We start from the raw sequence: 144,179 nt of genomic DNA on the forward strand, positions 1-144,179 counted from the left end.
ATTATGAACATGATGGGATGCACAGCCGACAACCGTGCTGATGTTCAAAGGAAGACCGCCAGTGGCAGCGACAGGCACCCTGCCATATAATGACGCCTGGAGCCTCACTGCCATTGATGGCGGTGAGGGCCGCAATGCGCCCTGCTGACGGTCGGTGGTGGGGGTGGATGCTGCTGCACCCTCACTGCCACGTCAGCCAGACACCGCAACACCTATAATGATGCAGTTATAGGTGTGGCGGTGTATGGAGATGCGTCAATGCCAGCGGAACAGCATCCTAAGAGCCCGTTCCCTCTTGGAGCAGCGCCATGGAACAGGTAAGTGCTGCCCGAGAGGGAAGGGGGAGTGTGTGTTTGTGAAGGGGGGATGTGTGTCTGCGTGTATGAATGTGTTTGTGTCTGTATACATATGCGTGCATGTGTATTTGGGTGGTTGGGGGTCCTAAATGGAGGTGGGGGATGGTGACTCGGGGTTGGGGAGGGACCTACAGGGACATCGGGGAGGAGGGATAGGATTTAGGATTTCAGGGTTCTGAGGTGGGGGTGGAGGGGTGTCCAGGGGCTTGGGGGTATTTGGAGGTTGTGACAGTGGGGGGAGAGCTTACATCCTGGGAACAGGAATGAGTATTCCTGTCACCAGTATGCTTTCTGCCAGGGATTACCTGATGAGGTATCCCACCAGGAAATCCCTGGTGGAAATGGGAACATTATCCCACCGGCGGTCTAGGCTCCACCGCCGGGTCGACGGTGGCTACCTTCAGCCCGATGGTCGATTCAGGCCTGTTAGTGAGTGGTACTGAAGTGCCTGCTTTGCAGCTAGTTCACTGCTGTCATCTTTGTATGGCAGTCGTGCACCGCCATGTCGTCGGCGGTAATTACCGCCACCAAGTGGGCTTTCCCGCCTTGTTCAAAATGACCCCCACAATCGTCATGTTGTATTGACCATCAGTGTCCCATCTGCATCCTGCAATACCCTTGATACCATTGGCATCAGCCAAAGTAAGTTGACCAAGGACTTCAAGTCACATGTATTGTGCCACAACATTGGGTGCCTGACATATTAAGGACACATTGCTACATAGGAGCTAAATGTGCTAGGTATCATATGTGACAATGGGGGGAGGGGCAGCACACACACATCACACAGAGCTGCATGGAACAACTCCTAGATTAACTCCTGTTGGTACATGGTGTGCCTTGCCATGACTTCTTGCATACTCCCCAAGTAACTACATGTGTCCCAATATGCAGACTATTGTCTGCACATACGCGTCAGATATGCATATAACCTTGCTGAACACCAGCACTCCACACAACCATTTATTGTTTGTGCATGCATGCCCAAAATATCATCTGCACAGAGATCTTAAGATGGCAATGGCTTATGATGTTCCCAGTATGATCCTGTTTGCAGTACATTTCGCAGGCTACAATGGCTATAATGGCAAGCACTATCGGAGGATGGATTGGTCATTGGCATCTTGCATGACAATGATGTGCAGACATTCCTCTGCTCATTGCTATGTCTGTGCGGATGACAGGGGATAGCAATGTTGATCCATCCAACATAGAGTATGGGGTATCACACCACATGAGTGTGCCCTTCAACTGCAGTGCCAAGTGTGGAAGGTTGACCTCTGTCCTGCTACACTTAAGGACTTATTCAGAAGCCCATCAGTCCTGGAAGAGCATACTTTTCGGTGATGCTTCTGTGGCACCCACAGCAGGAACATGATGTATAAACTACATGATGCCAGCATGCATCACTTGTTGAGACTCTGTAGTCAAGCTGGTCCTGTTCCCTGCTAATGACAGTTGCTGGGGGTGTTTGATCTGGTGTGTTGTCCGCTCAACCTGGAAGATCCGCTGTATGTGGTAGTGGAATTTCTCCCACCAAAGATTGCGTGCCTTTACCCTGTGTCCCTGGATCACACGTCTTCCCATGGCCACCAGGTTTGGCAGGTAGTGTGTTACCAGCCAAAGGAACACCCCCAGTTCCTGGGCACTCATGCCTTTCTCCCTTCTCTTCCCCGACATGTCACACCCCAAACAATCTCCCCCAAAAAACGAAACTACTCTTAAGAACTATAAAACCCCAATTAAACCCCCAAATACAAACACCCAACAATACACAGTATAATACAACACAAAAAATACCAAAAAAAAACTATTTCAAAGAACAATTGTGGCAAAAGGGGCAGAACAGGGACAGCAGAACACATAACAGACTCCTCAAACAGCAAAACTCTCTCCACCAACAACACAACCACTCCCATCACAGGACACAAGGACTGTGAGTTGAAGAGAAAGTGAAAGTAACTTCACAGTTCCTGGTTTGGAGCATGGTTGATCCATTGAATCACTTCCTGTGTGTATGTGAACGTTTTCTGCCGATGCCTCATTTTTTTTATGTTTCAAGCCAAAGCGTGGATTTTACAGAAGACAGGTCAAACCAAAGTGAGGAAATTGTGATGCGCTGTATATGAAGCATCATTTTTGTCTGACGCAATGGCTAAAAAACATGCACTTGCCTACGGCGACAATTTTTGTACGCAAGGAGGAAAAGTGTATTTATGTATAGTGTGATGTGGAATGCATATGAGACGTAATAGGGATTGCTGTGTTGTCTGTCTAGTGCGTGTGTTGGCAGTGTATATATATGACAGTGCATGCTTAACTATGAGCAGACTACAAATAGGGATCAATCGCTATGTTTGTGTAATAGCACACCTTGTAATGGTTGTCCCATGTGCCAATGTATTGGTACCTTATTTAATTGCTTAGAGTACCCCTAGGGATGCCCTAAACTGCTCTTGAATAGGGGCAGAACATTCACATCAAGGCCAGCGCAGATGTCTACAAATCTGTTCTAGGTCCCAAGGTGCAGACAGCAGGCTGTCACTCAACTTGGGGCAGTGGTACAGTCTCCCATGCAGGCAAGTGTGATAGCCTGGACACATGTGAATTGATGTTTGGATGGTGCCATATGCCCACGTTTCCCACTCCAGGGAGCTACCACCAGGGGACACTGCCAGTGCACCTTTAGAGAATTACTTTGCCTCTGACCCCACATCTTTCTTACAGCTTACAGTCCAAATCGGAGTGGGGTCCTTATAGGCAGATGCCCCACCCCCCTGCACAAGGGACTGCACCCTTTGTTGATGCCAAAACCACTGTGAGTCACCCTACGGCACAGCCCGGTCATGAAGGTCAGCGGATACATGTAAAGTCCCTTCAGCCATTGGCATGGACCCCAGGGGGGCACACAGTGTTTGCAAAGGGCCATTGTGCACCTGCAGAACTTGCTGCTATTATTTTTGCACTTCAGGTGCCATTTCTAACTGGAGAAGCATGTGAAGGTGCTCTGACTAGCCTATTTCACATGATTTGTGGTATCCATGATTGTCACTCATGCTGCACTGTCCCCACACCATGCATGACTTTGCATGGCCTCCGACATACTAACGACAGCAAGGCAGCATACATCACACCGTTACTGAACTGTGCATTAGGATGGTGTTGCCTGTGCAATATCCATGTAGTGTAACACTGTGATAGGTAACAGGACTTATGTGGGCCGGGCGTAGTCCAGACCTTGTCAGACATACCCAGTAGAGCATAAACATGGATATAGCAATTGATGTGTCCTTGGCTCAAATGTTTCAATATATCCTGCATTACGTGGCTAACATTGGCCATGTTACACTGAGACATGGGTGTTACTTGTTCATGTAGGTGTTGAGAGGACTGAAATACATAATGCTAGCAGGTTGTGTGAATATGTGAGTCTTTTCTATAGCCTGATGTTGACAACAGCCTGTTTACATTGGCCATGTAGGTGTTGAGTGGACTGAAATACATAATGCTAGCAGGTTGTGTAAATATGTGAGTCTTCTCTATAGCCGGATGTTGACAACACACTGTTTACATTGGCTATCCAGATCATCAATGTGGGTTGTCCAGCACTGATGCCCCAACAATGTCCCTGCAATACACCCATTACAATGAATGACACTTGTGAGCATCTTGGGGTGCATTCAGTTACTCCATAGCTGAGAGTCGGTCAATGATGGGCCACACAGCTGGATTTTGCTTGGCCTCATGGATATTTTTGAGAGGCTTGTGCCACCAGATGGTCCATGTGAGAGGTGACACCAGTGTCATCAGCCTGTGGCATCTAGGGCCAGATGTAGGAAACTCCCAAATTGCGACTTGCAATTTGCGAGTCATTGCGACTCGCAAATTGCAAGTTGCAATTTGGGAAACAGAAAGGTGTCTCAGACACCTTCTGCGAGTCGCTATGGGGTCGCAAAGACCCACCTCATTATTATTAATGAGGTGGGTCGCAATTTGCGACCCCATAGCGACTCAGGGCACTCACGGGAATGGAGGCCTGCTGGGAACAGCAGACCTCCATGTCCGTGACTGCTTTTAAATAAAGCAGTTTTTTTTTCAAAGTGCAACCCGATTTCCTTAAAGGAAAACGGGCTGCACTTTGAAAAATAAACCGAAACCTTTTGTTTCGGTATTTTTCAGGGCAGGTAGTGGTCCATTGGACCACTGCCTGCTCTGAAAAAATATTTTTGGGTCCAGTCACAAAGGGGAAGGGGTCCCATAGGGACCCCTTCCCATTTGCGAGTGGGTTACCATCCACTTCAAGTGGATGGTAACTGTGAGTCAATTTGCGACCACTTACGCGGTCGCAAATGGAATTGCATACCACTGCGACTCGCAAATAGGAAGGGAACACCCCTTCCTATTTGCGACTCGGAAATGCATTTTGCGAGTCGGTTCCGACTCGCAAAATGTATTTCTACATAGCAAAGACGCAGTTGCGACTCGCAAACAGTGATTTTCGCCGTTTGCGAGTCGCAAATTTGTTGCTACATCTGGCCCTTAGTCTCATATCTGTCTGACTTGCCATCCTAGGTGAGGCCACTAGCAGTCTGTGATTTGGATTACAGGAAAGGGAGTCTTACCTCTTCTTTCCATTATTGTTTATGATGCCTACTACAGTGACAGGTTGTTTCATATCTCATTACCAATTTTTGGAGTCCTTTCAAGACTCACTGAGCTCCTTCATAGCAGTATTGTTGCTTATATCAGTGATTCCCATGTTAGTCTGTGGAGCTACGTTTCCACACTGAGAAAATATTTTGATGTGCAGTTTTTTCCCTCACCAGAGCCTCCCAAACATCTTTTGAATTGTCCCTTCTCATAGTTACATGGCACCCCATCCCTGGGGCACCTACGGGAGACCTTGGGGGTGAATGTTATGTTGTAAATGAGGCCCTTAGTCTTTTGTAAGGTCATGTGTGACAAAGACGAACAATCCATACACCCCAGCTCTTACAATATTAAGGGTCCTATGATGGATTGGAAATATCACTTGAGGTGAACAATAAGAGATGTTTGAGACAGGAGTTAGAGGGGGGTAAGAGAGGGAACAGTGCTACTGGCCACCATAATATGGATATCCTGGGATACATGTATGGTAAACTCTCCTATCTCGTTTACGGATTGCTATTCTTGTTCTGAGTTTCTCACCTGAAGGCTGTGTGTGGCATGAGGTTGGGCGCATGGCCTGGCCAGCAGCCAAGCCCTGCACCCATCTCCCACTGGTGCTCTACCCCACCCCGGTGCTTATCACTTTTTGCCATGTGCAGCATGGTGTTGGGTGCACAACCCCTTTGCAGGCATTAATCACAGAAACCGTGTGCAGCATAGATTGGGTGCCCAACCCCCCTCAGCACATGGCCTTTAGCCATGAGCAGCATGAAGTAGGGTGCAGGGGCTGGCCAACCCCCCACAGTACCAGGACTTCAGCTGTGAGCCTCAGGGCCCTGCCAACCCCACGCAGGCACGTATGGCTGACATTGTGATGTAACAATTTAAAGGGTGTCCTTTTAAGTAAGGCAGATCTATTGACTTTGTCAAAGGGCCAGAACACCAAAATATAAACATATTGGCCCTCATTACGACCTTGGCGGGCGGTCAAGGTCGGACTGCCGGGCAGCCGCCATTGCGGCCGCACCCCCGCGTGGCCATTTGGAGATCCCTGCTGGGCCGCAACACAGGAGCGGACTCAAAATGGAGCCAGCGGTGTTGCGGCCGTGAGACGGGTGCAGTTGCACCCTTTGTGCTTTTCACTGTCTGCAATGCAGACAGTGAAAAGCAGCACGGGGCCCTGTCAGGGGGCCCCTGCACTGCCCATGTCAGTGGTACGCAGGTTGTGGCACTGGCCCTGGGGCTTAAGCTGTGGTGTTGGTGTACGCCAGCCTGTTGGCGGTGCTTCCGTCATAACAGCCCTGGCGGTCTTGTACCGCCAGGGTTGTAATGACCCCCATTATCTTTGTCAAACTCACCAATAATCAAATGTATATTTTATATATTTACACACAACGATGTTTAATAAAAGTGATTGTCAAAAATATCTTCAATAAAACATTATTCCAGAAAACATGTATTTGAGTCTTTTTTAATTTCTTTCATGCCACAAAATGCAGCCATATAACCATTCACAAGAGGTGGGTGCATTAATTCTAAAGAAACTGAAAAATTCCATTGGCCTTAGGGGACCAGCAATTTTGTGCTACAGTACTCCTATATAAACATGGGTTTGAACTGAGTCCGATCAGCCATATTCTTTTCTTTTTTTTGGGGATCATCTAGCTGTACTTGCAGGAGCACATGCTTCATGGACCCACTCACTGAAGGAGAAAGTCACTCAGCTGTGCCTCCAAAAAATGAATATATACAACACAAATGTTGTGTCAGAAATTACCGGCAGAAGGAACACCAGCCAAAAAAATGAGGAAAGACACTGAGTACTACACCTGTACCTGGATTTCAGATTGGATTACCTACACTGCACACAATGAAGTTTTACACTTCCCTTTAGAAGGTACTGTTATCATTAGAAAGCTGGATCTTTTAAACAAACCAGGTATGACATGAAGCCAATGCCTAGACCTACACAGTTTGAAGGGCATAAAGAATAGAATCTGCAAGAAAAGAGATGGAGGAAGGATATGATTGAATGTTAAAAAACATTCCCTGCTGTCATTTATGAGAAAGTTGACAAAGATTAAACAAATGAAAGGAAAGAGTAAACAGATGATTCAGAAGATGATGATACATTTATTAATGAGCTATTAAATACTAGACCTCCTACATTAACAGAAAGATCAGAGAGGACAAGTAGGACTAGCTCAGGTCTTGATGCAGGTGTTGGGGCAGATAGAAGTACAGTTGTGTAGAGTTGTACTATTACCATAGTGGTATCGAGTACACTGACAGAGGTAGTGGTGTTGTGAGGCATAAAAGAAGAGGTACAAACATGAACATAGATTCAAGCTGGCATAACTGTAAGATCAGTGATAGTTGAAGAGGGTCCTAAAGAAATTTAAAGTGGTATTTTAAAAAATGAATTGGGTGAACTGTTGCAGGAAATGTTGACTTAAGTAGGCTGTTAACTTACAATGCTGATGAAATGAGATATTGGGTTATAGAAGCAACCAGATGTGCAAACAAAAGACACAAAAAATTGAAAGAATAAGCTAAAGAATGGAGGTTGTCATCAGCAGGATAAAGTATGTGAAACAAAATTACAAAATGAATTTGAAGCATAAATAAATTAAAGAGATAGGTTTGATTACACAGAAAGCCCGTATTAAAGATTTCATTGATAAAATAAAAGATTGGAGTGACATAAATACATATTAAGGAGTTGGAAGAAAGGGACAGCAAATAAAAAGAGATTGAAAGGGACTAAAGATAGTTTGGAAGTAATTCAAAAGTTGGAAGAGGAGCAGTTTTAGAATTTCACTTGAGAAAAGCTCATGGAGGGAAACATATGCATGTGCCATAGACTGATTTGTATGCATGTATTAATAATTTTCCAAAACTGCAAGTAGTATGAGGTGCACACATTGACACTCATATCCCAGGTGGTGTAGACAGTTTTGAATTCATTGTTTGGTTGTAGTTCCTTGTGATTTTCTGGTTGGATGTGCAGAGCTATATTTGGATGGCCTGCACAAGAACCAGCTCGAATCGGCACCAGTTGCTGAGATAAGTATAAGGCTGTGATTGAGTATTTGAAAAAAAGATTTCCTGAAAAGGATATACATTCACAAAATATTTTAACAGTTGGCAACTCAGAACACCTATTTACAAGAAATAACTCAAGTGGATTTTATCTAGATGCCAAATTGAAATAGTTTAAAGTACACACCCCACCATGAGATCAGACACCCTTACATTTGCCAAATTGTTGTTGAGGGAGTTAATGCCTAGATTTGGCCTTCTTTGATCTATTGAGACTGATTGTTAAACTCATTTTAAAAACTAGATTCTGCAAGTAATCAGTAAGGCATTTGTGATCAACTTAAAGTTTCATTGTAATTATCGACCTTAATCTTCAGGAACTGTGGAGAGAGCGATTGGCATTCTCAAGAATAAACTGGCAAACGTCTGTGTTTCAACTGGATTATAGTAGCCTGAATACCTTTCCTTGTTCTGATGAGCGTGAGTAGAACTCCTCACAGAACAAATGGTGTATCTCTCCATGAGATTATCATGGGAAGAGCAATGGGGCTTGCATATGTTCCTTCAACTGCACTAGTTTACCATCATGCTAGATTACTGCAAAGGTCCGACTGATATGGTGAAACATGCCTCTCATCAGAGACATTGTTTGTCATGACTTAGGTTAGTAAATGCTCTGATGAATAACCTTAAATTCCTGAAGTGCAGTTTCAAGACAGCAATCAGAATGAAGATTTGGTACAGTGCAAAACACAAAGACATTAATGCAGCAAGCAGAAGTAGTTTCTGATCCAATCAATAAAAAGTTACATTGAAGATCAAAGTTATAAAGACCCCCTAAAGGAAAGAAAAACTTCACAGTGGACAGAGCAGACAAAGACAAAGCTGATCAAAGTTCAAATATAAGTTCAGGTTTGAGTTTGAGCTCAAGCCAAAGTTTGTTGGAGATTAAAGACACTCTGACAAAACTGTTTCCGAACAATTAAGAGCTAAGCAAGTTATCCCATGGAAGACAACTTGTAAAAGAAACCTCTTTAAAACAGAAGAAACACCTGAGAGACAAGTTGATTCTGAAACTAGTGGAAGTGAATCTCCAGTTGCAAGGAGATCTTTAAGGAAGAGAGATCCATAACAAAAAAATATGCCTCACCTGAATGGGTGTATTTAGCTACAGTCTCTGAAGAAGAAGATGAAACCATGTTGGGTGAGTATAAGCTGATGAATCAATGCCAGTACAAGTTTGAATCAGAAACTGAGGGCCTGATTTGGATGTTGGTAGTGAATGTCCATCTGTCACTTTTTTGTCGTATTTCCCATCTGTTGGCTTGGTGGTCCACTCACCCTATTTAGATGTTAGCAGGACCGTCAACGAAAAAACGCTTAATTGCCACTGACTCCACCAGGCTTGGATTCCAGCTTCGACAGAGTAATGGGAAACAGTGGCAGAACTAAAGCCACTGTTCCTGCCTAGCAGATTGCGATCTGCCTTCCCACCAAGCCGACTATGGTGAGAAAACCTCCAACCCAAGGCTGGTGGTTTGGGGAAGAAAGGGAGTAAAAACCCTCCTTTACCCCCATTTTCTTTACCTTTTCCACAGGAACACAACTGGAGGACCCCTGCCAATGCTGCTGACACCTGAGCATGAAGGACACTGACGCCATCCTTGCCAAACACGAATGTGACCAGTACATGGGACATCTACACAAAGAAGTTACGCTTTACCATCAAACACAATCCAGCCGGCAACATACATGTAAGTATGGTTTTATTTTTTTTCTTGGGGTTGGAATATGTGTTGACATGAGTTGTCACATGCATTGTATGCAACACACCTATATCAACACATATATCCAATGAACACTACCCCTCTGTCTCCAGGCCGCCGCTGTCATACCGCCAGACCCACAGGGAAACAAACTGCTGCTGCGTGGTTTCCTATTGCTGGCAGATTGGACTCAGCCACCATCAGGCTGGTGATGTACAGCTGACCTGATTTAACCTTTGGTTTGGGATGTGAGCCAGAGACTTTCCCTTTTTACTAGATATGCTTTTTATTTTCCTTGTTAACCTGACAGTTAGAATTGAGAAACTTTTATTTTTCCTTACAGGACCCTATCTTATAATTTTGATGACTTTCTTCTTCCTTCTGGAACTATACGTATGTGTGTGTGTATATCTAGATATATAGATAGATAAATATAGATATAGATATATGTAATATGTTAGGGATTTTCTGCATACACTATGTAATTGTGGGCCACGCATGCCGGCAGGGAGAGTATAAGACTGGAGGAACTGGAGAGGAGTGGATTGAAAGAAAGTGAAAATGAACCACACTGCCCAGATTCTGTGAGCAAAGTATGGTTAGACTGATCTATGGGATGTCAGGAGTATAGTCTCACCTCACTAATGTTGTCATTGACTTTGCCTATATCCTTAAGAGTGACAATAGCAGAAATGTATCATTTATAGGTAATAATATCATTTATAGGAGGAGCAATATAATTTATAGGTAATAATAATATGTACAGTTTGGAACTAATTTTAGGGTGGAGTTTAAAGTGAGGAAAAGGATTGGTTAATTAGGCAGCAGATTTGCTTGCCTGTGAAATGCCCATTGCAGAGCTCTACAAATCTGTCTTCATTATCTTCCGTCCTTTTTAAATATCAAAACAAGAGAGGAGAACCAAGGGGGCCTAAGAAGCCCACCAACACCACAGCTTAAGCCCCAGGGCCAGTGCCACAACCTACGTACCAGCTAGTATTGCTGGTAAGCCATGTTTATCATTTCTTAATTTTAGCAACTATCACCTGCTATGCATTAAGGCCTTCTGTATGTTCCATTATTCCTAACTGTCCCTTATCTACTTTAATTTCCATTAACCCCCATATGTCCTTGTGTTTTCTTTTATATTCCCTCTGTTTCTGCACCTGACTTCCTCGTCTGTAGCTTTCTTTCCCCCATTTTTGTTACTGTGGCCTCTGCCTCACTTTCTTTTTACATATGTACTTTTCATTCCCTTCCCCTTCTTTAATCATTGCTTATCTGATGCTTTCCTAGCCATTTAACTCCATTACTAAAGAAAAGTTTGATTTGAAGTTGAGTTGTTGACTACTTGGTTTATAAAAAGTCAAAACATTCTTTAGGTATTGTTTTATCAACTTATACAGACACTGTGGATGGTACTGATATTATAAATAATTGTGTTGCATTTTTGTCTGACTAGAACCTCAACCACTCCCAGCTGCAGAGGAGGACAAGGAGCATCATCCTATGGAGGAGGACCAGAACGCTGCTAGAATGAGTAGTGAGTCACTTAACTCTCTCAATGGCAACTACTGCATTTGGTAAATTATTCCCTCCTTGCTTTCAAGCCTGGATACAAATCCTTTGAAATTATCCACTTGCCTCTGTTCCTGTTTCAACCTCTCTTCCATCAAAAGTAATAGAAATAAGAAAAAGTGTGATGTTCATTACCCACTCATACTTACCACCTCCCAATTCTGTCCTAGCCAACCTAAAATCCCATCTCACCACATGCCACCTTTCACTCCACAATTTCTACCTCTTTGTCTTCTTTTCATGGCTTCCAATATACTGTTCTGTATTCAACCTTCCATTAGCCATGAGACTAAGCCTACTACATATGATATATCCTGGCCTGCCCATAGCCAAATGTAAACTTAGGCCTGATGCTTTGTTGGACATTACCTTACCCAACCCTCACTGGCTCCATAGCCTAGGAATAACATTGTTTTCTATTTAATGAATTTGGAGTGATGTGTGTAGTGTGGGACTCAGTCTAGAGACTAAGGGCAGGACTCAAGGGGGGTAGGATAAGAGCATGGCCATTGGAATTATTATGACCCGCCTTCAGTTGTTCAAAAAACAAAACATGCAGCCCCACCCAGTTGGCTCAATTAATGAAGCAAAATATATATATTTGGTGATGCACAAATGTAATGTGCTGTATTTTTCTTTGGCAATACATATATGGCACATTTTGCCACTCAGTCATTATTTAATAACTCATGAAATTAGTAAGTTTGTGATGAAAGTATCACCTCCATAATTTCCTTTAAACATGTCACCTATTTTAGCAAAAAAATCTGTTTTTGAGTATGGTCATGGTGGTGGACGAATTTATCTACACCACAAAATAAAATGATGGACGGAGTGTTGAAACTTGTGAAATACTCACCCCTAGTCACAGATCTGGGTTTAATCCATTGTTATTTTGCTCAGCACATCACCCCAGTTTGGACCCAGTCATATGCTGATCAGTCTTAACCCTGCTCCTCATGGGAGCAATCCAGTCTTAGCTGCCAAGCCAGGTCCTCCATGGACCAGAAACAAGCAACCCGTGTCCAGTTTTGGGGCATCGCCCTTAATAAGCCAGGCTAGCTTGAATCCAAGTGGCGCAGTGAGCAAGGGACCAAAGTCTGGGCATACTCCAGCCACTTAGGGTGCACATAGCAAACTAGCAAAACAAAATGATGGACAGAGTGTTAAAACTTTTCAAACACTCACCCCCATTAACAGATTTGGGTGTAATCCATCCCTATTTTACACTCCACATCACCCAAGTTTGGACTATGCAAATCAGTCTTGACACTGCTCCTCATGGGAGCAGTCCAGCCCAAACTGCCAATCCAGAGTGCAAATAGCAACACTACAAAATAAAATGATGGACAGAGTGTTAAAACATTTCAAACTCTCACCCCCAGTCACAGATCTGGGCTTATTCTATCATTATTTTGCTTCCACATCACCCCAGTTTGTTTCTAGTCATATGCAAATCAGTCTTGATCATGCTTCTCATTTGAGAAGTAAAACCCGAACTGCCAAGCCAGGTCCTCCCTGGAATAATTTATACCACATACTGCATTATGTGAATTATATGTGAGAAAAAAGCCCTGAGACATATAGTATCACATAAAATATTATGATGGGAAATGCAACGGTGTGTGACTGTCTGACTGTATGAACAAGTATTTTTGGTAAGTACAACAATGCATGTTCTTTTGTTCTTGTGTCATTCAGATGCTACTGCTTGAAGTCAGAAGTCCCTGTGGGAGACGGCCATTGGGCTATACCTTCAAAAAGTGGAGGCCCTTGCAGTGGAGTATCACCAGATGATGATCATAGAAAGGAGGAGGAGGAGGAGCTGAAGGAAGACACTGCTGCCACTGTGGCTTCCACAGTTCCCTAGCTGGAGGCATTCCAGCCACTCCATCGCTGCCACCGTAGGCAGATGAAGTCCTCCAGAGCAGCCACTCCTCCCCAAACCACAAAGGCACTCCTGCAGCAAGTGCTGAAAAGCCTGTAGATGATCAAGTTTGTGTAGCTGGGTATTCAAAGCACACAGCAGGGCATTTCAAAGAGGCACGAGGCCTTGGAGGATTTTTTTTAGGAAGGGTTTAGGCCTGTTGCTGGAGGTGAGGGTAGTAAAAACACTTGGGGACAGAGCAACTGTGGGTTTTTGAGGGTTGTGGAAGGGGTAGAGGGCCTGTTGCTCAAGCGAGGGTGGGAGATATTTATGTTAATAAATGAGTTTGTTTTGATCTTCAATATGTGTATTTATTATTTACCACTAGGAACTTTTGGTTAGTGTAGCATCCCACTTATTTGCACCCAATGATGCCCAATGATGTCCATTCTCATTGTTCTCTCTATAGTCTCTCTCAACCTAGGCTCCCTTGCCGGGTTAGGTGGCTACCTTACCTTACCTCCTCCAGTCCACCCCAACCAATCACTGTATTAATATAAACCATGATTATGCCCAACCCTTTCCCCATTAACGTCTTGATCAGACTAGGCTGCACCCACCTCCCATTATTAATAACAGTAAACTTAATGCCCTTGTCTTACCATCTGTAACTATTGACCACTAATGGTGTCTGTCACTGCAGAGTCAAATATAATCCCTCCTTCTCATTCTTAGAACTCCTTTTCCTACTTGAGCATAAAAGGTGATTTCTGCTACCTCCCCTAATCACCCCAATACAAGGCAGGTTCTATTTCCAAAGGGCCTTAAGGCTCGTGGTGGACTTCCAATGATAGGGGAGAAATCACAGAAAAAAACAATGTTCTTATTATGAATTATGCTGGTCAACCAATCAAAGGATTCTCATTCTACATCATGGGCAGCTAGACTAAAAGAAACCACAGAGTGAATGGAAAATCCAAGATATAGGCCATCATGATGAAACTGTAAAAACACAGTGTTATTCACTGAAGTCTCACAACTCAAGAGAAGGTTACATCATAAGAATCCATGAGGCTTAGATTGGGGAACAAAATGCACACTAGCAATCACTGGCCAACCACTGTTGTAATTTATTCTCAACACTATGATACCCCTTGCTTGCCTGGGTAGGAGGGTGGTGTGGGCAAATTTTTCATTTTTGATAATCTCTTCCTCTAACTCTTGGTGTGGCTTTAACCACATCCACCAAGTGTGCGATTTGATGAGGACAGTTATTAACAGCGCAACTCATCACACAACTTGAGGGAAGGTGGTTACAGTTTTCATAAGTGGATGAATAAGGGGAATTAGGGAATGTGAAAGGCAGACAAACACAACTTTCATCAAGTCCATGAGCACATTCCATCTGTTGAGGAAGGAAGAGGACAGTTGAGTTACAAATTTCATACCTTCTTTCTCCTTATCAGCTACCAGACTCCCAAGTTGGCTATTTGTTACCTATGGTGGAAAAATGTAAAATAGGGACGACCCATAAAAATATATTTATACCAAAAAAAATGATAGTGCGTAGAAATGGACAGTGCAACTGCATTCCTCTGGCATTGTTCATCTTGGGTGCATGGCTGACCCATGGAGCAGGTGAGCCATGGAGATTCCTTGCAGAAGAGGAGACCTGCAAAATTCAAAAGCATAATGACAATATCAGAGTCAAGGTAAACATTATTGAATTAATTAATTAATAAGAGGTTCTTTCTTAATGCATAGCTACTCAAAAGAGTGCCCCAGTGCTTTAGGCAACTATAGCAGAAAAGAAACAAGGAACAGGAGGAGTCTTACAATCACTAAAGTTTGAATAAAAATGTTTTCAGTTTTTTCTTAAATTTTATCTCCTCCATAATGGATCTCAGATACCCAGACATCTGATTCCACATACTGACCACATGAGCTGTAAAAGAGGAGCCTCCTCTGTGTTGTTTTTTAATTTGGGGAACCATGATAAAACCAGCACTACTGAAAAGCAGAGATCTTCTTAGTCTATATTCCTTGATCCTCTCATTTGGGTACGTGGGCCCTTTGTTATGAAGATCTTGACGTGTCAGTGTCTTGTACATTATGCATTGTCAGACTGGCAATCAGTGCAGTCTTTCCCATAATAAAGATATTGATAGGTACTTTTTATAAAGTTGGTGGACCGCCATGTTCTGAATTACTTGTAAACGCTGAACCAGATATTCAGGAAGACCCAAGTACAGGACATTGGCACAGACTATAGAAAATCAAAGCCCTGAGCACCGTGACTTGTGCATCATACAAAAAGATCTTAAGAAACTTCTTCAGCATGCAACTTCACAACTGCTGGCACCTGCGCACTGAATGATAGTTGAGATTGAAACATAATGCCCAGATTTCTGGCCACTGCCATTGGAGGAGACGGTGGGGGAAGGCTGTTGGGCCATGTGTCTGCCCATCCTAGAAGGAAATTCAACCCAAACAGTAAGATTTCCATTTTGTCTGGATTGCACTGCAATTTATTGGCTCACAGACATTCAAGTAGCGCTTTCATGCAATGTGCAAATGCACTTTTTGCATTTTCAGAATCCCCATAATACGAGAGTAGGAGCTGCGTATCTTTCACATCTGAAATGCCCCTGGTGTCAAAGGATTAAACCAACTTTGTCAAAGGGAGCCATATAAAGGTTGAAGAATGTGGGACTTAGGGTGGAGCCCTGTGGCATGCCTCATTTCAACATTTTTTACTCCAGGTGCATACTGTTTCATCCAAACTACCTGCTCTCGTCTCTCAAGAAAAGAACCCAGCCAGCTCAAGGTTGAGTCCATCACCCCCAGATGTTCTAACCTGCGCTACAAAATGTTGGTTGTCTACCATATCAAATGTTGCTGACAGGTCATCAGCACCATAGCAACATTAAGGAAAGAATCCAAACTGGTCTTAATACACCTCCAATAGTTTGTCTCAGTGCTTTGGAGGGCCCTAAGCCCTGATTGGGCCAGGTGTAACAAACTGTTCTCAGGCAGGAAGGAGATTAGTTGTTGGTTCACCTACTTTCCCAAGACTTTTAAGACTGCTGGGAGAAGTTAGACTTGTCTAAAGTTTGACAATATTTCATGGTCAGCGTTAGCCTTTTTTAACAAAGGTGCATATACAAGGTCCATATTGAGTCAGAGGGTGCAGCACTGGCTGGTACAGTGGCATGCCATTACTAAGTTACACCAATCCTAGACATCCAGACAGCTAGCTGATTGTACTCGGCTGATGACCTAAACAATAAAACATGTAACTGCACATCATATGATATGTTCAGGCAGCAACCATGTGATCTTACGGCCGTTGGCCCGAGACATCCAAAATGGTTGACACCTTTCTCTCTAAAATGAACTGCTGCACTGTTCTAAATGCCCGTGTCAATGTCACTGTGTCTCTGGAAGGCACCCGGAGCATATAAGATGGGCTCAGTCCTTTGGTTGTTGCCGGCAATTGGGAGACAAGACGGGATGATGGTTAACAAGACAGGGTGGAGAACAGAGAAGCCAAGGATGAGAGTACCACAACCAGCACAGAGAAGGAGACAACACAAAGTGAAGACACCGACCACAGAGAAGAGCAAAACCACTTGTCGAACATTACCCAAGAGTCTAGTAATCCTAGAGAGGAGGGAGATGCTGTGACCCCCAACGCCAGGACCCTGGAGGGCCGTGACCTCAGGCAAGTCCATGAAATACATTGTATTACTGTACGGAGATGGTGGGCATGGGTAGGGGGTTCAAAAAAGGGATCACCTGAGAACTGGGAATCACCTCTGAGCGGTTGGATGCACCACTTGATTTACCAGTATAGTGATGGGTACAGTAAGGAAAGTACATTAGCATTTTACGTAGTAACACTGATCTTGTGTTTCATAATTTCTTTGAGGGTTATCCCATACCTAATATCTGCACTTGAAAAGAAGTCAGAGAAGACAGTAGGAATTGGAAAGGGAGCCAGGAGAGGTATGCACAGGAAGGGGAAAACCCTCTGTTGATTGCCAAGATAAATGGTGACAGTCCGAAATATACTCGTAGAACTGCTGCTGTTGGAAATAAAAGACCGTCATAGAAAACCATACCAATGACTCGGCTTATCCTTCTGGGCGTTAGGGCAGGAGAGGACGAAGCAAGTGTAACCATAATGGTGTCAGAAGTACAATATTGTGTCTGGGACAATGATACAACCCATAACCATAGAAGCAATTGTTAGACAGTTAGCAGTGGGTCAGCGCTACTTGCAGCTGATTTTCAGCAGCAGACCCAAGCAGCCCAAAAAGAACAAGAAGCATTCCAGAAAGCCTTAAAGGAACAGGCCGCCCTGTTAACCTCTACCAACGGGTACAGAAGACATCCGTATTACGACTTAAGGTCGCTATATCAAGCACAATTGTACATCCCAATCTACCAGGGACTGTCATCCAGAAATAACAGGAAGGGGATGACCCTGATTATTTCTTTGTTAATTTTGAAAGTGTTGCTACTACGGCAACTTGGCCCCAGGAGAGATGGGGTCCGTACATAGCACCCTTACTGGCTGGTGAACTGCAGGCAGCCTATCAAGCAGCCAACCCAGTCTGTGTAACACCTTATGCAGCTATCAATAAAGCAATCCTAGAAAGGCTTGGGTGTGACTGGGAATACTACAGAAACCTGATTTGAAAAGAGAACTGGACTGCAGGCAACAACTCTCTGTCTTTATGCTATGGAATAAGAGATCTGGGAAACTGATGTCTTTAACCTTCTATTGCTCCTGTGGATGAAATAATGGAGAGAGTAAATCTCGAACCATATCTCAAAGCTAATTACTTGCTAATACCAGGTCTGGGATGAAGCAACACTCCAATCTTACATTCTTGTCAGCAGTTGACTTTGCCTGTGCATACCATTGCGCCCCTGAGTTTAGGGTGCATCTATTCCGATCCCCAATGGGTCCGCCTAAAATTCCAATATGAGAAGGAACACAGTTAGTGAAAAATAGGGCACCAACCCCATCGAGAATACAGTCAAAGACACACATTCACATTAGTGGAACCAGACCGCTACAAAGCCCACAGTGTTTCCACTACGCTGGGTGGGTAGATATTGCCACACATTACCCCTTACCAGCCACCACTAGAGAGCCCATGAAAGTTGGGTATCCCAAAGGGCAGGTTTTTGCCACAGGGGGTGCCTCTGAAGGCTATAAGAAAAAGATCCATCTAAATGGTACACCATTGATCGCCTTGTTAGACACAGGTTGACATCATACTATAGTTAGCAGGGAGCTGGTTGGGATTACCAAAACACGGGAAGAGGAATATGTACGAGTGACACACAGACATGGTGACAAAAAGACATAGCCCCCTGTAGAAGTATTGCTCGAGATATACAGTGATCCCTAACTATGTAAAGAGAAGATATTACTAGGTACTGAGCTGCCTAGGTTCCATGAGTATTTATCTAACTTAGCAATCCAGAACCTCCTAATTGGATGGTTTCAGAGAGGCTCCCTTCCATGAGGAAGAGATAGAGACCACAATGGGGGAAAGAAAATACCTGAAGCAAAAAAAAGAGAATGGATCCATTATTGTTTGCCTTCCTGTCCAACAACTACTTGTGTCTTTTCATCCTCAGAAGGGATCCAGTCTCCCATCAGGAGTTTTAAGATGGCCCAGAGGGATGTCAGTACCTTGGTACATGCATGGGATTAAGTACAGGATCAGGAACCAGCCCAGGTGGGCCCATACCTTTGTATTAAAATGGTTTGCTGTATAGAACTATACATGGTGGGGAACAACCAACAGAACAGCTATTAGTACCTGTTGCGTTCCATGAACAAGTGTTGCATTTGACTCATAGACAGCCAGGGGAGGGCATTATGGGCATGAACACACCCTAAACTACCTACTGGAGAAGTTCTATTGGCCGGAGGTATGCCGAACGGTAGCTAGGTATTGTGCTCCCTGTCCCAGATGTCAGTTAGTTGACCCTCCTGCAGTGTTGCATGCTCCCTTATAACCCCTTCTCATAATAGAGGGGCCTTTTTGGTGAATGGGAATGGACCTGGTTGGCCCTCTAACTCCCTCAGCACAAGGACACCAATATAGCCTGGTCTTGGTAGATTACATGACCTAGTATCCAGAAGCAATCCCCTTAACCAGGAGACCCACCATATCAGTCACCCAGGCCACTTTACCTTTTTTTCTCCCAGGTGTGGTTGTCCTAAGAAATACTGACAGATCAAGGTACCCCCATTTTGTCACATCTGATGAGTCAAATCTGCAAGCTATTGGGCATTAGTCAGACCTGTACAGCAGTTTATCATCCCACACAGATAGGCTCGTAGAAAAGCACAACAAACTTATCAAGACCATGCTGAGGAAAATCATCCATGAGGCAGGGAGGGACTCGGATAGGAAAAAAACCCTAGTGTGATTTGCCATAAGGAATACGGACACATGAACAAAAATTGACTGGGATTTCCCCTTCAAGCATATGACCAGAGGACTAAACTAAAGGGGTTTACAGTGGGGGATAAAGTATTGATTTTGTTACCCACTTCTGAGAAGAAACTTCTAGCTATATGGCAAGACGCCTACCTGATAACAGACAAGGTAACTCCTGTCACCAGGGGACGGGTGGGACAATCTTATTACGTGAACGTATTAAAAACATGGGAAGAATCCCTACCCGATTAAGTAGACACAGAAGTCAGAGTAAACCATGCTAACTTAAATATACCTCTAGACACACCCCTTCAACCATTAGTGAAAAAAACATAGGCATCAGTTAAGCTGGGGGATAATCTGACAGTTGAGCAAAAGCAACAGATAGACACTATATTGAATAAATATTTTAGCCTTATGTCTAGTATTTCCATACACACATCCCTTGTGTCCTATAATATCATCAAAGAAGAATCATGTGTACTTAAGTTGAAACCTTAACGCATCCCTGCCACCAGAAGAGAAACAGTGTAAAAGGAATTAGAGACTATGCTGAAGGCTGATATTATAAATCCCTCCCACAGTACCTGGTACTCTCCTGTAGTGCTAGTGCCAAAACCGGATGGAAGCCTTTGGTTTTGCATTGACTTCTGATTTTACACTTACCATGCCCAAGTGGATGAACCGGTGGAAAGATTAGGTGGATCGAGGGTTATGTCTACCATTGATCTCTTGAAGGAGTACTGGCAGATTCCCCTTTCCCCTAAAGAGTGGCAGAAAACATCCTTCTCAACTACGACAGGACTCTATCACTTTAAGGTTCTTCCCTTCGGCCTTCATGGGGCCCCTGCCAGCATCCAAGGCTCATGAACATCCTATTATGGGCACATCAGACGTACGCAGTGGTGTAACCAGACAACATAGTTGTATATAGTCCTGACTGGGACCGGGAGTCACACCTACATCACCTAGGTCAGGTCTTACATACATTGAACCATGCAGGACTTATCATAAATCCAAAGAAAACCACTTTTGCCACTGAACTCATTAAATATATGGGTTTGAACATACTTGCAGGGGTCATTTTACGCCAACTAAACAAACTGGAAGCTATTCATAAAAACTCACCACAACCCACAACAAATAAGATACATTCCTTTTTGGAACCTGTGGGATACCATCCGAAAATCATCCCTCAGTTCTCTGATATCGCAAGCCCCTTTGTGGCTTTCCTTACACATATATTCACAGGTAAAGTAGTACCTTGGACTGATTTTCATAAACGGAGCTTTAGGCACTTGAAAGAACTACTGTGTCAGGCACTTGTTTGCATGTGTCTTGATTTTGATAAAATCTTTGTGCTACAAACCAACACCTCTAGTTGAGGCTTAAGGGATGTTCTAACGCAGCCAGATCATTTAGGTGAGTTACACCCTGTCTTATTCCTCAGCCGAAAGCTGTTTTCTAGGGAATTGCACTATGCCACTATCAAAAAGGAATGCCTTGGCATCTAGTGGGCTATGTAGGCCTTACAATATTACCTTTTGGGGCGTTCTTCATTCTATTGATTGACCATGCTCCTCTTACGTGGCTGGCTTTGCTTCGGTGGTTCCTTGACTTACAGCCTTTTCTTTTCAGGACTTATTGTTTTTTTTTTATTATCATATAGCATTTGTAAAGTGCACTGTGACCAAAACTGATATCCTCGATCTGAGAGAAGTTGTTTGTATAGAGGGATGGGATTACCTGGATGCAACAGGTGAAGGCAGATTACTATTTTGGGAATAGCCATGTCTTCAGGGATTTCCTGAATTTCAACAGCTCTTTATGCACTTTCAGGGTGGCTGGGGGCACATTCCACAGCTGAGCAGTTTTAATCGAAAAGGCTCGGCCCCCAGTCAAGCTCTTTGAAATCTGGGTACCTGCACAAACTTTGCAGTGATAGAATGCAAAGTTCTCCTTGGAAAATATCTTTTCAGTCTGTGCTGCGGCAAGGCCCTACACACAATCCACATTGTTCTAAAAAAAGATTCTCTGTTTCACTGGAAGCCAATGCAATTCCCCGGGGGTGTTAGAGGCAAAGGATCTACGAGGCTTGCTCAGCAACAGTTTTGCAGAGGTTGACTGGATTCTTTGAAGTCTCTTAATTAGAAAATCAGGAGCTCCTAAGAGGATGGCATTAGATAGTTGAGCCAGCTAAGTATGATACCCCATGTAACAATGACTTAGCATCCATCAGTAATACTTGGAATAACTTTCTAAGGCCACAGAGTAATGCAAAACAAACACCAGCCACTTTGTTTACCTGCCTCTCAAGTAAAAGAAATGCATAAAATGTGACACCAAGGTTGCGGATGGCCTCAGAGGAGCACATCAATTCAGCTGGTAGTGGCCAATCATTATGGGGTGAAGGTGACAGGACCTTATTCAGAGAGCAGCAGAGAAACTTAGTTTTATCCCCATTTAATTTAAGGTAATTGATGTTGATCCACTTTACAATGTCAGTCAGGCAGGTCTGGAAATAAGTCGCTGCGTCCAGCTGATTAATTGACAAAATAGCTGTGTGTCATTAGTATAGTTAATAACAGAGATGTTATGCCTTTTTATTAAGCAGATCAGTGGCTTCATGGAAATATTAAAAAGAACCGAACTGAGTGTAGACCCTTGAGGTCCTCCATGTTGAATGCATCTGAAGTCCGAATGAAAAAGAGACAGTGCCACCACTTGGCAGCAATCCTGCAAATAGGATTGCATCCAGTTTAACACAGTACAATGAACACCCATGAATGCTAGCCGAGTCAGCAGGGTGTTGTGGTTAACCATGTCAAATGCTGGTGACAAATTGAGCAGAACTAATACAACAGTCTGGTCACCATCTTGTCGCGCCGCTGCGCGTGGCACGAGCCGAACATTCGGCTCGGGCCGCAGCACGCGGTCATAAGACGCGACCCGCCCCCAGCCTGCTCTGTACCTTACGAGGCCCCAAATTGGGCATGGGGCCTCGTTCTTTTTTAGTGCACCGTGTGTCTCAGCAGGTCTGACCCCTCACTCCCCTATTGTTTTCTTTTCTTCTTTTTTCTGGACATCTGGTTGTGCCTTCTTTTATGTTTTTCCCCCTTTCCCATAGTACCCTTCTCTTCCCAGCATTCCTTGTTCCCTACTCTCTATGGTTCCTAGTCCATTCTGTTCTATGTGCTTTCCCCGATCTAAGATGGTGTCCTTTTACTTCCTGTTGGTCGTTTCCTGTTTGTTGGTATTTAAGGGCTGTGTTTCTTTCTCTCCTTGCGCTGCAACACTTTCTGTTTGGATGGTGTCTTTGCTGCTGTTTCCTTGTATTCCTGTGCTGGTTCTCGTCGGTTCCAGTGTATTTTCCTGTATTTTGTTCCTGCTGTTACCTATTCTTTTTGTTCCTGTTGCAGGATTCTATCTTTTTGGAGGTTTTTTCCCCCTTTCAGGGGTTTTTTCCCTCTGGCACTACTTCTGAGGGACACGGCCTGCTCTTGGCGTACCCATTGCCTGCAGCACCGTGGCTACCAGAAAGAGTCGCCCCTACTTGGGTCAGGGCCAAACATTCCAGAACAGGATCCACGCCACTCGCTCTGCGGCCTCCAGGGTAAAGCAGCACGTAAGTCGTAACAGATTGCAGCGCCCAATACTTCCGACATCGTCTAACATCATGGATGATACAGTGGCGGCTGCTGCAGATCCTGACCAATCTTTTCTGGCAACCATTCAGCAACAAGCTCAGGAACTGCAACAATTACGCCATGAGAATGCTGCTTTACGACAAGCTTTGGCCTTTCGCAGTGCAGATGTTCCGGCCGTCTCCACCTCTACTCCTCGTTTCTCCGGTGAACCAACTAAGCTGCGAGAGTTCCTCGATGCATTGACGGTGTATTTCGCCTTCCGACCTACCCAATTCTCCCACGACAAGACAAAGGTGGGATCTCTTATCAGTGTGTTATCCGGTCCTGCCTTGGCCTGGGCAACCCTGATGGTATCCTCCAATGACCCAGTATTATCGGACTATTCCGCTTTCGTGAATCGGTTTAAACAGATGTTCAGTTGTCCAGGATTGGAGGCCTTTGCGGAAGAAGCCTTATGTGACATCCAACAATGCTCACAAGATGTCCTCCAATATATTACCCGCTTCCGACAGCTAGCAGCTGAGACCACTTGGGTGGAACGAACTCTGATGACTTTGTTCCATAGAGGACTGAAAGAGGCAATTAAAGATGAGTTAGTATACTCCACCCGAGTTGAAGATCTTCTTGGTCTGATGGATCAGGCTCTTTCCATTGAATACCGTCTCCAAGAATGACATATGGAGAAGAGAAAGAGTAGAGGATCTTCTCAGCCAAGCACTTCACGTGTCTTTTTGCATCATCCCGAGGAACCTCGTCCTCCCACCAGAGACACAGAAGGCGAACCTATGCAAGTGGATACCACTTGAGGCCCACTTTCTGTTAGCGAGCGGGAAGACAGACGCTGGAAAGGATTGTGCCTGTATTGTGGTGCTGCCGGCCACATGCTTCGTACCTGCCCCGTTCGCCCTCAAAGGCCATCGGGAAACGCCACTTTCCGTCCTCTGTAAGAAGGGAGGGGATGGGATCATCGGCTATACCTTCCATCAGTTCATTCAAGGACAATGCCACGACTTTGTTTATGTTACCTGTGACGCTACATTTACCAGACGTCCGTCAAGAGAGAACAATGGCTTTACTTGACTGTGGTGCTAGTGGCATATATATGGATAAGACTTGGGCCACGACTCAACAAATACCAACACAACCCAAAGAAACCCCAGAACAAGTTCTCACAGTGGATGGGTCCTTAATATCCTCTGTTCCAGTTGATACCACCACCACAACACTGAGTTTACAATTCGGAAACCACCAAGAACACATCTCATTTGATTTAATATCATCCCCCAATCATACTATTAATTTGGGAATTCCATGGTTCATAACACATAACCCTTATGTAAAATGGGAAACCCAGACTATTTCCTTGTCCTCACAGTTTTGTCATGAGAACTGCTTTGCTTCAGACACTTATTGGTCACCCAAGAGGTTGATGCCTACTGAAATTATTACCAGATGTTCAATCAATACAGTTCAAGGTGTCCCCGGTCACTATCTAGAATTTCAAAATGTGTTCCAAAAACCAACCAGACCTGTGTTACCTCCACATCGAGATTACGATTGTGCTATTCCCTTTGAACCCGGAGCTATCGTTCCCTTTGGGAGGATGTATTCACTCATGGAACCTGAAAGGGAAGTTCTAAAGGAATATCTGCAAGAAAACCTACATAGCGGTCTTACTGTACCATTGTTCTCTCTGGCAGGGGCTCCCCTCTTTTTTGTACCCAAGAAGATGAAGGATCTTCGTCCCTGACTGGATTTTCGAGGTCTAAATAAAATAACTATAAAAGACCGTCATCCTTTGCCCCTCATCAAGGACATACTAGAGGCAGTCAGAGGGGCTCAACGATTTACCAAATTGGATCTTCGTTGAGCCTACCACCTTTTGCGTATTAAAGAAGGTGACGAGTGGAAGACTGCCTTCCGGACCCCTTTTGGTCATTATGAGTACATAGTTATGCCTTTTGGTCTCACTAATGCCCCCTCCATTTTGCAAAAATGTATGGACTCTGTGTTCTCTGATCTCTTGAACCATACGGTCGTCATCTATTTAGACGATATCCTTATTTATTCTAGACGTCCTGAACTTCATTCCTCTCACGTGAAACAACTCCTCCAAAGACTCCGGGAACATCAACTGTCCTGTAAACCGGAAAAGTGTGAGTTTGACAAGACCGAAGTCAAATATTTGGGATTTCATCTTAGTCCCACTGGAATAGCAATGGACCAGGAAAAGGTACAAGCCATCCTAGACTGGCCATCTCCTTCCTCTATTAAGGGAATGCAATGTTTTCTAGGATTGGCTAACTTTTATCGGCAGTTCATCTTAGACTTTGCAGAACAAACCAGCCATATAACTCAAACATTAAAAAAGGAAAATTTAAAGAAAGGCTTTGTCTGGACGATGGCGGCTGAAAAGGCTTTTCAGAGTCTAAAAAAGGCCTTCACTCAAGCACCGATATTGAGACACCCAGATACTAACAAACAATTTATTTTTGTAACTGATGCTTCCGAAAGAGCCATCGGAGCTGCCTTACTCCAACAACAAGAAGATGACGGTCTTGAACATCCTGTGTTCTATTTGTCCCATGTACTCTCTGCATCGGAACAACATTACTCAGTACTTGAAAGGGAGTTGTTAGCTCTGAAAACAGCCTGCCTAGAGTGGAGACAGTTTCTTATGGGTTCCAAAGATCCGTTCGAGGTGAGAACAGACCATCGTAATCTACAATGTTTACGTAATTTTTTATGCCAGAACAGTCGTCAGGCTCGTTGGGCCTTTTTCTTCAGTCAGTATGACTTTTATGTCACCTATATTCCTGGATCCCAAAACATTCTGGCTGATGCTCTGCCTCGCCGTTATCCAGATTGTACTTCTACCCCATCTCAGTATCTACTTGAGCCCAGTAAAATCATCAGAGTAGCTCAGTCTTTCCTGGATGAGGTACAACTGGAATATTCTAACCTGACTGATCAAAAATTAAAGAAACTGAACATATGTAAAATGCAAGGGTATTATTATTATTATAAGAACTTGTTGTTTCTCCCTACTAATGGAGTAAAAGAAAAGGCACTACAAATGTGCCATGATTCGCCGGTCGCTGGTCATAGAGGCATTAAGGCCACACAAGAATTACTCTTGCGATCTTTCTGGTGGCCTACCTGGAAATCGGATGTCGAAAAATACGTGCAGGCTTGTCCCATATGTGCTCAAATAAAGATCCCCGTACCAGACCTGCAGGATTACTACAACCATTACCTGTTCCCCCGGCTCCCTGGCACACCATTTCTACTGATTTTATGTGTTCATTACCTCCATCAGCAGGAAACCGGGTAATCATGGTCACCATAGATTCCTTTACTAAGATGGCTCACTTCACTGCCCTGATAAAACTACCTACGTCCCAAGAACTAAGTCAGATATTTATCCATCATATTTTCCATTCACATGGACTTCCACACAGCATTGCATCTGACAGGGGACCTCAGTACATCTCCCGGTTTTGGAAACATTTTTGGAGGACACTGAATATCAACATAGCACTATCATTGGGTTTCCATCCTCAAACCAATGGACATACTGAGCGTCTCAACCAAGGATTGAAGCAGTACCTTCGCTGCTTTTGTAATTCTACCCAGAGCAACTGGAACACTTACTTTCCTATCGCTGAATTCTCTTACAATAACACTGTCCATAGTGCCTCCAAGGTCAATCCTTTTTTTCTGTTGTTATGGCTATCATCCTACCTCTTTTCCTACTACTCCTCAGTCTGCCTCTTCTCTTCCTGCTGTTACTTCATTCTCCAGACAACCTTTACAGATCCATAATTGATTCGAGCTAACTTGTTGAACACCAAGAGATACATGAAGAGAATAGCAGACAAGAAGCGTAGGGATGCTCCAGAATATCACCTTCAGGATAAAGTCTGGCTTTCGTTAACATTTTTACCTTTACGCCTTTCTCAAAATAAGTTCACACCTCGTTACTATGGTCTTTTCTGTATCCTTCAGCTGATTAATCCTGTCACTGTCCGTCTTCACCTGACTCGTATCTGGAGGATTCACCCGGTCTTTCATGTTTCTCAGCTCAAACCATTTTGTGCCTGATCCTTACTCTCATCAGTTTCCTTGTCCTCCTCCTGTGTTAGTGGATGATGTAACTGAATATGAGGTACAAGAGATTCGTGACTCTCGTATCTTTCACAAACGTCTTCAGTATTTGATTCATTGGAAGGGTTACCCTCTCAGTGAATGCTCTTGAGAAGATGCATCTTCTGTTCACGCACCTCTTCTGATTCACCATTTTCACTGCTTGTTTCCACACAAACCTGGGCCTTCGGGGGGGGAACCTACTGTTGCACCGCTGCGCGTGGCACGAGCCGAACATTTGGCTCGAGCCGCAGCACACAGTCATAAGATACGCCGCACCCCCAGCCTGCTCTGTACCTTACGAGGTCCCAAATTGGGCATGGGGCCTCATTCTTTTTTAGCGCACCGTCTAGGCAGGTCTGACCCCCCACTCACCTGTTCTTTTCTTTTATTTTCTTCTTTTCTTCTTTTTTCTGGACATCTGGTTGTGCCTTCTTTTATGTTTTTCCCCCTTTCCCATAGTACCCTTCTCTTCCCAGCATTCCTTGTTCCATACTCTCTATGGTTCCTAGTCCATTCTGTTCTATGTGCTTTTCCCTATCAGAGATGGTGTCCTTTTACTTCCTGTTGGTCGTTTCCTGTTTGTTGGTATTTAATGGCTGTGTTTCTTTCTCTCCTTGCACTGCAACACTTTCTGTTTGGATGGTGTCTTCGCTGCTGTTTCCTTGTATTCCTGTAATAGTTCTCGTCGGTTCCAGTGTATTTTCCTGTATTTTGTTCCTGCTGTTACCTATTCTTTTTGTTCCTGTTGCAGGATTCTATCTTTTTTATCTTTTTGGAGGTTTTTTCCCCCTTTCAGGGTTTTTTTCCCTCTGGCACTACTTCTGAGGGACACGGCCTGCTCTTGGCGTACCCATTGCCTGCAGCACCGTGGCTACCAGAAAGAGTCGCCCCTACTTGGGCCAAGGCCGAACATTCCAGAACAGGATCCACGCCACTCGCTCTGCGGCCTCCAGGGTAAAGCAGCACGTAAGTCGTGACACATCTACCCTCCTATGCAACTCCTTCATCACGCTCACTAGGGCTGTCCCGGTGCCCTGCCCAGGCCTAAAACCAAATTGTTCTTCCTCAAGCAGAAAATTATGATCCAGATATTGGGATAGGATTCTACTAACATAACATTCCAGGATCTTCATTAGAAAAGGGAGAAGGGAAATGGGCCTATAGTTGCCCAGTACTGGCAGTTTAGTTGGCGTTTTTTTCAGCAAGGGTATGACAACAGCATGGTACTGTCCCTGAACTCAGAGACTGATTACAAAGAAATCTCAAGGGCGGCAAAAGCTCAACAGCCCATTTTTTCCACTGTCTGCAAGGAGTGGGTTTAGCAGAGATCCAGACATAGAGGCTAATGCGATACTGATGAAATATTTCTCCGAGATTGGGTCAAAGCAGTCAGTCTGACAGTTGGGACTCACTGCCAGATCCTGTAGCCGCTCTGAACCATCATAATCAGTTTAGGAGGCAACGACCAATGTCGTTTCTCCATCTGCAAGTGACTGCTCCTCATCAGATAAGCCATCAATGTCCTCTAAAATGTTAACACTCTTATTTTCCAAAAAGATCACCAAGTTATCACATAGTTTCTGTGAGAGGACTATATTGTGTTTCAGACACTAGGGGTTGGACAAGTTGCAGAGAATTTTAAACACCTTCCGTGTACCAGGGAGATTGCAGGATAACGTGGACTTTCTGTCATGCTGCCCTGTGTCAAAATGTCCATTCTTGTTGGGGAGGCAGTGTGATCAGGCGGCAGGCGACACCAGGACATCCATGATGTCCAAGACCTTTCTTCCCAGTGTGAACTGCTGCACTGTTCTAGATGCCTTAGCCTACTTCACGGTGTCTCCGGACAGCACCTGGAACAAAAAAGTCGGGCTTAGCCCTTTGGGTGTCATCGGCGATTTAACAGTGGAAGGAGATCCTTGCTGGGAGGTTGATCAGGATACAATACGGGTCAATGGTTTCCAAGAGGGGGTGGAGAGGAGTGACACCTAGGACGGGAGAACCACAACCAACAAAGAGGAGAAGCTAACGCGAAGTGAAGACAGCAGCCTCAGAGAAGAGGAAAGACACTTGTTGAGCATTACCCAAGAGTCCAGTAATCCCAGAGAGGAGGTAGTTACTGTGATTCCTGATGCCACAACCCTGTGGGCCGTGGCCTCAGGCAAGTCCCTGAAATACATTGTTTTACTGTATGGGGGTGGTAGGTGCAGGTACAAGGTTCACAGAGGGATCTCCTGGGAGCTGGGAATCACCTCTGAGCAGTTGTACACAACACTTGATTCACGGGCATGGTGAGGGGCACAGTACGGAAAGTGCATTACCATTGTACATAGCAACACTGATCTTATGTTTTATAATTTCTTTGCGTGTCATCCTATGCCTAATCTCTGCACCCGAAGAGAAGTCCGAGAAGTTGGGACGAAGTTGGAAAGGGAACCAGGCGTTATATTCACAGGAAAAAGAAAATCATCTATTGATTTCCAGGATATATGGTGATGGTCAGAAAAATACTCATTGTTGAACAGATTAAATTAAAAGACCAATCAAAAGAAAAGCACACCAGTGACTAGGCATATCATTCTGGGAGGCGAGAACAGAATGACGCAAGGGTAACCACAAACTACTTAACTAGAGTTTACCACTTGAGTCACTAGTCCACATTAGCTTAATAACTGTACCTTTCTCCAGTTGTCAGTTGTAGACCTCTTTGAGCCCTCTTGCTTAGACACAGATGGGCATTTGTCCTTCTTCTGGCTGTTTTCAATAGTATTTTATTTTTCATCCAAAAAGAGGCCGACCGGTTGTCTTAGTGTAGCCTAAGTCAACTGAGTGGTATTAAATTTGCACAAGACGTTGGCTGCTGTATGACATTTCCTTGTGGTGAACATCACAACTGATGCATGCCACTGATGCTTTGAACAGCATCAGTGGAGTAAGACTAGCAGCTAGCCTTTACTTTATTCCCTTAAAGGCTACTCAGTGTGCAGTGTTGCACATGTAACCTGTTGCATGACAAGTGATCCACAGGTCTGCCATGTGGTGGATGGATTGAACAGTGCTTTTATTCATATCTTCACCAACAAGTTGTAGCACATTATGGTGCAGTGTCGTAACAGTAACAATGGAAATAATTGATTCAGCTTGAAGCATTCTATTTTGGATGGGGGGAGCTCCATAAAATCCAGAAACCTTTCTTCTTCCATAAAAGAAAAAGGGAGGAGAAACAGAGGTATGTTGATTCCTTGGTGAACATACCCTTGAAAGATGGTTGTTCTGAATGTTTTCTTTGTGATACTATTTCCAGTGACTTACCACTAGCAGGTAGGCTGCTTGGGTACTTTGGAGTGGCTGCATCCTTCTGTCCTTTGTGCCATTCAGAGGTTGCTGCTGGTGATGATTGCACTTTACAAGTGACAATCACAGGGCTGCTTTGCATAATAAGACACCTTCTTCTATCAATTCAACCTCTTCTCTCTCATCTGCAGGTAACTTTCTGAGATGATCTTCCCTCATTATTGCATGTTGATTTTTTCAGATGGGCAACTTGGTCTCCGGTATTTTAATGTCCACCTGGTTATCAGGGTACAGTGCCATATACCAGGGATCTGGGTCTTGTATGCTATCCACTAATACTTCCCAATCCCTGGCAGGGTCTAAAGAACCTCACACCTATCTTGCCTCTCTGATCAGCACAGCTCTCTCATATACCCATCCATCTCTTGAGCTCTCTGCACCATGTGCCTATATGTGGTCCCCCAGTGGTTTTCCAATTTCTCACAATTTTCCTTTTTACTAGGATGAAGCTAAGACCTGGAATCTACTTATGATCGTAATCCTGGCTATATGCAGGAACCAGTTTAATGGGCAGTGCCCCGGTGTACAAGGGACTTCCTTTGATGTGATATCTCCTACTGTATTCATAACCCTTCCCTAATACTCTGTGATCGACGGGCAACACTACATCATATGGAGGAACCTCGCTCCCTCTTCCCTGCACCTTCGGCAAGCTGCTCCTGCCATGTGGAAGTATTTGTTGAGTTTCTCTGGTGTGAGGTATGCCCTCTGTAGCACATAGAAGTTTATTAGTTTAAAATGGGCATTCCATGAGCCTTTAGGGGCTTTGTCTAGTATAGTCACCCAATCGCTCCCTGGTACTGGGATTCCTAAGTCTTCCTTCCATCTGGCCTCAGGATATCAACAGGCTTGCATATGTCGCCCTGTATAGATAGGTAACTGCCTTGTAGGTGCCCAGTGCTGTAGCTATGTACTGACAGCTCCTAAACTTAGGGCGTTTAGTGAAGCCCGCTTCCCAGTGGCAGATTACTGCAGTGGTTATCACTCCATGTAGTAAATAGTGACCCTGTTGTATGTCGAAAACCCCTCTGAATTTGTCAAATGAGAGGATACCCCTTTCCTGATACAGGTCCCCCACTGTAGTGACCCCAGGGTCTGTCCACTTTGTGAGGCCCCTCCAGTTCCCCCATTTTGAAGTACCTCCAACATAAGTAAGGGCATGTTGGGCAAGTATGGGTGTCTCACTCTGGTCCTTTCCAAACATCTGGCCCACCTGCATTATAGGACTTGAAATTCAATGCTGTTGTGCCCCCAGGGACACAGCAGTCACAGCAGATCTCTAGTCAAGGCACAGGAGTGAGGTACTATAGTTATCAGGTCGTGTCTTGGTCAGTGTCTGCCCACCATCCACTGCATTAGCCATTGCAGCTGTGCAACGAGGACATAGGATTCAAAGTCATGGACCTTTAGGCACCCCTCTGTTATGAGTCTCTGCAGTGTGGTTAAGAAAACCTTTCTGAGACTCACTCCCCAAAGAAAGGGGATAAGAAGGGAGTCAAGTTATTTAAATAATGTTCAGGGTATCCACACCGGCAATGTCACAAAAAGGTAGAGCAATCTGGGGAGTGCTATCATCTTAATCAAGGCCACTCTGCCTGCCACCGAGAGAGGACGTGTTTTCCAGAAGTCCACAGAAGTCTATGCTCTTTCTAAGGGTTCTTATCACCTTCCCCACGTTCCCATCCAGCACGTCCTCTGGAGCATGGTAAATGTTTACTCCTAGATGCAATAAGCATCTAGGTTCCCATCGTAGTGAGTCTAATGTCATTGGAGGTTACCGATTAGCATTAGTTGGGAATAGACCTGACTTCTGCCTGTTTACTTTGAGTCTAGAGAAGGATCAGAATGTTTCCAGTAGACCTCTCACTCCCTCCAGGTCTATCATCATAGTCCTTAAAAATATGAGAAGGTCGTCTGCTTAGAGGGCGATCTAGTGGGTGTGCCCTGAGATCTTAATCCCCTGATAGTAATCTTGCCAAGCAGACTAATGGCTCCATGGCCAGGGTGAAAAGTAATAGGGAAAGAGGGCAGCCCTGCCAAGTCGCCCGGCCCACTCTGTAGTTCTCTGAGATATAACAGCCAGTATGAAGCCTAGCCATGGTGTCTGTGTATAGTAAACAAGTCCAGGCTACGAATCCCTGTTCAAGGTGGAAGCACTCCATTATGCCCCATTGAAAGCCACCTCTAGGCTGTCAAAAGTTTTGTCGATATCTACCGAGAAAATCACAGCAGTATTTCAATCGTAATTATAGGTCTATAGAAGCATTAGGAGCCTCCTAATATTGAGGGCAGTGTTGCGTCCAGGAATTAATCCTGCCTGGTCAGGGTGCATAAGACGCATCATGTGCGGGAGGAGTCTGATGACTTGTATACAGCTAAGTATTTTGTAATTGATATTGAGCATTGACAATAGTCCATAAGCTTTCACATGATATGGTGGTCGTCCAGGCTTCAAGAGCAGATCTACCACTGCCTCCTTAATGGTGTTTGGTCACCTTGTTTAAGTCTACTACTCTGAGAGCCAGCTCGTCCATATCTGCAATATGGAGTTCAGCCAGGAATCCATCCGTTCCTGGTGATTTACGTCTGGCTAGAAACAGGAAAGATAAGGGTGTCAAAACCTTCCTGATATTGTTATCTGTGTGTGCAGAGGTGCTAATGTGTAGATTTGAGTCATTATCATAGAATTGTTGGTTTACTTCCACCTGCCTATAAAGTCATGTATCTTGTTCCATTGCTATTTCTACTATGACGATCCCTGTTTCACGGGTTAGTGAGTCAGGATAATATTGAGCCAGTGTGGTCACGCTCTGTGTGGTCTATGTCATATATGCTTTGTAGTGGAAGCAATGCAATTGTTCAACATGATTTGCCACCTCCTATTTGGCCCCCAGAACTGACTGTTGTAGTTCTGGATGTCCTGGTCTACATCTCTCTAAAGACCTCAGCTAATCTTCTGCCCTTGTAATCTCAGTCAGCAGAGTGCAGCGCACTCCTACTGACTCAGAGAGGCACCTAACTCTGAGCATGGTCTTAAATGCATCCCATTCAACCATGAGAGTGGAGGCAGTATCAGCATTGTCCTCAAAGTACTATTTTATACATTCCCCAATTGAACTGCAGGATAGCGTGTCCTCTAAAGACTAGGATTTCAGTTACCATGTTGGTTTGCTAGACCTAGCCCATTCCCACCTCAGGTGTAGAAGAACCGGGTAATGGTCTGTTATGGTTCTAGTGAGGTACTCAACTTCATGCAGGCTGGGGTTCAGAGAAACTTGTCCAGGCACACGTGGAGTTCATGCAAAGCTGAAAAAAAGAGAAGTCTCTCATTAAAGGGTGTGTCTAATGCCACATGTTGAACAGTCCCCATTGCACCTTCCAATCTGAAAACAAGCATCACATTTTAGTAGTCTGAGAGTCCCACAGGGGAGGATGAGAGCGATCTAATTCAGGATCAGCTACACAGATGTAATCCTCTCCCAAAAAGACTGTGTGGAGTAAGTAATGGCTAAGGACCAGAACAACTCTGCAAAGAAAGTCCCCTGGGCAGCATTCAGGGCATCTATATTTATGAGTGGAACATAATGTCCCTCTAGGCAGTCTGTCGCCACTACGTATCGACCAGCTGGGTCAATAAGATCATCCATGTGTTGGAAGAGCACTCCTACTCCTATCCATGTTAACCCACCCTTGCATAGACCGAGTAGGTAGTATAATAGGCCTGGCATTTCCATCTCCTTTAAGCGCTATCTCTTCTTTGGCTGTGAGGTGTGTTTTTTTAAAGAATGCTATTTTGAACCTCTCGACTGTTCAGGCGTGACCACACTTTGTATCGTTTTGGTCATTTTGTAAATCCCTCTCATATTCCAGGAGAGGATTCTGTAATTTATGGGGCCTGCTTTTTCTTTGGTGTACAAACGGTCAGTGTTGACCACCATTGGGGCCCTACACAATATAACAAAAAAACAATAATAAACCAAACTCCCATTCCCCAAGACAAGTTGGTACCGACCACCCATCCAACCTTTCCGGCAAACCATAAACTCTCACAGGACAACCCATGTAAACATTAGTTAGAGGAAGTGTGGTGAGCCGTGATATCCCACCATATTCATCTCCCGCGGTATAATTGAAGAGGATGTAGGCTCTGGAGGGCGTTATGTCTTCACTATTAGCCCCTTCTGCCCCCCTTACCATCACCACCACCATCAGGTTCAAATCCAACATTTACGTATAGCTGTCAGATGATTACGTTTGCAGTCCCAGGTGTTATTTCTGGGAGCTCGTCATCAGAGATCATAGAGGAGCTGGATCTGGGTTGGAGTCCAAGTCTTTGGGCTCCAGCATCGCCCACCAAAGATTTGTGGCTCCCTCCACTGTTGCTCATCATTGCTACCACCTCCACTGCTCTCTGCTGCTGGTGCAATCCACCCTAGATGGGACCACCCTGGTGCCACTGGTGGCTCCACATTTGACCTTTTTCTTTTTGAGTGTCTGCGTGCAAGCCTTCCACCAGGGTGCGGTTGCTGATTTTGTGCAAGTAAGTTCAAACCCTAGCTATAACGTCCCTGCAATAATTTTTTTTAAGTGAATATATATATATATATACAGAACTATCACGCTTTTCTCAACCTGTAATATGCCAGTGTGCCGCTACATTTAATCAATCATGTGATATCCATGTCACAAATCACCCAAACATAACATAAAACAAAATGTGTTTTTCAAATACTAAAAACATTTTCTCTCTGCAATTTTCTTAAAACCTGAGTATTTCAAATTTATACATTCCCCTTACCAAGCAGAGTTCATGTTATTAAGTAAATACACAGACAATGTTGTCTATTTCTATCTCTTGTGCGTTATAACCGAAATTCCACATAGCAATGGTGATCTATTGCACAAAATGTATCCCTTGTGAGCAGTTCCTTATTCTTGTTTCGGCTGCCTCGCTCCTCCTTGTCTTTTTCCTGTCCTAGTGGGCTAAGAAATGTTTCAAAATGTATACAATATTTTATCATAATATCAAATCATATTTCACTGGATTATAGCCATTATGTTTCTCCATTCAAATATACACTCTTTTTTTTGCTATAATATCCACTAAAAGTGACATTCCAACAGTGCAAAGGGGCATGTAACTAAGCCCCAAACTCTTTTGCCATTTGCACGGGAAAGACGTTAAGCATAGGATTAACATCGTACTATCCACACTGAGCTTTAATAATGCAAAAGCCTTTTATCAATCCAGGTACAGCATTACCAGTTTGGATTGGTAAAATACGATCCATGCCAACCTGGAATTAATAAAAGCAACCCCTAACACGTGTTTCTCTACCATTACAGCACTTTGAATAGGTTTAGCTGTGTCCAGACACAAGAGAACGCCCAGTATAAGTCAAAACAAAACTCTTTCAGGCTTAGTTTTCCACATAAATTATCCAAAAAAGAATCAGAGAAGTCTGGGCAGTTTCCAAGTTCAGGGGGAGAGAAGCTCCTGTATAGAGCACCCTACAACACCAATGACATTTGGAGTCTGCTCACCTCAAATGCCTGTTTTTCTAACAAAGTTTTTAAACATTTGATTATCACAGTGCCATCCACCCCAAGCTAGAAAGGGACTGAGGGACATATTTATGAGCCCCTTTGCATCACTCTTGCACCACGCAAACGTGATGCAAGAGCGACGCAAATGAAAAGTGAGATTTATGAAGCCACACAAGGCCACCCACAGTGGCCTTGTGTGGCTTCATAAATATCGAGTAATGTAATGTTGTGCAAATTGCTTTATTGCATTACTCTGCGCCAAGGAGGCAATTTCATGGAGGTTGCATGGGTGTTTTCATGTAGTATCCATGTTTTTTGATGCACTCTTAGATTTACAAGAACAGGGACGGAGCCAAAAGGATATGTCTCCCCCAGAGAGGCATAACGAGGCAGAATATCTTTATTTCTCTTCTTTTGTTCCATTCTGCAGCACACAAAGAAAGAAAAAAAGGCTCTCAGGAGCCCCTTCCTGCACAAAAACAATCCTGTTTACAATGCACGTACCCTTGCATCATGATGCCAGGATGCCTGCATTGGTGCTAGGCAGCCTATTGTGCACCAGCACAGTTAAAAGGACAGGGACACACCGTATTCTCTTAAATATGGTGCTTTCCTGCCCTTTACACGTCATGCAGTGCAGTGCAGTAAGGTGACTTGCTGCACTTCACCACTTTGTCATAAAAATGCCCCAAAGTACTTTGCCATTTCTACAGTAAAGTCTTTAACCATAGCATACCTTTGAATTTGCAACTGCAGATGACAGCTTTTCACTTATTGTAGCTTTTACCAGTTTATATTCATTTTTCGGTACTCTTTTACTATTTGAGGGAAGAATACTGATTTTACAAACCATGGTCCGTGTTCACAGGCCGATGGTGTTTTAAATTTAAGGAACAGTGTTTTTATTCATTTTTACTCTGTTGGGATTTCAACGTTCACAACTAGACTTACCAGCGCTTTAAACGAGGCCCTTTATACTCTGAGGAAGGATTGTCCCTGCTGGTCTCAGTGTACTGAGATGGCAGCCATTTTCCGACCTCTCTAGAAGCACAATTATGGATGCCATCTTTAGGAAGCCAGGGGTCCAGACGTCTGATCCTCCTGTTTGAGAGGACTTAAAAAACTTCAATGCTGCAGCCGCGCAGCGGAATGCCTTTGAATTTGCAGCTGTAGGTGACAGCTTTTCAATTATTGTAGCTTTTAACAGTTTATATTTGTTTTTCGGCACTCGTTTTACTATTTGGGGAGGGTTACTGATTTTACAAACCATGGTCCGTGTTCAGAGGCCGATGGTGTTTTAAATTTAAGGAACAGTGTTTTTGTTTGTTTCTACTCTGTTGGGATTAAAACTTTCACAAATAGACTTACCAGCCCTTTAAACGAAGCCCTTTTACACTCTGAGTAAGGATTGTGCCTGCCCGTCGCGGTGTACTGAGACTGCAGCCATTTTACAACCTCTCCAGAAGCACAATTACGGACTTCAGGAGGTCAGTGGTCTAGCCATCTGATCCTCCTGTTATCTAAGGACTTAAAAATCTTCAGCCCATCTGTGCCTGTCTGTGCCCAGCCGTGCCAGACCGGGCCCAGGGGCCCGCAAGTATGGTCCTCTTAATATAGGTAGGTTAACATATGATGCTGAATTTCTCTATTCACTTAGATTTAATATAGGAGCCAAAGGTGATGGACAAATGGATGCCAGGGAAGTTACCTGGCCCCATAGTAGAGGTGACAGACCCCCCCAACCTTTGATACAGAACACACTTGTATCACATAAAGCTCCACATAACTTGTTTCTCTTGGCAAATTGTAGATCTTTAGCTGCCCACAAACTGGATATTAATATTTTACTGAGTGAATTAACACCTACAGCCCTGTTCCGGAAACATAGCTCCATGGGTGCTCAGCTCCTGATATTTCCCTGGCTCTACCTAATAAGTACTCAATCAAAAGGCATGACAGAGTCTCTGGGAAAGGGGGGTATTGCCATTATTGTTAAGGATTCAGTTAAGGTCACCACCTATCCACTTAAGCTATTAGATTGTGAGAGTATGTATTTTTCCTTCTCTTTAAATCCTCAAAATAGCTTCTCCATTGCCTTAGCATATCGCAGTCCGGCTCATTAATACATTTTCTTCAAGCCTTTCCAGAGCAAGTGGCAGATTTATTTTTTAATAAGCCAAATTTCACAATTCTTGGAGATTTTAATATTCATGCAGAGAATTTAGAGAATGCAGCTGCTAATAGACTTCTGTTAGATATGGAGGCCTTAGATCTCACACAACTGATCTGGGGCCCTACACACATCAAGGGTCATACCACTGACTTAGTTTTCAGCAATACAGCCAATTTAACTGCCCTGCCCCCCACCCCTTTGGCCTGGTCTGATCATTATCTAATCTCTCTCTCCCTTCCCCTTCCAGTATTAGAAACCCCTTACCAAAGCACTATCCAACCTTTTAGGCGCTGGCATATGCTTAAGACTAAAGAATGGATTGACATCCTGGAGAGCTCAGAACCCACATTGAATAGGAATATGGCTAAATTTTTAGACTCATTTAATAATTGGATTAGCAAAAGCTTAGACACAATCCTTCCATATACGTTAAGGCCAAGTGGACATAAGAAAAAAAGTGGCGCCTGGTTTTCCAAACAAATTAGCCCAATAAAGAGGGAATGTAGGTGGCTGGAGCGACAATTGAGAGAATCCTATGATACTTCCTCTAAAGATTAATACAGGAAGGCTATCAGAAGGTTTCATGCTGAAATTAATGCAGCCCAAAGCGCATACTATGCAGATAAAATTGAACAAGGTTCTAATTCCCCAAAGGAAATCTTTCTCCCCAGGCACACACAGACACTGTAGAAGCTTCTCATAAACATAGTAATGACTTAGCTGGGTTTTTTCAGGAACAAATTGCAGAGATCTATTCAACCTTTCCAATAGATACCCATAGTCGCCAAGCGGTAGATGAGGAGTGTCACAAAGGTGCAGCAAGGTTTACATATAGTCCTCCCCTCTCTCCCGAAGCGGTCTCTATACTATTGACCACTTTTAAATCAGGGTCTCCCCAGGATCGGGCCCTGCCTTCAATCTTAGGACAAAGGGGCTTAAATAATAGTCCCTGTGGTAACTGATCTGCTGAACATGTCACTATCAGTCAGCACCGTTCCTCCACAATGGAAACATGCAATTGTGAAGCCGCTGCTTAAGAAGCCCAGCATGGATCCCCTCATCCCTGGCAACTATAGACCAATTTCTATGCTGCTAGCCCTTGCTAAAGTACTTGAAAAACATGTTAATACTCATCTTTCGAGTTTTTTGGAGGAAAATAACATTCTCCATCTGTCTCAGATGGGCTTCAGACCATTACATAGTATGGAATCTGCATTAATCGCAGTCACTGAAGAAGGTAGAAAATGTGCAGCTCAGGGCTTAATCTCGGCAATCGTGCTTCTCAATCTTAGTGCCGCCTTTGACACATTGGAGTACAATATTTTGCTCCAGAGAATGAGGGAAAGTGGAGTCTCATTCTTGGAAGCAAGATCATTTCAAGTTTTGGACCGTTCCTTTTATTCGAGCTGTTTTAAGAGTAAGTGGGAGGTGCCTCAGGTCTCTTCTTTGAGCCCTATGTTATTTAGGCCCTCATTAGGACCTTGGCAGTCATTTTACAAGACCGCTGAGGTACCGCCATGCTGTGCAGGCGGTTTTCCGCACAGCGTATTATGACTGCTGGCAGCCCTCTGCCCTTTCCAGACAGAGAGCCGCCATGCTGGCGGTCGGCGGTGAAGTGGAGGCTGCTCCACCTCCACCGCCTCGTCATCAGAACACCGCCCACCGAATCACAACCCATGATTCAGTGTGGCGGTGTTCTGGTGACAGGGAGCTAGCGGTGGAGCAGCCCCCATGGATCCCGTTCCCTCCCAGAGGATCACCGGACCAGGTAAGGTGATCGTCCGTTAGGGGAGGGGGCAGGGGGGTGTTGTGTGTTGTGTGCGTGCATGGGGGTGTGCATGTGAGTGTGTAGAGTGGGTGTGTGAGTGCGTGTATGCATGCGGGGGTGTTGTGTATATGGGAAATGTGTGCACATTTGTCTGTGTGTATGTCTGTGTGTATGTCTGTGTGTATGTGTGCGTGTATTTGTGCGTTTATGTCAGCGTATTTGTGTAGTTGGTGTGAGTGTGCGTGTAGGGGGTTGGGGTGTGTGTGTCAATGGGGGGGTTGGGGAGGGGGGTCCTGCCACCTTTGAAGGGTGGTAGGGGGGTGTGGGGGGAGGACTCTGGGGAGGGGTAAGGAGGTGGGGGAGACCCCTATCTGTGCCAGGGACAGAATTCCCTGGCACTGATAGTGCCTACCGCCATGGATTTCGTGGCGGTACAGAACCCCCCGAAATCCATGGTGGTATGCGGGGTCGTGATATCGCCGGCAGTTTAGGGACGGCCGCCGGGCTGGAGACTGAAGTCTCCAGCCCAGCGGTCGTTACCACCCTGGCGGTCGGAGTGGAGAAGTGGCGGTTTAGCATGGCAGTCATTTTTTTATCGCCGGCCTGTCGGCGGTATTACCGCCACTTCTCCACCGACCGCCAGGGTTGTAATGAGGGCCTTAATATCTATATGGCCCCTCTGCCAAATGTAGTGGAGCCTCATGGACTCTCTGTAGTGTCATATGCACATAACACCCAGCTTGTGGTATCCTTTTCTACCGATCAGAACTCAACCAATTCTCCGCTTATTCCTTGTTTACAGGCAGTCCCCAAATGGATGTCCAGCTGTAGACTTAAGTTGAACCAGACAAGACAGAGGTTATGTTTTTGGGGCACCAGGCAAAACGAAACTTAGGCCATTATTACAACCCTGGCGGTCCGTGTAAAAGCGGCAGTAATACCGCCAACAGACCGGCGGTAAAAAAAATGGGATCACGACCATGGCAGAAACCACCAACATAGACAGCCACTTTAACACTCCGACTGCCACGGCGGTAGAAACAAACACCGCGGTGGCAACTGCCAACCGACAGGCGGAAGACAAGGTTCCGCCCACTGTATTAAAAGAGGCCTATCAGCCACCTTTTCCAGGGCGGTACCAATGCCATCAAAAGCACGGCGGAAATAGTACTTGGAAGGGAAACCACTCACCTTTCAACACCCAACGAGGAACCAGGACACCATAGAGCCCGGGTTACAGGTCCTGCCCATGTTGCTTTACCTCCTCTTGTATCAGGAGCAGCAAAGATGCCGGCGACGACCACGATGAGTACGGCACCTAGCACACTGGGGAGGGGAGGAGGGAAAAGAAAAAGAAAGTGACACCCACACGCAACACCCCCACCCCAACCCTCACCCACAACACCATATACACAAATACATGCAGCAACATTACCTAAACACCACGCCACCCCCTGGAAGAACGGAATGACCAAATGAAATGATTGTAACAAGTGTAATCATAGAAAAATCAGATAGTCCAAATTAAAATATCAGTATATAAAAATATGTACACCAACTACACAAGTCCGGATATTAATGAAATCATTGTCCGTGTACCAGTGGTCCCAAAATGCATGGGCGAAGCCCACACAAGATACCTGACTCGAAACGGAGAGAACACTGCAGGGGCATCAGATCGAAAATAAACAGGCACCTCAGGGGGAGGGGGGCACCTCAGCTGGATGAACGGACGACACCACTGCTCCACGAGGGGGCTCCATTCCCACAGTTTGGTCCTGGGGAGTGCAAAGCCACAGTCTCTAAAGTCTCTCAAGTGGGTGGTTTGCCCACTGAATTATCCTGGGGAGTGCAAAGCCACAGTCTCTCAAGTCTCTCCAGTGGGTGGTTTGCCCACTGCTTTTTACTGGGGAGTGCAAAGCCACAGTCTCTCAAGTCTCTCCAGTGGGTTGTTTACCCACTGCTTTATCCTGGGGAGTGCAAAGTCACAGTCTCTCAAGTCTCTCCAGTGGGTGGTTTGCACACTGCTTTATCCTAGGGAGTGCAAAGCCACAGTCTCTCAAGTGGATGTAATTTTCCACTGGTTCTGGAGGGGGCATTGTGCCCAGAGTGCTTCATCCTGCCACGAACTGAGGTAGTGGATGTGATTCTCCACTGTTTCAGGAGGGGGGCTTTGTGCCTAGAGTGCTTCATCCTGCCAAGGACTGAGGTAGTGGATGTGATTCTCCACCGGTTCTGGAGGGGGCATTGTCCCCAGAGTGCTTCATCCTGCCTAGGACTGAGGTAGTGGATGTGATTCTCCACTGGTTCTGGAGGGGGCTTTGTGCCCTGAGTGCTTCACAAGCAGTGTGGCAGGTCCCATTCCCTCACCTGGGTGTGTGTGCCACGAGATTGCCTGGGAACGGGTACCATGATACTCCATGGAGACAGAGACACACTCCTCTCTGCTGCAACTTCGCCTGCCACCTGCAGGTACAAACAGTGCTGGGTGTCGTGCCTCATGTACACTGTGCAGGGTCCAGGACGTCTCCTGCAGCCTCGGGCGGCTGGCCACTGAGGATGATAGCCATGTCAGCTGTGGTGGCACTGTCAGAGCACATCTCGGGGCTGGTGGCGGTGGTTGTGGCGGTGTCTGTGGCAGAGGTGATGGTGGTGGTGCATGTGTCAGCACCTGTGGAGGGAGACAGCAGGACGTCTCCTGCAGCCTCGGGCAGCTGCCCACTAAGGATGATGCTGGGACTGTTGCTGAGGCAGCAGCCATGCAGGTGGTGGTGCAGGTGGTGATGCAGGTGGCGGTGTTCACCGCCGTAGAGGTTGATGTTCTGTTTGACAGAAGGGGTGACTCTGGTCCCTCAGCCGGAGCCTCCATGCCCTATCCTGACTTGCTCTTCGCCTTGTGTACCTTCCCCACCTTTGATGTCGCTGCTGGTCCCTTGGCACTGTCCCCTTTTGGCTTCGAGGAGCCCTTGCTTGGTGGTTGGTGCAGCACTTTCTTCACCTTGGCAGGTGGCGGAATGGGCTGATCCTTGGCCTCGCTGGGTGGCACACTGGCAGCCCTGATGGGTGCCACCCGCGATGTGACTGGTCTTGCTTAGACCACTATGCTGGATGATTTGGTGGCTCAGGTGCTGGGCTGGGACCTGGACATTCTGGCCCTAGAGGAGGGACAGGGGTGTAGGGAAGAGGTCAATGTTAGCCAGGAAGAGTTTATTAGACACACTAGGATGGGAAGATGGAGGGGGTTTGGAAGTGGAGGAATAGGGAGTGGTTGTAGGAGGTGTACGTCTGCTGAATTTGGGTGAAGGTGCATGGGCCGGAGGCTGTTGTGAGGTGGATGGCTGTTGGGTGGGTGTGTGCCTGGGTTTGTGTACTTTGGGAGGAGGGCTCACTGACACACTGGGAGAGGACACAGGGGATGTGTGCATAGTAGTGGGGTGGTGATTGCACATGAGCAGTGTGTGGTGATAGGCGTGCTGGTGATGGAGGTAGTGGATGAAGATTTAGTGCATGCAGGTGTGAGTGGAGACGGCACTGGGAGGGAGGAGGAGTACGTGGAGGAGGGGAACACAGTGGAGGCAGTGTATGTTGGTGTGTCTGCATGGGGATGGTGCTTGTGTGAGTGCCTGTGGGATGTGTGGTGCTTAAGTTTGCCATTTCCACTCTTGTGTGTTGATGAGTGTGCATGCTGGTCTGATGGTGTGCTTGGGATAGGCTGAGGTACAGGGGATTGGGTCTGGGTAGAGGAAGTTGGAGGGGGAGGCTGGACACAGGGAAATGGCTGCCATCAGTGCTGAGGCCAGAGCCTGAAATGCTCTCTGTTGGGCCACCATGCCAGGATGAATGCCCTCCAGGTATGCATTTGTTTGCTGCAAATGCCTCTCAACACCCTGGATGGCATTCAAAATGGCTGATTGCCCAACAGTGAGGGATATTAGGAGGTCAACAGCCTCCTCACTGAGGGCAGCAGGGCTGACTGGGGCACGGCCTGAGGTGCCTGGGGCAAAGGAGATGCCCACTCTCCTGGGTTAGCGGTCACGGGAAACTTCTGACTCTGTTACTTCACCCTCCAGGACCATGTGGGATGCAGCTCCCTCCTGCTCCGGTGCCACTGCTCCTCCGCCAGATGATGCTAATGCACACAAGGACAGGGTGACAAAACAAAGAGGGGGGGGAGACAGAGGAGACACATGGTCAATGCCTGCAACACCACTACCGTTGGCGGACACAACACACAGTGAGCAGCCCCATGCTCTAAGCCATGCACTAACAGGGCAGGGAAAAAGCACATGCCCATGGGGGTCTCTGTCTAGACCCATTTCGTGCACAGCTGTAACCCATGGGAGCCTAACTAGGTGTAGAGAGCAAATACCATCTTTGGGGTTGGAGTGGGAATGAGCCTGCAAATCAATGGATCTACCTTGGTGCGTCTGCCCTGGCCTAGGGGAACCCACAGCCCACCTCCCCCACCCAGACACCTGGTCAAGAGCGCAGTGTCAGCTGAATGAGAGTGTATTCACCCCCTTGTGGCTGCTGTGATGCCCTCAAGCGCCCATCCACCTCAGGATATGCCACCGCCAGGATCCTGAACATCAGGGGGGGTCACGTTGGGAGGCCATCCCCAGCTGGGCCTCCATTGTCTTCTTTGTCCAGCGGCACAGGTCCTCCCATCTTTTCCGGCAGTGGGTGCTCCGTCCATGGTAGACCCCCAGGGTCCACACTCCCTTGGCGATGGCACGCCAAATACCCTTCTTCTGGTGGGCGCCGACCCAGAGGAATAGTGAAGTTAAAAAGGATGTTACTTTCCCGTACAGTTCTTCGCACACATTGGACACAAACCTCCCACCCTGTCCCATAAAAACATACACTCACCATCCTCACATGCTGGCCTGTCCACCCCGTCTCTTCCATCCACGACACTCCATCCAATCATGTCCCATTCACCATGCAGACGGTTCACTCACCTGTTTGGGGGACCGTAGAGTAGCGTGTACTAGGGGAGGACCCCATCCACCAGTTTGTCCAACTCCTCCGCAGTGAAGGCAGGGGCCCTTCCCCAGACACTGTAGCCATTGTTGCTTCCAGATGCAGGTCACAGCAGCACTTGCAGTGTAGGTCCTCTCCTGTTATAGGTATCAAGTGAGTGAACAGATAGAAAATGGCGGTCACGTCCGTGGCGGTGCGTACCGTCACCGCTGGCATAAATCGTCATTGGCTCATGGAACCCATAGGGCCCAATGATAACCAATGCTGAATTGCGCAGCAGTCTTCGACCGCCTACTGTGACGCTGCACAACACCAGCGCAGTTACCTCATTTCCCCTTGTCCCACCTTACAGGTCAGGCAGCCACCATTTCAGGGGGGCACATGACAGGCCAACTAACTGCGTCACACCTACTTAGGCCAGGAATACGGACAGACAAAGGCACTTAGAGATAATTTAACGATTGTGCTAAACAGCCTTGTGAAACCTATGTGGTGTTTGACCCTCTGCCCACCGTTATCCTCACTATGGCACGTCCGCTAGGGCAGGTGATGAGATGGCGGCATCCTCCGGTGTACAGACCCCTGGTGGACCTGTCGACAATGGAAGAAGGACACATCATTATCACTTACAGACTTGATCGTGCAACAATCCAGGAACTGTGTGCCCAGTTGGAGCCAGACCCGATGTCAGCTATCCGCCATCCCACAGGAATACCCCCTCTAGTGCAGGTCCTGTCAGTGCTCCACTTCCTGGCAAGTGGGTCTTTCCAAACAACAGTAGCCATGGCATCAGGGATGTCACAGCCAATGTTTCAAACATGTTGTCCAGAGTGTTATCTGCCCTGCTGAAACACATGCGCAGCTACATCGTTTTCCCCTCAGGTGGAGGATCTGCCCACAGTGAAAGGTGACTTTTATGCCCTGGGACATATCCCCAACATCACTGGTGCCATTGATGGTACATGTGGCATTTGTCCCCCTCCCGCAGGAATGAACAGGTGTACAGAAACCGGAAAAGCTACCATTCAATGAATGTGCAGATGGTGTGTTTGGCAGACCAGTACATCTCCCATGTGAATGCCAAGTATCCATGCTCTGTGCATGACGCTTACATTTTGAGGAATAGCAGCATCCATTATGTGATGGGGCAACTCCAGAGGCACTGTGTGTGGCTAATAGGTGAGCCCAAGGTCCCCACACAGTTTAAATAGGTGTCTGGGTATGGGAGATTCCCTAATGTTTGGAGGATGTCTAACAGTTGTCCCTCGATATTTGCAGGTTACCCCAACCTGTCATGGCAACTGACCCCAGTGAGGAATCCCAGGACAAGGGCAGAGGAATGCTACAATGAGGCACATGGGCGAACTAGGAGGATAATAGAGCACACCTTAGGCCTCCTGAAGGCCAGATTCCGGTGCCTCCATCTGACAGGTGGATCCCTATACTACTCACCGAAGAAGGTGTGCCAGATCATCGTGGCATGCTGTATGTTGCACAACCTGGCTTTGCGACACCAGGTGCCTTTTCTGCAGGAGGATGGGCTTGATGGTGGTCTTGTGGCAGCTGTAGAGCCTGTGAACAGTGAAGAAGAGGAGGCAGAAGAAGAAGATGCAGACAACCGTAACAACACTGGCGATACCAAAACCTACACCGTCACGCCAACAAGAATACGCCCACCCTATCACAACCCACGAATCAACATGGCGGTCATTCAACTGTGGTAATCCATTGGCGGTACACACTGCCGCGCTCAAAATACACACACATTTACGAAAGACACCCACATTGGAGAATTCGAAATACACACACCTGATACACATACACACCACACCCGTACACTCACAACACTATAAAACACACACCCACAGAAGAGGTCCACAGTGATGACAGCAGTTCTGCATGCCTGGATCAAAGTGACCAGCCCGGCCCATCAGGGACCTCTGGACAGTCGGTTCCCCTGCCACTGTCACACCCACCACAGAAGTTCTCCCCTCAGGAAACACCACCACAGCACCCACCCAGCGGGCCCATCCCTCTGTCACGTCAATCAGCAGCGTGTCCACCACTACAGGGAACCCAGGCTAACCCTCCACCCCAACAACAACAGGGACCTGGGGGCAGTGGTAGTGGGCACACGGTCCAGGGGACGGAGGCCCAGGAACACACGGGAACTGGGAGGGTTGCTGTGCGACAGGGGGCGCACAGGCCCAGGGAACCCACTCTCCACGAGGCCCTCTCCTCCATCATGGAAGCCTACCACCACTCCCAGGAGACAATGGCAACGGTACTGGCCAAGTTTCAGGAGACCCAGCGCCTGCAGGAGGAACAGTATTTGGGCTTCAGGGAGGAACTCAGAACCATCAATCCCACCCTGGGCACCATCGTAGGGGTGCTGAAGGAAGTACTCAACACCAGGAGAGATACTGTGGCACTACAAGGGGGCCCTGACACTAGCATGGACGATGAACTGCCCACCACCTCCGCCCGCGCTAGTGGACAGGAGGCACCGCCACAGGACCACCACACCGGCACCCCACACCCTGCAAAGGGAGAACCACCTCGCAAAGGGTCCCTGAGATCCAGGACAAAGAAGGGGAACAATGCCAAGACCCCCGCCAAGAAATGAGACCACCCTGATTGTCATCCTACTGTCCCACTTTGTCAACCTGTCCATCCTTTAACTGCCCCAGCTCCACTTCCTATGCCCATTTGGGCAATGCACCTGTGAGACTAATAGACTGGACTTTGCCATGGACATTCCTCCGCCATCACCCCTCACCATTTTACAACCCTCTCCAATATTGAGCACTTAAATAAACACCCTTAAAGCACAAAACAATCTGGAGTCTGTCTGTGATTTCGGAATACTGTATTAGCAATAAGTGTGCCAAAAAGCTTTTTCATTGGTAATGGCAACATACCTATGTCACACAGCTCTAGTCCATGAGGAATCAAAGCAGATGTCACACAGTGGGACCCACATCTGTGAAATCGTAAGGGAAAGTGACAACTCAATGACCATACACTGGGTGAAAACGACAGACAGTAGAGAAGTAGTAGTGTTTAAGTACATGTAGTAGGCAGGTTTGTATTCTTACCTGTGTCTCACTGGAAATATTGCTGGATCACTGAGTCCCTGTTGTCCATGTCTTCTTCCTCTGCTTCCTCGTCTTCACTGTCCACAGGCTCCACAGCTGCAACAACACCGCCATCTGGACCATCCTCCTGCAGAAAAGGCACCTGTCGTCGCAAAGCCAAGTTATGAAGAATACAGCAGGCCACGATGATCTGGCACACCTTCTTTGGTGAGTAGAATAGGGAACCACCTGTCATATGGAGGCACCTGAACCTGGCCTTCAGGAGGCCGAAGGTCCGCTTGATCACCCTCCTAGTTCGCCCATGGGTCTCATTGTAGCGTTCCTCTACCCTTCTCCTGGGATTCCTCACATGGGTCAGTAGCCATGACAGGTTGGAGTAACCAGAGTCACCTGCAAATGGCGAGGGACAACTGTTAGACACAAACTAACCTGGAGGGGCATCCCCAGACCCAGACAACCATTCCCACTGACTAGCTTCCAGGTGCTCACGTAATAGCCACACATGGTGCCTCTGGAGTTGACCCATCACATAAGGGATTTTGCTATTCCGCAGGATGTAAGTGTCATGCACTGAGCCAGGGAACATGGCATTCACATGGGAGATGTACTGGTCTGCCAAACATACCATCTGTACATTCATCGAATGATAACTCTTCCAGTTTCTGTACACCTGTTCACTCCTGTGGGGGGGTAACAAAGCCACATGTGTCCCATCAATGGCACCTATGATGTTGAGGATATGTCCCAGGGCATAGAAGTCACCTTTCACTGTAGGCAAATCCTCCACCTGAGGGAAAACGATGTAGCTCCGCATGTGTTTCAGCAGGGCAGACAACACTCTGGACAACACGTTGGAAAACATAGGCTGTGACATCCCTGATGCAATGGCCACTGTTGTTTGAAATTACCCACTTGCAAGGAAATGGAGCACTGACAGCACCTGCACTTGAGGGAGGATTCCTGTGGGATGGCGGATAGCTGACATCAGGTCTGGCTCCAACTGGGTACATAGTTCCTTTATTGTGGCACGGTCAAGCCTGTATGTGATTATCACATGTCTTTCCTCCATTGTGGACAGGTCCACCAACGGTCGGTACACTGGAGGATGCCACCATCTCCTCACATGTCCCAGCGGACGGTGCCTATAAAGGACAACAGCGAGCACAGAGTCAAACAACTCAGAGGTACGTACCCACAGCTTACGCAGAACACCATTCATAACCAAAAAGTGGCCTGTATGTGTGTTGAGTCTAGGCCTAGGTATGTGTGACGCAGTTGAAAATGAAGCCATGTGGGCCCCTGAAATGGCAGCTGCCTGACCTGTTAAGTGAGACAATAGGATGTGAGGTAACTGCGCTGGCGTTGTACACCGTCGTGGTAGGCAGTCGAAGACCACGGCGCAATGCTGCATTGGTTAACATTGGACCCTATGGGTCCCAGCAGCCAATGACGATGTACACCGGCGGTGACGGTACGCACCGCCACGGACGTGACTGCCATTTTCTATCTGATCAATCACTCAATACCTGATCTTCGACAGGAGAGGACCTACACTGCAAGTGCTGCTGTGACCTCGGTCTGGACAATGGCTCGAGTGTCTGGGGAAAGGGTCCCTGCCTTCACATCGGAGGAGTTGGAGAAACTTGTGGACGGGGTCCTTCCCCAGTACACGCTACTCTACGGTCCTCCAGACCAACAGGTAAGTACACTGGGAGCATGATGTATGGGCTATGCCTGTGTGGAGAGGAGTGAATGTAAGAAGGAAGGGGGGAGAGTGCGGCGTGCATGAAACGACAGTGAGTGCATGTGCCACACGGCAAGGGTAGGGATGGGGGCCAATCACTTTGATGGTGCAGTTGGTAATAACTTTCTCTTCCCCCTGTACAAATCATGTTGGTCAGCGCCCACCAGAAAAAAGATATTTGGTGTGCCATCGCCAAGGACGTCCGGACCCTGGGGGTCTACCACAGACGGAGCACCCACTGCTGGAAAAGATGGGAGGACATTCACCGCTGGAGCAAGAAGATGGCGGAGGCTCAGCTGGGGATGGCCTCCCAACGTGGGAGGGGTGCCCGTCGCACCTTGACCCCCCTGATGTTCAGGATCCTGGCGGTGGCGTACCCGGAGTTGGATGGGCGCTTGAGGGCATCACAGCAGCCACAAGGGGGTGAATACACTTGCATTCTGCTGACTTTACATGCAGTGGAGGGGTCTGGGTGGGGGAGGTGGGCTGTGAGTTTCCCTAGGCCAGGGCGAGTTCCGTAGGCAATGTCCCTCCGTAAGACAGGCCATGTGGCACCCCAGCCCACCTCTGTAGAGTGCCAAGTATACCTAGTCATGCCCCTGTGTCATCTATGTGTGCAGATGTCGTCCATAGCCTTGTGGGCCATTTCCCAGGAATTGAACAGTGGAGCCTAAGAGCGCGGCGTAGTGCAGGGGGCTTCTGTGTCTGTCGTGTCCGCCAACGGTAGCGGTAATGCATGCACTCAACATGTCTTTCTTCTGTTGTCCCCCCCTTTTTGTGGTCTCCCTGTTCTTGTGTGCATTAGCATCATCAGGGGGAGGAGCAGTGGCATCGGAGCACCATGGGGCTGCATCCCACATGGCCATGGAGGGCCACACTACGGACTCGGAGTTCACCAGTGGGACGGAGGGCGAGGGGAGCTCCACGGCGGGGACAGGAGCTGAGACCAGTGACACGGACTCTGATGGGAGCTCCCTTGTGGTGGCGGCAACATCTGTGCCCCCCCCCCATCTACAGGTACAGCTGCCAACCCCCATTCCAGCACTGCCCTCCCAGCAGCCCCTCAGCCATCGCCCGTGCTCGCTCACTTGGGAGGGTGGGCATCACCTTCGCCCCAGGCACCTCAGGCCCTGCCCCAGTCACCCCTGCTGCCCTCAGTGAGGAGGCCATTGACCTCCTCAGGCCCCTTACTGTTGGGCTGTCTACCATTTTGAATGCCATCCAGGGTGTAGGAAGGCAGTTGCAACAAACAACTGCATTCCTGGAGGACATTCATTCTGGTCAGGCGGCCCTTCAGCGAGCTGTTCAGACTCAGCACTGATGGCAGCCCTTGTCCCTGTGTCTAGCCTCCCCCCTCCAACTTCCTCCACCCCGACCCAAACCCCTGTACCTCAGCCTATCCCATGCACACCTACAGACCAACATGCACACACGTCAACAGACAAGGGAAGCTCAGGCAAACATAAGCACCACACATCCCACAGGCACTCATGCAAGCATCACACACATGCAGACATAGCAGCATCCACTGCCTCCACTGTGTCCCCCTCCACCTCGTCTCCCTCCTCCCTCAATGTCTCGTCTACACTCACACCTGCATGCACTACCTCTACAGCCACTACGTCCCTCTCCAGCACACCCACCACCACACCCCGCTAACGTGCAGTCACCACCCCCACTACCATTCACACGTCCCCTGTGTCCTCTCCCAGTGTGTCTGTGACGCCCCCTTCGAAGATACACAAACGCAGGCACACACCCACCCAACAGCCATCCACCTCACGACAGCCTCCAGCGCATGCACCTTCACCCAAAGTCAGCAAACGAACACCTCCTACAACCACATCCTCTTCCTCCACTCCCAAACCCCCTCCAGCTACCCATCCCAGCGTGTCCAAAAAACTTTTCCTGTCCAACCTTGACCTCTTTCCCACACCTCCCCCACCCCGTCCGCCTCCTAGGTCCCAAACTAGCACCTCAGCCACAACATCTCCGGGAGCAGTGGTGCCTGTAGTCAGCGGAATCTGGAGTGCACCGGCCACCAGGGCAGCCAGTGTGGCATGGAGCCACAGCACAGACAGTCCCCCACCTGTGAAGCATCAGAAGTTGGCCAGTGCCCGGCAGGAGAGAGGGAAGACTCCAGCTACCAAAGCCGCTCCCAGGGGTACAGGTGAGAGTGTGGAGTCAGCTGCAACACCTTCCAAGGTGGGGAAGGGGCACAAGAAGGTCAGCAAGTCTGGGAAGAGCAGCACGGCGGAGAAGACCGCCATCATCCCAGCTGCCCAGGAGGCCACCGCCAGCACCAGCCCAGCTGCCCAGGAGGCCACCACCAGCACCAGCCCAGCTGCCCAGGAGGCCCCCGCCAGCACCAGGCCAGCTGCCCAGGAGGCCACCGCCAGCACCAGCCCAGCTGCCCAGGAGGCCCCCGCCAGCACCAGGCCAGCTGCCCAGGAGGCCACCTCCAGCACCAGCCCAGCTGCTCAGGAGGCCACCGCCAGCACCAGGCCAGCTGCCCAGGAGGCCACCGCTAGCACCAGTCCAGCTGCCCAGGAGGCCACCGCCAGCACCAGCCCAGCTGCCCAGGAGGCCACCGCCAGCACAAGCCCCGCTGGGCCATGAAGGACCGCCAGCAAAAGCCGACTGGGCCATGAAGGTCCGCCAGCAGCTGAGTCACTGCAATGAAGCACCGCCGCCTCAAGCACCGCTGAACAGGTCACCGCCGCCTCAAGCACCACTGAACAGGGCACCGCCGTCTCAAGCACCGCTGAACAGGGCACCGCCGTCTCAAGCACCGCTGAACAGGGCACCGCCGCCTCAAGCACCGTTGAACAGGGCACCGCCGTCTCAAGCACCGCTGAACAGGGCACCGCCGTCTCAAGCACCGCTGAACAGGGCACCGGCGTCTCAAGCAGCGCTGAAAGGGGCACCTCGGCCTCAAGCACTGCTGAACAGGGCACCGCCGCCTCAAGCACCGCTGAACAGGGCACCGCCGCCTCAAGCACCACTGAACAGGGTGCCGCCTCAAGCACCACTGAACAGGGCACTGCAGCCTCAAGCACCGCTGAACAGGGCACCGCCTCACCGCCGTCTCAAGCACCGCTGGCCCATGAGCGCCAAGGGCACTGACGCTACTTAGTCCGTCATGGGCAGAATGAAGCACTCTGGGCACCATGCCCCCTCCAGAACCAGTGGAGAGATCCATCCACTACCTCTGTCCTTAGCAGGATGAAGCACTCCTGGCACATTGCCCCCTCCAGAACCAGTGGAGAGATCCATCCACTACCTCTGTACTTAGCAGGATGAAGCACTCTGGGCATCATGCCCCCTCCAGAACCAGTGGAGACTGTTATCCACTTGAGAGACTGTGGCTTTGCACTCCCCAGGATGGAACAGTGGGCAAACTACCCACTGTATAGACTTGAGAGACTGTGGCTTTGCACTCCCCAGGATGAAACAGTGGGCAAGCCACCCGCCACCCACTGTATAGACTTGAGAGACTGTGGCTTTGCACTCCCCAGGATGGAACAGTGGGCAAGCCACCCACTTGTGAGACTTGAGAGACTGTGGCTTTGCACTCCCCAGGATTGTACAGTGGGCATGTGGCCCCCTCGTGGATTTGGTGTCGTGCACTCAAGCGGCTGAGGTGCCCCCCCTTTCCCTCCCCCTGTGGTGCCTGTTTTGTTGCTCTCTGATGCCCCTGCAGTGTTCTCTCCGTCATGGTCGGGGATCTTGTGTGGACCTCGCCCATACCGTGTGGGCCCAGTGTTCCACAGACTTAATTGGAGCACTACCTGGACTACTATGCTTGGTATATATTTTGTAAATGGTGTATATATATATATTTGCCTACTTGATATTAATATATTACAATGGTTACACTCATTTTCTATTGTCTTTGCATTCTTCCGGGGGGTTTGGGGGATGTAACTGTGATGTATCAATATGCATTAGTGTGTGTGTTGTAGTGGGTGAGGGTGGGGGTGGGGGTGTTGCGTGTTGCGTGTGTATGTCCCTGTTTTTTCCCTTCCCCCTCCCCTGTGTCGTAGGTGCAGTACTCACCATGGTCTTCGCCGCCGGCGTTCGTGCTCCTGGTAGAGAAGCAGGAAGACTATCCCAGGGAGAATTTGGAGTTCCGGGTCCATGGTGTTCTCGTTCCTCGTGGGGTGTGTAGAGGTGAGCGTTTTCCCTTCGGAATTCCTGTTTCCGCCATGTTTTTATCCACGGTGAATCCGCCCCGGAAAAGGTGGCGGATTGGTGGGTTGTAATAGTGTGGGCAGTACATTGTCTCCTGCCTGTCTGTTGCTGGTGACCGCCACGCTGTTTGTTTGTACCGCCGTGTGAATGTGGCTATCTTTGTTGGTGGTTTCCGCCACGGTCGTAATTGCAAATTTTTTACCGCCGGCCTGTTGGCGGTCTTACCGCCGCTTTAACACCGTCCGCCCGGGTTGTGATGACCACCTATATGACAAAGGCCCACCAATATTGCGAACCCTAGCTTCTTTTTACAAACCTACCAGACATCTTAGATCATCCTCCAAGGCCCTAGCTGTTATTCCCCCAATATAACAGGCCAAATGGGGAGGAAGATCAATATTGTATCTTGGAGCTAGACTGTGGAATTCATTACCACTGAATCTATATCAAACCAACCATGAACTGTTGTTCCGGCGGCAATTGAAAATCTGGTTATTTTAGTTTGTGTCCCAAGGCCGTATATTCAAAGGTTTTTCTGTATAGTGAAGGCAGGCCTTTGGGTAGCTAGGTGCTCTATAAAATTTCAAAATTTCAAACATAACAGAGGATCAGCACAGTGCTATCCACCTTGAGCCTTAAAATGCCAAAACCACTCAAGGCAGAGTATTACAGCTTTAGATCGGTAAAATATCATCCAAGCCAACCTGAAATAAATTAAAGCACCCCTGGTACGTGCCCCCCCCTCACTGGGCTGATTTTGGCCCCAGAGACCCAATTCCCAGGGTCTCTGCCGCTGAAAATAGGGTGAAGCAGGGCATGCTGCATGAGAACTCCCATAGACAGCCAATGTACCACACCATCCGCCAGGGCTTTAACACCACGCACGACGGCAGTAGCCATCAACAGCCAGGCAGAAGACTAAGTCCCGCCCACCATATGACAACACAGCACACAGCCACGATTTCCGGAGCAGAACCAACACCATCAAAAAGCTGGCGGAAACACTGCACAGAAGATGAAACACTCACCATCAGAGACACAGAGAAGGCCAACGCTGCCATGGAACAGGAACTCCAAGTCTTCCCGATACTCTTCTACGCCATGCTCCACCTGGAACACCAACGTCGACGAAGATGACGACGGTGAGTATAGCCGCCTAACACACAAGGGAGGGTTGGAGGAAACGGATACCGAAACACACACGCATAACACACACCAGACACACACACACCATACACACAACCAGCTGCAGATGAAAAACAATGGCACACGACACATGGCAGAATAATACAAGGACAACAAAAAGTCAGTAATGAAAATGCAATGAAAGGGGACAGCCACTAAATGAACCAATTGGATAACAAAGAGATATGTACAAATGTCCACAAACGGCCAATGCCCAGCCCAAAGTACTAAGGGCCCACATGGCCGCAGGGAACAGTCCAAGCCCCAACTTGTTTTCTGACATCATCCACACAGAGCTCTGCAGGGGCATCATTTTGCAAGTGGGCAGGCACCTCAGAGGGATGGTGGGCGGGGGCACCTCAGCCAAAGTTGGGAATTTGGCCACTGGTTCTGGAGGGGGCTCCATGCCCGTTATCTTTGCTGGGGAGTGCAAGGTCACAGTCTTTCAGGTGGGGAACTTCCCCACTGGTTTTGGAGGGGGCTTCTTGTACAGCAGCCACAGCAAGATGAAGGCCAACCACCACCAACTGCACCCCTCCTGGGACCCACTAAGCCCTGTCTGACATGGAAAGCAACCTAGCTAGGTTACCTTGATTTCCCTTTCCACCATGACCCTTGAGCTGGATCACGCTGCAATGTCTGACCTGGCATTAAGGGGCACACACTAACTGAAACCCACCACACGGATCCCATGCCAACTAACAATTATTGTTGTAACAGCCACTGTGCTCACCCCCTTGTGGCTGCTGTGATGCCCTCAAGCACCCATTCATCTCTGAGTGGGCCACCGCTAGTATGCGGGCCATCAGGGGGGTCAGGTTCCAACCGGCACCCCTTCTTCCTTGGGAGGCCATCCCCAGCTGGTCCTCCGCGGTCTTCAGTGCCCAGCATCTCGGGTCCTCCCACCGTTTCCAACAGTGGGTGCTCTATCTTCTATAGGGTCAGCACGTCCTTGGCGATGGCACGACATAATACCTTCTTTTGATGGGCGCTGACATGCAGAGGTGATACAGACGGGAGGACACCATTACAAACACAATCCAGCCTGTCACACATATGGCCCACCAAACCCGTTTCCATCACCATTGGCACACACATCGACCGCCGCCTACCATGTACACCACCACAAGACTTTCCCCCCGATGACACGATGCTTGCACACACCTCTCCATGCATCCTTCCCACATGTATTGTGCTGAAGGTGTACTCACCTGTTGGTCTGGAGGCCCATAATGCAGTCCGTACTGGGGTAGGACCCCATCCACCAATCGCTCCAACTACTCCGCAGTGAAGGCAGGGGCCCTTTCCCCCGTCACAAGGGCCATGGTAGCATCCAGTCATAGGTCACCACAGCACTTGCAGTGTAGGTATTCTGTTGAAGGTCAGGAAACAAGTGAGGATTCAGCTAGAAAATGGCGGTCACGTCTGCGGCGGTGTACACCTTCACTGCCAGCGCTGATCTCCATTGACCACAGTGCTCCATAGAGACCCATATTATCCAATGAGGAATTGTACGGCAGTGCAAGACCACCTTCCTCCATGACGCCCAACGTCGGCAGAGTTACCTCACTTCCACCTGTTCCTACATACAGGACAGGTGGTCGCCATTTCATGGTGGTGGACAACGATCAGATTAACCTCAACTGCGTCACTGCCTAGATTTGCACATACCTTGCCATTCCCTCTGTCCCATTACATAAATGCACTATGTACACTGAGGTGGGGGTTCCATTTTTCAAATTGTGACAGCCTACTCACTCTTGTGTCCCTTAGATAGCCACTGCTGCGGATGAATGGGAGGAGAAGACAAACCCCCGTGTACAGACCCCTTGTGGACTTGGCTACACTGGAGGACAGGCACATTATACTGACTTATAGACTGAACAGGGCCAAAATCACAGAGCAGTGTGCCTAATTGGAGCCTCACCTGATATCAGCTATCCGTCATCCCACCGGGATCCCACTCTTGTGCAAGTGCTATCAGTGCTCCATTTCCTGGCAACTGGTTCTTTCCAAGTGACAGTGGATTTGGCATCAGGAATGTCCCAGCCAATGTTCTCAACTGTGCTGGCAAGGGATTTGTCTGCCCTGGTGAAACACATGTGCAGCTACATTGCTTTCCCCCAGGTATAAGATTTGGCCACTATGAAGACAGGAGTCTATCCAACGGGGCATATCCCCAATATCATTGGGACGATTGACGGTATACATATTGCGTTTGACCCCCTCACCAGAATGAACAGGTGTTCAGGAATCGTAAGAGTTAACACTCACTGAATGTGCAAATGGTGTGCCTGGTGGACCAGTACATCTCCCACATCACTGCCAAGTATCCTACGTCGTTGCATGACGCCTTTGTCCTGAGGAATAACAGCATCCCAAATGTGATGGTCCAACTACAGATGCACAGGGTGTAGCTAATAGGTGACTCAGAGTTCCCACCCACTGTTTGTCAGTGTAAGCCTTCAGGTGTTATCCCCATAGCATTCTGTAAGGATAAATGTTGTCCCTCAATGCTTGCAGGTGACTCTGGCTACCCAAACCTACCGTGGCTCCTGACCCCTGTGAGCTATGCCAGGACAGGGGCTGAGGATCGTTATAATGAGGCACATGGGAGAACCAGAAGAATAATAGAAAGGACCTTTGGCCTCCTGAAGGCCAGGTTCAGGTACCTCCATCTGACAGGTGGATCCCTATGCTACTCATCCGGAAAGGTCTGCCAGATAGTACTGGCATGCGGCATGTTGCACAACCAGGACCTCAGATGACATGTGCCTTTTCTGCAGGAGGAAGAGACTGGAGATGCCCCTGTGGCAGCAGTGGACCCTGAGGACAGTGAAGAGGAGGAGGCAGAGGACGAGGATGTGGACAACAGAACATCACTTATACACCAATACTTCAATGACACACAGGTGAGACAGTGGAACTGATCATTGTTCTGATTATTGATTTCATCTGTGTGACTGTAGCATGATGGCATTCACTTCCTTTGCATCTCAACTTACTGTCACCTATGGCTTCTCATTTTCCAGATGTTGGTGATATGAAAACAATGTCCTGATGTGATGACTACAGACAGTTATAGGACATTATTTGAATGCTATCACAGTGTTCAGATCATTTGCACTAGATGTGACTGTTCCCAAAAATGCACATTTTCAACGCATAAAACAGTGTCACTCAAATTGTGTTCAAGGGTGTTTATTGTAGTGCAAATAATTTACTGAAAAGTCCAATGGAATGGGGTGATGGTGGAGGAATGTCAAGGGTATTGTTCCAGTCTTTTTTTAGCACAGGTCCAGTGTCCAAGGGGGCATAGGAAGGGGAGCAAGGCAGTTCCAAGTGGACAAGGTGACAGGGTGGGACACAAGGGGGACAATCAGGAGAGTCTCACTTCCTGGCAGTGGTCTTGGTCTTGACAAGTGTCTCTGGCTTCTGTCTGGGTCACAGGGAACATTTGCGGGTTGGTTCACCTTTGGCAGGGGGAGGGGAGCTTGTGGCCTGTGGGTCATGTGGCGGGGCCTCCTGTCCACTAGCTGCAGCGGAAGTGGTGGGCTAGTCAATAGACTGGCTCGGGGTAGGGGCCCACTGCTGTGCTTGTTACAGTCTACCCGTCACTTACGGCCTTGGTCAGCTGGAACTGGAGGACGACCTCGATTCTTGCAGCGTCCTCCTCTGGCCAAGGTAAGGGCGGCCCTTTCCGGTAGCCACAGTGCTGCTGACAATGGTACGTCAAAAAGCAGTCCGTGCCCTCCAGAAGGAGTCCCAGAAGAAAAAACCCATAAGGGAAAAATCCTCTATGGCAGGAACTCCCTGGAACAGAAGAAAAGACACAAGTAAAAATATCAGACTTCCAAGTCAAGAAAAATAACTGGAAGGAAGCTGGAGCAAACAGGAAAAAAGGCTGGAATCAGAAGAAAACAACCGGAGCATGATCACCAGCAAAGGAAGTGTTGCAACGCAAGGAGAGCAAGAATCCAACTCCTTAAATACCCCTGGACAGGAAGTTACCTACAGGAAAAAGCAAGGACGCCATGTTGGATTGGGAAAAGACTATAGAATGAGATAGATGAGGACACAATATTAGAAAGGAAAACAGATGCATGCAGGGAAGAATATAAGAAGAAAGGCTTGCTGGGAGATGGAGAATATTCCTCTACTAAGAAAAAAGGAAAAGAAGAAAAAGAAGAAAGAAGCCCAAAAGAAAGGCAAGTCACAAGGTAAGTGAGGGGGGCTTCCATTCCTAATTCCGAGGGCGCACCGCGCCCCAAACCCGCCGAGGCCCGATGCCAATTCCTGGGCCTCGGGTGACATGAAGCTGGAAAAAGGGGCTGCGGCGAGCCCCATGGCTGGGAAATCGGATCGCGGCTCCAACCGTGGCCCGAACCGGTTCCTCCACCCAGGCCGCGGAGGCCCGCAGCGCAACAGTGCTGTCCATTCCCTCATGATGTTGGCTATGTCTGCCAGCACCCCTGCTATGGAGATCATGGTGGTGTTGAGGGCCTGCATGTCCTCCCTGATCTCCTGATGGTGTTCCTCCTGCAGCTGCTTGTTCTCCTGCCTGCTGTTTGGATCTGGCCCATCGTGTCCTGGGATTGTTGGTAAGCACCCAGGACATTAGTGAGTGTCTCCTGGAGAGTCGGTTCCCTGGGCTTGTCCTCCCCCTGGCGCACAGCGGTCCTCCCAGTGTCCCTGTGCCCCTGCCCCCTGAACTGCGTGCCCACTGCCACAGACCCCAGGTCCCTGATTGTCTTGGGGGCAAGGTGTGGACTGGGGTCCCTGTACAGGTGGGCACACTGCTGATTGACGTGTCCTGGGGACAGAGGTGTGGGGACGCTGGGTGGGTGCTGTAGGATTGCATACCGATGGGGGAGGCTCTGTGGTGGACTGTGAGTGGGCTGGGGCGACCGACTGTCCAGTGGTCCCTGGTGGGCCAGATAGTTTATTCATATCCAGAAGTCCTGAGTTACTGTCATCACTGGGGGCATCTTCTATTGGGAGACTGGATAGTCGTGGTACCTCCTCTCCGCTGAGATTGGCTGGGGCACCTGTGGGGATTTAAGTGATGTGTTATGCTTCATGCCTGTGACATATTGTACATCCCTATCTTCCCCTCTATCGTTGCTGTTGCCCTGCCACCTTTGAATGTGTATGGTGATCCATTGTGGGATCGTTAGTACCCCTACGCTGTGCATGCTTTGGTGATGGGTGTCCATTCAGGGTTGGGATGGCTGTCCATGCATTGGTATGGCATGCAGGGCTTGGCATTGGGGTTAGTCATCTGCATTAGTGCAGTCTGTGGGATGGAGTGGAGTGATGGGCGTGAGGGTGAGGTTGTGAGATGGCATGCAGGTATCTGCATTAGTGCAGTCTGTGGGATGGAGTGGAGTGATGGGCGTGAGGGTGAGGTTGTGAGATGGCATGCAGGTATGGGGGGTGATAAGTGGTAGTCCTCCGGCTACTCCAGTAAGTCCCTCAGGATTCAGTATTGCCAAGACTTGCTCCTCCCATTCTGAGAGCTGGGGGGAGGCGGTGGGGGTCCACTGCCAGTCCTCTGTATGGCGAGCTGGTGCCTTGCTGCCACGGAACGTACCTTCTCCCATAGGTCGTTCCACCTCTTCCTGATGTTGCCCCTTGTTCTTGGATGCTGTCCCACAGCGTTCACCCTGTCCACGATTCTCTGCCATAGCTCCATCTTCCTTGCAATGGATATCTGCTGGACCTGTGCTCCAAAGAGCTGTGGGTCTACCCTGACTATTTCCTCCACTATGACCCGCAACTCCTCATCTGTGAAATGGGGCTGCCTTTGTGGGGCCATGGGTGTTGTGTGGTGTGTGTAAGTGTGTGGGTGCTGGGTAGTGTGGTTGGGTGTGCGTAGTGGAGTGCGTGAGGGATGTATGGGTGTGTGTGTAGTTGTCACAGTGGTCTTGATGTCTGTCTGGTGGCAATGATTGGTATTCGTACGGGGTTGTGGGTAATGCGGATGTGTGTTTTGTAGAGGCGTGGTAGGTGTGGTGTGTGTATGAGTGTCAGGTGTGTGTTTTTTTAATTGACCAATGTTGTGTAGTTAAGTATTTGGGTATCTATTCTGAGCACGGCGGTGTGTACCGCCAATGGTTTACCGCCATTGAATGTCTACCGTGGTGATTTGTGGGACATGATGTGGTGGGTGTTGTTTTGTTGGCGTAACAGTATGGGTGTTGGTACTGCCACTTTAGCACTGACCTTTGGGCTGGCGGATTTGTGTATGTGGCTGTATTCTGTCGGTTTGGTGTGTGTGTGTCATAATATGGGGAACGGATATCTGCCACCGCGGCGGTATGTTGGTAGCTGTCACTGTGGCGGTAAGCGGGATTTACCACCAATGTCATAATGAGGGCCTAAGTCCGCTCTTTTTTCATGTTCCTTTATTTTTCATGCACCCGTCTGCTTGGAGCAGACTTTTCATTTGTTTCCCTGTCTGCACTGAAGCAAGTGTGATGCCTGCTCCTGCTGGAGGTGGGGAGCCAGCTGGGGTGGCAAGGGCCTTGGGACTTCCCCCAGCCCCAAACATAGTGTGGTGGGTGCCCTGGGTGGTCCCACCAAGGCACCCACCCTTTGTTGGTTGGGCCCCAGGGGATAGGGTCCTCAGGCTGAAATCGGCCCAGGGAGGGAGCTGCATGCCCCCTTTAAAATACAGCAAGGCCATAGCGGATGGTGTTCCCAGTGCTGAAATTGGCCCAGAGAGGGGAGCTGCATCACCCCACGAATATAGTGCTGGATCTTGGGGATTAGGGTTCCCGGCCAAAAATTGCCACGGGAGAGGGGTAATGTACCCCATCCACTGAAAAAATGTGCCGGGTCCCTAGGGATGGGGTCCCAAAGCCAAAATCGGCCCAGGGAGGGGGACACATATGCCCATCCCCCACAATATGTGCCAGGCCCCAGGAGATGGGGTCTCTGGGGTCTCTAGGGCTGAAATCCAAAGGCTGGGCGCATTGGTAGTTGAATAAATGTATGGTAATTAAATACTACTTTACACACAAAAAAACAGCAATTCCTTGCAAAAAACAAAGGTTACATGGACGATACAGTTAGGAAATACCATTACTAATCTGTAGAAATTCACTGGAAAAACGAAATGTTACAAGGACGTAATAGCTAGGAGATAGAATTTAAATAAACTTAGATATTCACCAAAAAAAACCAAAGGTTACCGGGACGTTATAGTTAGGGTCAGATTTTGCACACATAAAACCATAGAAATGCAGAAGTTATAGTTATCTATAAATATACTTTTATTGGGACAATTGACAGTTTAAAGAACCATAGGCAGGATTGCATTATTTGGGGATATTTGCTACACTTACTTTTATCATCACTTAAGGTATGACATTTTTGCCAAAATGCCAGAGGTGGAGAAAGTGGCATCACATACCCTTTGACCTCCGGTGATATCACAAGGAAGATGCACCCTTACCCCCTCAACTGTTTCCTATTTGCCGATAGCAGGCTAGGGTAAGAGCATGAAGTTGAAATAGAAATCTAGCATGTCTCTTAGAATACACCTACTTTTTGTCGCTGCTGGTGCTTCCATGGTCAATTAGATGCCTGGTCTCATGGTAGAGAGGATAGGAACACCACAGCAAGCGATGGAGGAACTTCTCCCCCTCTATGGCACTAATTGATGTCCATGTCCCAGACCACTGTGGTGGGCCCCATCTTTCATTCCATCTAATGCTCATTTTGACAGTTTATACCACTTCCGAGCACATGATGTACATATGTGACACCCCACACAGTTTATCTGCATAAAAACAAACACATAGGGTTTTACTGAAGTTATGAGTTGCGTTGGCATGGGCTTGGTAAATCCTCATACCTTTAAAATCTTTGAGCCATTTATCAGTTCTCTTAGTTTTTATATTGTTTGTGCTTATACATATAATAATAAAACAAAGGTGTAACATTTTAAATTAATATCGTGTGTGAAAAGATCACATTAGCGAGTTTTTTTTTTACATTTTGAAAGGCTTCGTGGTGGTATGACCACCAGGGCATTGATCTAGGGTAATTTACGTTACCTTAATAAAGAGTTATCCTTCTTGTTAAAAGGGTTTTTACCACTAGGAATGCGCTTCATATCTACACTTTCCCAGGGATACTAATACAAAATATACATGCATACGTGTAATGTGTAGATTATGAAATCCTACAAAGTCCTGGATGTTTGGCCTCGTTGTTTCTACTTTTTCAAAATACTGCTTCCGGAGAATATATGTTTGTTTTCCATTATTATGCGAGTTATGCTGTTTCTTTGTGTTACCTTGTATTTTCATGTATTTTATGACAATATGTTCCAATAATATTAGATACATGTTTATAACAAAACTGTTTGAAGAAAGCTGGTAATGTAAACTAACCCGTGTTTAATTTTCCTGGTTGGTTGAATGTTTTCTAACTACAAGGGAGGAATTTAGGGAACAAAGGTTGCTTCATGAGAACTTATGTGGCTACTCCTCCCTTATAAGTAAATACATACATATTGATTGAGGAATAATACATATTATTCAAGTCTAAACATTGTGTTGTATACAGCACGCACAGCCGAATGACTTACAGAAAATGCTTCTGGTCTATGATACTTTTTTCAGGGAACATTATTGTTTGTGGATTTCTTTGAATGTGGTCACCTGACAGTTTTCCGTTTCTTTTCCTAATGCTTGAAAAAACAGAGCTCGTAAACATAATGGCCGTTTGTAAACGTGGTTCTTCTTAAATACAAGGTTCGGTTGAGATTTAGATTGTTTTAAATGTTCCTAATAGGTTTTTCAAATATATATTGAAAGTCATGTACATTGATGGACAGGAGACATCGTCTGTACTTTAGTTTTAGGTTTCAGTGCTTTTAATTGGTTTTTTTTGGAACACCCTGTTGTTCCTTCAGACCCAAAACCTCAGCTTCATATTTTTGAGACACAGAGTAGTGGCTTTCATAATTTTTCTGGCGTGCGTTTTCCCACTTTTCTTGTGCGATTCGTTGTAAGATGTTATTGAAAAACTAGAAAACAAGCACTGGCAGAAACAAATGGGTGTGGTCTCAATGTGATAATTAATACATACAAACACACGCATGCAAAAACATGCATGCCTGAGTACGCAGCATTTAGCACATGTATTCCGTGCCAGTGGCTTTGGTTTGCTTGTTCTGGAATGCGTGTTCTTTCCTACACGTGTATTTAAAAACACAGTGCAATTTCTGCAGAGTGCATTCGATAGTGTAGTGTAATTGCGATTGTACTGTTGACGTGTTCTGTTAGTTCTTTGGCCTTTCTTCTTCCAACTGTCGACACAATCGGCAATAATGATTGTCCTTACTCACAAATCATACAAAATGTCTGGATACGAAAAACTAGACATTTTACCCAGTGCTTAATTTGTAAATAAAAACGTGCCGGTGCCCCGAGCCCTCCTCTGAAGCATGCCTCTGCTGAGACCACGGAATACTGAGGCAGGTAATCCTGAAGCCATCTCGGACCTTTTCAATCAATTTAAAGCCACTCCCTGCCCATTCAGCTCACTATTGCAGCTTTCTGGTTTCTCCCATTGTGACGCTTTTTCGTGTTTCTCTTCCTCCGTGTTTCCCATATGTGTCTTTGCTCGCCGTAAATGCGTGAGTCACAAAAATAAGTGCCGGCCCTCAAAAATAAGTGCCTGTGACCGCACCGGAAACAACAAGAACAGATTAAGCACTGATTTTACCACACATTTTGCTGTTCCGCCATCTTCACTTGGCACATTGCGAGCTTTGTGCACCATGGAGTCTTGAACTGGGTTTCAATATGCGGACAGTACGTTTTTTCCGTGCTTTATTTTTACAGAAAGACAGTGCCAATCATGTCCACAAATGTAATTGTCTCTGATGTGTCTAAATACGCTATCTTAAGACACAAAATAGGCTTTTCATGTAAATCTGCTAAAGCAAAGGAAATTCCACTCACAGTAGTTATGTCACAGTCAAGTACTGCCATTTTGAGGTGGTGCCCTGTTGGTGGCTGTGAGTAGAAGAGCTGTAGGAAGAGTAGACATTCTGAAGAAACACCCTATCCAGCAAACTGCTCCATGTTCCTAGCTGGAGAGGGAGCCTGTAATTGGTTTACATTTTATTTTATAGCAGATCAAACATGAAGCTGTGGACTGCACAGTACCACATCTTCAGGCCGTGGTTATGCTGTGAAATAAACTCAGACAATAGTTGTTACACTGAGGCCAGATAGCTCAATGGGATGAGTATGCCGATGTGTTCTGCCTAATGCAAGAGACAATGAGGTCCAACTCAAAAAAGAACATTTCTCATTATAAAATCAACACAGTCACGGTTAATCAAATTTTACTATGAAAGATTGCCCACAATGCTCTTATTGCGACTTTTAAATGGACTACTGACTTCTACCTTTTTGACCAGCCCGTGGTGCAGGCTCCTGGAGTTCATTGAGGGGCTCACTACTGTGGATTAAATTAATCGATGTGCACAATTGAGAGGGATGCTGTGCCAAGCAATATCAGGAGATGCACAAAGTGCACGAACCTGTAACACAAGAGGACAAGGACTGAGAAGTTCTGAAAACATATCTCCTACGAAGTCAGCCTGTGCTCTGGACCTGCACAGGACAGTTCAGACTGCCCTGTGTCACCTGAAAGTCCAGAAACAAGCTATTTAATTTGCACTAAGTGGAGCTGTTTAGTAGCCCAGTCAACTGTGAACACGTTTCAGAGGCACCTCACAATTCTGAACATTACAGATCTATCCTAAAATGTCCAAAAACGCCCACCTAACTTTGTCATTTTAAAAAGACAAGTGCATTAAGTCTCGGTTCATTGACATTTCTCCCTAGCCTCTTCAATTTCTGCAGTAGGAAAATGGCCCAAACTGAGTAGGATAAAGGCAAGTCATATTTTAGACCATATTTGCATGCATATCTTTCTGTCTCCAAACAAGGTTTCAAATGCTTGTCCTTTACAGGTTAAAAATTTCACACTGACAGCACATTAGTCAGGAATTGACACATAAGAGATTTCTGCAATCTGGTTTTAACTCAGTAGAGAACAGAAAAGGGTAGACATATATGTCCGTCAATTACTACTTACTCCTCTCACTTCAGATAGATAGAACTCTAAATTGAAATTTGGCTCATAAAATTACCACCAACATCAAACTGATGCTAAGACCAAAGACTGCATGTCTGCAAATGCTGTGATTCTGCAATGACATCAGCTCTGAGGGGCAATTTTGTGGTGTTCCTTGTGTGCTCTAGTACAACTGGAACACTGACTAGACCAAGTGCGATAGTACCACATTACAAAACCTATTCTCTAGGTGCCATATTCAAGATTCATTAATATTGTTAGCCCATTCCTTCAAACATCAGGACGTATACAAGAAGTGAACTGCATTTTATCCTTACCAGATGGTTATTGGATTAGAGAGGAGCTGGGAAACTGTGCTTACTCTTACCAGTCTTAAAAGCATCACTAACTGTGAATGAAGTCAAACAAATGTGTCTGGTTAGAAACCCCTTGGAGTCTTTACAGCTATCACTCTCACATTATGAATCCTTTCTTCAGAAGATGTATTCATGACTGAAAGGCGTATAGAGCACCAGAAAACTAGGCAAGCTGGAATCTACTGTGGCAGGGGAGGATGTGTGTAGGTGTGAATGTGAGTATGTGCAGGCATGCAAGCACACGCAGTTGCTCAGATTTGATCCATTAGTCCAGGATGTGATATAGCACCAAATTATTGCCTATCAATGTATCCCAAAACTAGACCATGTTCACATATGGCAGATATACAAACAAGGGGCTCTTGGGGTAATTCAGAGTTGTGCAGTGCAAAGTTTCAACCAAAAAAGTGGCTGTGCTCCTGTCTCACTGGTATCCCTGTTTCCCCACTACATTTCTAGTTTTGGAACAACTGAGTTACCACCAGTGCGCTTTCATTCAGCTCTGTTGATTAACTCCCTTGACCGGGCATACCATCAGACACAAGGTAGCCGGGGCACTGAGGCCGCAGGTCCCCATATTTAGGGCATAGCATTCACTACTGCTTTTTCCTTGCTCAGAATGGTCACAATGGTTAGCATTCCAATGTAAACATGTCCTTGACATGTAGGAGGAAAGAATCAGGGGCATTTGTCTTTTTCATGTCAGCAACAAACTCTTGCTTACGCACTAGATATTAGTGCATGACTGCAGCACTGCCCATGTGGTAAAGCCCAAATTCCCAAGTATTTGCATTGTCCTTGCATCATTGGAGGTGATGTAAGGCAATGCAAAGGCTTAAGTAAGATTTACAAAGCCAAGTAAGTGGCGATTTGCACCACTTTGGATAACTTTGTGAAGAAATGTATTGCAACAGTGCTGCTTGTGCTGGGTCGTGTTTCAGTTCGTAGTGGTCGATGTTCCAGAGGTGGATCAAAGGCGTTTGTGGCATTTATCATAGTTATAAAAAACAAGGAATGCAGTAAAGCACCCATAATCCATGTGAGGTATTTAATGATGTAACTGGTGGAATGTTGGTGGAGAAGGTGACAGTTGGTCAGAATTGGTTGATGATGACTGAGGTGCATACAATAAAAGCTGTACTTACCTTCATCTGGAATTCTGTCTTATATGAGGAGAGCATCACATTTTGGGGACAAGGAGGCGGAACCAACATCTGACATAGATATGTACCTAAACATGTCTTCAAAGTTTCATGGTGACAGTGACACTGTGACTGTGGCTGTAGAAGTATTGTGGACAGCAGAATATGCGAGGGTACCTGAGCTGTTCTGAACTGATCCAGCATCTTGCCATGAATGCCAGTACATGGTTTGGAGGCAAAAAGGAGTTTGGTGAGCCAGGCCCTTGGTGTATATCATAGCCAAATTCAGCGTGAGCAGCCGCATGTGTGCTCCAGACTCAGCTGCATGTGCATTACCATCCATTGTGGCCTTTTTGTGTTCCCGAGCCCCAAAGTGGAATTTCAAAAGTGCACACAGCAGAGTGCACATGCAGTGTCTGCATTCCCGGTGGCATTATCTTGGCCTCCAGCACGAAGAAGAACTCCTATTGTGCGCTGCTACTTGAATATCCCAGCTGAAGGAGTGTTGACGCCCAAATGTAGTGGATGTCTGCATGTGAACTGTGCCTGCACTGAAGAGGAGGGGGCAATTAAACAACTTATCTAAAGTTTAGAATGTATATGTCAAGAGGATTCTTTAAGTGGAAGTGTCTGCCATCTTAGATACGAAGAGGTATGCTAACAAGTTTATAGAAAAATACACTAACTAGATTTGCTAGAAGTGGCTGCCATCTTTGATAGGCAGACTAATTATAAAAATTGTGCTGTTGCCATCAATGCCTAGTTATGAAGAAGATCTGTTAAAAATATAAACAATATAAAAATATAAACAACATATCTCTAAGAAACAATAATATTCATACTCAAATTACAAGAATATGCAAGGAAGCTGTAGTGTACATTAGTATGAAATTGAGTGAAAAATGCAGAACGTTCCTGCACCAATGTTCTTCTTGTCCTCACCTGGTGAACCTACTTCAAAATTGAGCAAATGGAAGAAAATTTTTGGAAAGGATTCACGTTTGTGGATCGATTGTCAGTACATAAATGAAACACGCCCTTTTGCTACACTGTCTGGGAGCAGAGGGGCAGGATGTGTTAGAAAACCTACCGGAGCTGTCTCCTAATGAGATAAGAAATTTGATTGAGTATGAGATTGCTATTGCCAAACTTGATGTATATTGTTTACCTAGAGTAAGAACAATACGGGAGAGATATTGCTTTGGAGTCCAGACTCAAGGAAAAGATAAAACTGTGGGAGAGCATGTTACCAGTCTTAGGAAATTACTGTCACCCTGTACATTTGGAGGAACTTTAAAGGACAAGATCAGAGATCAATTTTGGTTTGCGTTGCAACAGTGACAACATTCGAGAGGAGCTCTGGATGAAGAATTAACCTCTGTTAGAAGAAGCAAGGTTGGTAGCAAAACATGTGGAACACATGTTCAAATGTGTAGTTGAAGTTAGTAATGAACAAAGTTCTAATATCATAAAGGAAGACCGTTCTGAATTGTGTGTGGTGAAAACAAAACATTTTCCAAAAAAGGGTGGTGTTGGAGTCAGAGGATTAATGAAGGGTGATGTCAATTTCAAAGGAACTTGTTTTAGGTGTGGGTCTGAAGGTCACAAAGCAAATGATAAGTCATGTCCAGCTTGGTCTCAAACATGCAATATGTGTGGTGGTAGGGGCCATTTTAGCAAGTGCTGCAGAAGCAAAAATAAGAGATTACATAAAATAAAGTTTCTGAAGTATGTCAAGAATTAGTTCTTTAGATGAAGATCATGACAAAAAGTTATCCAACTGAGATTGTGGTTATACATGGAGCACATATTCTCATGAAGTTGGACACATGTTCACAGATTACGATAATTTCTAAGAGCACATTAGATAAATATTTCCCCAGAAAGAAACAATTAGTGGAAAAGGATATCAACCCTGTGGGGTAAGGTGGATAAACAATCAAGATTGTAGCTTATTTTGAAATACAAATTGAAGTAAAAAACAAAAATATAACTGGGAAGTCTTATGTGTCTTGTGAAGGGGATGATTTGTTAGGGTAGGCACATCAAGGAAGTCTAGGAGTAAGCTTACATCCCAACAAAGTTCCTGAGGTGCAAGTTGCGGAAGTCATGTCTTGGGACAACAAGTTTGTTAGAGAATTCAAAAGTGTATTTCTAAATAAACTTGGGAGGGTACATACACAGAATAAAATCGAAGGAGAATGCAAAACCTGTAGTAGCAAAGGTAAGATGAATACCTTTAAATTTATAAGATGCTATAATGAAAGAACTAAAAAAATTGAGTGAGGCAGAAGTAATAGAACCATTGGAAATCACTGAGTGGTTGGCTTCCATTATGACTGCACGAAATAGTAATGGTGGCATTCGCCTCTGTGTTGACCAGCGTGCACTCAAGAAAGAAGTGATTGTAGACAAATTTTCTTTGCTGAATGTCGAGGAGATGATTGTTACATTTCCAGGGCAAATGTTTTTACAAAATTAGACTTGGTATTGACGTACTATCAAATTGATGAGACATCACAAAATCTTACAGCCTTTGTTACGCAGATGGGGGCATATGGCCTAAGAGAATGCCTATCAGAGTAATTTCAGCAGCAGGTGTGTTTTAGAAGGTAATGTAGATGGTTCTGGAAGACATTCCTGGGCTCAAGTGCTAACAGGATGACATTGATTTTTGCGTCATCAGCGCGGAAACATGTTGAGGGAGTTTCAGAGGTTCTTAACAAATTATAAGAAGCAGGATTGATCATACAAGTTAAGAAGTATGTCTTCAGAATGAGTGAACTATCTTGATTATAACATCGCAGGCAAAGGTATTCATTCACGCAAAGAACTAGTAGAACTATTATGTTACTAAAAGAACCAACATTTAAAGAAGAATTGTCATAATTTTTTGGTATGATTTATTACTATATCAAGTTTGTTAAAATAAATCTCACAGGTAACACTCACAATATGAGAAAATTGTTGAAAAACAAGGTTGAATTTCTCTTGGGAATTGAATGCTCAAAAGAACTTGTGTGTCAAGGAGAAATTGAGTGATGCTACATCATTACAGGTTTATTATCCCAAATGTGAAACAAAAGTAGTTTGTGATGTAAGTGTCAAAGGATTGGGGGTTCTTCTTATTCAAGTAGAAATTGGCAAGCAGAAGGTTATTTCATGTGTGTCTAGAGCATTAAGAGAAGCTGAATACAATTATTTAGTTATTGAAAGGTAGGCGTTGGGGGAGTTTTGGGCTCTCAACATATTCAAGCAATTTTTGTGGGGCATGAATGTGGTAGTTCAAACAGACCACAAACCATTAGTGGCATTAAGTATTTATGCGTAAAGGCTTGGATTGTATTTCATCTCATATTAGAAGATGGGTTGTGGGTCTACAGGGATTCTCTTTCACTGTACAATATATTCCCGGGGCTTGTAATTTCCCTGAAAATTGTCTCTCAAGGTTAGTTGATGTGAGTAGTTCCTGTGTGATTAAGTTTGAAGATGTAGTGGAGGAAGTTGTTAGTGTGTGTGAGGTTACTCATGGGAGTATAAAGGGAAATGAATGGTTAAAGGAGTTGGAGAGAGGTGAAGAGCTGAAAAGAGTAAATGGCTTACTGTCTGAAGAGAAACTTAATGAGAGAGAGTTGAAGAAGTGTGGGGGAAGTTGGTGGATGATAAGCCAATAGCTATGCATTGATAATGGTTTTCTTTTGAGAGGAATAAGACTTAATACCACTTCAGAGTTTGCAACAGAAGTTATTACAACTAGCGAATGAGGAACTCCTGGAGATTGTAAAAACAAAAGGGAGACTTTGTCGAGGTTTCTGGTGGCTGGCGCTTGACCATGATGTTGGATGGATGGTCAGTGAGTGTGTGCAATGTGTAGCATGCGATAAAGGGTTGAGAACTCATCATACTCCCATGGTGTGTAGGAAGCCACCCTCATGCCCATGGAAAACGGTCACCATGCATATGCTGAGAACTGTGAGAGGAGAACATGCTATGCCTTATGTCTTGGTACTCATGCATCTGTATTCAAGGTGGATAGAAGTATTATGTGTACATGCTGTTTCATTTACAACTGTGATAAGATTTCTTGAAAATATATTTAAATCTGAGAGTAACTCCTGCTCTCTTCTCACTGATAATGGGGTACAGTTTTGTTCAAGAGAAATGGAAAGCTATTTGGAAGAGTGTAGAATAGAACACAAAACAACAGCTTTGTATCATCCACAAACCAATGATACAGTAGAACGGGTGATTGAGACATTAAAAGAAGGGATACATTTAGCCAGAGTGAATGGTTTAGATTGGAAATTAGAATTGTCAAAAAGAATTGCTGGATATAGCATGTCACTGCCTATCACTACTGGCATATCTCCTTTTGCTTTTTAAAATAGAATTGTATCAAGTAAAGTGTATCCAGGGTGGATGTTTCGGGAAAAGGGTGGTGTAGGTGATGTCCCTACTACATGGAGAGGAAAAGAAGAATATCTAAAAATAAAAAGAAAGGAGAGATTTGACAAACAAATGAGGGTTCGGAATGTGGTGTTCAATGTGGGTTATTATGTAAGAGTGAGAAAACTGAAAGGATTTGCTGAGCGGTCTGAGTTCACAAAAGAATTAAAAGTTTTCAAAACATTTAGCAATGCAATAAAAACCCACAATTATAGGATTTGGAATAAAAACAGGTTAGCTGTTTTTCATCATAGTCAGGTTAATAAAGAAAGGTGTGTTGCTGGAGATCAGGATGAGGTGGTGGAGGAGGATGAAGACTTCAAACTCACAATAATTGTCAACTCCAGATGTCATCAGTGTCAATACCTGATACAAGAAGGAGTAAAAGAATCACTAAAAACAATCAGATTTGTAGGATTATAGTTTGCAATGAATTCAATTGTTTCTGATTTATTTAATTTAATATTTATTATATTATAGTAGGGAGATGTGTGGCATATTTATAAATAACATGGAATGCTATAAAGCACCCACATTCCATGTGAGGTATTCAATGTTGTAATTGGTGTAATTTTGGTGGAGAAAGTGACAGTTGGATAGATCAGTCGATGGTGGATGAGGTGCTTACAATCTATGTGCTACTTACCTTCAGTTGGAATCCTGCCTTACATGAGGAAAACATCACAGCGTTCCCCTGCATCTACCCATTGAATTTGACACAATCCCAGATTTACTGAAATCAGTAAACCTTAAATTGTTCCCAAATGGTACGCCACCTTGAGCATGGCATAACAAGGAGACATATGGGGGGTTATTCCAACTTTGGAGGAGGTGTTAATCCGTCCCAAAAGTGATGGAAAAGTGACGGATTTACCACCAGCCGTATCACGAGTCCATTATATCCTATGGAACTCGTAATACGGCTGGTGGTATATCCGTCACTTTACCGTCACTTTTGGGACGGATTAACACTCCTCCAAAGTTGGAATAACCCCCATGTTTATTTGTCTTTATTATTTCCTCTTGCTCTGCATAGTGTAGTCTGCATTACACATAGAAAGAGGAACTTGCCTCTTAGAACTGTTTTTGTGTAGGCAGGTATTCATTCATGTACAAATATCATCCTGCCAGGGACACAGGCTCCATTGCATTATGGTGCAAGGATGCCTGCAATGGTGCTAGGCATCCTCAAATGCGCCAGAGAAGGCAGAGAGCTGAGGGGGCACCATATCTTAGTAGATATGGGGCTATTCACAACTCTCTAGTTAAACCAATGCAATAAAGCAACTTTGCTTGCTGCTCTGCAATGCATGAGCATTTACTAAATATGCCCCTAAGTCTTTTGGTGCTGTACATGGGTGCTGATATGGTGATGCAAAAACATTGAGCTATACATAGACATGGATTGGAGCGAAGGAAGAGTGTGAGACAACAGTGCCTGTGGTAGTAGGTACTATCCTTAGATGATTTATTCCATCTGGGCGACTGTGATCCAGAGGTCTTCTGTCATCCATCCCTTCTAGTATTAGCAAACAACATAGGGCCAGATGTAGCAAACTTTTGCGAGTCGCAAATGGCCCGAATCGCAATTTGCGACCCCGCAAAATCGGAAATGGGATGCATCCCATTTCTGAATCGCAAATTGCGATGCGAGCCATTACAGACTCGCAAAAATAGCGCAAACCATATGAAATAGCCACTCGCAAATTGCGACTAGTCGCAAAAAGCCCTTTTTGCACTTCCAATTTACCACTAACTCAGAGCAGGTGGTAACCATTACCAAAGTATAAAAGGGGACCCAGAAGGCACCTGGGTCACTCAAGATGGCAGAGATATATGTGATAGCGAGGAGGAGGAGAGCCCACGCTGCACAGCAGATGAGGAGGAGGAGCCAAAGACAGGAGAAGATATACAGAACCAGACAGACACTTTTCCAACAAACTGAGGAGGAGATCTATGATAAATACAGACTTAGCAGTGCAGCAATACTAGATTTAATAGATCTACTCAATCCGCAGCTTCAACGCCAGACTGTGCGCGGCAGCGCCATCCCCACACATGTGCAAGTGCTATGCTCACTGCACCTCTTGGCCTCGGGTAGCTATCAGGGGGTCATTGCCGAGGCAGGTGTGGTATCCCAAAGTGCACTCTCACGGTTCTTCAGAGCATTCCTAGATGCCATACTAACACACATGTCCAGATACATATACCTACCCAGGAATGAGGCAGAAATCAACAGCACCAAGTTGGAATTCTACAGAATTGCCAACTTCCCTCATGTAATAGGGTGTGTAGACGGGACACATATACAAATCTGCCCTCCTGCAAATCTGGAATATCTGTTCCGCAACCGGAAGTCAATCAATCAATCAATCAATCACTGCATTTGTAAAGCGCGCTACATACCCGCAAGGGTCTCAAGGCGCTGGGGAGGGGGGGTGGTACTGGTCGAAGAGCCATGTCTTGAGGAGTCTTCTGAAGGCCAGCAGGTCCTGGGTCTGTCGTAGGATGGTGGGGAGAGTGTTCCAGGTCTTGGCGGCGAGGTAGGAGAAGGATCTGCTGCCGGCGGTGGTTTTTCGGATGCGGGGGACTGTGGCGAGGGCGAGGTTGGCTGAGCGGAGGCTTCGGGTGGGGGTGTGGAAGCTGAGTCGGTTGTTGAGGTAGGTGGGTCCGGTGTTGTGCAGTGCTTTGTGTGCGTGGATCAGGAGCTTAAAGGTGATCCTTTTGTTGACGAGGAGCCAGTGCAGGCCTCTCAGGTGGAGTGTGATGTGGCTGTGGCGGGGGACATCGAGGATGAGTCGGGCTGAGGCGTTCTGGATGCGTTGGAGTCGTCTCAGGAGCTTGTTTGTAGTTCCTGAGTAGAGGGCATTCCCGTAGTCGAGTCTGTTGGTGATGAGGGCCTGGGTAACGGTTTTTCTCGTGTCGAGGGGGATCCATTTGAAGATCCTGAGGAGCATACGGAGGGTGTTGAAGTAGGACGCGGAGACAGCGTTGACTTGCCTGGTCATGGAGAGAGTGGAGTCGAGGAAGTGTACCCACTCACTGAACATCCAGGTGGTATGTGACGCCCATTATGTTATAACTGACCTGGTAGCCAAATTTCCAGGGAGTACACATGACTCCTACATTTTCAGGCACAGTGGGATACACCAACACCTAGAACGTGGGGAGTTTGGAGACGAATATCTCCTAGGTATAGCTGAATACACCTTGCAGACATACACACAGGCCAATGTGGAACCCATCCATGCCCAGCTAACATTGTTCATTTTTACCAAACAGGTGACAGTGCATATGTGCTACGACCATGGATACTTACCCCGTACTTAACACCCAGCAATGAGAATGAGACGCGATACAACAGTGCACATAGGAGGACCCGAAATGTTATAGAGAGGACCTTTGGACTGTTGAAGGCAAGATTAAGATTCCTCCACAGAAGTGGAGGTGCCCTCCAGTATGCCCCAATAACAGCATTCAAGATAGTTGGCGCATGCGCTATACTGCACAACATTGCCACCAGACGTGGGCTACATATCACCCCTGAAGACCCAGATTCGGAGGATGACGAGCAAGAGCTACCACATTGCCATCATGGGGATAGAAGCATTGCAAGTCAAGGCAGACAGAGACGGGACCACATTGCAAACCAATACTTTGGAAGGTACATGGTAACTGTCACCACACACACGAATGTCACACACAAAGAGCCCAGGTGTGAAGTGGAACAAACAAGAACTTTAATGATGTGAACCAATAAACTATTTACAGGAACTACTGATCAGGGGCTGTAAAAGTCCACCTCATATGAGGACACATTAACCTCATGTGCCCCCATTGTATGTCAGTGCGTAGCTCACACCCTACGCCGTGCTCGCCCAGCATGGCTGGTTCCCGGAGCGTCTGCAATGCCCTGCCGTGCACTCCCACTATGCAACACCCTGGTGTCTGTGGCAGATGCACTATTTATCGTAGAGCCCTCCTCACTGTCTTGCGGCGTGTCTGCCACGCCCCTAGCCACCTGTCGTGCCTCCATCATGTCGACTGCGTGGCTAATGCGTCCCAGCCCACGAGCCACATCGCTGGCAAAGTGGCCCTTGTCCACCTGTAGGCTGACTGTGCGGTGTGACAGCCCTGTGGTGTTTGCAGCCAGCCGGACGATGGAGGCAGCCATGCGGTCTAGGCGGTGAATGAGCTGCCGGTCACAGCGCCTTGCACCCTCTCTCTCCGTGACAAGTTCAGCCACCAGTTGTCTGAGTGAGAGCGCAAGGTCACCCACGGTGCTGTTTAGCTGTTGTAGCTCTGTGTGGACCTGTTGCAGCCCTGTTGTTTGGTTTCTTTCCATGCGCCGCATGGCCCCTGAAATAAGTCTCATTTCCCTTGTCTGCAGATGCTGACCATGGATGAGTGCAGCCTCGGCTGCGGAAATGGAGGCGTGCCCTACTGCTGCCTGTGACACTGTTGGGACATTGACACGTCGTCTGCGACGCAGTGGTGGTTCTGTGTCCTGTACGCTGACACTATGGCTGGGCCCGGGTTCTGCCTCAATCTCCAGTATGGCCACTGGTGCATCTGGAGGGGACTGTGGTTGGGTGGTGCAGGTCCCTGTGGTGGCTGCTCCTGGGTCCTGTGCTGCCTGGTGGCTGACCTGTGGCCCCTGGACGGTGTGGCTGAAGGTGGTGTCTTGTGGGAGACCTGTGGGACATAGGGAACACACTGTCAGTATCTACCATCTGTTATATGCTTCCTAATATACTGTTGCCTATCAGCTGACTACTTGACTACATTGCCCATAATGCACCATGCAGGTGGTTGCTACTCTGAACTGGAGCTATTTTGGTTGTGCATGCTGCTGTGTACTAGGTGGCTGGGGGTATAGCATATATGGGTGTACATGCATGTCTCATGGTACTCACTGGTTGATGGTCCTGGCGCTGACGTGTCCAGCTCTCCTATTCCGGACACTGCCTCTGGCTCCAGGGTCTCCTCCACTCTTTCCTCCAAGGGTGTGGGTGGTGGTATGGTAGATGGTCCTCCTCCAGTGCCCCTCATCTCCCGGAGGCGCTCTGCCACCCTCTCCTTGGTCCGGGAGCGCAGGTCATACCACCTTTTCTTCAGTTCCTCAATGCTCCTGTGGCTCACACCCATTGAATTTACTTTGTCCTGGATTTCACTCCAAATCCTCCTTTTTTCCTGCTCTGGCACACTGAGGGCTGCTCTCCCAAAGAGTTGATCATGGTGCTGGCAGCATTCGTCTGTCAGCACCTCCAGTTCTTTTTCTGCAAATTTTAGCTTTCTCTTTCTGGCTGTCTCCTCCTTTGTACCTGCTGTTCCTCCTGTTGGCTGTTCAGCAGTTGGAAATGGGTGTGGTCCTCCCCACAAGAGCCAGGAAGTGTTTTCCAGAGTGTTCTGCTGCACCTGCATTCAATTTGCGGCACAGTCGCAATTTGCGACACCCACTCGCAATTTGCGTGTTCGTTTTTAGCGCGGTCGCAAAAAGCGACCTCGCAAACAGCGGACTCGCAATCTGCGGTGCGACTTCATTTGCGAGTCGCAAAATGAAGTCGCTTTTTCTTGTTGGATACCATATTGCGAGTCGGAAATTGCGAGTCGCAACGACTCGCAATTTTTTAGCTACCTATATCTGGCCCCTAGTCCATTCACAGTTAGATGACATTGAGATTGTTAGTTTGTGACGTCTCTTGGCATTTTCTAGGACAAAATTCCAATGTTTGCTGCTTGCATGGAAAAAGATGTTCTGTCGAGGTTTTTTTTGCTTGTATGGAAAGATGGTCATCTAAAGTACAAGTCTACAACTGAGGGTACTTTTGTGTGAATACTTTTGCAGCTTTATTTGGATAAAGGAAGGACCAATGTTGTAAGTGGCCCTGGTGAGGCATGACTACTATTAACTAAACACATCTGATCTTTCTTGGTAGGGGTTTAGTTCAAGTATCTGCCAGGCAGAATTAGTTCCTTGCCTGTCCTTAATACTTTTCATAAATTCAAATACAACTACTTCACAATTCTAAAGAAAGATGAAAGCTCAAAAGACTGAGGGTCATATTTATACTCTGTTTGCGCCAGATTTGCATACTTTTTTTAAGCAAATCCAGTGAAACATCAATGAGATGCAAGGTAGGCGTTCCCGTCCAAAAAATGACACCTTAGCGCCATATTTATCCAACAGGGCAAAAATGACGCACGGCTGGGAGGCGGACCTGAAAAATGATGCTAAACCCGATTTGCGTCACATTTTAATGCCTGGGTCAGGGCAAGCATTAAAATGAGGCAAACACACAATTACATGAGGAAAACACACACACAAGCAACATCATAGCCCAACCGGACAACATCGAAGTGCTACTGATGCAGCTTGCTAGATGACACAGAGCACAGGACCAATAGCAGCAGCCACTGCTAACCCAACGTAGCCCCCAAAGGCAACACAGAAGGCAGGAGAGGGTCTTCAGGAACAGGACAACACTCCATGGCCTCAGAGAACAGGACATCATCCGGAGATATAGACTCAACTGGTAAGCCAAACAGCAGCTGCTGTGCCAAATTGAGCCACAAGTAACAGGCAGCCTGCAGACACCACACAATATACCACCGGTGACCAAGCTGCTAGCTGTCCTTCATATGTTGGCAAGTGGCTCCTTCCAAACAACAGGGGCCCTGGTTGCTGGGGTATTACAGCCCTCATTCTCCGCCTCCCTGTCAAGGTCTTAGATGCCATCATCTCCCTCACACCCCGCCACATCATCTTCCCCAACACCCAGCAGAAGCAGCAGGAGATCAAACAGGGGTTTCTTCAAGTCCATGGCTTCCCGCATGTGCTTGGTGCAATTGACTGCACCCATGTCTGGATCGTACCACCTGCAGCAACAAAACATCTATTCCGGAACAGAAAGCACACCCACTCCATCAATGTGCAGGCAATAGTTGATCACTAGGGATTGTTTACCAACATCTTGGCCAAGTATCCTGGAAGTGTGCATGATTCCTTCATATTCCGCCACAGCACGATCAATCAGCACTTCCAGGATGGACAATATGGCAATGGCCTTCTTGTCCGTAAGTCCATAAACCTAGCAATATACACACAGCACAGCAACCCTGTAGGACACACAATACATACACCACTACATTGACACGTGGGTAGGAAGACACTGAGGTGTGACACAGGTAGTTATGTTGTACACCCTTACACAATGGGATACACACCTATGGACCAATGATGGCTGACACAAACATTAGCTGCCACTCTAGAGCTACAAGGGACCAATGTCGCAGTGACAATGACAGGCCTGAACTGGAAATACAACTTGGAAGATGAACCATTTACAATTACATTAGGCCACATAGTCAATCCGACACCATCCAAAGCAGTAAGTAGCGTGGAACGGGTGTGCAATGTGTGTTGCTGCAGGTCTAACACCATGAGACACATAGCATGATGATTCTGACTCACATGTAGGTGACACAGAAATACTGAGACAGTCCCAACATCATGCATTACTCCTCGGGTGCCATTGTCAGGTAGCAATAAGGAAGTGGACTATGCTATGAACACATATTGATGTGCCACTAATGCAAACTGCACACTGCTGCACACACTGAAAGAGCCAATTGTTCATCAAAATAACAGATGCACAGGCAGATGTGTCAAAGCCCAGCTCACCTGAGTTCTTGTTCAGTTCTGATGGAGGTTGAAGACAATCCGACCCCACCCTGAAACTGCTTGTTTCAGCACACTAGTTTTTAAAACAGTGCACTAAGAACAGAAGCTCAAGGGAAGGGGGGAAGTGGATAAAATAAAAAAAAGAGACAACACCGTTCTTGCGTTTCCACTGTTGAAGTGCTGCACAAATCTGCAGCCCTTTCTGACTTCTGTAGAAACTGGTGCCTAATGAAACATAAACAAAGAACAGATAAGTGCAACCTATTCCTAAATGGGTTCCTGACTATCCCTTTATTTATTAGAAATTCTCTTCTAAAAGTACCTCTTGGATCCTGGTCTCTAGTTTCCAGGTTTGGAATGTGTCACTGCTCTGGGATGTGTTTTCTATTACTGTAAAGCTTCTAAAACATTAAACAAATACCGTTATCAGAATTACCAATATCAAACATTCATCATAATATAACTAAAGCCTAAATTCCCAATAGGAGACTCACTTTTCCCATATTTCCAGAATCTTTTATAAAACAAATACTGTACTTTTACATCAAAATACAGCATGTAATTTGTGCAAGTCCTTGATTTACTGTTTGCCTTGTTGTTAATGGTTTCCACTGTTCGATTCTTAAAAGTTCCATAAAAAAAAAAAAATGTTTGCTTACAAAGTTCCGCAAAGTATTGTAACAAGGGGTTTGAATCACAATGTTCGTGGAAGGTATCTTGTTTCCAATTGTCTATACACGAATGCAGAAATTGTTGTCAAAGTTCTTTCAGGTAATAAAAAGTTTTGCACTTACTTGTTATTGGCAAGAGATACTGATCAGTCTAACCTTGTCTTCTTTCTCTTTTGCAGGTTGCTCGTAGGAGAGAGGCTGAGGCAAGGAGGAACCGGAAACCAGAAGAAGGAAGAGCCAGCAGCTGCGCCCATTGAAGCCAATGAAAGTCAGGAGTGTCAGCGCCGAGGGATCTGTTCTCAGGTAAGCGGGAGGTAGACGAGCACAAGCACTGGGTGAGGCTCGGGGGCTGCCTTTCATAGACAGGGCTGGGTGTGGTTCGAAGAGCTGGGTGTGGTTTGAAGAGCTGGGTGTGGTTTGAAGGGCTGGGTGTGGTCCTCACATGCTGCACATGTTCTTGAAAGGTGTGCAGAGCTGGGTGTGGTTTGAAGAGCTGGGTGTGGTCCTCACATGCTGCACATGTTCTTGAAAGGTGTGCAGAGTTTCAGTTATTATGCAAATGAGTTGAATTAACACATGGCCTAGGGAGGAGTGTTTTAAAGAAGCCTTGGTAAAAGCAAGGCCCAATGTGTAAACAAAACAGCACATTAAACAACATACACAGAAGCCTAGGGGGGGGAAAGGTGAGATAACAAGAAAGGCTTTCAATAGTAAGTTTAAAAGGGAGCTATTACAGAACCCACTAGTGCAGTGAGAGGGGACATGCTCTTTGCTGTGCAAAAACCCTAACAGTTGCCCTCCTCAAAGGCCCTCCTACAGGACGGGGTTTTCCTGGATTTTTTAAATAAAACCGTCTAATCAGCTGTGGGGCATGTACATATGATGCTGGTTCCCATGAATTCTCAGATTCATCATATCCTTTCCATTCTACTAAATAAAACAGACGTCCACTAATTCTTTTTGAGTCTTTTATGCTTTTCACTTCATATTCTAGATTTCCCTTAATTGGTATGGGTGGAGGTGGTGGTTCAGGTCGGGTTTTTGGGTTGTACGGCTTAAGCAAGGACACATGGAATGTAGTATGTACTGGATATTCTTTTGGTAAATCTAATTTTACTGTTACCGGGTTTACTATGGCAGTTATACTAAAGGGTCCAATGAAACGTGGTTGCAGCTTTCGGGATCCCTCTATGTTTAGGTTCCTTGTGGAGAGCCATACCTTGTCACCAATTTTATACATTGGGGCCTCAGATCTGTGTTTGTCAGCTTGTCTTTTCATGCTTTCCTTGTACTTTAATAAATGTTTCCTGGCTTTGTCTTGTATGTCACCTAACCTCGTTAGTCTATCCGTTACTGTAGGTAACAGGGAATCTTCTAACAAAATGGGTATAGCTCTTGGATGATACCCCTGCAAGAAATAGAATGGTGAGCAAAGTAGAGCTGAATGCTCAGTATTATTATAAACAAACTCCGCTACAGGGAGAGCTTCCAACCATTCACTAGAATAATCAGCCAATAAACCACGTAGCGTTTGAAGTAAGGTTTGGTTCAGTCGTTCAGTCTGTCCATCTGTCTCTGGGTGGAAAGCAGTGGATAATGCCACATCTATTTTCAGTTTTTCACATAATTTTTTCCAAAATCTAGAGTTGAACTGGCTCCCTCGGTCTGACACCACTTTGCTTGGCAAACCATGTAAACGCACAATTTCCCTTATAAAAATATCAGCAAATTCTGCCGCCGTGGGTAATTTCCGTAATGGTACAAAATGTGCCATTTTAGATAAAAAATCCACTATAACCAACACTGTTGTGAAAGATTTTACAGGTGGTAATCCTACAATAAAGTCTACGCTCACAGTATGCCAAGGTTGTTTGGGTGTTGGCATTGGTATTAACAAGCCGTCAGGGGCCTTATGAGAAGATTTATGTCTTGCACAAATTGGACAGGTAGTGACAAATTGCTTAATGTCCTTTCTTATAGTGTCCCACCAAAAGTGTTTTTGCACATTTTCCAGGGTTTTTACCCAACCAGGATGACCTGCCAACGGTGAGGCGTGATGCCAAATTATCACCTGTGTTTGTAATTCAGAGGTGGGCACTAACAGCATGTTGTTGTGATACAATAAACCTCGTTGTATTGTGTTATGGGAATCCTTTAACCAATCCTGAGGTGTTATTTGCATGTGTGCATTATATAGATCTGTGATGAAATCCTTCTGTTGTACTGGTGCCAAAAACTTTTGGGGAGGAATAATGGGTTCTCCTATTTTATCTTGTTTCATGTCTGAGGTATGTCCGTATCTAGATAACACATCAGATTGAATTTGTTGTGCACCTGGTCTATAGGTTATTACAAAGTCAAATGTGCTAAAAAAAATTAACCAGCGCATCTGACGTCGTGTTAATGCTTTAAGTGATCCAAAAAACTGTAGGTTCCTATGGTCAGAAAAGATTGTAACTGGGTACTTGGCTCCCATTAAATGGTGCCTCCATTCTGAAAAGGCTACTTTGATAGCTAGTAGTTCCCTTTCAGCCACAGTGTAATTTTGTTCAGCTGGCAATAACTTTTTGGAATAGAAGGCTATAGGATGTAACTGGCCATCTACTGCATCTCGTTGAGAGAGAACTCCTCCTAAAGCTACTTGTGAAGCATCCGCTTCAACAAAAAAGGGCAAGTCAGGATCAGGATGTTTCAGAATTGGGGCTGAAGTGAATTTTTGTTTTAGGAGTTGAAAGGCGTGTGCCGCCTCATCAGTCCAAAGAAATCGTTGCCCTTTCCGCAACAAGGTAGTTATTGGGGCCGCAATGTCTGCAAAATGTGCAATAAACCTCCTATAAAAATTGGCGAAACCCAGAAATTTCTGAATATCTTTTACAGAGGATGGTTCTGGCCAATCAGCAATAGCACTGATTTTCTTTACATCCATAGTTATTCCTTGAGGTGACAGGCAGTATCCTAAAAAATCCACCTTGCTGACATTAAAAGTACACTTTTCTAACTTAGCAAAAAGATGATTTTCTTTTAACTTTGATAATACTGCACGAACATGTTGGGTATGTTCTTCTGAGTTCTTAGAGTAAATGAGGATGTCGTCTATGTATACTATGACACAAACGTCCAGGAATTCGTGTAGGACCTCATTTATAAAGAACTGAAAGGCCGCAGGGGCATTACATAACCCAAAGGGCATTACTGTGTACTCAAATAAGCCAAACTTTGTCTTGAAAGCTGTCTTCCACTCATCCCCCTCTTTTACTCGGACCAGGTGGTAAGCTCCCCGCAGATCTAGTTTAGTGTATACAGTAGAATGTCTTAATTGTTCCAACAACACAGGTATTAGAGGAAGAGGATATTTATTCTTTATTGTAGCCTTATTTAGTCCTCTATAATCGATACATGCGCGCAGGGATTTATCCGGCTTCCGGATAAAAAAGAGTGGAGATGACTCCGGAGATGTGGAATGACGGATGAACCCAGACTGTAGTAGGTCATCTAGGTAGGTTCTTAAGTATTTGGTTTCTTCGTCAGTCAAAGCATATACTCTGTTATTAGGTAAAGGGGCCCCTGGGATAAGATCTATACGACAGTCATAAGACCGATGTGGGGGCAACCCACTAGCCTTTACTGGATCAAAGACGTCTTTAAAGTCAGAATATTCAGGAGGGAGACTTGGTTCATCTTGTGTAAGACTAGCACAGTGTAATACTGTGCTCTGTTCTGTACCTGCTTCTTGATAGCAATTAGTTCTACAGAAAGAGGAATCCAAAGTAACAGTTCTATTCACCCAATCAATTTTTGGGTTATGAGTTGTTAACCAGGGTACCCCGAGAATCAAACCAAAATTAGGAGTATCTATCAGATCAAAGCTAATCACCTCTGTGTGCCCGTTCTGACAGACCATAACAAGTGGACTTGTTTGTTTTGTGATTAATCCAGAGGTCAATTCTGACCCATCCACTGCACATACTGCTTCTGGACAAGGCTTTAGGCACATAGGAAGTCCTAAGTTTTCAGCTAACTTATTATCCACAAAATTTCCTGTCGCGCCTGAGTCCAGTAGGACAGGGAGAGAATGCCTCACTTGGGTAGTAACAATTAAAACGATCTGAATTATGAAATGTCTAGGTATGTGCGGTACCCTGAAGGCTTCAGCATTAGAGGTTTGATTAAGATGTTTTCTCGAACAAGTAACCTCTCCCCTTGTCGAGCTTAATCGTTTCCCGATTCAGTTGAGGAGGTGGAGGAAACAGCACCCTTTCGTGGAGTTTTAGGCTTTACTGGACATTCTCTGGCAAAGTGACCTGCCCTGCCACAATATAAACATAATTGAAGTTTTCTCCTTCTTTCTTTTTCCTCTGATGTGAGTGGACCTCTGAGTGTCCCTATTTGCATAGGCTCTGGTTCAGGGAGTTTATTATCTGTGTCTTTCTTCTCGTGTCTAATAAAAGTTAACCGTGATTCCAGTTTGTATTTATCTCCCTTTCTTTCTCCTAATCTATGTTCTAATTTCACAACTAAATCTACAAAGTCCAAATAGTCTTCTGGCAAATCAACGATATGAGCCAGCGCATCTTTTAACTCGTCTCTCAAACCTTTATAAAAAAGGGAGACACGCTTTTCTTCTGGCCACTGTGTCTCGGTGAGTAAACGATTAAAACTAGTGAGATAGGTCAATAAATCCTTGTTACCTTGTTTAAGATTTAAAAGCTCATTATCACTTGCCTGCATGAAAGTGTGTTTTGCAAAAAGGCTGGTCATGGTACGTTTAAATTGATTCCAATTATGGAGGATGGGATCATCTCTATCCACGAAAGGAATTGACCAATTGGCTGCTGTGCCACCCAAATAAGACAAGACGAATGCCACTTTCGTATCATCAGTAGGGAACTGTTGTGGCTTACAAACGAAGTGTAATTGACATTGATGGATAAAAACATGGAATTTGTTACTATCTCCATGAAAACGTTCAGTTGCTGCTAAGGGCACAGCATTAGGAACATTAACAGTAACCTCAACTGGGGGAGGCAAAGTTGTATGTTTTGATGGCGCCCCTGTCTCTGAGGAGGTTTTAAACAAAGGCGTAAAAGCTGTATTCCACTGAGATCCCCTAAATTTATACCTGCTTAAATCCTGTTTTCAAGAGGTATTCTCCATCTTTAATCTCTCTATTTCCTCTTGCATATGTTGCAAGATGCCAGACACTGATTCATTATGAGCCAAGTCCTCATTTAGGGCCTGCGCCATATCCGTGACGTCAATGCCCTCTATTTCTTCCCCGGTATTCATCGTCCACCAGAACTGACATTTTTTAAGGCTTGTGCTTCTGTCAAAGCCCAGCTCACCTGAGTTCTTGTTCAGTTCTGATGGAGGTTGAAGACAATCCGACCCCACCCTGAAACTGCTTGTTCCAGCACACTAGTTTTTAAAACAGTGCACTAAGAACAGAAGCTCAAGGGAAGGGGGGAAGTGGATAAAATAAAAAAAAGAGACAACACCGTTCTTGCGTTTCCACTGTTGAAGTGCTGCACAAATCTGCAGCCCTTTCTGACTTCTGTAGAAACTGGTGCCTAATGAAACATAAACAAAGAACAGATAAGTGCAACCTATTCCTAAATGGGTTCCTGACTATCCCTTTATTTATTAGAAATTCTCTTCTAAAAGTACCTCTTGGATCCTGGTCTCTAGTTTCCAGGTTTGGAATGTGTCACTGCTCTGGGATGTGTTTTCTATTACTGTAAAGCTTCTAAAACATTAAACAAATACCGTTATCAGAATTACCAATATCAAACATTCATCATAATATAACTAAAGCCTAAATTCCCAATAGGAGACTCACTTTTCCCATATTTCCAGAATCTTTTATAAAACAAATACTGTACTTTTACATCAAAATACAGCATGTAATTTGTGCAAGTCCTTGATTTACTGTTTGCCTTGTTGTTAATGGTTTCCACTGTTCGATTCTTAAAAGTTCCATTAAAAAAAAAAAATGTTTGCTTACAAAGTTCCGCAAAGTATTGTAACAAGGGGTTTGAATCACAATGTTCGTGGAAGGTATCTTGTTTCCAATTGTCTATACACGAATGCAGAAATTGTTGTCAAAGTTCTTTCAGGTAATAAAAAGTTTTGCACTTACTTGTTATTGGCAAGAGATACTGATCAGTCTAACCTTGTCTTCTTTCTCTTTTGCAGGTTGCTCGTAGGAGAGAGGCTGAGGCAAGGAGGAACCGGAAACCAGAAGAAGGAAGAGCCAGCAGCTGCGCCCATTGAAGCCAATGAAAGTCAGGAGTGTCAGCGCCGAGGGATCTGTTCTCAGGTAAGCGGGAGGTAGACGAGCACAAGCACTGGGTGAGGCTCGGGGGCTGCCTTTCATAGACAGGGCTGGGTGTGGTTCGAAGAGCTGGGTGTGGTTTGAAGAGCTGGGTGTGGTTTGAAGGGCTGGGTGTGGTCCTCACATGCTGCACATGTTCTTGAAAGGTGTGCAGAGCTGGGTGTGGTTTGAAGAGCTGGGTGTGGTCCTCACATGCTGCACATGTTCTTGAAAGGTGTGCAGAGTTTCAGTTATTATGCAAATGAGTTGAATTAACACATGGCCTAGGGAGGAGTGTTTTAAAGAAGCCTTGGTAAAAGCAAGGCCCAATGTGTAAACAAAACAGCACATTAAACAGCATACACAGAAGCCTAGGGGGGGGAAAGGTGAGATAACAACAAAGGCTTTCAATAGTAAGTTTAAAAGGGAGCTATTACAGAACCCACTAGTGCAGTGAGAGGGGACATGCTCTTTGCTGTGCACAAACCCTAACAAGATGGCCCTTCCTGCACAGATACATCCACCTCTGCGAGGCAGATAGCCAGGTTATCTGGATCAAGTTTGGAAGTGTAGGTGCAGAGTTGCACATGAGCCACTGGCAGAGGGAACAACAAAGGTTTGCCTAGAACCAAGTCACACTTGGGAAAATTGTGCATTGTCAATACTGAACACCTGCCAATTTATGGAGATGTGTTGTGCATTGCCACCAAGCCAAATCAAAGGGCCTCACTGTTGCATTTCATCTGCAATGACATAGGTCTAATTGAATGGGATGTCAGGCCATGTAGTGCAACCATGTAACCACCACATCGGAATCTATTCTGTGTGTGGAAGGATCATGTCTCCTCCAGTGAAAGCACACTACAATATGTGGGACACTACACAGCGCATGGTACATACATACTGACCAGCATTTTGGAAACAAAATCATAGATCCCAGGTCAATATGCCAAACACAAGTTGTCATGTCAAAAAACCCACTGCAGAAAAAACCTCACAGAAGTGCAGGATCTAACACAATACCACAAACACATATGAGTCACAGACGACTCAAGATATCAAAATCCATGCTACCTGACATTCCTGTTGCACTAACAAAATACTCACTCCTATTATCTTTTGCAGTGGATCAGGGTTACGGGATCCAGCCATGGATCATTACCCCATTCCCCAACCCAAGCACAGCAGCAGAGCAGGCCTACAATGAGGAACATTGGAGGACACGCACCATTGTAGAAAGGACTTTTGGCATCCTGAAGTCCAGATTCAGGAGCCTGGGCATCACAGGAGGCAGCCTCCTATATGCCCCACACATTTGCAAAATCATACTTACATATGCTATCCTGCACAACATTTGTGTGAGGAGGAACATCCCCCTATATGAGCCCAAGCAAGAACATCTGAAGAGGAGGAGAAGGATGGTGCCAGGGAAAATGAGGGGGAACATCAAAACACAGCTGCAGGAATGTGCAGCAGACAGCAGGTTGTTCAACAATTTTTTAACCAATAATCACTCTAAACACCTTGTTAGGATATGTAATTAAACACCTTACTTGATCACACAATCCTGCTCTGGTTCATTCTTTCTCCATCACATGTTCTTTAGGAATGTAAGTATTACCTCTGGGACCATGTTAGAATGTCAAATCTGACTTCTTCTAATGCAACATTACATGAGTTGTGTATGATTGTACAGCAAACATCACACACATATAAAAAATACTCATCTTTTGAATTTCACATATGAAGGACAAAATCAATGGACCAGAGCATATAACACACATCCACGTTGCCAACATGGTCTACTGTAGCACATGACACACAACTATGACATTTCCTATCATAAGGTAAATAAGCGCACCATACATGAGGCAGTGGAAGTGAAATATCAGTTGAAACAGGAATGTATGAACAGTCCCCTAATATTAGTAAATGTGACATTTGCAATCTCTGCAATGAGCGTGTGTTATAAGACGGGCATCATTTCTGAAAATGGATAGCATGTGTGTCCCAGGTATGACAAGCAATGTTCACAACACATGCCCTGCACAGTTCATCCCTGGAAATAAGTCCTGCCACTGCCACATGTCAAGTCTCTGCCCTCCCATGTCTAGGGGGCGCTGTAAATGGACTATCTGTACCCTGGGAATCATCATTATCACTCACCCAGAGTCCCTTTCTGACTCCTGTTTACTTCCTTTTTCCATATGGCATGCTATAGAAGAACTGCATTAGCCTGCATGTACTTCAGGTCCCATAATGCACTGCCTGGAAGTCGGTATGACCTGTAATATTCTGTCCATTGATTCCTATGGGAAAAGTCCAGTTGTCCCTTTATACTGGATTCTCTCCTCCAGGACTTGTGAGAGACTGAAGCTGCACACACCTGTGATCTCTCTTGTGCAGCGCAGCCATGTGACTCTGCCCTGGCCTTGCTGCTGCCAATAACTGCTTAGAAGCTGTCATTCCCTGAAGCTCCTCGTCGTGCATTGGAGTACGATTCATTTGTGTTCCAGACCCCTTGTTGGATTGTATTACAGTCCTGATTACGCCTATACCTGCTCTCTGTTTACCCAGTCCTGTTCCTGCTTGATCCAGTCAGAGTCTGCTCCCTGTTTCTCAGCCTTGTTCATGTTTGTTTCTGCCAGAGCCTGCTTTCTTTTACCCATACCTGTTCCAGCCTTTGCATCAACCTGTGCCTGTTCCCTGTGCCTGGCTTTACCTCCTAGTTGGTTCCCTCGCTTTCTGTTTCCTCTTGGGTTATCATGTCTGGTAAGTGTCCTATCAGTCCTCACTTGTCTAGAAGTGTTTTCCTTTGTATTTGGTCTGGCACCTGGTTTCTAGGAGGTAAATCCAGCCCCCGTCCTTTGTCTAGAGTTGCATGTAGTTATTAGTGCCTAACAGTGACAGTGTGCTAAAGGCTGTATTCCATGAATTGCCACTGCGTCTCCAGCTGGACCAACAAGGGCTAGTCTCGTGTATGTAAGTACAATCCTTGTTTGTTTCCTAAGGGTCCAGACACAGATTCACTTCTGCTGCCTCCTTTCTATGGGGCTTGAGTGGTGACTAGCTGTAAGATTAATCTGCACAGAGGCACTGACGTTCCTTGTTGCTCTGGGAAGTTCTGAGCACTATCCTGTGTATAATAGTAGTGATAAGCCCTGCATGTTTATCCATTACTGACCCGTTCCATATTTGTTCACACTAAGATTGCTCTGCCTTTGTTTTTCTGTTTTTTCTGCCTTAACACAGCTGGCCTTTCCCCTTGTATGCCTTTAGCTGCTCTTCTGCTTTGGTACACTACTTCCTTGCAAGATACTCTGTGAACTCAAGGGTTGCCAATAACAGACTCCTGACTAGACCGCACGAAACCGTAACACCGTTGAACTCAATCCTGACACAGGGTACACATGCCCACACACTTGAACTGCACACTCCTGTGGAATGCACATCTGAAAATACGTGAGCACATACAGCCAGGGCAGCAGGTCCACCACAGCAACATGAGTAACATAGGTAATTCTTATGAGTCAAACTGACGTGTACATAACCTTTTTATGGGTGGAATTAAGGCACAGTGTCTCAAACACTGTATGTACCAAACATATACACATGGCCGACATATGGGTAGTTCACACATAAGTAACCATGAAGTTGTAGCCAACAATTAATAACATATGAGGGGTAACATAACTAACCTAGCACTCATCAGCCATCCTCAATCATCCCTGAGTTTTGTTTGTCAAGTGAAATGTAATGTCCCCAAAGTAAAACAACTACACACATCAAATGAGTCAACACATATTACAAACACGTCATGACTGCTGTACATCACTGATTGCCATCTGATGTAGATACCCATTTGTAACACATTCATACATGAGCATTACGTCCAATGTATTGCATGCCATTCTTTCAGAAGCACACATATTGATGTTACAGATCCTTCACACACAAAACACACAGTTGCATGCTCTACCACATGTGGCCAACCACTGTACCACACACTGCAGGCCATACCATCCTATCCCCATCTTGATACAGGGTGCATGCATGTTAGATAATAGAAGATCACGCATACACAGTTTGAGTCAAAAATGTTGACGCAAATGCATTGAAAAATCATGCAAACGCTAACTAAACACACATGGACCCTTAGCGTTAAGTCCACCAGCACATCACACGTATGCGGATATCCATAGAAATAGAAGTTTACAAGACAGAAAACGTGATGCAAAGGGGACATGAAGTGATGTAATAGGAAATCCAATTTACAGGCATGGTATAGTGGGTGTACTTTCACTTTCACTTTACAGTCTGTGCTTTTTCTTGACTGGGTGGCTGTGTTGCTGGTGTCTGGATTGTGTTTCTTGTATCTTGTGGTGTCTCTCTTGTGACTTTTGTGTATTTTATTTGTATTTTGTACCTGTTTTTGTGATTTTGTGTAGTTTAGTGGTTTTTGGATTGTATTTTTACTGTCGGTGTCTGTTTGGGGGTTACATTAGGTGGGTTAGTTGGGGTTCTAGTTTGGGCTGTAAGTTTCCTTTTTTCACATTTATTTTCCTTCCTTTTTATACTTTTTCTGTTTTGCATTGTTGTGCAAGGACATGTCGGGAAGGGTAAGGCTGACCCGCATGGGGGAAGAGGAACTTGGGCGCTTTGTGTGGCTGGTGTGCCACTTTCTGCCATTGATGCTGGAGATGGGTGGGCATGTGATATAGGGGTATCACACAGAGGCAAGGCGACTGTGGTGGGGCAAGGTGCTCTACCACCTCAAACGGGTATTCCACACGACAAGGAATGAGCACCAGCTGAAGTATCACTGGGCTGACCTGGTGGCCAGAGAACAGGACCTGCTGGACCACCTGGGTGTGGTGATCGGTGGCCCTATAGGTGAGAATCACACTAACAAATGTGTACACTAGAATGCTCCTGAGTGACAGTAGCAGATGTCTTGACGTGCTGCATGTGATGTTTGTGGCCATGTTGAAGGCAAGTAGAACAAACTGTTAGTGCCCCAGTACTGAAATGTATTCCACATGTTTATACATGGTAACAATGCCGTCCTGAGCTTTGTTGAACCATGTCTGACTATTACTTAGGGCCACATGTACCAAGCTATTTTTAATTGTCACAAACAGCCTAGTTTTCAGATTTTGTGTGTTTAAGTCAGGAAAAAATGTTATTCCAATGCATATCCCCATTTTTGCCATTATGCTATCACATTTACCCCTCACAAAACAGGGTTTGCTAGTGGCATTTAGGAAGGGGCGTTCCTTTCCTATTAGCGAGTCGCAGTCCACTGATTGATTGTTTGGTGACCGCAAATGCTGGCACTAAACAATTGCAGTTCCCAGCTGTTTCAAATTGGTGCTAACCCATTTGCAAAGGGGAAGGGGTCCCCATAGGATCCCTCCCCCTTTGTGAATGCATGCCCAAAAATTGTTTCAGAGCAGGAAGTGGTCCCACAGACCACTGACTGCTTCACAAAAATTATTAAAGTCATATTATTGTTTTTTTAAATGCTTTCTGTTTAACCTTGATGAAATAAGTCTGCATTAAAAAAAATATATACATCTCTATTTGAAAGCAGTCACAGACATGGTGGACTGCTGAGCCGAGCAGGTCAGCATCCCTGTGAGTGCCGCCATTCCCAAGGGGTTTGCAAAATGAGACCTACCTCATTACAATTCATGAGGTAGGTCATTTGCTACCCCAATTGTGATTTGCAAACAGTGTCATTGACAGTGTTGTATCTCAGATCATCCTATTTGCAAATTGCGAGTTGCTAAGACTTGCAATGTGTGACTCACAAACCCTGATCTTGGTACATGTGGCCCTTAGTAACACATTTCAGGTGCAATGACAACACCTGTGCCCATGCATTCTGTCAATGATGATCAGGTAAGACACTGTCAACATACCACATTTCACTGTATTGGGACAGCAAAGTGGGCAATCCATGTTTAGCGCTACATTGTCATCATTACACACTCATCATCCATGCCATTATGTTGGCAAAGGGGGAATATACGGCTTAGGGGACACTGCCAATGGGGCATTTGTTACCTACATACAACTGTGCCACATCTGTTATGGACCACTGAATGCATGATAATTGCAGACTAAAACTTGAGCCACATGTCCATCACAAAGTAACTCATTGTCTCTTGATGCACAAGCCACAATACCTGAGCCACTTGTATTGCAGTGCAGCAGGGAAGTGCCATTGAAATTGACACCAAAATACAAATCATGACATGGAGCACCATCTGAAATGGATTAGCCACAAATGTTTGTAGTCAGGTTTAGCACCACATGGTTTTTAGGCCCAGTTCATGTGTGCAGATGTGTGTCTATCACTCACTGGAGTTTCAGTTTCAATGTGAGTTTGCAGTGGTAAGTCTGTTGGAGTGTCTACATGCAGGATCAGCAACTCACTCATATAAAATGTTACACACTGTGATATGTTGTCTACACGTTTGTACAGTGATCTGACATTTATCATTTATTTTCTTTCCCTGTCTTACAGGTGGATCGGCCCCCTATAAAATCGGGAAAGTGTCTCGATTTCAGGACCCAAACATATCTAGTAAGTGTGATCATGTCTGTCCTGTGTAGTGATTGCAGATGTTGTGTGAGTGACTCTTGTGTGTTGCACTCATTGCAAGATATGATGAGATGGCACTTGATCTGATATATTACTTGACTGGATGTTGACATAGTGTTCCGTGCAAGGATTAGACATTAACAGGCAGAGAGTCATATCTTGGGAGTCTTGTGCTACGCAATAGGCAGCAGCATGTGAACAAGGTGATTAGTAGCCACATATAGGCCCATATGTGACTTTGAAGTGCTCCTGTGTCAGAATATTGTCAGTGAGTCATACCCTCATTCTCACAAGACAGTGATGCTTCAGTTTTCCGCAAACAATTGCACACCTGTGTACTGTAATGTACATGTAAGACTTTATGGGTAAGTGTCCCCCAGCATCTAGCCCAATAAGTTGTACTCCATTTACGTGACACTTCTGTGGTATGTAATAGGCATGCATGCAGGTCAAGACCAGGCATGTGCTGTCCTCAGTGTGGGTGTTCTGGGAATTGTGTTGGCAGATCAGGTGTTGATGGTTGTCCACAACTGGACACATGAATGTAGATGTGAATGACCTATGGACACCTCATTCCTAGGTGGCAGCCCTCCTCACATGTGTTCCACTCACTAACTCCATGTACAAGTGACATGGCTTTGTGGTTGTCCTCGACAGTTGTGATGTTGTATTGCATGCCCATCCCCCTGAGGCACAAGGGTAGGGGTACAACATATATGTAGGTAGCTGTGATGGTCACAGTGTAGATGACAGTCATATCATTCAAGCATGCATGTGTCCCAAACAACACTGGCCCTTTATGATTAGCATGCCATCCTGCCAATCACATCTACAAATCACTAGTCTTCGTGCCTTGAAGTTGATTCAGATGATAAACATCAGTCGGCCTGGCCCATGTGAAGTAGTTGCTGCCTTTGCATTGCGACATATTACACTCCATCAATGCACAGATCATTTTATTTGGTCCACCTCTTGTTGTGCTTTGCTGTGGGGTTAAATACTTGATGCGTAGGCAGCGTTGCCATTTCATTAGTCAGGGACATTATATCATCTGGACTGTGATTTGGACTGTATGTGCAAATTGAGGCAGAGTGTTAGATTATCATCTCTACATGCATCACACAATGATGACACTGATTGTTGCCTGTCTAATTTTTACAGCTTCCAACATTGATGTAGCGGAGATCAGGGCTTTCCAGAAGTGGGAAGTGAGAAGTAGACACATATTGGATGTCGAGTCTGGGTACTGAAGGATGGCAAGACGCTATCAGAGAGAGCAAGCCACAGGAGAATAGCGGGTTTTCAGCCAAGGGTGACCGGCATTGGCCACAAAGGTTGGAGTCGCCACCACAACCGCAGCCAGTACCACAGTGGCCACCATCCCATAAGCCCCACTTTCTGCACCGTCAACTTTGGCACCATCAACCACCACACCTGCTGCACCTTCAACCTCAGCACCACCGACCACCACACCTGCTGGACCACCAACCTCTGCAACACAGACCACCACATCTGCTGCATTGGACATGGTCACAATATCCGAGCTCCAGAGGGACATGAGGAAAGTCTTTAGAAAACTTGATGCTATACAGAGGGATGTGGACAAAAATACCTGGAGGCTCAAAGCTATTTAGAAGACACTGAGGAGAGCAAACCTGTGAACTCTTGCCTCCCCTCACCCCTAATTCAGTCCCCTCCCTCCTCATTCCTCATCTTGTTTTGTTGTGGGTTTAGGGGGTTTAGTGATAGGTTAAAGGAGGGTAGTAGTTTAGATAGGATAAGTAGGTTTGGGGTTTCATATTATTACATGGTAGTTTGTGGGTGGGTGGAGGTTAATGTTGGGGCTTTTGTGTATTCTAATAAAATAAAATGTAAAAAATAAAAAAATAAAATATTTGTTTAGTATTAGTTAGTATCTGTTTAGGTTAGTATATGTTGTCCTCCATGTGTCCCGTCATATAAGGGGGGTGGAGGGTAAATGTTTAGAGTTTTTAGTTAAATGTGGTAAGTAAGTTTAGCATAGGGTAGTAAGGGCCAGTTGTGGGTAATGTATAGTTAGGATAGGTTAGGTTAGTATAGGTGTGTGACATAGTTTTAAGTTCTGTTTTGTACATAGTTATTAACCCCTTCGCTTTCAGGGCTCCTGTGCCGAGCCTTTTTTTGGCTATTTGGGGCAGTTTGCGCTTAGGCCCTCATAACCTTTTCTCCACATAAGCTACCCATGCCAAATTTGTGTCCTTTTTTTCCAACATCCTAGAGATTCTAGAGGTACTCAGACTTTGTGGGTTCCCCTGGAGGAGACCAAAAATTAGCCAAAATACAGCGAAAAGTTCGGTTTTGTTTTAAGAAAAAAGGGAAAAAAAGGGCTGCAGAAGAAGGCTCGTGTTTTTTCCCCTGAAAATGGCATCAACAAAGGGTTTGCGGTATTACAATCACCATCTTCCTAGCCTTCAGGAACAGGCAGACTTGAATTAGGAAACCACATTTTTCAACACACTTTTGACATTTTACTGGGACATACCCCATTTTTACTATTTTTTGTGCTTTCAGCCTCCTTCCAGTTAGTGACAGAAATGGGTGAGAAACCAATGCTGGATCCCAGACAGCTAAACATTTCTGAAAAGTAGATGAAGTTCTGAATTCAGCAATGGGTCATTTGTGTAGATCCTGCAAGTGATTCCTACAGAAAATAACAGCTGAATTAAAATAATATTGACATAGAGGTGAAAAAAAACAGCCATTTTTCTCAACGTTTTACTCTGTAACTTTTTCCTGCAATGTCAGATTTTTTAAAGAAATATACCGTTACGTCAGCTGGACTCTTCTGGTTGTGGGGAAATATAGGATTTGTTGGTTCATCAAGAACCCCAGGTACCTAGAGCCAATGAATGAGCTGCACCTTGCAATAGGTTTTCATTCTATTCCGGCTCTACAGCAATTCATTTGGTGAAATATAAAAAGTGAAAAATAGGTATCAAGAAAACCTTTGTATTTCCTAAATGGTCACAAGATAAGGCATTGAGAAGCAGTGGTTATTTGCACATCTCTGATTTCTGGGGTGTCCATACTAGCATGTGAATTACAGTGCATTTCTCAAATAGACGTCTTTTTTACACACTGTTTTACATTTGCAAAGGAAAAAATGTAGAGAAAGGCAAGGGGCAATAACACTTGTTTTGCTATTCTGTGTCCCCCCAAGTCTTCCGATAAAAATGGTACCTCACTTGTGTGGGTAGGCCTAGCGCCTGCAACAGGAAACACAAAATGGACACATCACATTTTCACAAACAAAACAGAGCTGTTTTTTTCAAAGTGCCAAGCTGGGGATTTTGGCCTCAAGCTAAGCCGGCACCTGGGGAAACCTAGCAAACCTGCATATTTTTTAAAACTAGACAGATAGGGGAATCCAAGATGGGATGGCTTGTAGGGCTCTGACTAGGTTATGTTACCCAGAATCCTTTGCAAACCTCAAAATGTGGCCAAAAAAACACTTTTTCTTCTACTTTCGGTGACAGAAAGTTCTGGAACCTGAGAGGAGCCACACATTTCCTTCCACCCAGAATTCCCCCAAGTCTCCCAATAAAAATGGTACCTCACTTGTGTGGGTAGGCCTAGCGCCCGTGACAGGAAATGCCCCAAAACACAACATGGACACATCACATTTTCACAAAGAAAACAGCTGTTTTTTACAAAGTGCCTAGCTGTGGATTTTGGCCTCTAGCTCAGCCGGCACCTGGGGAAACCTAGCAAACCTGTGCATTTTTTAAAACTAGACACCTAGGGGAATCTAAGATGAGATGACTTTTGGGGCTCTGACCAGGTTCTGTTACCCAGAATCCTTTGCAAACCTCAAAATCTTGCCAAAAAAACACTTTTTCCTCTCATTTCGGTGACAGAAAGTTCTGGAATCTGAGAGGAGCCACAAATTCCCTTCCACCCAGCGTTCACCCAAGTCTCCCGATAAAAATGGTACCTCACTTGTGTGGGTGGGCCTAGGGCCCGCTACAGGAAATGCCCCAAAATACAACGTGGACAAATTCCCATTTATCACAAAGAAAACAGAGCTGTTTTTTACAAAGTGCCTAGCTGTAGATTTTGGCCTCGAGCTCAGCTGGCACCTGGGGAAACCTAGCAAACCTGCACATTTCTGAAAACTAGACACCAAGGGGAATTCAAGATGCGATGACTTGTGAGGCTCGGATCAGGTTCTGTTACCCAGAATCCTTTGCAAACCTCAACATTTGTCCCAAAAAACACTTTTTCCTCTCATTTCGGTGACAGAAAGTTCTAGAATCTGAGAGGAGCAACAAACTTCCTTCCACCCAGCGTTCCCACAAGCCTCCCGATACAAATGGTACCTCACTTGTGTGGGTGGGTAGGCCTAGCACCTGTGACAGGAAATGCCCCAAACACAACGTGGACACATCACATTTTCACAAAGAAAACAGAGCTGTTTTTTACAAGGTGCGTAGCTGTGGATTTTGACCTCTAGCTCAGCCGGCACCTGGGGAAACCTAGCAAACCTGCACATTTGTGAAAACTAGACACCTAGGGGAATCCTAGATGGGATGAGTTGTGGGGCTCTGACCAGGTTCTGTTACCCAGAATCCTTTGCAAACCTCAAAATTTGGCATAAAAAAGCACTTGTTCCTCCCATTTCGGTGACAGAAAGTTCTGGAATCTGAGAGGAGCCACAAATTTCCTTCCACCCAGCGTTCCCCCAAGTCTCCCGATAAAAATGGTACCTCACTTGTGAGGGTAGGCCTAGCGCCTGCGACAGGAAATGCCCCAAAACACAACGTGGACACATCACATTTTCACAAAGAAAACAGAGCTGTTTTTTACAAAGTGCCTAGCTGTGGATTTTGGCCTCTAGCTCAACCGGCACCTGGGGAAACCTAGAAAACCTGTGCATTTTTTAAAACTAAACACCTAGGGGAATCTAAGATGGGGTGACTTGTGGGGCTCTGACCAGGTTCTGTTACCCAGAATCCTTTGGAAACCCCAAAATCTGGCCAAAAACCACTTTTTCCTCTCATTTCAGTGACAGAAAGTTCTGGAATCTGAGAGGAGCCACAAATTTCCTTCCACCCGTCGTTCCCCCAAGTCTCCCGATAAAAATGGTACCTCACTTGTGTGGGTGGGCCTAGGGCCCGCTACAGGAAATGCCTCAAAACACAATGTGGACAAATCACATTTTCACAAAGAAAACAGAGCTTCTTCTTCAGGAACTCTTGTCTGTTCCACCACAATAAGGCTCTCTATCACTGACTCCTGAAATTTCACAAATGTCATCTTTGACTCTGGAAACCTATCCTTAAACACAAGAAAAGCATTAAAAGTTGCTAAGTGGAAGAGGTGAATTTCTAGCTTCTTATACCAAACGGAAGACTTACGAATATCAGTATAAGGTTCCAACCACTGATCAACTCTATCTACACCTCCCATGTGCTTATTATAATCTAAAATGCACACAGGTTTGCGCACTACAGCAACCTGGTCCCAAACAGTCACCGGGGAAGTACTCTCATCAAGGATGGTACTTAGCATGTAGACATCCCTCTTGTCTGAAAATTTCCAAGCTAGCAGCTCATCATTCTGCAAGGCACTGCACTGTCCCCTCCCAAGTGTTTTACTGACACGCTCCCTTGGATAGCCTTTCCGGTTACAACAAATTGTGCCACAAGCAACAGTGTCCACTCTAAACAATTCCTTGAACAACAGCACTCCAGTGTAGAAGTTATCTACGTACAAATGGTGACCTTTGTTGAACAGTTGTCTACCAATTTCCCACACAATGTTCTCAGTAACTCCAAAAGTGGGAGGACAACCAGGGGGGTCAATACTGGAATCCCTACCAGTGTAGACACCGAAACTATACACATATCCTGTACTACGTTCAGACAGCATATACAATTTAATTCCATATCGTGCCCTCTTGCTAGGAATGTACTGCCTAAAAACCAAACGACCCTTGAAGAGGACCAAAGACTCGTCCACAGCTATTTCTTTGCCTGGAACATAGATCTCAGAAAACCGATTTACAAAATGATCAAGGCCTAATTTTAAAAAGACGGTCAGAATCAGGGTGATTTTGTGGCAAGACTAATGCATTGTCAACAAAATGCAGCATCCTAAGAAGAAGCAAATACCGATCACGACTCATGGTTCGGGGAAATATAGCTGTTGCCATCAAGGGACCAGTAGGCCAATAAGAAGCCTGTGACGGCTTCCTTATCAACCCCATCAAAAGAGTCAAACCTTTTCATCTCCTCCAAATTTGTGGGACTCCACTGGGTAGCTCTAGAATGTGGCCTGAGTCTAGCAGCGTTGTCCCTCAAATACTGCTCCGCACACAAATTAGTCTGCTCAACAATCTCTTCCAAAAACACATCATCCACAAATAACTCAAAGAAATTGACAGGCAAAAAGTTCTCTGTATTGACTCTACACCCCTGGAGACCAGTAAAGGTAGGCAACTCTGGCTGTTCCATGTTTGGGGCAACCCAGAGTTCAGGTCTTCTAACAGGAAACCTTTCCGGCCCAGGTTGCAGCACTAATGGCACATCAGTGTCCTCCTCTAAAACGGGCCCTTCATCTACACTGAGAGTGGCTTCCTCATCAGAAGATTCCTCTCCAACAGAAACTTCACTGCCAGAATCTCTCACTTCCTCCTCTGCCTCAGATGCAGAGTCTGTCTCATAATCATGATCAGGCAATGACTCAAAAAGCATACCAACAACCTGCTGAGTGGTCATCCTGCGGCTAGCCATGATCTTTCCTACGAAGAGTAACTGGACAAATGCACCACCAGCAACCAGCACTGTGTAAGATAAGTAATAAGGTGTAGCTTTATCACTAAGAGTTATAAACTCAAAAACTATACCGCTCACTTGCCTGAAAAAGCTTGACTCACCAGCAACTACTCTGCACAGACACAGCAATCACCAATGATATCCCACTAAAAAGAAATAAGGAAAGGCAAATTAGAAATAGGACAACACAAATATCATTGTGCACAAATCTAAGGACATTTTCACACACAATCCTGCATTTAGTACACCACCTACAAACATGTCATTCATGCGTGGCAACAATACTCCTTTGGAGTAAATTGTTTTTACTTACCTAAAACATGCAACTATGCAAACCGCAGGTCAACCACCACCAAAACAGCAAGGAGCCACAGCAAAGAAAGCAAAAGCTTTGAACTAAAACAAAAAGGAGACATTTTTTTAATCACAAATGCAAATAGTTTGCCAGTTGACAAACACCCCACCATCAAGCATTTAAAAATTGGTGCCTAAGTGGATTCTGCCCCCCATAAGGGCAGATGGGTCTACTAAAAAATAGGCCTATCTGCCCCAAGGGGGGCAGAAAATACCTTTAGTATTGTGTCCCCATGGGGAGCGACCCTTGCCCAAGGGGCCACCCCCCCAAACAAAAATAACACACACACACACACACACTATCCCTGGTACCTAAGTGGCTTCTGCCCCCTCTTGGGGGCAATAGGCCTAAAACAAATAGGCCAATCTGCCCCCAAGGGAGGCAGAAATGGACAACAGTTCTATGCCCCCCTTGGGGGGGTGCCCCTTGCCCATGGGGATGCCCCCCAACATAAATAAATAAATAAAAAAAAATCCCTGGTGTTCCAGTGGTTTCTGTCCCCCTTGGGGGCAGATCAGCCTAAAAATAAGAGGCCAATCTGCCTCCAAGGGGGGCAGAAATGGCCATAGCACACATGCCCCCAAAGGGGGGGGGCGACCCTTGACCAAGGGGCCGCCCCCCCATCCACTAACACATACACAGTACCCCTGGTGTCTAAGTGGCTTCTGCCCCCCTTGGGGGCAGAAGGGCCTAAATACAATTGGACGATCTCCCCCTCAGGGGGGCAGAAATGGCCAACAATTCTATGCCCCCCTTGGGGGGGCGCCCCTTGCCCAAGGGGATGCCCTCCCACATAAATAAACATATAAACAAAAATCTCTGGTGTTCTAGTGGGTTCTGCCCCCCTTGGCGGCAGATCAGCCTAAAAATAATAGGCCGATCTGCCCCCAAGGAGGGCAGAAATGGCCACAGCAAACATGCCCCCCAAATGGGAGCGACCCTTGCCCAAGGGGACGCTTCCCGACACAAAAAGCATTCAAAAGAAACAAACAAAAAAAATCCCTGGCATCTAGTGGGCTGCGATCGGGCAGCAGGAATGCTCAAAGAGACACCGGGGAAAAGGAAAACACTTTCCTTTCCCCTGATGCCTCTTTGATTGAAACCCCCCACCCACCGGAGGAGAAACTCACCTGTTTCTCTGATCGCACACTGGAAGCAAATGGCTTCCAGTGAGACCAGCACCCTGTAATGATGTCAGCGCACGATCGTGCGCTGACGTCTTTAGGGGGGTGGGGGTGGAAGGGGAAGGGCTTCCCCTTCCATCCCTGCCTAAGCCCAGCGCTAGCACTCCCTCTGAGCTCCGTGCAGAGGACGTAATGGTTACGTCCTCTGCACAGGAGCACGGTGCCGGTGGATGTAACCCTTACGTCCCCGGCACAAAAGGGGTTAAAGATTTAGGTACTCCCTTACTGCATGTGTCATATGCTTGGGCCTCAGGGTCCTTGCATGAGTGTACAGTGCTAATTATCTGTATTACCTGTGTACTCCGTACCGCATCCACATCCCGCTCTTGACATGTTAATTCCCACTTCCAATAAAGCTGTCACATTGGCAGCTGCAACAAATCTAAATCTCAATGCATCTGCCATCCATTGTACGCACCATGTATTGGACAGGAAGGTGTGGTTTTAAAGCTGTCATTGTTTGGGTCCTGTGTCAGAATGTTGGGCACTGTGGGACATCTGCCTGCAGCCTGAAGTTCATGTCAACACTGCTAAACTGAGTAGTGTCAATTTCAGATGAGGTCAATTATACAAATTTCACACCTATGTGTTTTACTGGTATTCCCAGCTGAGGTTATTGGCCAAACATTCTTACAAGCCATTCCTGCTGTATGTTGTGGGTGAGGCATGTATGTTTTAAAGCAAATGTCACATACACAATGACTTGCTTGTAGGGGATGTGGCCAGCATTGACTTTCATCTTGTTGATACCTTGGCCCTGAATTATACTATTATTGCACTGCATTTGCCTTGTTTGTTGACTCAAAAGCAGCGCAAACGTACAATATAGAATGATATTTTGTAAGTTTGCACTGCTTTTGCTTAAAAAATGATGCAAATACAATGCAGAAAAAGTAAAAATCAGAGCCCTTGTGCGTAGATATCTGCCCACATTATTTCGGCACTTTGGTATTGACATTCTGTGACCATAGAAATGTTACATGCATCAAAAATCTCCAGCAAAGTAGATGTGTCACATTGCACAGAGACAAAGTGGGTGTGTAGATGCTGTTTATTTGAAAGTGCTGTAGTGCAATATTTACATAGTCCAGGTCTGTGACCCCCATTAGTGTAAGCATTCTATTGTGACGCAACACAAGAGCAAGTTTGAGGGACATGTCATTGACATGCTGAGATGAAGTGTCAGTCAGTGTAGTGGAACATGAATTGCCAATTGAGTAGTGAGAGACAATTGCAGTCAATAGTGGTAAGGTTAACAGTGTGTCAGTGAAGAGTGCATGTCACCAACTGTAGCAACACTGGCATGTTGGCATGCACAAGACAAAGGAAAATCAGTGCCCATGTGGCATGGGCTGGTGCTACCAGGTACTCCTACGGGAGAAGATGATCTGTTCCACCTCTTCATCCGCTGATGTTTGTGTCATCTCCTCTGCTCTTGATGGTGGTGCTGGTGGGTTTGAGGGTGCAACACACACTTCAGTGGTTGGAGAAGTGGACACAAAATTCCTGGAAGCTACTATCTGTGGAACTACATATGGCATCACTGCAGCGAGGAGGAGCTGCTGATGATTGAGTATGGCAGCAACATCCCTGTGGTAGGCAGCCATGTCTGACCTGAGGGAGGCTAGTTCCCGGTGCATGGAGCTTGGAATCCAGCTTGTTGTCATGCATGCAGCTGCAAGATTGGGAGGGCAGGTGTTGTGGCAACTCCGTCACAACAGTGGTGAGGTCCCTCACACACTGTTGGACTCCTTGCAGTAGGGATTGTGTGACTTTTATGGCTGCTGGCTGTTCTGCGGACGTCATCATGCACATGGGCATCCCCTCAAGGCTGGCTGCCATAGTTTGCATCCCCACCGCACCTCTTTGGCCAACTCTCGCTGTGCTCCCACTACTGTTCTCTCAAAGGTGGTCCCTGTGTCATCAGAGTCATCAGCTGTGTTTGAGCTGGCAGGTGGTACTATTGGGGTGGTGGGTGGGTCCTCTGGTATGGCTGCTACATGTATGCTCCTCCTTGTGACTAGAGGTGGTGTCTGGAGGGTTCCCAGGACATCTTGGAGGGTTTCCTGGCTGATGGTTGTCAGCTGGTCATCCAGGCTATCAGGGTAGTACAGGACAGACAGATCCGCAGAAGAGCCATTGTGTTCTGTAATGAGATATTGTACAATTAGTGTGTCTGTGTTGTGCCAGTTCTAATGTGATGTCACTGACTTCCTCTGGAGGTACATTGGTATCCTGGTTCCCATGCATTGTTCCTGTCATTAATGTTTACAGTCTCACAGCCCTATGCCCCACCTGCATGTCACATGTAGTGTGGGCAGTTTGGGCAATTGTCTGCATCACATCTTCTAGGTGTGGGTTGTGTCCAAATTGTGTCTTACCACCTTATTGTCCTCAGCAACCCTCCTGCTGCTTCCATTAGCATGGTGAGGCCTTGCAATGATTGTTGGTGTGCTGATGCCACAGCACCACACATAACAATATGGCCCTGTCCCAGTCTATCATTTTTCACATACACCTCTGCGGTGCTGAGACCTAGCACCATACCAGGTATGGCATTTCCATGAAACGATACATGTGTCACCATTGGTAGTTTCTTATGTTGATGTTTGCAAATGTGTGCTACATTGCATTGCACTGATGGGCCTGGCAGTGTTCCATTTCCTCTTGTGACTGTGCGGGTGTGTTTGCCTACCTACACACATATGTCCTCCCCTCAATGCAGTGGTCTTAGCACTATGACACCTGAGATGTTCCACGGTGGCATTGGAGCTTTGGGCCATATGTACGAAAGCTTTTTCCCATAGACACAGAATGGGTAAAATCCTTTGGTACATCCGGCCCTTTGTGACACAGGCACAGGAGTAAATCCAAGAATGGGCAGCCTGGGTATGAGATTACTGCTGTGTACAACATTATGTATGTGACAGTGCCTGATGGTTATTGAGTCCATGGACATGAGCAGTTGACAGGAGTTGCACTTGGATAGGGATTGATGGGGATTGATCACGTAGTCATACTGAACCCTCATTTTGAGTGTATTTGTGCCATGGGTACTTAACAGACATTTTTCTTATTGACAAGCACACACAGCACAGGTAGTAGTGGCAACTGTTGTCAATGGTAAATGCCGCTTGAGCCAATGGCCTGAGGCTGGGCATTGTCCTCTAGTTTCCATTCTGACAACACCAGCAGTCCTGTGACATCAGACCAGTTTTACGTTCTACCCTACCCTCCTGGTCTGCTTCAGCATTTTCAGCAGCCTTGACATGGTGGTGTACCCCCATGCAAAGGTTGTTGGTGTTGTGTTGTGCCCCTGGAAGCCCCTGCACAGCCCATGCACCTGGCATGGACAGTGCAGGGAGTCCCGTGCCGTGCCCCTTTGCCCTTTCCACTGTCTGATTTTCAGTGCTGATATGTATTGTGTAGTAGGTATGTGCCTCCCCCTTCTTGCACTTGACATTTAGGCATTTTTGTCCCCCATGCAACTTTCCCTGCATATGTGTTGTTTCCTGGTAGTCTGCGCTGTCCTGCAATACCAGTGACGATTTACTCTGGGATGACGGCTGCAACCATCTCCCACATCTCGTCCAGGTCCTCTTGCGGTGCTGAACACCCACCTCCTGTCTGCAGTGCTGCCTTCCTGTTCCTTGCCATTTTCTCCTTTGTCCTGCTCTTGCAGTCATGCCAGCGTTTTTTACACTTAGTGACAGGTCTCCTGACCTCTACCACACCGTTAATCTTGTCCACAATCTGTTGCCAAATTGCCTCTCTCCTTCCAATTAGCAATTTAGAGGTGATGAAGAGTTGATGCTGGTGCACGTCACCTCTCTCACCAGAATTTCATGCTCCTCTGCGCTGAAGCGGCACTTCCTCTTCTTCTTGTCTCTCCCCTGGGTCTTGTCTGTGTCCTCCTGGCTGGTTACTGGTTGTGTGGGGTCTCCCTGGAGTCTCTCCTGGCATCTGGGATCCATTGTGGGGCACTTTAGCACTGTTTGCTCCGTTTGCATCGCTTTTTTACGCTATTTCAGTGAAAAATGGCGCATATCCTTTTTGCGTCATTTTTCTATGTCGCAAACGGGATTATAGTCATTTTTCCTGCATTAACTTCATTTTGCCTTACGACAAGGTGCAATGATTAGTGCCAGGAAAAATTACTCTAACCTAGTCTTAGCGCCACCCAGCGTCAAAGTATAAATTTGATGCACGGTGGCGTTAAGAAATGACGCTAGCCGGCGCTAAAATCTTTGGTGCAAAATTGCATTAGTGCAGTTTTGCGTCAAAAAGTGTAAATCTGGCCCTTACTTTATACGACTGAGCATTTATCACTGACCACTATCATTGGATAAACTGTTCAACTCAAGGTTCTTGAGGATTGCATACTTTTGAGGTGGTCTTAAAATGTTCATTAACATGCAATTTGTTGGAACCCTTAGTTAAGGTAACCCCAACAAGAGATACTGTGGAACAATTAGTTGCTGAAATGAGTATCCAGGCGTTCACACATGAGTTCAAACCATCTGCCCATTTTACAACTTTCCTACTTTGTCTAAGTTTATATTAGGAAATAAGGCTAGCCCTGAAAGGAATGACTAATCAGAGGAAATAATACAATACCGTCCAGTTACGTATAATTGGAATATCTCACTATCTAATCACAGTACTCTTGAACTATAAGTTTGGGACTGAGAATGTCAGCCTGCGGTGCAGTTAAAACATCAAAAACATTGTGTATGAAGGACATTAAACTGCTCTTTGGCGGGGTCACCTCTAGATTAGGATTGATTTGTAGAAAAATAAAAGGCATACTGATTTCAATAAAAAGTTTCTCTTGTCAGCCTTTATTCCAAAACAAGGAACGTTTATATGCTTAATGGATACTATATAAGAGGAATAATCAAAGTTGTAGTTCGTTGAAAATATACATCTGCATATTAGACAGACATCTCAGCTGTGTACTCAGACAGAAAAATCCCACACATGTTATATATGTATGAGGAGGTTGAATGGCAGGAACTTCTTTGAAAGACAACAGTGTACTTTGTGGCCAAAGGCAAAGATACAGCCAATTAATGATTGATAGAGTAGCTGGGCATTTTACTTCTCTTTTTAAGGTCTCATACCTTGAATCTTGTAGTGTATCCTACATATTTCTATTTCTGTATCTATATTTTTATATTTATATTCACTGAAATAACAAAGGTTAAAGTGATGTTATAGTTAGGTGAACATCTTAATGCGAACATAACATTTTAAACTAAAAAAAACATTTAAATTCACCAGTTATAGTTATCTTAAGTGTCTATAACTAATGTCCTAAAGTAACTGTAACTCGTTCCCTTGCCATTTTATAAAATGAATGGCAGCCACCATTTACTTATTTTTTTACATTTTAGGGCCAGCGGCTAGGGTGGAAGGGTATCCCTAACAGCTCCTTAATATTGTTTTTTTCTTCATGTTTTCAGGATAAGGGACTATGGCCCTCATTCTGACCTTGGCGGGCGGCGGAGGCCGACCGCCAAAGTCCCGCCGTCAGGTTACCGTTCCGCGGTCGAAAGACCGCGGCGGTAATTCTGACTTTCCCGCTGGGCTGGCGGGCGGTCGCCTTCAGACCGCCAGCCAGCCCAGCGGGAAAGAGGCTTCCACGATGAAGCCGGCTCGGAATCGAGCCGGCGGAGTGGAAGCTGTGCGACGGGTGCAGTTGCACCCGTCGCGTATTTCACTGTCTGCGCAGCAGACAGTGAAATACATGTAGGGGCCCTCTTACGGGGGCCCCTGCAATGCCCATGCCAGTGGCATGGGCACTGCAGGGGCCCCCAGGGGCCCCGCGACCCCCCCTACCGCCATCCGGATCTCAGCGGTCCGACCGCCGGGATCTGGATGGCGGTAGGGGGGGTCGGAATCCCCGCGGCGGTGCAGCAAGCTGCGCCGCCGCGGAGGATTCAATGGGGCCGCGGTACACTGGCGGGACCCCGCCAGTGGTGCCGGTCCGACCGCGGCTTTACCGCCGCGGTCGGAATCCCCATTGTAGCACCGCCGGCCTGTCGGCGGTGCTCCCGCGGTCCTCCGCCCTGGCGGTCAAAGACCGCCAGGGTCAGAATGACCACCTATGTCCTCTCAATCCTGTAATGGCTGACGCAACATTTTTGCTTATGTTGCAGCCAGCCAATCAAGGCGCTTGCTCCAACGAGGCCGTCACTCTTACAGAAGTGAAATGGGCCAAGAAAAAAAGATCCCCCTAGGCCACTCATAACACACTATTTTGTACTCACAAGGCTCCTGTGAGAGTCCCTCAAACCCAACTGTCTACACACACAAATATTTTTTAATCTTGATTTCTCAAAAACTACTGGACGGACTTACAGCAAATCACAAAAAGCATGCTTTCTGGACCAATATCTACCTTCTTGCCAAATTTGGTGGAATTTAGTTCAGCAGTTTTCTCAGTATCATGTTCCAAAAAAGTCTAAAGAAAATGCATGGCGATTTTGCGTTTCGGAATACCCCCTTTTTTCTCACTTGATGGATTACCCCAAAACATTCCAAGAAGAAACTAAGCAAAAAAGAGCACTTTTTAAAGAAGTATTGTGAAGATTCGTCAAACGGCTCCAACATTAGCAAATCAAAAAAGGCATTCCCTATGGAAATGCAGACCTAACTGTAATTGCCCAGTGGAGACACCCACTATGTAATCTATGTTTATGTCCTAGAAGCCCATAGTGTGAACACAGTTTATGCACAATAATGAAATCCAGGTCTCCAACATTATTCGGCTGCAAACAATAAAAGCAGTGCACCTATTATAGCAATTTTTTACATATTTAGGCTTCTTTTCTGTTAAATGAAACATTGTATCGGTGCAACATATGCTTGTGTTATTTTGTAACAAATCATACTCCTCACGGTAGACTTGTAGGGGCAGATTATTTAAGAAAAGTGGCGCTGCATCCAATACAGCACGACTTTTCTAGCGCCCCCCTACCCCCACCATGTGTGTGCTGTATTTAATATATAGCGCAACATGGCACAGGATGGGGCAACACCAACAACATTTTGGACGTTATTGATGTACTTTGGAGGACTAGTGCCAAAAATGTTGGCGTTAGTCCTGCAAAGTACATAGAGGCCCATTTTAACAAATGGTGTGCCTCCTTTTAACACCTGCTCAAAGCAGGTATTAAAAATGTCACTAAAAATGGCACAACAAAATCTTTTAGATTTCTTTGCCCCATTTTTTCAGCCCCCCTAATGGGGGAACACCCCCCTTTCATACATTATGCCTGGTGCAGGCATAATGTGGTGCAAGGGGTTACAAAGTGGGGCAATGCGTGCATTGCGCCACTTTGTAAATATGGCACAGTAATCTTTGAAGCCTAACGCCACATTAGCATCAAAAGAATTGCACTAATGTGGCGCTAGAGCTTCTTAAATCTGGGCCATAATGTTTTGTCGTACCATGAGATGATGGTGTCTAAACATTGTGCTAAATTACAGCAGTTACACTGGCTCCTTATTATCACGTAAAATGGGAGTAAAGGCCACCTCCTAATATTTTGTAATAAAAAAGTGAACTTATGATGGATGGATGTTATTTTGCAATACATTACAATACTCGTGGTGGCTGCACCTTAGTTTGTCACGTACCATGCATTGTTTGTCATGACAAAATAACAGGAAAGATGTTTAAAGAAAGAAAGCTCTCTTTCAACTAAGAGGTGGAGCCAAACTTGTATTAAAGGATTTCCTAGATTTTATCTACAGAGCCAAATTGTATTCATACTTTGCAGGTGAACTATTTAGGATTTTCCTTCAGTGCACACAATGTTTCCCGAATGTACTTTTTGCGGTTAATAAGTAATGCACTGACACTTCAGCACTTCCTTTCCACGGAAGCTGGCGCTGCTAATCTGAGCCGGGTCCAAGGTCCTTTCAAGGTGCTTCTTACATATTTCTGGAACGGCGCATAACGATAGATACGTAATAATCTGATACTATGACCTTCTCTAATCGGCTGAACTGCACTGCGTGTGATAAGGTTGCACCAATAAAAACAATGACATTTGCCCACATGGCATGGCCGAAGAAAAGATAACACGTTAAAAGTATGTATCCATAACCTAAGTTTCTTGTACGCTCTAATTGTGCATTTTTAATAAAATTAGAGTTTTCTGTGACGTTGAGAATTAGTTAAAGGGCCAGGGGAACATAATGTGCAAAGTTATCTGTTGTTATGTGTTTTTTCTTACTATGCAGCATGTCCATAAATTAGCCAATACTATGTTTTAAGCAAAAAGAAAATAACAAAAAGGCTTCGAGAAAATCGTTACGCTGCAGAAAATTTTTGCAAACTGTCATTTTCAATGATAATTGCTGCAAAATACTAAAGAACGTGGATGAAAATCTTGTTTTACCAATACGTTATTTTGTCATAAACGTTTTCCGCTCATTTCTATGGCTCGAAGTTAGAATATGCAAAGCACTGAACTGCACCGAGACCTTCCCCTCACCAACGCATTCGTCGTTCTCCCTGCGCTCTCCTCTCCCCTGTATCCCCTAGTAATCCAGACCATAATGAGATAAGTAGGGAGAGAGGAAAAACATTTTCCCAGCATGAAGAGGCAGGAAGTGGCCGGTGCCAAGACTATCATCTGCGCATACCGACTTTACAGAGCTGCTTGCATGTTTGACTGGCTTCAGCTTAGCCAGATGTTCTCATTTAGCCAGATGTGGAGAGAAACATCCCCAAGGTCTAACAGGGGTAACTTAATTAGTGCTTTTCCAACTTACTTTTCCTCAAGTTGTCTTTTAAAGAGAAAGGTTTTGTAATGGACCGCATGTGCTGGCTGAGTGTACTCTTAGGAGGATCCTCACAGTTGGCGCTAATCTGTGAAACTGTGGTTGAAAGAATATATTGGTAATATGCCCAACAGTTAAATTATTCACTGTCTATTTTGTAATGCAGGTATGGCAGCTGGTAGAAGTTGTAGGCTTGCATGAGTAAAACTGTTTAACCACTTTTTCACGAGAATAAAATCAGTCACCATTTTTCAATCAGTTTCCTCTGTTGAGTTAAAAGACAAGGCCCCTGCTTCTCATTATCGAGGTTTTGCGAGTCAGAAGCGTATTTTCTTTAGTTGTGCCTAAATCTGATGTGAGTATGCATTCAAACATCTAGCTCCTTTTTTATTTCTCCACCGGGAAAAATATTTCCCAATGGAGAAACCATTACTCTTACACGAACTTTACAAACTAGAATTTTCTTTTCCTATTCTCACAATGGAATGGTACAAAATCTAGCCCTGCCCAGGGGTAAAGTGCCTGCATTTCCAGCGAAGTAACATACTTGCAAGATGTACGTAGCAATTTGATATTCCCAGAAATAACTGCAGACCAGACTCAGTCCTCAGCCCTGCGAATATTCATCAGGGTATTCTGACCAATACTGTGTCAAAAGTATTGTGACGTCAATAATACCATTGGAAAAAATATACAAGGTAAGACTATCGGACCAGGTTTACAAACTGTCATGGAACGCAGCGCTGCAACCCCAGCTGCTTTGCTGCATTGTTGACAGGGAGAGAGCAGGACGGCGCCCTACCTACACAGGTACGGCCCTCTCCTCCTCTCTCCCTAGCGCTGGCACACAACCAGGCAGCTGAGCTCCACCATGCACACACCTTTGTACCATAATGCAGAGTGGTCTGTGTTAGTCTTGCATAGGTTTTGAACTGGAAGGGTACCCTTACAGTATAAAATACTATGCTTCAGCTGGCTTTAACACCCCCCCCCACTTTGGATGTGTGCTTTACACTGCAGCACACATACAAGGTCTGAAAGGTTAGGCAAATTAAAAGTATTTCTCTTTTAAAATGCATGCTTTCAAGTGGTGTTATCGTTTGGTAAAAAAAAAAAAAACGCTATCTACTGTTGTTAATAGATTTTGCTTACTTTGGAGTGGAAATAGTAAATAGTAAATCTGACTTGACCCCTTCAAAATCAAGCACTTTCCATACTGTTGGCTTGGTTGCAGTTGGAGTAGTGAATTTGTATCCTCAAAGTGTAATTTTTAAAGTTAAAATATTTGTTTTCATTTTAAAAGTTAGTTTAATGTATTTTTTTATTTTTTTTTAGTATTTTATTACTGTATTTTTTATGTTATTGTTCTATTTTTTTATATTTTAACATCTATTGCCTGAGTATAATCTTTATGGATAGGATGCTCTGTCACAAATGTGACAGATATTCCGTCCACTGCATTACAATTTCCATAGAATATAATGGAATTATGATATGGCAGAAGGGATGCCCATCACACTGGTGATGGAGTAACCCCATCCAACAAGATCGTAATCAGGCCCTTAGTGTTTGTAATTATAATTAATTATTAGTAGTAATTTTTATTATGTATGTTTAAATCATCATTTAACTTTGTAAAAGTTGTGTTAATTTTTTAAATGTTTTTAATGTACTCATTTTTATTTTATATTTGTAAGTTATATATTTTACATGTATTTTTCTATTATGAGTATATGTTTTTACTTGTAATATTATTTTTAAAGTTGGTACATGTTTTAAAGTTAATATAGTCTATAACAGTTAACATTTAATATGCTTACCTATCTTCTAATGATATTGTGTTCTTCTATATTTTTTGTTGATATTTTTGACTTTCCATGCAAGGTATATAAAGGCAACATTTGCGTCCTCAATATGTTTTTGGCAATATTTTTATCACAGATACTTTTTATGATATTTCAGCATACTACCTTCACCAAGGTGGCAGAATTATAACCTTCATCAAATTGGCAGAATTATAACATCCACCAATGCACATCACTAGCATAACATTTTATAATTTTCACTCTGCAAAACAGGATTAGAAATTCTACTCACAGTGTTCTTTTTAACTTTGTGCAAATGTGTGCTCTACTATGTGTGCAATACCTCTATAAATCATCCCCTTTATTAGGATGTGTATTTATTTGTAGATCATCATATTTTGTGTGTTTTTTTTTTAAATGAGACCCAGGGATTACCTTATTTAGAAGTAGGTTGTTCTACTGAAAAAGACACTGGGCTCAGAAGAAGAGATTCCATATTGTATTCACAGTACCTCACTGCCACTCTACTGAACCATAGATGTGCTGTGTTTACATGCCATACCTCAAATGCATAATGTGGGATACTGTATCATAAACGTGGCAGATATCCTGTTCACTGTATTTCAAGTGCCAGGATACCCTTGTTGGTGATAGTATTTTTCACAAATACACATAACATGTGTGTTAGGCTAAAATGAACTTGTTACAAAGTAGATGGGTTATCCACCACATTGCTGAAAGAGTATCCCATCCAGCAAACTCTAAATGATGCCATTAGTCTGCTCTCTCCCACTCCCAGGATCAAACCTATGTGCATTTCCATGGCAAGAGAAGGCGGTAGCTAAATTAGAGCATTGTACATGATACTTTCATGTCAGAAAGTGAAGAGAATGAGTTTTCCTATCTCAGTCATAAAAGTAATCAGATGCGTGCACACACCTTGATCTATGTGGAAGATGGCAGGGTCCACCTAAGATCAAGTGAGGAACCATAACCTCCTTCATAATCACTCCTTAATCATTTGTTTCCATGCAGTTTGTCTCATCAGCGTGGTAAATCCTTTACTAAATTACCAAGTCCACAGATACTATATGGATCCTGTTTCAGCTACTCAGCAATTCATGTAAGTGTAAAGACTTATTACCGAGTAACCCTGGCAACGCATAGTGCCTGCCTCTTATTTCAGCTGATAAGCAACTCCATCAACAGCAACACATCCATTGCCTTGTGACCCAGTCAAGGCATACTGTATGATTCTTATTTCAGCTACTCAGCAACTCAAGGTCAGTCAGAAATCTGTTACAATGTTAACTGGTCAATGTATACTGCATCCGTTCTATTTCAGATGTTCAGAAACTCAATTGAAAGCACAAACTTTCTTATCATTTTACATGGTTAGTGCATACTGAAAAGCCCCAGTCAGGATGAAACCGGTTTTGGGTTGCTTGTTTTCTGGTTCAGAGGTGACCTGACTTGGCAGTTCAGACTGGACTGCTCCTGCAGGAGGAGAGTCATGACGATTTCCATATGGCTGAGTCTAATCATGGTGTGCAAAAGAACAACAGCTTTGAATCCTACCTCAAGGAGTTGTCAGTGGTTAAACTTGTTGCAAACATTCTTCCATCACCTTTGTGTGTTCCATTTATTTCAGCTACTCAGCAACTCAATTGACAAAAAGAAATGTGTTACCATGTTACCCAGCCAATGTATATTCCATGCATCTTACTTCATCCACTCAGAAACTCATGTGACACCAAGTAGCCTGTTACCATATTACTTAGTCAACACATACTATATGCATCATATTTCAACTACTCAGCAAATGAAGTGGCAGCAAGAACTATGTTGGCAAATTACTCAGTAAATGAATACTTCATGCACTTTATTTCAGTTCTTAAGCAATTGCAGTGACTGCTAGATTTGTGGTACCATGTTAAATCGTCCACTTATACTGCATAACTCATATTTCTGTTACTCACCAGCTTATGTGACAGCAATTAATCACCCTTTTATCTGCTCATGCCTTACACATCGGCCTCATTTTACCTGCTGAGCACCTTATGCTACATGTCAATTTGTAAATATCCAGGTATCAGTCTGAAGTCTGCGGGGTCTACTCACAAACTGATTTTTGCTGTATGTTTAGTAGTACTACAGTAGTACCACTGAAGTACTGAAAAATGCTATTCACAAACCTACCAGTGTACATCTACACTTCCACCTTCAATACATTTTTTGGAGGGAGACCCTCCCCTTTTTTAAACAAAAAAATTATTATTATCATTAGTATCCAACAGCTGAGCAATTGTCACCGACCATACATACATAGTCAACAATGTAGGGCCCAATTCACAAAGGGAAACTTGGATCAAAATTCTAAATTTACTATGAGTAAACTGTAGACCTAAGCCTAAACTTAGACTTATAGTTTAAGTTTACCTTTGTGAATTGGGCCCTTAGTTTATACAACTGTGGGCTAAGAGTCCTGTAAGTTTAATCAGTCAATCAATCAGGATTTATAAAGCACAGCTAATCTACCATCAGGGTATAAAGGTGCTGGGGCCAAGCTGTAGGGGTGGCATCAGTTGAATAGCCAGGTCTTGCGATTCCTTCTAAATTCCTGAAGAGAAGATGCAGTCCTGAGATGGAGGTGGAGGGTGTTTCATAACTTCACAGCGAGGTAGGAGAAGGAGTGTCCTCCACTGTTGCTCCGGTGGATGCAGGAGGTGTGAGCAATTGAGAGGGAGGCAGAGCGCAGGATTCTGGAGGGTTGGAGAAAGCTCATGCGGTGGTTGATGTATGCTTGTCCTTGGCTTGCGTGGCTCTTTAGGCGTGGGTCAGCATCTTGAATTGGCATCTCTTGTGGACGGGGAGCCAGTGGAGTTTCTTCAGGTAAGGGGAGATGTAGGTCCATCTGGGAAGGTCGTGAATGAGTCTAGCCGCTGTCTTCTGAATGGTTTGCAGTCTTTTGAGGCTGTGAGTGGTGATTCCTGCATAGAGTGCATTGCCGTAGTCCAAGCGGTTGGGGATGAGGGCTTGAGTGGTGGTGCATCTGATAGAGGCTGGGAACCATTTGAAGATCTTTCTGAGCCTGTGCAAGGTGAGGAAGCAGGCTGAAGAGACAGTGTTGATTTTGTACTTCATTGTGAGTTTTCTGTCCAAGATGATGGTGAGGTTCCAGGCGCGGTCCATGAGGGTGGGGGTGGGAGAGCATCCCAGCCCAAAAGGCCACCAGGAGTTGCTCCACGGGGAGGTGTTGTTCAAGAAGGTTAGCACTTCTGTCTTCTCAGAGATGAGCTTGAGGCAGTTGCTTTGCATCCAGTCAGCAATGCTTGTCATGCACAGGTGGAAGCTGGCCTTGGTGGAGGATGGGTTTTCGGAGAGAGAGGGGATGTGCTGGGTGTCATCTGCATAGAAAATTATGTTCAGTCCATGGTTTCTGATGATGTTGGCCAGGGGGGGTCATGTAAACATTGACCAGAGAGGGAATGAGTGATGAACTATGAGGGATGCCACATATGATTTTCTTAGGTTCCAAGGTGCATGGAGAAAGGCACATTCTCTGTGTTCTTCCTGTGATGAAGGATACAGTCTATTTGAGGGTGACATCTTGTAACTCTATCTGATGAAGCCTCTTACTCAGGGTGTAGTGGGACACAGGCCCTCATTACGAGTCTGGCAGTCCTTGGACCGCCAGACTTGTGGTCGCGGTCTTACTGCCGCTGGGCCGGCGGTGAAGACTGATATATTACGACTTTGGCGGTTTGGCCGAAGCCAAGCTGCTGAAACTCTCAGCGTACCGCCAGGGCGGTCGGACCGCCGGGCCGGAGGTGAGCACCTCTGGCCCAGGGGTGTCCATATTACCGCCATCAGTATTATGACTCGGCAGACCGCCAGCATTTTTGTAGCGGTTACACCGCCACGAAAATGCTGACGGTCATGTACCCGGTGACAGGAATCACCATTCCTGTCTCCGGCAGACACGCCCCCACATCACCACACAGCTACATACACGCACCCCCACTCACCCACGCATTCACTTATGTACACCCCACACACTCACACCCAAACATGCACTCAGATACACCCATTCACTCACACACACAAACACACCCATTCACATGCACACACGCACTCTAACAGACACATACACTCGCATGCACAAACTCAGACACATACACTTGCATGCACGCACTCAAACTGACACCCCCTTCCCCTCTCTGCATTCACACAAACATACACGCACTCACACACACACACACACACACACAACACCCCCCTCGGCATACACGCACTCACAAACGCATAAACAGCCACTCCTCCCCCACATTCATACACAGACACCACACACATTCACACAACAGCCCCCATCCTCCCATCTCCCCTTTCGGACAATCAACTTACTTGCTTCGGCGAGGTGGCCGTCCAGCAGGGGATGGGTCCTGGAGCTTTCCACCCCAGCACCGCACCACCATGGAGGAAACTGCTGCACTGTATTACGGATCGTAATATGGCAGGCGGCGTCCTGTTGGGGTGGCAGTGCCAGGGGTGGAAACCACCTCTATTACGACATCGGCCAGGCCGACGGTGTCAGATTTCTGCCTGAAATCGGGCGGAAATGGGCATGAAGTTGTAACATGGCAGTCTTCGGACCGCCAGCACTGGCAGTCTTTTGGCACCCGTGGCTTCGGCGGGCTTTCAAAAAGACCGCCAAAGTTGTAATGAGCACCACAGTGTCGAAGGCAGCTGAGAGGTCGAGGAGGATCAGGGCAGCTGCTTCACCCCGGTCTAAGAGGGTTCTGATGTCATCAGTGGCAGTGAGCAGGGAGGTTTCTGTGCTCGTTGGGGTCAGCTGATGGTTTCTTGGGGAGGGGTGAGTATGTTTCCACTGATCTGGGAAGGTGGTAGAGGTGATGGATGAATTGAAGATGGCTGTGAGATTGTTGCTGGTGATCCTTCTGTCTAGGATGAACATGTGGTGGGGACAGGGGCCCATGGGTGCTCCTGAGGGACAGACTGCATGTCAATGGTGTTCTGTGTGGTGAGCTGGTCCCAAGCAGTGATCCGGTGGTAACGGGATGCAACTGTGGGAGCAGGGAGGCTGAGGATGTCGTAGGCGGCGAGTCAAGGTTCGAAGTTTTTATAGATAGCAGAGATTTTGTCATGAAAGAAGACCACCAGGATGTTTTCAGAAGTCTTGGAAGGGGGTGATAGTATTTTCTGTTTCTGAAGGGTTGGAGAACTCCTTGACGATGCTGAAGAATTCTTTGTTGTGGTTGGAGCTGGCCTCAATGTGGTCAGCTAGGACATTCCTTTTCTTCTCTTTCAGGAGACGTTGGTAGTGGTTGAGTAATGTCTTGAAGGTGGTTGAGTCGGTTGGCTCCTTGCTGGTGTGCTATTTCCTTTCCAGTTGCTTGCAGTGATGTTTCATGGTTCTCAGTTCCAATGTGTACCAGCTGGCATGTTTGGTAGATCTCTTGTGTTTGGTGGATTTCATGGGGGAAACTCTGTTAGTATAGTTTGAGATCGAGGTGGTGAAGTTCTTGACGGCCTGTTCAAGGTTGGTGGCGGTGACGGGGTGGGAGGTGTTGAGGGCGTCAGTCCATTGGCTTTCAGAGACTTTGTTCCAGTTGCCGTCTGTCAGCAGAGCTGGGGGCTGCTGTGAGGGTGAAGTGGACGGTTGAGTGGTTCGTCCAGTTGAGCTAGGTGACATGGCTGCACTTAACTCTGTTGCTGGCAGTGAAGATGGGATCCATATTAGATAGGAAATAACAATAAGCACTCACAGACAAAATGCCCAATCACCATCCCTCACAGATGTGTTAGGACTGCAGGAGAACCAAATTGTAGTGCTGTGGAAGACTCTCCTCTGACTGACAGGAAAGATTGCTCTCTAAGTCCATCCCTCCCTCAATCCCCCTTCACCCCTTGCATTGTCTGCCCCCCCCAGCCATTGAGATCATGGAACAAAGCATAGGCAAGGCAAGCACCTAAGCCTACCCAGTGTTGTTCTCTCACTCCTAGTGATCAATGTACTCTAAGAAATCAGTGAGGGTGAAAGTCAGTATTGGAGCTGTCATTCGTGCCATCACTCAGGGCGTTCCTGTACCTAGGTAATCAAGGCAGCTCACCAGGCAGACCCCTAGTCAGAGACAGCATCATCCCTTACCACCTCATCCCTGTGCAGGTCAGCCAGTATCGCATTGTAAGCATACACAGATTCTACAGGTCTCTTGCCCTGTGCACCTCTTGGAGTAAGGCACTGCCCTCCCAGTCTGCCCAGTGTAAAAAGTCCACTTTTTGGCTTTAAATCCGGGACCCACAACATGTTTCCAGTGCATCGTAATTTTATGTTTGGCAATTATCACGGCCAGGTCGATGAACCTGGTTGTGAATTTGTGTTTACCAGGGTGGGGTTAAAGGCCCAGTAGAAAGTATTGGGGGGAGGGGATCAAGAAGCAGCACATAGTTAATTGGGGACAACTCCACAGCATATGGAGGAGATCACCCGTAACAGCATAACAGCACAGGCATGGAGGTGAGGCAAGTGGAAAATAGACACTAAGGCCCTCATTTGAAGTTTGGCGGTCGGCCGCGGCCGACCGCAGAACTTTTACCGCCAGTCAGCTGCCAATGCGGGCAGAACCACGCCGGCCACATTTGGACCTCCCCGCTGGGCCAGCGGGGATGTCGGCCATAACATTGCAGACGGCTCCTAATGCTAAGTGCATGGGCAGTGCAGGGGCCCCCAAGGGCCTGCAACTCCCATTACCGCCAGCCTTTCCATGGCGGTGTCTACCGCCATGGACAGGCTGGCGGGAAGGGGAGTCAAAATCCCCAGGGCAGCGCTGCTTGCAGCACTGCCCTGGTGGATCCTGACCACCGGGACCACCGTGGCTGTAAACCGCGGGTCCCTGCGGTAAGATCATGGCGATTCCGCCACGGTCTAAATACTGTTGGAAGTCCCGCCAGCCTCTTGGCGGTACTTCAGATAGTTTAACCCTGGCAGTCACCGACGTGCCTCATGCGCATGAGGTAGGCACAATGTAAAACGTGAAAATGTATGAGTTTGAAAGAGACACTGTGGGAGTTTTGGCGCTCACCACCCACATTGTATTCCAGTCTCCATCTGTCATAGGTGAGCCCAAATCCACTTCCCACCATTCGCATAGTGTTGTGAGCAGGGAGTGGACATCCGCATGCAATGCTCCATAGAGCCCTGAAAGCAGGCTATGTGTAATAGTGGCATCACATAGGAAATAACTGCTATGTAGCAGCTATGGTTATGCCTCTCACCACCCACAGATACTGCGCACCGTTGCAGCTAGAGTACCATACAACAGAAAGTGCCCCTCAGGAAGGTTGATCTCTGCGCATAGATCATCAAAGGGTCACAGCACGCCATCCTTGCAAAGTGCAACTACCATGTCCAAGCCTGCCACCTCCGAGTCCTGCAAGCGACCCCACCCCATGCCTCTGATCTATGTGACGTGGGCATGAAGGTGGAGCTCTGGGATATACGGAGCACACAGCTGTGACCCATGAAGAACCCTCATATAGGAGGCCCAAAGTACTGCTACATCATGCCACCCAGCAGGGAGGGCCTGCTTGGGATTTAGCAAACAAGTTCACAATAGAGGTTGGCCAGAGGGTCCGGCAAACACAGCATCTTCCGGGCCCCCTGTCCCCAGAATCAATCTTTACTCCACTACAATTACATCACCAGGTCGTTGGATTCAAAGTCGGGGGCGTTCATCCTCCTGTCGATGGTCACCCGTTGCACTTTAGTCAATGCAAAATGATGCTGGCCCTTGTTCTATATCAAATCAATCAGAATCGAGTCACATTTGCAGAACGTATTCCATGGTACCACTACTGGGAGGACCGCAAAACAGTATTAAAAGCGGGGCAGCGCCACCATCTTAGTGACATCTATGCAGCCTGCCACCAATAGGGGGAAAGTCTTCCAAAACCCTACACTCACCCAAAATGCATTCACCACTGCCTCCACAATGCCCTCCAGTAGTTTTGGGAGTGTCCAATAGATTCGGACCCCTAGGTATTGCACCGAGGATTGATCCCAGCACATGTCACCCAGGATCAGGAGTTCCCTGTGCAGTGGAAATAGACTGATTTTGAGCAAGTCCATGTGTAGACCGGAGGTCACCCCAAAGTCCCTGAGATGACCCGCTTCCTTCTCATGTTCTGTACACAAGTCCAGCAGACAAATCACTATGTCGTCAGCATAGAGTGAAATGTAATGGGTAACTCCACAGACCTGGAGGCAGGTATAAAGCATGTCACTACCGGCTCTGAATGCCAGCAGCTCCACTGCAAGGGCAAAGACCAGGGGTGAAAACAGGCACCCCTGATGGGTGTCCCTTTCCACTCTGTATTGTCCAGAGATCATTAATCCCATCCAAATCCATGCCATGGGGCTCTCCTAGAGCAAAAAAGTCCAGCCTACAAAGTGACGTACAGTCCCATATGGAGCATAAGGAAGTGGAGAAAATCCCAGTCCAGGCTGTTGAAAGCCTTCTTAACAGACACAAACGGGAAGACAGCCCATTCTAGTAACATTGAGCCTTCTTTCACAAGAACTAGCAGACATCTGATGTTGAGAGCCATGCAGTGGCCTGGGATAAATCCTGACTGGTCAGTATATATCAGACTGGACATGTGGGGTAGGTAAACATTTACCTGTGCCCGACCCCACTAAGAATTTTATTGTCAATGTTCAACACTGACATTGGCATGAATGCTGTCACATCAGTACCAGGTTTCCCAGGCTTAAGCAGGGGTAAAATAAGGGTCTTCGCAGGGTAGAGTGCAGAGCCCGAGCCGTGAGTGCTTGTCAGTATAGCGCAGCCAGAAGAAGGGCCAGCAGATCAATGAATGCTGCAAAAAACTTCACAGGTGGCCATCTGTCATTGGCACTTTACCACATGCCATGAACCGGACTTCAGCATGGATTTCCTTCCCTGAAATGTCCCCTCCCAGCACCTCCACCATCTCTGACATCAGCCTGCAAGGTGGAAGGTCAGTTACTCACCCATAGATGGTCTGCCCCCACAGCACACCCCGTTTGGCATAAAGCCTGGAGTAGTAATTAGCAAAGGATTGGTTAATCTTGCTTTACATATATAGGGGGTCATTCCAACCCTGGCGGTCGGTGTTAAACCAGCGGCCAAACCGCAAACAGGCTGGCGGGTAAAAAAATGGAATTCCGACCCTGGCGGAAACCGCCAACAGAGACCGCCACATTACCACACCGCCCGCCACGGCGGCACAAAAAAACAGCGCGGAGGTCACCGCCAACAGACAGGCGGGAGTCAATGTACCGCCCACCCTATCACAACACACCAATCCGCCACCTTTTCCGGGGCGGTAGCCCCGCCGATAAAAACATGGCGGAAACAGCCATTTCAAACTGAAAACGCTCACCTCCATACACCCCACGAGGAATCTGGACAGCATGGAACCCAAACTCCACATCCTCCCAGCGATTGTCTTCCTGCTCCTCTACCAGGAGCACGAACGCCGGCGCAGAAGAGAACGGTGAGTACTGCACCTACGACACAGGGGAGGGGGGAGGAGACAATATTACGGGGACACACATACGCGACACACCCACCCCCACCCTCACCCACTACAACACACACATCAATGCACAGTAATAAATCACAGTTACCCCCCCAAGCCCCCTGGAAGAATGCAAAGACAAAAGGAAATGATTCTAAACATTGGAATATATTGTATTACTGGCTGAATTATATATATATATATATATATATATATATATATATATATATATATATCTACACATCAAAAACACTTATATACATATATGTTCAAGTCCGAGCATTGTAGCAGGCATTGTCCGTGGACCACTGGGCCCAAATCACATGGGCAAAGCCCACACAGGATACCTGACTCCAACAGAGAGAACACTGCAGGGGCATCAGATAGGAAAACTACAGGCACCTCAGGGGGAAGGGAAGGGGGGGCACCTCAGCCAGATGAGTGCACGATGCCAGATCCACGAGGGGCCTCCATGGCCACTGTTCAATCCTGGGGAGTGCAAAGCCACAGTCTCTCAAGTCTCTGCAGTGGGTGGGTTGCCCACTGTGCCATCCTGGGGAGTGCAAAGCCACAGTCTCTCAAGTCTCTCCAGTGGGTGGGTTGCCCACTGTGCCATCCTGGGGAGTGCAAAGCCACAGTCTCTCAAGTCTCTCCAGTGGGTGGGTTGCCCACTGTGCCATCCTGGGGAGTGCAAAGCCACAGTCTCTCAAGTCTCTCCAGTGGGTGGGTTGCCCACTGTGCCATCCTGGGGAGTGCAAAGCCACAGTCTCTCAAGTCTCTACAGTGGGTGGGTTGCCCACTGTGCCATCCTGGGGAGTGCAAAGCCACAGTCTCTCAAGTGGATGCATGTCTCCACTGGTTCTGGAGGGGGACTGGTGCCCAGAGTGCTCGTGCAGCCCTGCCCAACACAGATGCGGGCCTGCCCCTGCCGCTAATGGGCCAGCAGTGCTTGAGACGGCGGTGCCCAGTGCAGCGGTGCTTGAGACGGCGGTGCCCAGTGCAGCGGTGCTTGAGATGAAGGGCCCAGTTCAGCGGTGCTTGAGACGGCAGTGCCCAGTTCAGCGGTGCTTGAGATGGCGGTGCCCAGTGCAGCGGTGCTTGAGATGAAGGGCCCAGTTCAACGGTGCTTGAGACGGCGGTGCCCAGTTCAGCGGTGCTTGAGATGAAGGGCCCAGTTCAGTGGTGCTTGAGACGGCGGTGCCCAGTGCAGCGGTGCTTGAGATGAAGGGCCCAGTTCAGCGGTGCTTGAGACGGCGGTGCCCAGTGCAGCGGTGCTTGAGACGGCGGTGCCCATTGCAGCGGTGCTTGAGATGAAGGGCCCAGTTCAGCGGTGCTTGAGACGGCGGTGCCCAGTTCAGCGGTGCTTGAGACGGCGGTGCCCAGTGCAGCGGTGCTTGAGATGAAGGGCCCAGTTCAGCGGTGCTTGAGACGGCGGTGCCCAGTTCAGCGGTGCTTGAGATGAAGGGCCCAGTTCAGCGGTGCTTGAGACGGCGGTGCCCAGTGCAGCGGTCCTTGAGATGAAGGGCCCAGTTCAGCGGTGCTTGAGACGGCGGTGCCCAGTCCAGCGGTGCTTGAGATGAAGGGCCCAGTTCAGCGGTGCTTGAGACGGTGGTGCCCAGTTCAACGGTGCTTGAGACGGCGGTGCCCAGTTCAGCGGTGCTTGAGACGGCGGTGCCCAGTTCAGCGGTGCTTGAGATGAAGGGCCCAGTTCAGCGGTGCTTGAGACGGCGGTGCCCAGTTCAGCGGTGCTTGAGACAGCGGTGCCCAGTGCAGCGGTGCTTGAGACGGCGGTTCCCAGTGCAGCGGTGCTTGAGATGAAGGGCCCAGTTCAGCGGTGCTTGAGATGAAGGGCCCAGTTCAGCGGTGCTTGAGACGGCGGTGCCCAGTTCAGCGGTGCTTGAGATGAAGGGCCCAGTTCAGCGGTGCTTGAGACGGCGGTGCCCAGTTCAGCGGTGCTTGAGACGGCGGTGCCCAGTGCAGCGGTGCTTGAGATGAAGGGCCCAGTGCAGCGGCGCTTGAGATGAAGGGCCCAGTGCAGCGGTGCTTGAGATGAAGGGCCCAGTTCAGCGGTGCTTGAGACGGCGGTGCCCAGTGCAGCGGTGCTTGAGACGGCGGTGCCCAGTGCAGCGGTGCTTGAGATGAAAGGCCCAGTTCAGCGGTGCTTGAGATGAAGGGCCCAGTTCAGCGGTGCTTGAGACGGCGGTGCCCAGTGCAGCGGTGCTTGAGACGGCGGTGCCCAGTGCAGCGGTGCTTGAGATGAAGGGCCCAGTTCAGCGGTGCTTGAGACGGCGGTGCCCAGTTCAGCGGTGCTTGAGATGAAGGGGAGAAAATAAAGACATGTAGAGTGAATGCATTGGCGACACAGTTGGCGGAGAGGACAGACACAGAAGCCCCCTGCACTACGCCGCGCACTTGGGGTCCACTACTCAATCCGTGTGACATGGCCTACAAGCCTATGGATGACATCTGCACACATAGATGACACAGGGCCATGAATAGCTGTACTTGGCACCCTACATAGGTGGGGAGGGGCGGGGGCACAGGGCCATGCCTTACGGAGGGGCCTAGCCTACAGAAATCGCCCTGGCCTACGGATACCCACAGCCCTCCTCCCCCACCCAGACACCTCCACTGCGCGCAAAGTCACCAGAATGAGAGTGTACTCACCCCCTTGTGTCTGCTGTGATGTCCTCACGCGCCCATCCAAATCGGGGTAGGCCACCGCCAGGATCTGGGACATCAGGTGGGTCAAAGTCCGACTGGCACCCCTCCCACGTTGGGAGGCCATCCCCAGCTGAGCCTCCGCCGTCTTCCTGCTCCAGCGTCGGATGTCCTCCCATCTCTTCCGGCAGAGGGTGCCCCGTCTGTGGTGGACCCCCAGGGCCCGGACGTCCTTGGCGATGGCACACCAAATGTCTATCTTCTGGTGGGCGTTGACCTATGTGAAATGTACAGGGGGAGAAAAAGAGTCATCACCTTCTGCACCCTCAATGTGAGTGGCCCCCCATCCCTACCCTTGCCATGTGGCACATCCTGTCATCTGTCGTTTGATGCATGCCTCATTTGCTCCCCTCCCCACCATCTTTCATCCACCCGACTCAACACAGGCATTGCCCCCAAAGCATGGTCCCAGTGTACTTACCTGTTGGTCTGGAGGACCGTAGAGTAGCGCATACTACGGGGAGGACCCCATCCACGAGTTTCTCCAATTCCTGAGCTGTGAAGGCAGGGGCCCTTTCCGCAGTTGCATGAGCCATTGTCTCTTCTAGACCGAGGTCACAGCAGCACTTGCAGTGTAGGTCCTCTCCTGTCGAAGATCAGGTATCGAGTGATTAAGCAGATATAAAATGGCGGTCACGCCCACGGCGGTGCGTACCGCGACCGCCGGCGCACATCGTCATTGGCTCCTGAGACCCATAGGGTTCAATGTTAACCAATGCTGTTTTGCGCCGCGGTCTTCGACCGCCTACCGCCACGGTGTGCCACGCCAGCGCATTTACCTCACATCCCATTGTCACACTTCACAGGTCAGGCAGCCGCCATTTCAAGGGCCCACATGGCTTACTTTTAACTGCGTCACACATACCTAGGCCTTGCATCAACACTCATACAAACCATTCAATGCATTGGGAATTGTGTTATGTGCAAGCTGTGGTTACGTACCTGTGGGTTGATTTACTCTGTGCTCGCTGTTGTCCTTCATAGGCACCGTCCTCTGGGACATGCGAGGAGATGGAGGAATCTTCCCGTGTTCAGACCGCTGGTAGACCTGTCGACAATGGAGGAAAGACATGTCATACTGACATACAGGCTTGACCGAGCCACTATTCATGAACTGTGTGCTCAGCTGGAGCCAGACCTGATGTCACCCATCCGCCAACCCACAGGTATCCCACCTCTAGTGCAGGTGCTGTCAGTACTCCATTTCTTTGCCAGTGGGTCATTTCAAACAACAGTGGCCATATCATCAGGGATGTCCCAGCCTATGTTTTCCAAGGTGTTGTCCAGAGTGTTGTCTGCCCTTCTGAAACACATGCAGAGCTACATTGTTTTCCCTGAGGTGGGGGATTTGCCTACAGTGGAAGGTGATTTCTATGCCCTTGGACATATCCCCAATATCATAGGTGCCATTGATGGGACCCATGTGGCTTTAGTACCCCCCAGCAGGAGTGAACAAGTGTACAGAAACAGAAAGAGTTATCATTCGATGAATGTATAGATGGTGTGTTTGGCAGACCAGTACATCTCCCATGTTAATGGCAAGTTCCCTGGCTCAGTGCATGACGCCTACATCATGCGGAATAGCAGCATCCCTTACGTGATGGGTCAACTCCAGAGGCACCGTGTGTGGCTATTAGGTGACTCTGGTTACCCCAACCTGTAATGGCTACTGACCCCAGTAAGGAATCCCCGGACAAGGGCAGAGGAACAGTACAATGAGGCCCATTGGCGAACTAGGAGGGTGATCGAGCGGACCTTCGGCCTCCTGAAGGCCAGGTTCAGGTGCCTCCATATGACAGGTGGATCCCTATTGTACTCACCAAAGAAGGTGTGCCAGATCATCGTGGCCTGCTGTATGCTTCACAACCTGGCTTTGCGACGCCAGGTGCCTTTTCTGCAGGAGGATGGTCCAGATGGTTGTGTTGCAGCAGCTGTGGAGCCTGTGGAGAGTGAAGACGAGGAAGCCGAAGAGGACGACATAGACAACAGGAACACAGTAATACAGCAGTATTTTCAATGACACACAGGTAAGATTCCAACCCGGCATATTACATATCCTTAACCCCTACTACCTCTCTACTGTCTGACCTTTTCCCCCAGTGTATGGTAACTGAGTTGTGACTTTCCCTTCCAATTTCAGAGATGTGGGCCATACTGCGTGACATCTGCTTTGTTTCCCCATGGACTACAGCTGTGTGACAGTGGTATGTTGGCATCACAATGTAAATATGCATTTTGGGACGGTAATGTCTAATACATTAGTACAAAATCACAGCCAGACTCCTGATTGTTTTGTGCAATAACTGTGTTTATTTCAGTGCTCTATATTGGTGGGTGATTGCAAATCGGTGAGGGGTGATGGTGGAGGATTGTCCATGGCAGAGTCCAGACTATTAGTATCACAGGTGCATTGTCCAAATGCCTGTGGAAAGTGGAGCATGGGCAGTATAAGAATGGACAGGGTGTCAATGTGGGACAGTGGGATGACAATCAGGGAGGTATCCTTTCCTGGCAGGGGTCTTGGCATCTTACTCTGTCTTCTTCCTGGATCTCAGGGCCCGCTTGTGGGGTGGTTCTCCTTCTGCAGGGGGTGGGGTGCTGGTGGCCTGTTGGTCCTGTGGCGGGGCCTCCTGTCCACTAGCGCCGGCAGAGGTGGTAGGCAGTTCTTGGTCCATGCTAGTGTCAGGGGCCCTTTGTCTTGCCACAGTGTCCCGCAATGTGGTGACTACCTGATTCAGAGCCCCTACAATGGTGGCCAGAGTGGAACTGATGTTTCGTAGTTCCTCCCTGAACCCCAAATACTGTTCCTCCTGCAGAAGCTGGATCTCCTGAAACCTGGCCAGGACCGTCGCCATCATCTCCTGGGAGTGGTGGTAGGCTCCCATGATGGAGGAGAGGGCCTTGTGGAGAGTGGGTTCCCTGGGCCTGTCCCCCCCCGTCGCACAGCAGCCCTCTCAGTTCCCCTGTTTCCCTGGGCCTCTGTCCCCTGGACCGCGTGCCCACTACCACTGCCCCCAGGTCCCTGTTGTTGCTGGGGTGGTGGGTTAACCTGGGTTCCCTGTAGTGGTGGACACACCGCTGATTGACGTGTCCAGGGGACAGAGGGATGGGCCTGCTGGGTGGGTGCTGTGCTGGTGTTCCCAGAGGGGGGAAGGTCTGCTATGGGCTGTGGCTATGTGAGGGGAACCGACTGTCCCAAGGTCCCCGATGGGCCGGGCTGGTCATCTAGATCCAGGTCGACAGAGGTGCTGTCCTCACTGTGGGCCTCTTCTGGGGATGGAGTGGACATTTGTGGACCCTCCTGCGCGGTGACGTGGCGTTCGGGTCCTGCAGGGGTATAAAAGTATGGTTATTGCATTTGTGTGTGCCATAGCGTGTAATGGGTGGGTGCCCTTGTACCCCAGTGCTGGCATTCCCGTGTGGGGGCTTTTGTGACGGTGATTTGGTGGGGGATGGGTATGTGCAGTGGGCATGCGTTGGTGATGGGTGTCCATGCTTTGTGGTCGCATGCAGGGATTGGTGTTGGGATGGGTGGGCTGTGATGGTGACACATTTGCAAGGAGCAGGATGTGATGGGGGTGAGGGTGGGGGTATGAGTTGGTATGCTGGTGGGGTGGGGGGGATGAAGTAGTGATGATTTGACTTACCAGAGTCCATTCCTCCAGATACTCCTGCGAGGCCCTCAGGATGCAGGATCGCCAAGACTTGCTCCTCCCATGTTGTAAATTCTGGGGGAGGAGGTGGGGGTCCGCCGCCAGTTCGCTGAACCGCAATGTTGTGCCTGGATACCATTGAACGCACCTTCCCCGTAGGTCGTTCCACCGCTTCCTGATGTCGTCCCTATTTCTTGGGTGCTGTCCCACAGCGTTGACCCTATCGACTATTCTGCTCCATAGCTCCATCTTCCTGGCAATGGTGGTGTGCTGCACCTGTGTCCCGAAGAGCTGTGGCTCTACCCGTACAATTTCCTCCACCATGACCCTGAGTTCATCCTCGGAGAACCTGGGGTGTCTTTGCGGTGCCATGGGGTGGTGTGGATGATGTGTGGGGTGGATTGTGTGGTGATGTGTATTGGTGTGTTGTGTGAAGTGCGTGGAAATATTGCTGGGTGAAAGTAAAATGCACGTCTGGGTGCTCAGTTCTCTTTTTCTCAGTGCGTGGTCCCGATTCTGTAGCAGTGGGGATTTGTGGGTGATGTGGGTGTATGTTTTATATTGTGTTGGGTGTGTGGGAGTGATGTGTGTATGTGTATCAGGTGTGTGTATTTGTAATTGTCCAATGTGGCTGTGTTTTGTAAGTGTGTGTGTGTATATTGAGCGCGGCGGTGTGTACCGCCAATGGAATACCGCGGTTGAAAGACCGCCGCGTGGATTCATGTGTCGTGATAGTGTGGGCGTATTTCTGTTGGGGTGACAGTGGAGGTTTGGTCATCGCCAGTTTCTCGCTGCCCTTTGGTGTGGCGGACTTTTGTGGATGTCTGTATTTTGGCGGTTTGCCTGTTGTGGGTCAGAATGACCATGGCGGTTTAACGCGGCCGCCTGACCGCATGGCGGTCTTCTGACAGCGGTAAGCGGCTTTTACCGCCAAGGTTGGAATGACCACCATAGTCTGGCCCCTTCATGGGTTACTACCCTCCATTGTTGTGATTGTGGATTGGCTAACTATGCCCTCGGTGTTTGGCCAAAATTATGTAAGACCTCCAGTCAAAGCAGTGGAGGACTTTGACGTGACCCTCCACCCTTTCCTTCACTTCTAACAATGCCGGTTGTAAATCCAGGCAGCTGAGTCTCAATGGTTCAAGATCTCTGAGGTTCTATTCGTGAGTGACTGTTTCTCTCAATAAAGCCTGCCACACCCCATCTGATTCAGACAAGCATATAACAACCTTGAATACCTCCTATTCAGCAAGTAATGTAGGAGCCAAACCTTAATTTTTGACAAAGTAACCTGGGAACCCCTCTCTGATTGTTTCACAAAAAGTCAGATCGTCCAAGTTGGCAGCTTTCAGTAACCAACTCGGTATACAGGAACACGTCCCACCCTATTGTAGAGTCAACAAAAGGGGGTTGTGGTCTGAGATCGCCCTGGTCAGGTCCTCAATCTCTGCAATGGCTCCAAGCATGTCGGGGAACATAAAAAAGTCTCAAGCCGGCCATGGGGAGCATGTATGACTGAATGAAATGAGTAGTCTTGGTCGTGTGGGTGGTGTTGACACCAACCATCCACCAGACCCCAGTGGAGCTGTCAAGCCATGAACGTCTTAGCCAAAAACATGGTAAGGGAGTTTCTAAGTGTGGATTGAAAGCAATCCAGGTCAAAGCTGGCAACACAAATAAAGTCACCTCCAATAAACAGTGCCATGCGGTGATAGGGGAGCCAACAAATGGGACAGCGTATCAAGGAACAGGGATTGGTTAATGTTGGGTTCATAGACATTAATGAAAGCAATATCGTGCCCATCTAGGTGGCCTGTAGGGACAGAATGGCACCCCTCCTTGTCCACTTTGTCACTAGTGACTTGAAACAGAACACCAGGCCGCACTCAAAGTACTGTCCCCGTATCAAAAGCTGAAAATGTGGTAACCCCTGTGGCTCCGCCAGTGCTTTTACATGGTAGCTCCTTCCTTAGCATTCAGGTGAGTCTCCTGCAATAGTGCTATGTGTATACCCCACTGCCACAGCTAAGCTTGCACCTTATAACAGTTAACCATGCCATTCAACCTCCGCACATTCCAGGAGAGAATCTTATAGGTATTGAGACTAACCATGACCAGCCAGACCTATAGTCTAGCTACAACCACCCGGATTCATCTGTGGTAGACAGTAACATTGGCTCAATGGCCAAGGGTGAATGAAGTAGGAGCAGACAACTGCTAGTTCCCAACCAAAAAAAATCAATAAAAACAGCCCAACTCCCCTTCCCCAGGAGAGTAAGGTAACATCCCCATCCAAGCAAATATATGTATATCTAAACCAGTAGGCCAGAAGTACACCTACTGTACTTCCTAAGGATCAGTAGACGTGGGACACAGTCTCCATCAAGGGGAAAGAGCCCCAAAAGGGCTTCTCAGAACCTGGGCATGTGGGATGATGAAATAACACCCTTTGCCGTAGGGATGCCCACCCCAGGCACAACACTTAAGAGCATACAGAGCCCCTCCTTCCTGACAGTATTCTAGAACAAGGCACAGTATCTCTCATAGTTCAATCACAGGTGCATCTTGGATACTTAAGAGTCAGGGGATATTATCTGCACTCTGAGGGGTGACCTGTGATAGATTCCCACTCCAAATAGTTTCCAATGTAGAGTCAGAAACTGAGCCCAAGTCTAAATCATCCGATCTGTCCTCAGCCAGTAGAAGGCACTGTTCCGAGATTACAGACAAGAGTTTTCTGGTTGTGCCACATCTGTGCCACTGTGGGAGTGCTGCCTGTTCTCTGCCTATTTCGGGGCCATGTCCGGGTCACTTGGCACTCTCCTGCTTCCCTGGGCTCAGCTCTAGCCAGTCCCATACTTCACTACGTTCCGAAAAGAACTTGGTTCCCTGATTAGTGACAACTCTTAGGCGAGCAGGTTGCAGCATGCCTTATCTGATATCCAGGCCTCTGAGCTTCTGTGTAGCTACTAGGAATGAATACTTTTGTCTGTGAAATGCCAAGTTAAAGTCAGGGAGGATCATCACTCTTCTGTTGTCAAACACACAGCTCACCCAGGTCCCTGACACATTTTAGAATGTTGTCCCAGTCTTGTAAGTGCAGCAGGCATGCCACAGTGGTTTGAGGTGCATTTCCAGGGGATGGAAGGCGCTCTGGCACTCTCTAAGGCATAGAAAGAGGACAGACCCTCTAGGACTACCTCTCGTTGAAGCCAGCACTCTAAGAAAGCAACCATGTTTTCTTCCCTTTTTGGGCATTCCTAAAACCTGTATACTATTTATTCAGGCACATCCTTCAGAATCATCTGCACACCTCTGGGGTGCCCTTAGAGTGGTGTGAATGAATTACATCATTACAGAGGATCAAAGAATAGAGTGCAGATGGCAAAGGAAGCAATGTACTGAGTGACCGAAGTAATAGGTGTAAAAGCCTTGTAGAGTTAATGTTCAGACTACGGATGGATTGGCTCATTTTAGGCATTTAACCAGTGGCCCTAGTCATAAATACCACTTGTTGTTATGCAATCAGTAGCATGGGGGCAAATCATAGGCAATGTAGAAGAGATGGGTCTTTAGAAGATTTGTGAATTTCAGAAAGTCATCTTCCAATCTTAGATTCCGTAGGACAAAGTTCTATAAAGGTGATCTATACATGTAAAGGGTTCTATCTCCAAACGTCTTGAGATTGAATGAGCAAAACAAAAGTAAGTTCTGGTTTCTGAATCTTAGACTTTTCGCTCAAGGGTATAAGGCAAATGTATTAGGCAAATAGTCATCAGCCATGCCTTGAAGGGGTTTCGGGACAGGGGAAATCACTTTGAAGGTTGCTCTATACTTTACAGAGAGCCTGTGGAGGGCTTTTAAGGTGAGAGTAATACTGTCATGACCATTAATGTAAAGTAGAAACTGTGCTTCATGATTTTGAACCTGTTGTACTGTACTGACTGATTTGTTAAACAGGCCATGTTTAACCTGTTCTAACAGCCCAGGAAGAAGCTCACTACAACACAATAATGGCAATATGTGTGGTAAGTGAAGGAAGAGAAGGACCCCATGAACCAGATAATGGTAGAAGGTGGATCTTGTGACAGGTTTTATCTGAAGCGAGAAGGAGAGATCACTGTCAAAAACACAGAAGTTGTGTGTTTTGCATGGCAGAAAGTTTTGAGCATTTCTGTTGTATTTCTAATGGATCCAAATTTGCTATTCGGAGTCTCTCCAGCAAAATCATGAATAGTCTTGGTCAAGGTTTTTACCTTCTGACTTTGTTCCTGAAAGTCAAAGTCTATTGGTGGGCAAGGGCTAATGCTGCAGCTGGCACTGGTCCCTCAAAGTTGAATATGTTGTTGTCAATCTCCTGCTAATGCCATTGATTTTGGGGCCAAAAGTTCAAAGTAGGACAAACCTCAATTTCATTTCTGTGGAGGTCACTTCACAGGTTGAGCAGATTTGCCACCCTCCCTATTCCAAGATGTCACTTTCTGGCTTAATAGCCACTTTTTTGGAAGTCGAAATCATTCAACGGAGCAAGGCTGCAAACTTTAGCCAGTCATTGCTCCACAAAGTCAGATAATTTGTCCACAAGGTGCTGATGAACCATGTTTCAGGATGGAGAAAAGTTCTAGGTGGGACAAATCTTGTATTCTTGTCCACCTCCCTTGAATGCAACCTCAGTGGGAAAGCCTCAATATTTTGTTCCGTTCCACTAGAGGTAGAGAAATGTGTTTTTTTACTTGACAATCCTGCAGCCCCTGGCTCCTCAGGACAGGATTCCAGGCTGGGCTCTTTTGGGGTCACAAATCCTTCTGCTTTTTGTGTCCCTGAAGGAGGCAAACAGGAGGCTGAAGAGAACATTTCTTGTCCCATTTTGCCAGCAGGAGTTAGGAGCCCTTAAGTCCCTGAATGTAGCCTCCTCTTCCAGCAGGAATCAGCTTCTAGCAGGACCTTCTCCATTAGATGAAATGTGTACTAGCCACTAGCAGTGACTGGAGAAGTGCTGCCACCCTGTCTATTTTCTTGCTATCTTCCAACTTCCTTTTGCAGCACTTTTTATTTGACATACTAAAGAATACTTAGAAGACCCTATTTCAATATGGCAGAACTATTCTGTCACCCTGTAGGCCTGTCTTCATGTCCTTAGTCACACTCATATTTATGTGAACTTTTTTCTCCCACGTGGCAGTGCCCAAACTGGTACTCTGCCTCTGTATGACTAGAGCCTGGCTCCCTAGGAGGGCCCTTGGAATGTGTAGAATATACCATCTCTGGCATCTTCAAAACAAAAAAGGCAGTGCTAAAAGCTGCCATTCACTCTACCAGTTGTTTCTGTCGTCATCTTTAAGTGGTCAGCAGTTAAGAGCCGTATGTTATTCCTAAATTCAGAACACAGCTATTCTCCTCTGAGTCAGAGTGATTAAATAGACTTAGGAGCCAATTTAAATCATGATAGCGTAATTCACGTTATTTGGAGAATTTTGCATAATGCTTGTTACATGAAATTCCTGAAATTATGCTACTTTGCTTAATTATGAGCCATTTGCAAGATACATTCACCATGAAATGCGCCATCCGCAGTACATCAAACACAGTGGAAGAACAAAACATTAGCAGCTGCTGTTTGCTGTGCTTTTGTTAAATACATCCTTGCACCAATATTTGGATGTGGACACATTTTTGCGCCAAAACATAGCACCAAATTATGGATCTGCTTTTCACCTAATTTTGCTGAAACATCACATTATCATGCAAAATCGAGTTACGTGAATTTTGCACACCATTACTGTGAACTCTCCCAGCCAAGGACGCTCAGCTCTGGAAAGACAAGTAGCAAACATATTTTAGGCCTGTTTTGATGTAATTTTTTTCATAGGGTTACTTTTCCACTTAACCTATCAAAAATCGTATTTCCCCATTAACTCGTATCTTGAAAATTACATAAGAAAAGTCTTAAAGCATTTTCCTATCATTTTCGCCAGTGGAAATAGGGTATGCAGATTTTAATCCCATTTTAGGCCTGTTCATGTAAACGTATAGCAAAGCCTACACTGTGAAATAGATTTCGCATTTTATTTCATGGTGAGAGCACACTAGCCCCAATATGCAGTGTACCTAATTTTCAATATTATTATCCAGCCCTCTGGCCTTTCAATTAGCGGAATTCGATGACACCATGGGGCATATTTATACTCCGTTTGCGCCGAATTAGCGTCGTTTTTTTCGACGCAAATTCGGCGCAAAACTAACGCCATATTTATACTTTGGCGCTAGACGCGTCTAGCGCCAAAGTATGAGTAAAGAGCGTCATTTTTTAGCGTGAACGCCTTCCTTGCGTTAATGAGATGCAAGGTAGGCGTTCCCGTCCAAAAAAATGACTGCGACGCAAATGCGTCGTATTTATACTCCCGGGCAAAAATCACGCCCGGGAGTTGGCGGGGCAGAAAACCCCGCATTTGCGCCACTTTTTAACGCCTGGGTCAGGGCAGGCGTTAAGGGACCTGTGGGCTCAAAATGAGCCCACAGCTGCCCTCCCATGCCCCCAGGGACCCCCCCTGCCCCCCTTGCCCACCCCAGGAGGACACCCAAGGATGGAGGGACCCACCCCAGGGACATTCAGGTAAGTTCAGGTAAGTATAAATATTTTTTTTTTTTATTTTTTTTTGTGGCATAGGGGGGCCTGATTTGTGCCCCCCTACATGCCTCAATGCCCAATGACCATGCCCAGGGGACATAAGTCCCCTGGGCATGGCCATTGGGCAAGGGGGCATGACTCCTGTCTTTACTAAGACAGGAGTCATGTAAATGGCGTCTGGGCGTCGTTAAAAATGGCGCAAATCGGGGGGAGGCGATTTTTTGCGTCAACCTGACTTGCACCATTTTTAAGACGCCCTAGCGCCATTTTTCCCTACGCCGGCGCTGCCTGGTGTACGTGGTTTTTTTCCACGCACACCAGGCAGCGCCGGTCTGCTTGCGCCGGCTAACGCCATTCAATAAATACGGCGCCCGCATGGTGCTTCAGAATGGCGTTAGCCGGCGCAAAATTTTTTGACGCTAAACTGCGTTAGCGCAGTTTAGCGTCAAAAAGTATAAATACGGGCCCATGTTACTCTTCTAACACTGAGGCCCGTATTTATACTTTTTGAGTGATTTTTGCCCGGGAGTATAAATACGACACATTTGCGTCGCAGTCATTTTTTTGGACGGGAAGGCCTACCTTGCATCTCATTAACGCAAGGAAGGCGTTCACGCTAAAAAATGACGCTCTTTACTCATACTTTGGCGCTAGACGCGTCTAGCGCCAAAGTATAAATATGGCGTTAGTTTTGCGCCGAATTTGCGTCGAAAAAAACGACGCTAATTCGGCGCAAACGGAGTATAAATATGCCCCTGAGTTCCAACCGAAATCCGCCAAACACAGCATGGCGGATTTGTTTCCAGTGAGGCTCCAGAAATGTGAGTGAGATTTGGCATCTTCGAAAGCCATTTTCTAACACGGGCAGTCGCAGGTGGTTGTGAGTGCTCGCAAAAAGAGGGCTACTAGTCGAGTAGATGTGCTGCCACTCAAGTAGAATTTCTAGTTGAGTGGCAGCAACATCAACTCGAATGGTGGCCTGCTCTTGTGCACCATATGGATACTTTCAGCCCATTGGCAAAACTCTGTGGTAAAAACTCAGCGGAAGTTAGTTCTAAGGCACATGTAGGATTTTCCTACATGGGAAAGGCCCTTTTCCTTTATATGTGTTCCTGCAGTGCATTTCATCTGCAGCACAGCCAAAGCATAATCACAGTGATATACTTTTGCCCTGTATGTGAGAGGTATAAATAAATACCACAGCCTACAATGACATTTAACTTCCATGCCTGTGGTGCATTTTCTGTGCCATCGGCAGTGGTCTAAAGGACAGTTAAATAGGTGAGTTGGGTGAAATCAAGTTCACCAATACCACTAATACTATTTTAGGGCCAAAGCACACACGATGTGGCACTGGTTAGCAGTGTCAAAGAGCACATAATCTTAATACTAGCAAAAATAGCTTCCAAAAATTGATAAATTTGGAGTGGATATGAAGAAAAGGCAAACATGCTACATATAGTTTAGATATTGTCCACCGCCAATATCTCCCCGGTTTGATGGCCTTCCTATAATCAAAATCTAATTTCAAGTGTTATAAATGCTGCTATAAGCTACACTTTTGAAATTTAGTGGTTACTTATAACAGAAATGGGTCATCTGCAGCACATCATGTGCACCTTTATATAAAAATAAACAATTACATAAAATGATAAAAGAAAACATATCCATGCAGCTTGTTGGAATTAGTAATTTGATTTGATATGCGGTGCAGCTGTTGAAATATCATTACACATTCTAGCAATCTGTTACTAAAAAATATGCATGTTACTGATACAGTGATCTGACAGAACAATTATATCTCATTAATTAAATAACATTGCTAACATGATGTCAGTTCATTATGTTCTTTTACAAGCGGGTGTCATTTCTCACTCACACAGAATGAAGGCACTGCTGACATTTATACACTTCTGCTATGAGCCACAGTTGCAAGAAAGGCAGTAACCATATAGGTACAAATATAGTTAAAATAGACTGAGGCTAATCGCACAGAATATTGAAAGGAAACATGCATCAAAACTAACAGTCTGACAAGTGGAACATCTATGCACACCTGTAAGAAAAACAAGCAACTACAGCTTGTCCACATTAATTGTCACACACCATGCTTGTAAAAAATATGGAGCTCTTGCTTCTTGCCATCAAACTAAAATAGACGCAGTTTTCAACCTAAAGATAGGGATGAACACATGGTTTTGAAAGAGACAGAACAGTGAGTAGGAATGTAGGAAAGAACTCTCAAGCCACACACTGCACACAGGAGGTCCAGTCACACATGCCTGAATCATGTTGGACCTCAGCAAACCCCTAGTGCAATGGGCCTCCGTGGTAGGTGTTTGACCGGGTGTGCTTGGGGGCATTACTTACCTGGAGGATTACTTGGCCTGCTTTCTGGCTCCTTAGTGTTGGTGTGCCACTGCGTCTCCCACAGGTTTAACGAGTGGTGGTCATAGCTTTGTATTACCCACCAAGTGCCCCTCCTTGTCTTGAAGGGAGCTGCATGGCCTTTGGGTTGTTGCTCTTGGTTCTATTGCAGCACTTGATACAGCATCATGTGGCAGCTCTATGTGACAGGGGAGTACTCCTGTGCCATTTTAAGAAATGAGCAAAGTGGACAATGGCCCAGTGTTGGAAATGGCCCTTTCTGCAGGGTTATCCTCAAATGTTTTGCCTTTCTCCTATTTTTCTGACCCTCTTTTTGTTGGCTTTAGGGCTCTGGGCACTTTACCACTGCTAAACAGTGCTAAGGTGCATGTGCTCTCGCCCCTAAAACTTGGTATATTTGGCTTACATCTGCTTGGCATATTTAATCTACCTTGTAAAGTGGAATGCCATATACCCAGGGCCTGTAAATTAAATGTTACTAGTGGGCCTGCAGGGCAGGTTGCGCCACCCACAGACGTAGCCTTTCAAACCTGTCTCAGGCCTGCCACTGCAGGGCCTTCGTGAGCAGTCTACTGCCACATTGACTTGGCAAGTCAAACTCCTTGCCAGGCCTAAACACCCTTTTAGTTGCACCTAAGTGACCCCTAAGATAGTCCCTAGATAGCCCTATGGGCAGGGTGTGTGTGAAAGGTAGGACATATGCTCTATTTAGTTTTTCAATAGAGTGAGTGCTGCTCCTCTTCTAGATTTGCATTGGAGATTCTCTTATATATGTTTAAGTGGTAAATTCTGATCTGTGACGTGTGGCATGGGTATGTTTGGTATGTTTGGAATGGTAGTGAGAAATCCTGCTTACTGGTGTAGATGGATTTTACATCACTATTTTAGAAATGTCACTTTCAGAAAGTGGGCATTTCTCTGTGCTTATCGCTCTAGCGCTTTGCAGTCTGACTCCAATCCTGGTCTAGGGCAGACCGACGACTCCACTTGGTGCATACTTTCCAGACAGCCATAACACAGGAAGGGCTGGGTGTGACAGAAGACGGATCTGCATACTGATAGTCATTCTGGGCTGGGAAGAGAGAGTGTGGTTCACACCTTTCATGTCAATAGACTGATTATTCCTTACTGATGCCTGGAGACAGGGCCGGGTTGAAAGGGGGTTGTGTTTCACTTAGAAGGGTCCCTTTGAAGCTACCCCTTGAAGAAAGGCATTTTTGGAGTATAAGTACAAGGACTCTGACCCATTGGTTTTTAGGGCACTTTTGGAATGGGGACTGAACCTCTGCCAGAAGGACTGCTGAGCTGCAAAAGGACTCATCTGGACAGCGCTCCTGTTGTTGCCCTGGTGCCTGGTGTCTGCTGGGTGGCACAAAGGACTAATCTGGGTTGCTTTTCTGCTTGTTGCCCTACTGTCAGCTGCTCCTTGACCATGGGGTCCCTAGGCACTATTGGACTCTCAGGAGAAACCATTATTTCTGCTGACCACTAAAGTTGTGTTGGCCTGCTGCCTTTTTACTGCTCGGCTGCAGGAGGGACTACCACTTGTGTGCTGGTGTTGATATGCTGGCCAGTCTGCTCACCTTCTGCCCCCAAGTACTCTCACAGGACAGGCTGCCCCAGAACGGGCTGTAGAACTCTGAGTCCAGTCCCGCAGTCCCCTAAACAAAGAATGTGGGGAGTGCTTTTCTCTGCAAATCCTGCATGTGGAGGGTGCCTTGTCTATGCTCTCTAACCCAGAGAGCATACTACAACAACAACATGGGCCCTGCTTCTGAGGCCTGCTGTCCACTCCTAAAGGCCGGAGGAATTCTCTGTGGGGATGTCATTGTCTAGGGCAAGAGAGATCGCTGAGGTGCCTGGAGGGTGCTGTGCTGTGTCAAATTGCTACGGCGCTGTGCCCAGTACACCCTGCGCTGTGGAGCCTGCAGCTGTGAGAAGGCTGCCAGGAAAAGCCAGAGGAGGTTTCCTCTGGTCATGTCCGTCACCATTACAGTTGTACTGTGCATCTGTGGTCACCTGCCTCCCCCCAGCCCGCACTGAGAGTGGTGCAACGTGTCTCGGCCTCTCCCTCCTTTCCCGGATGAAAGGAGATTAATGTGCCTACTGACCTCTGAGCACACAGTCGAGCTGATCTTCAGTGTGACTCATTCCCCTCCAGGCTCTGGGGCCCCAGGATTTACTGGCACACTAATTGCGGGCCCTCCATTATTTACAAGTGGTTGGCCCCCGAGATATCAATGGTCGGTGGCTGTTGAGCTTGCCTCAGGTTAGGCTACTTGAAGCAGCTTGCTTGTCGCTTCTCTATGTGGAGTAGGACAGACTAGCGATAATTACTTTAACTCATGGAGTAGGTGCACTGGTACTCGTGCAGACTACATTTATGCCTGCACATGCTTCAGAGGACCTTGAATACAATCTTTCGGAAGAAATCTCAAATCACCATATCGCTCCTAGTATGAGTGCAGGTGTGATACACCCTATGGTCTGGTGAAAGATTCTTCGTGGCTCATGTATGTTGCTGTGATCTGTGAGGAGTCAGGTGTTTTCCTGCTACATTCCATGCTCTGATGTTATCACCTATGTCATTTTGCCTTACATTGCCAGAGTAATGAGTGTGGTCTCCGAATTGCATAATGTGCACAGTCATAATTGGTTTATGTCATATGGTGACTGTTGTGCAGGTACAGTGATAACTCACAAAGTATATATTGGACTTATGTCGTTCAGTTCTCTGTCATATGCACAGGATTGAGATCTTAACTGCATTACTTCTGATCTGTGTTGTTGTTGGTCTATGAGATATGTTTACAACATAAGAGACTTATTTTTATATGTAATACTGTGTGGAAGCACTTTGTGGTGTACTTATTATGTCACTGGTGTGAGTGTGTTGCATAAACGCTTTACACATGACCTTTAGGGATAAACCTGACTGTGTGCCAAGTTACCAGGGGATGAGCAAAGGTTATTGTTGGTGTGTAACTGACATGCCCTGTCTAGAGTGGTGGGTTCTGCCTGGCTGAGGTGCCTACCGTAGCCACCCAGAAACCCCATTTCTAAAACCCAGGGTCCCCACCTTTCAAGGGGCCCCAGGGCAAAATGACAGAAGACTTGCTTTCTCTATCTCCTTTGCCTCTTTGTCTCACCCTCTCTCTCTCTTCCTTTGACTCTGTTTCTCACTATCAATTTCTGCCATCACTTCGATTTTAATCCCTCTCTTCCACGCTTCCAACTCTTTTCCCCTCACTCTCTCTCACTACTTCTCTACCTCACTCTGACTCCTAACTCCCACCATCTACATTGCTTCTCTATCATTCCTCAATATTTACCTCACCTTTCAATAATTTCTTTCTTTCTATCCCTCTACCATGTTGAGATAGAGGATTTTGATCAGGTGCAAATTGCACAGCAGTGTCTGGAGACAGCAACATTTAGCAGTTCTCTTCTGTGCATTCAGTGGTAGCAGGACCCACCAGTTGAAGTAGGGATGATTCAGCAGCTTGGTCCTCCATTGTAGAGACAGCGATGCAATCCACTTCTGGTCAAATGTCTTGGAAATAGCAACTGAATTGTTTTCATGAATTTTAGTGCAGCAGTACCTGTAGACTGTGATTAGACGCTCGTCTGATCAGTGCCTTGGCAACCATACAGCCATTTGAGCACACACTAGCAAATGCCTCAAGAAAGTAGCTCAGTTCCTGTAGCATAGTCCACAAAGGCACACATTTAGGCAAGTGCCATGTGCCTAGATATAACACAAGTTTATTTGGGTGCACTTGGAACAGGTGCCACGGCTGCAACATTTAATTCAATATAGTCACATTTGGTGAGTGCCACAGTTTAGCAATAGTTTGGTCCTCCACATTGTCACAAATCCTCCACTACAGCAATGGTGTCTGGCACCAAGCATGGAGCACAACAGTAGACTTCTATGAGACTCTGTCAGACAGAAGGACAGCATTGGGGTCAATTGTTCTTGTCAAAACCAGTAATCCACTCTTCCTGCAGAATTGGGTTTCTCTTTCCCTCTTCTTTCAAACAGGATCCTCCAAGTGCTCCAAGACAAGGAAGAGCTCTTCTCTCAGATCAGAATCCAGGTGATATCCCTTCACCACAGGGGAGCTGGCTGTCAAGTAGACAACAGCTCTGGTTGAGCAGTAGTCCTCTGGGAATTCTGTGGTGGACCCCTCCTTGATTCGATAGAAATTGGAACTAGAACAACAAGTAGAACAACAGCTCCCACTCTTATACAGATACAGTGAACACAAGATGTCTATAATGTGTCTGCACTTCCGGTACTAAACTGAGTTGATCCTTCTTTCACATTACCGTCTTAGCCTTTCTCCAGAATGATGTTCCTCATAGCAGGGTTATCTCCTCTGTGCAGCATCCACAAGAGAAACACTGAGAGGTGTGAACTTTCCATACCTGCTTATCACAACCACACCTGACAGTCATCAAGAAGAGAGACAAAAGGCTGACCCCTTTCTAAAGTACCCTTCACTCTCTGATAAAAGTTACTCAGTCCTCCTTTCATCCCTACCATCTATCATATGACTAATCAGCATCTCTCTTCAGCAAAACAAATTCACTGATTTTCTAAGGGAAGGTTATCTCTTATTTCCTCCCCATCTCACTGTATAGTTCTCTTCCCCTCAGTCCCAGGAATGTCAGCAACACACTTCCACATGCCATGAAAGTCACCTCACCTTCATCTTGTGCACAGGAGCAAGCCAGGGGCTTTCTTATTGGGAACCATATGCCTCCTTCTCTTTGGGCAAATCAGACATTCACAGTATGTATAATATGCAAACCATCCATGTACATATATACAGACATGCACTCTAGATATTAGTGCAGGGATCTGGGTCCCCCTAAAGCAGTAACACTTTAGATGAGTTGGCCGGTAGGCCACCACTCTGGTGACATGATAAAAAGGCCTGGTCACACTTCAGTCACTGCAACCACAGTGCAAGGACCATACTACATGTATGAGCCATGACGGGGACAGTAAGCACCTGTCACAATGGAGAGTGCGCTTGGTGCACCCTTAAAGATCCCTCATCAAAGGACAGGCTTAGGCCTTCACTCACATGACAGATTATCATGAGGGTGGGGCCAGCATTCAAAAACTAGGATTCTACATACTTGCAGTCTGGGACTCAGGGCAGGGGACACAACTGTACGCCATGCATGGGATATTCCTGTCCAAGACCTCTATAATTGATCAAAGATTTGTCTCCTGGTTACTTAGGTTAAAACGTAGCAACAGAAGAGGCTTGTGTTGCTTCTGAATGTCAGCATTCGACAATGGTGGTGAATGCCACTTTTGGAGAAAGTTAGAGTCGGCTACTGCAGATTCTAGTAACCCGTTATACCAATACCTGGGCTCAGGTCAAATATTTTTAAGAAAGTTGATAATCTATAGTGGACACAGGCATGGGTAGGTATTGGTTTTCTTGTTACTCTGTCTTTTTTAACAGAAATACCTAGTTATTTATCATTTGATTGACCTTCCCTCAAAGAAGAAGGGGTTCCCAGTTATGTGTTTGTGCAAAAATGATGCAACACCCATAGATATAGCTGCCACGTTTCTAAGGTCTATGCGAGATGTGATGTTCCACGCCAGGGTTTTTCTTTCACGTCTGGGACCTGTGATCATGTTTTATAGTGGAGTAAACAAGACTACACGTCCCACAACTCAAAGAAAAAACCTGGACTGGGATATCACGCATGGGCCAGGGAAACTTGGCAGTGCTGTGTACATGTAACACCAATAGGTCTACATGATCTCATTATAAGTGTTTAATTTTGTGGCAGGTAAAGTATCAGTATTATAAGAAAAGTGTTACTATGCAGTAATGAACTTCACCCAGGCAGTTCTTGGTAGCAACCGACTTGTTTGTCTTAAGGTATTGAGTGAGAAGCATAAAAAAATCTAAGTGTTATAAAACAAAGTCCGTTGTGCAAGAATATTTAGCAGGAGGCAAAAGTGAAACACAAGGGTTTAGATTTATGACTTTAGACTGTTCACAAATCTTGTCAGCAGTGTGTCTGGGAAGCTGAACCACGTACAGTTTTCAGGCACACTACTAGAAACCGTGTGGCTTTCCTGTGATGTGGCATTTCCTCAATACAGAAGTATACACACAGTACAATTCCACAATGCGGAAAGAGAGCGCTTTTGTGCAATTGCTCATTTTTTTCTATGTTTGACAAACATTCCCGTTCTATACCCCTTTCCTTTCTGGTGATTTAATGCGGGAACTCGGAAGAAGACAATTTGAGACTTTTCCTAGCCTTGGAAAGAGCCTGACTGTAGCTTGGGA

This window comes from Pleurodeles waltl, chromosome 4_1, assembly GCF_031143425.1.
Source record: "Pleurodeles waltl isolate 20211129_DDA chromosome 4_1, aPleWal1.hap1.20221129, whole genome shotgun sequence".
Lineage (NCBI taxonomy): Eukaryota > Metazoa > Chordata > Amphibia > Caudata > Salamandridae > Pleurodeles > Pleurodeles waltl.